The sequence below is a fragment of the Pelobates fuscus genome, chromosome 4 (genome assembly GCF_036172605.1).
Source record: "Pelobates fuscus isolate aPelFus1 chromosome 4, aPelFus1.pri, whole genome shotgun sequence".
Taxonomy (NCBI): Eukaryota; Metazoa; Chordata; class Amphibia; order Anura; family Pelobatidae; genus Pelobates; species Pelobates fuscus.
The window spans coordinates 84288741-84430285 of record NC_086320.1 but is presented as its reverse complement, the minus strand read 5'-3'; the positions used below and the strand labels follow the sequence as shown (position 1 = coordinate 84430285).

The window sequence follows — 141545 nt, the reverse complement described above, 5'->3', positions numbered from 1 at the left end:
GTTACGCAAATTCTAAAATGTACAGAGCTTCCTAAGCAACAAAGACACTTCATTCTTGTAAACCAAATTGTTAGAATTGTATAATCTGACACAATTAATTGACACACTACATTTAATGAAAGCTGGGCTGCATAAACTTGCCATTGCTACATAAGCAGGGCATGCTATGCTGACATAAGGTCTATAGAAACTATATTGTGACGGTAAAGTGTGGCATTACAAGTGTTAAATCTCTCAGGGAGTATTATAAACTACCTGTTCTCAAGTTACAGAAGGAGCCAGAATGTGTATTTTTCGAAACACAGACTCTTCCAGCAAATGGAGAAATCCATAAATATCATTATTTATTTAGTACAATGTAACAAGTATATTCTTCTAATTTAACTTTGACTATCCATCAAGTATTTTGTTCTGGTTACATGTAATCAATGAAATGTGCGTCTATGACATACAGATCATAGAAGCACAAAGAAAGAGGGAATATCAAACACAGCTGGTAGAATTTCTGACTTCACCTTTCGATATTCGGAGTTAATATACTGGGCTCCGGGTCCTCATGTTGGTTGTGTTTCATTTTTCTTTTGGTTTATAGGAAATGTGAGCTGATTTAACCACCTTTGCTAGGTGACAGCTATTTTTTTTTTATCATCATATATACTGTACGTAATACTACATAGTTCACATAATTTAATAATACAAGATTCTCAGCCATAGATATCTGGTCAATGATGTATTTGAGCATACATCAGTATTTAATATATATCTTTGCCAGATTGTACCCAATTTTATAATCCCAACATATTTAAAATAACTTTTTATCATGGTTACATATTCATTATAGGAGCAGATAGTTACCCAAGCCAGGAGAGTCGGAATAAACTCTTGAAACAGAGGGTTTTTTTGTTTTTACTAAATATGGTATTTTGATACACTGAAAAAGATTTTTTCAATTTTCACAAGAATACAAGTTTGTGAGTTGGAGTATTTTTCCACATCTATATATTTTTTTTTAATTTCAGATATTAAATCGCTACAATAGAGTGTTATTGTGAATAAACCCCACGTTGTTTTAGTGCTAGTAGATATTATGCGGAGATATGTATTCTTTTTATCTTTCATAACTGACAATGGCAGGTTTGTAAATAGCCTTGTGTGGTTATTTCCCCCAACTATTTAATGAAAGACCTCAATATTGGTGGTTTAAGAAAGTGTTAGAATGTTTGAGAACAGTAAATGTGTGCTTAGAAACCATGATGTGACTAAGGCATTGTAAAGTGTATACTGCAGGTGATCATGAGACACTGAGGTATTTAAAAGAAACATAGGTGAGGGTAAAATATACTATGTCAAATGCTATTGCTTCTGCTTTAATTGCTTAGGGTAAAATATTTTTGCAAATACTGTTAAAAATGAAAATCTTATGTAATAAGAAAAACAGGTAGGGTTTAGAAATAGTACTTCTGCTTCCATTTCTTAATACAACTCCAATGTTAAATGCACGTGTAATCTATTTTAAAGGGATAGTCTAAGCACCATAAACATTACATCCTGCTGTAATGGTTATAGTGCCCCCTATAATCCCCTCGCAACAACCCATATTAAGCTGTCAAACCACTTTCAAACACAGAGCAGTAATTAAGAGGGGAGGTAACACTGGCGTCCAGAGGATACAGGCATGTGTTAAACTGTTTGATTACTGCCCCAAGACACCGTCAGAAGGTTCCTGACACCATAACCACTATCAGGCTGCAGTGGTTATGGTGTTTAGACTAGATCATTTATTGTCTTCTGCTTAGATAATGGACTACTCCTGCATATTCATTACATTGTCCCTGTTGCCTCTCCTAGTCTACATCTGTAAATACAAACTAACTAGGTTATAGGACTAATGACTTTGTCGGTAAATTGACATTATTACTAGAAATAAAAGTATATTAACAAACTTTGTCTTGGCTAGCTGACCATAACGGGAGCTACAGCACATCCTATCTCTGATATTTGTGACAGTTTGTCGTGGAAATCACAGCTGTTTTGAAATGATTCCTTTCACTCGGAGTCCCTGATCAGAACTATTTGTTACTTGGTATATACTATTTATTTTTAATAACGGATTTTGTTTTTAATCTGTATAAAACACAATTTTAAGTTATATTTTGTTTTAGAACCAAATGAAACTGGAAATGTATTTGTTAGATTTGTTAATTGGTTATTTTCAATTCCGATGAAAATATGTATGTTTTGATTTGTATAAATGGCTATCTGGTCATAAAATTAAGCCTTTTCATTAAAACTTAACATCCTTAGTATATGTTTTGCAATAGGTACTATTTGTGCATTTTGGAAATAAAATTTATTAAAACATATAGCATTTCATTAAGAACCATGTTTTTCCTTTTGTGATCTGTTTAACCGGTTTATCTTATAAAATTTCCAACTCGTGTTCACTCGCTTTAACCCTTTATGGACGAGGCAGTTGTACAAGTTCTGACAAAAATAAAACAAATTTGCATGCTGTTATGTCCCACAATTACAACAATGCTCCCCATGTACAGGTTTCCTGGTGGTCTGGAAAGTTATTGGGTCAAATAAAGAGCTTCCTCATTTCAGCTTTTATACATTGAAATTTGCCATATTGGTTGCTGGGCCTATGTTTCCTTTTAGACCGTATGGCAGCCCAGGAATGAAAATGACTTCCATTGTCATACAATTTGTAAAAGTAGACAACCCGGGTATTTAAAATGGGGTATGTCCATTTTTTTTTTTTTTTTTTTTTTTTTTTTTTTTTTTAATAGCCACTTTGTCACAAACCCTAGCCAAAGTTAACGGGTTTTTTTTGTTGCATTTTTCACACAAACTGCACTTTTACTGAGATCAATCTCATACATATTACTGCTCTAAAACACTCCTATGTGTGTTCAAAGTGTTACACGCATACAACAGTATCCCCTATGTATGGGTTTTAAGGGATTATGGAAAGTTACAGGGCCAAATAAGGCATGCAAATTACATTTCTGCCTGGGTTTTCAGGCAGGATCCTGAAAATATAATTACTAAAGTCACATAATTCTTTAAAAATAATATACACAGTCATGGGCAAAAGAAAGTACACCCTCTTTGAATTATATGGTTTTACATAGAATGATATAACAATCTGTTCCTTAGCTAATCTTAGAATTGGGTAAATCCAACCTCCGATAAAAAAAATGCATCACATAGTGTTATGATTTATTTTACAAAAGTACAGCCAATATGGAGAAGACGTGTGAAAAACGAAGTACACCTTACTGCTTCCATAGTGATTAAGAGGCTAAGTAGTAGACAGGTGCTGCTAATCTAATGCCCTTGATTAATTATCAGCAAGTGTGACCACCTCCATAAAAGCCTAAGTTTTAGAGCAATCAGGTGCGTGTTAACACAATGCAAAGGAAGAAGGACATCAGCGTTTATCTTAGGGAAGACAATTGTTGTCCATAAAACTGGGATGGGTTATAAGGCCATTTCCAAACAATTAGTCCATCAATCTACATTGAGAAATATTATTCGAAAGTGAAAAATATTCAAGACAATTGACAATCGTCCCAGGAGTAGACTTACTGCAGGACAGAAACACTGAACAAGTATGGTATGTTTGGAAGGGTTGCCAAGAGAGCCTTTTTCTCTGGGAAAAAAAAAAAAAAGCACGGCCTAGGTTGGCAAAGTTGCATATTAAACCACAAAACATCTGGAACAGTGTCCTATGGCCAGACAAAACCAAAGTGGAGATGCTTTGCCATAATGTACAGTGCCACATAAAGGCAAAAACCAAACTCCGCATATCCGCAGAAACACCCCATGCCAACTGTTAAGCACGGTGGAGGAGTGAAGATTTGGGCTTGTTTTGCAGCCACATGACCTAGGAACCTAGCATTCATTGAGTTAACCATGAACTTCTCTACATACCAAAGTATTTGAGAGTCAAATATGAGGCCATCTGCCGATCGCTAATTCTTGGGTGAAATTGGGTCATGCAACAGGACAAGGATTCCGAGCACACCAGCAAATCTACAACAGAATGGCTGGAAAAGAAAATAATCAAATTGTTTCAAAGTCCAGACCTCCACCCGATTGAAATGCTGTGGCAGGACCTTAAGAGAGCTGTGCGTAAACAAATTCCAGCAAACCTAAATAAACTGAAGCAGCATTATAAAGAGTGGGACAAAATTCCTCTCCATGATGAGAGTTTTCTATACAACCATCAGTCTATCACTTTAAGTTATTGCTGCTGGGGGGCGGAGCTAGCGGCGAAGCGGGAAAGACGCCATTTCCAGCAGCTCTGATCATCGGGTGCGGAAAAACGGCTAAAAGGCACGAAAATATTCTTCACCGGGGAAAACGAGTGGCGGGCACATAATCCCGACATCCAGCTGATTCCACCGATGCCGTTTATGCAAAAATCGGGCACGAAACGCCAAAGGTACTGGGGCCTACCACACACGCGAGCAGACCCTTAACAGGGAATTAACATCGTGGCTTATATTCAGCCGACGCTGACTTCTACTCCCAGGAAGAAGTGGGACAGAGGTCCCAAAAACCAGCCCTGAACAACCCCTTACCGCACAGTGACATAAGCAGCATGCTGCAGACTCCCACACAACAGCGGACTCGAACCGCCACGGCAGTCTCACCCGAGCAACCGGAGAACGGAGACTCTGCACAAAGCGCAACCCAGGCGGCCACTGACAGCACGACCATGCCACCCGCCGAAGAGGCGACCCCGGCCACAAAACAGGACATTCAGATTATGCTGACCGGCCGCCAGCGAAATCTCCAGCTCATGTGGCAGGCGGATTTAAAAGGCCTAGCAACTGAAGTACAAGCGGTATCAGCCCGTACCCACGCTGCAGAGCAAGAGGTGCGAGTGCTGCGCTAAGACCTCACATCCCTAAAAGACACAGTCACTCAGCTGCAAAATGCACAAGCCAATGTCAATAGACAACTGAACGTACTGGAGGACAGAGGTAAAAGAAAAAACATAAAAATAAGAGGTGTACCTGAAGAGGTTCCGCTGGACGAATTGCCCCACTACATAAGGCGCTTGGTGGCCTCCCTCCTACCAAATAAGCAAACCAAACACTTTACATTCGATGGCGTGTATCGCATCGCTAGACCAAGGGACCTACAGTCGACCGAGCTCCGTTATATGACTCGACTACACAGCGACAAACCAAGGACCCCCTGCCCATACATAGACGCCAAACCTAACAAACCGATTACTCTGATACAGGCTGGGAGCCCATAAGCAATCCTCTATGCCAGGGCCACACAATTACCCAAAACTTTGGCACAGCCCAACTAGTGGCACAGACAACACATGTGCTACGACCGACTAGCCCAGTATTTCCCCCAAAAAAGTGCAGACTACACTTCAGCCTGACGCACAGGCTGCCTGTTATATAGAGGTAGCTTAGGCATATGCTACGGTAGCAGACTTATCCATGAGTCAAGATCGTATTATTATTAATTTGCATGTTATATGATGTGATTACCAATACTTGTAAAACTAATGCTAACACCGCCAACGTTACGAAATTGTACAAAATTTTATAATTATGCCTGCATAAGCTATTGGGGCTAAGGAGGCAACGTTGATGAATATTGCACAATGAAAATAATTTTTAAAAAAAAGTTATTGCTGCTGCAAGCTATTGAATCATATGGTGTACTTGTTTTTTTCCCACACATGCCTCCTTTTTTTTGATAAATAAATCATGACACTGTGTAATATGTCACATGTTGTTCATCATCTGAATTTGTATTAACATAATATTAAGACTTGCTAAGGAACAGACGATTGTTATATCCTGATATGTAAAACCATAGAATTCAAAGATGGTGTACTTAATTTTTCCCAAGACTGTATGTATACGCACACACTATTTATTTTTATATATATATATATATATATATATATATATGAAACCAAGAGGGCTGCACTCACCTAAACATGCATACATTATAGGGTGCTAAGCACCCTATAATGTATGCATGTTTAGGTGAGTGCAGCCCTCTTGGTTTCTTTTATATATTTGGGAGTCCCAGGCCAACTCCTGGGTTTTGCACCCCTCCCTGTTACAGGTGCCTCATTCCAGGACCCTATCTAGCCTTGACTTGCAGAGAGTCCCAGTAAGGAAGTATTTCCCAAGTAAGTGGATTAATCTCATAAGAGCAAGCATTAGGCTGCTATTAGGATAGGACCTGCCGAATATGGGGTACTTTGACGTAGTTGGCAGGCTTATGCAATGTATGATCATATAATGTAACTAAACCCCCATTATTTTTTTGCCTAGGTGAGGTGTTTTTAAATAAAACTATTACAATCTCTAAGATTTGAAATCACTGTTTAGCTAATAAGCGATTGCGCTGGATTCTGTATATATATATATATATACACACACACACACACACACACGTGTATGTCACTCTTGGTATGTATTAATGATAATTTTTGTTCAATATTCTTACTTGTGGGATCTGCCTGAAAACCCATGTAGTGCTTTAAACTGCAGATCATGTCATGTGATTGCATTGACATCGCAATCACATGGTCTGGAGGGGACAGCCAGTAGTGGACTGTGGGTTATCCCACCGATCAGAATTGCTGTTGAAGGTAAGTATGGCGGCTCCCTTCAAGGAACGATAGTTGGGGCATTAAAGCCCTGCTTTTACAAGGCAGCATATTACTCCCTAATGTCGGTATGGTGCTATGGACTAGCAATCCGTGCTTACAAAAGTTGACACACTAATTTGCGGCAAGTACTACCAGTATAAAGAAAGTACCTCTAATATCACCATTTCCCATCAGAGACTGCTCAAAGCCCGATAAGCCGTAACGTGTATTGTAGTACTTTTTGGGATATCACTAAATTTGTTTACCCCTTAAGCTTCAAGGGAAACGGTCACCATTCTAGAATTTAGACATTTTTAATATAACATTGAAAATCACCTATAATTTGCGTTGGTCTGTTATATTAGATGCCCCATTGCCGTTTACATTTATTTTAAATATTTAGCTAATCCAGTTTAGTCCACTGATAATCGGTACAAACATTGGAAATTAGGAGAAATTGTACCTGACAGACAGCACAGACAAAGCATGCAGGGAAGAAGAGACACTAAACAGCTGTGGATTACTACATTTAATGTCATTGTCATACCTAGATTTGTTTGTAAACATATTAAATATCCGGGGAAATAATTTTGGTGCTTTGTGTCTTTTTAACTCCCAATTTCCTGTAATGAAGCTTTCCCTTTCTTACTGATATTTATTTATTTATTTGTTTTTCCCAGAGTATTATGGCAATTTTTTGTTAAACAGTTGCATGGGGGAGCAGGACACAACTTGTTCATATACCAATGCTTCATTGATGAAAAATTGGTATAACTGTCATAAGAATTAGATCATATTTCATATATCAAATCATATAGATGTAATACATCTACATAGCTGGAGATAAGTTATTTGTAGCTCCGGCCCCCATACCTCTAATACCCGGCAGTCCCCCTGCACCACTTAGTGAAACATTACACTCAAACAATATTTGCCAGTTCCAGCCGCAACATCTCGTTGCATTAAACTTATGGGCACAACTGCTGTCCTTGTTGGGAGTTTAGTTGCAGCTGTTATGAAAAGGTAAATCAGCATCATAACAAATCAATTTTCAATTAGCATGCTCACTACATGAGAGACAGGAGATGCAAAGAAGAGCGTGTATGTGTGTATGTATACACACTCTCTCTCTCTCATCTTCATGGTTCTAGTACTCACTGATTCAATATTGAGGTTATGTCAAGGAATCTGCTTAATTCATTCAAGGATTAGAAAGCTATGTACAGATTTTGTCTGTGGTTTAGAGATTGGGGAGTGTGAGAAATCCAGCATACAGCACACACACTACATATTGCCAATACATACCAGATACATGTTAAGCAAGCACACAGACTGTTCATTTGGAATTTACATCAATAGAAATGACTCTCGAGGCAGGGGTACACGACATTGAGGTATGTATGGTTGTTAGCCTGTATTTTGGTACTATACGATTTTACATGGTAGATTGCCTTGGAGGGACTAATGATTATGACTTTACTGCTTCAAGAATGTTTGATACTCATTGATGTGTGGCATAATGACACTATATCACAACCCATCAGCCAAAGTAATTAACATGGGTTTCACCTACACACATTTTTCCATATAACAAACATAATGAGACAGTGAGGGCCCCTTTCCCAGTTACTGTTCATATTCTCATTAGAACCAGCACACAACATTAGAAACCACCCATATCCAAGGGATACAAATAAATGGTAAAGTAACCACCCCATTCGCGGACATATTTTTAACACTATCCAATCCAGCTAAATCTCTGCCTCCATTGATGTCCCTCTTACAATCCCTCCCCTTAAGGATACGGTCACTAACCATTTCCAATCTAAACACTCTATACCCATTTTTTTTTTTTTTTATTTTTTTTTTGTAGTGCGTGAGTTTATGACATTCGCTTGTGAGGTACCCCAAAGGCAGTCCTCCAGCGTGTTAACAACAGATTAATATAGAGGTACATAGTAGGTCAAGCACTTTTTTTTTTTGTAAGGATTCAGACGGTGTATACTTGCATTACTTAAGTGTTTCCATAACATATCATAACATAACATAACATAGAGTAGCATCGCTTTACTATCTAGACAGGGGAGTAGTTTATAGGTGGCACTTGGAAGTACCTGAGTAGCACTGACAGTGATTTAGCTTTACATACATGAGTAGATATTCATTGCGTCATTAATAAGTTCACTGACTGCGAGCTAATACCAGGTGTACAGTAGTGGTTGCAGTATATCCTATTCTATTGGTTGGTGATTGCAATAACTAAGATTCTGTATGCTAGTAATTAAGCTCTACTTAAGTTGGTGAAAGTAAGGAGTAGACAGCTTTCTTGACTACCCGAGCTAGGGGGGGGGGTGGGGGGAGCACATTGAATATCATAAAAGGCAGGCACACTCTTATCTGCTAAATTAAACAAGAGCTAAAACTTGCATCACTGGGGGAGATAACAAAATAAAGGAATATTTGAGCCGTGTTGTGAGGAATGGTGAGGGATAAGGATGGCATTAGTCAGAGTCCTGCACATGTGGATCACCCTACCCCCACCCTCACCACGGCGGTCCGCAGGTGGATAGGCTTGTTGAGTAGGTCGGTCTTCGCTGGGAGTTGTGCGAGGTGTAGGTGGCCACTGGGAGTTGTGCGAAGGGCAGGTGGCCTTGATCGTCGGGCGATGAACAGGCCTCTGTCCGTTGCTGCTGCTTTTGGACGGTGAGTATAGGCAAGTCCCATGTGGTTCCCTGGGGCTGAGGGGGAGCTGTTTCTAGGTTCGTTCTGTCGGAGGGCGCGGGGCTTTCCAGTGTAGCATCTTTTCTCCGATGGAGCTGGATGCTTAAGGGGGGAGTATTGCGGGGGTAACCTCCGGATGAGTCCCTTTTGAGGCTTTAGGCGGCTCACCCGTGGTCGAGCATTGAGGTGTCGGAGTTTGTTTCGGGCTTCCCGCCTCCTTCTCCCTGCTGCCCAAGTCCCTCTCGGGTTTCGCAGCGGTACTGCGTGCGTCTGCTTGGGGTTTCTTGGGACTGGTGCCGCTGGTGCGTCCTCTGGAGTGTTCCCGCGGCTCGTTATCTTGGCCCAGAAGCTTGCAAATAGTCGGTCGAGCCTTTCCGATAGTGGGAGCAGGCTGGTCTCGGGCGCAGAGGCCCGCGTGGCTGCCGCCATGTTGTTTGTCGCTGGCTCTGCGGCGTTGGCGAGTTGAGGTTGGTACCTCCGTCTGGGGCTGCATGCTTTGGTTGGGGGGGTGATCCGGAGAGACCTTTGGCAATGTGGGCTGCAGTCAGCCAGGGGATCGGCCATCTCCCCTGTTCCTTCTGGGTAGGCCGCAGGTAGGCCTCAGGTCTATCTCCCGGTCGCCTGTTTTGATCGGGGTCTCGGTTTAGCTTCTTCTCCATGATGTACCTTTGTCGCTGGGGCTGAAAAGCAGTCTCTGTGAAGAGTATTATAGTATTTTTAACAGGTTTTAGGGCCGTTTGGCCCGGAGCTCAGCTACAATGCAGCCACTCAGCTCAGCGTTCAGGCTCCGCCCCCCCCCCCCCACTCTATACCCATTTAACTGGAAAAAAAATATTTCTAGTGCATCTAGGAACCTGCATAATAATTCCCAGATTTTACTAGTAACATGACGTAAAGTCATGATTTTATTAAAGACACGGAGGCGAGTATTATGCATATTATGCATAACTCTTTCTTTATTTCCTCAGCAGCAAAGATAGAGGAATATAAATATTATCAAAAGTGAAAGAAAAAAACTATACAGGCACAACAGGCAACCAATCACATAATAGAGGAAGTAGCTATATAAGTCCTGTGTCTCCCACAATCCCCCTCTTTCTTGCGAAACCGAAGACCAGGTAAGATGAACGATGTCCCGCTTGATCCAAACAGGAAAACGGGGAACAATGCGATAACTTCAAGCTAAAAAAAGATAGAAAAATATGGTAATTTCCAAACTCAAAACTGTAGACTTACCAAACATAGCCGTGAGGAGTCACAAACAAAAGAACTGGATTCTGAAATAGATAATATATAATAATTAGAAACCAGCATAAAACGTACAAAATCATCTAAAACATGATATAAACACAGACCTAATTGAAAACATACCTGAATAGTATCGAAGCATCTCCTATCCCAAATCCACACCGGGAGGGTGGGAGGGAATAATACTCGCCTCCGTGTCTTTAATAAAATCATGACTTTACGTCATGTTACTAGTAAAATCTGGGAATTTTATTAAAGACACGGAGGCTCATATTATGCAAGTTCAAAGCTGTGCAATCACCTGAGATGCGATGTGTTCAATTGGTCTGAAATAGAATTCTCGAAAGGTCGATTCTCGAGACCAATCTGCCGCCCGCATAATGTCTTCCATACGACAACCGACCGTAGATGCTTTCGAAGCCATCGCGCCCCTCACAGAGTGAGGCGTGAACACCGAGGTGTCTATACCCGCCGAAGACAAAAGCCATCGTAACCAGCGTCCCAGGGTAGGTGTCGAAACCGGACGGTGGGGCGATTTAAAGGATATGAACAATGCATGTAGTTCGGATGAACATGGGGACGTGTAACATCCAGGTAAACTTTGATACAATCCACGGGGCAGAGCGCCGGACATCCAGAAAACCTAGGGTATGTAAACGACTTGGATGCGGATTTAGTCCTTCTGGATATGTCAAAAGTAATGCTTTCCGGAGTAAAGGCAATGGCGTCCCAATCCAGGGCCCTGACATCGGAGACCCTCTTACAAGAAATCAAACAGAGTAACATCACTAGTTTGGATGACAACTGTTTAAGAGTCAGATCCTGGTTAGGATACCACGATGATAGGAACTGCAACACAATGTTGACATCCCCAAAGGCAGAAAAACGAGGTCGAGGGGGACGAGCAAGGCGAATACCCTTGAGAAGGCGACACACAAAGGGATGTCTGCCAACAGGGGAACCGTCTAATCCCTTATGACCGGCCGAAATGGCCGATCGGAAAAGGTTGATCGTGCGATAAGCCTTGCCCGAGTCGAACAGGAATGTGAGGAATTCCAGGATCAAATGTAGAGGGGCAGATACGGGATCCATTGCCCGTTCCAGGCACCAACCAGACCACGATCTCCATGAAGCTCGGTAAGCTGCTCGTGTACCCGGAGCCCAGGCGTTATCGAGGAGCATGAGAGTTGATCGCGGAACGTCCGGGACAACCCAGGGTCCCCTGAAAGGAACCACGCCATCAGGGGTAACTGGTGTCGTAACACTAGTTCGTCTGAGTTCCCATCCGGATCCAGAAGGAGTTCCGGGAAGACCGGTATCAATCGAGGGTAGTCTATCGACAATTCCATCAACCGAGGGAACCATGGTCGAGACCTCCATAGAGGGGTGACAAGTGCCAGACAGCAGTCGTGTCGAACCAACTTCGAGATCGTGCGAGCGATCATGTTGAATGGGGGAAATGCGTACAGGCGACCCCGAGGCCATTGCTGGAGAAATGCATCCGTCGCCACCGCAGCCGGATCCGGCCTCCAACTGAAGAACTTCGGGAGCTGCGTGTTCAGTCTCGAAGCGAACAGATCTAACCTGAACATTCCCCATAACCCGGCTATGCTCCGGAACACAGAAGCGTGTAGACGCCAATTCCCAGAGTCTCTTAAGTGTCTGGAATTCCAATCCGCTCCCGAATTGTCCAGACCTGGGATGTGCTCTGCCGTCACCGAGACGTTGTTGTAGAGGCAAAACTGCCAGAATTCTTTCGCTAGAATCGCCAACATCTTGGATTTGGTCCCCCTGAGGTGATTTATGTAACGGACCGCTGACACGTTGTCCATCTTGAGAAGAACGCAGCAATTCGCCCGCTCTGGGGTAAGGCTGCGGATTGCGAAGGCCCCCGCCAGGAGTTCCAAGCAGTTGATGTGAAGCAACTTCTCGGTGTCGGACCATCTGCCGCCTGTGGAAACGTCGCCACAACGAGCACCCCAGCCGTGCAAGCTGGCATCGGACTCTATCACCACGTCCGGGGCGGAATCGAAAATGGCTCTCCCGTTCCACGCCTCCATGTGTGCCAACCACCATTCCAACTCGTCTCTGGACTCCGCGTCTAAGCGTATCCGAGATTCGTAGGAGTGACCCAGTCGAAGGTGTGACCCTTTGAGCCGCTGAAGGGCTCTGTAATGTAGTGGGCCCGGGAAGATCGCCTGAATAGAGGCTGCGAGAAGGCCAATAATTCTCGCCAATTGTCTGACTGACAAGTCCGAGACACGAAGAGCCCTCCGGATTTCCTTCTGGATGGCTTTCATCTTGGAATCCGGTAGGAATAGAAACTGTTGGACGGAATCCACTTTGAAGCCCAGAAATTCTATCGACTGGGCGGGGGTCAGGACCGATTTGTCCCAATTGATCAGAAATCCCAAACCTTGCAAAAGGTCGGTCGTCCATGCCAAGTGAAGGAGGAGGTCCTCCCTTGACTGGGACAAAATCAGAATGTCGTCTAGGTAAATAATGAGGCGGACCCCTCGGGTTCGGAGGAATGCCACCACCGGCTTCAAGAGCTTGGTGAAGCACCAAGGAGCCGAAGAGAGACCGAAAGGCAGGCAGGTGAAGCGCCATTGTCGACCATGCCAAGTGAAATGTAGGTAGTCCCTGCAGTCTGAAGCAATGGGGACTGTGAAGTAAGCGTCCTTCAGGTCCAGTTTGGCCAGCCAATCAGACTGGCGTAGAAGGTCTCTGAGGCAGTGAATGCCTTCCATCTGGAAATGTTGGTAACGAAGGAAAGCATTGAGAGGGCGAAGATTTATCACGGGGCGAACCCCACTCCCTTTCTTTGGTACTAGGAACAAATTGCTCGTAAAGCTTCTTGCGGCGAACGGCAGTTCCTCTATTGCGCCATTGGATAACATTTCCACAACTTCCGCGGAAATCATCTCGTCCTGATCTGGTGGAAGAGACAGTTCTCTGGGGGGACAAAACTGGACAGGCATAGAAACGAATTCTAGGCGATATCCCCTTACACATTGTAGTACCCAAGCATCTGAGGTCAGTGCCACCCACCTGTGGTAAAACAAGGCTAGCCTCCCCGCGACCCGAACCTGAGCGGGAGGGGAAGAAAGGGTACTCACCGTAAGGACGTCTGTTTGGAGCGCCACTGCGGGGGTATCTGGAACCCCAAGCTCTGCCTCTGGCTGGGAAGAAGGTGGGGGCTCTCGGGTCTTGGAAGCCTCGTGATGGAATAAAGGAACCTCTGGGTGCTCTGAACGAGCCTCTGTAACCGCGGCCGGGCGGACGGTTCCTGCTACGCCCGGCCCCTCCAAAAACCTTGGGCGCGAACATGCGTTTCATGTTCGCCTGCGCTTTATCAATTGCCGTAAAGGTCTTTACATAGGAGCCCATGTCCTTTACGAAGGAGGAGCCGAACAGTAAGCCCTCCTCAGTCGGATCAGGTTCTGTCACTGTCATAGCGGCCAGCCTAGGGTCGATCTTTAGGAGGATCGCCTTATGCCTCTCGGAGGACATAGCTGTATTAGCATTGCCCAGTAGGCATATAGCCCGCTGGACCCATCCAATGGCCACATCCACATCCAAACTGAGTCCCCAGTTCTGGCAGCATCGAGAAGCTCGTATAGCTTCGATAAGGGCCCCAGAGTATCCAGGATCTTGTCCTGGCACCCTTTCAGGGAGTGGTCAAGGCCCTTTTTGGGCTTCCAGCCCGACTTATTGAGGAATTGGGCAATCTGGGGGTCAATATCTGGGGTTCTGCCGGCGGCGCCGGGGAGGGAAGGTCTCGGGCATTCGGCGCGCAGTTTATTGCGGCCTTCTTTAGAGAGCGGGGTGCGAATACACTTAGCCACATACTGGGCAATATGGTCTGGGGGAACCCACTCAGCGGACCTGGGGTGTCGCAGGTCGTCTGGGTTGTCAGGGGGTTACCCTGCGGGTCAAGAATCGCCTTGGTATCTCCAGAGGCATCCAACAATTGGCCACTGGCCTTGGCAGAGGAGCCCGAGGGGGTCACGCCCGTAAGGGGCAAATCCTAGCCAGATTCACCTTTGTCAAAGGAGTCATACCCCATAAGGTCGGATTCGTCCTCCACACTCCGGTCGGTATCCGACCCATCATCCAGGGCTCTAGCCCTTTTCCATAGTCTAGCCTTTTTAGCCCGGCCAGGGGCTCTTTTGCGCGTGGGGTGCGCGCTATCAGTGACTGCTTCCAGCGTGTCATTCATGGCAGGTAGCACCTGCATCGAGGAGTGGGAGCCGACATTTTTGGATTTGGCCTTAGCCTTACGTGCCCCAGGCACTGTCTGGGCAGGGGAAGGGGACCCCCCACCCTGGGGAGCCGGGGTGGCCACTTCAGGTAAAACCATAGAATGCAGGGAGTGGGTAAATGAGGAGGAGACAGCCCCCATGGCTGAGGCAATAGCCTTCTGCAGTGAAGAAGCCATAGTGGCTTCCAGCAAGGCTTGAAATTCCTGAGAGGCCATAGCACTCTCAGTAGTCTCCATGGTAAAGTCCCCAGAGGGGTCTGCAGGCCCATCATCCCTATCCTGCATGATGACAATAATTTGCACGAGCAAAAGTAAACTAATGAAGTAGGGCAGGAGAGAACTAAAAGGGTTGAGTAACCCACAGAGAAAACAATAATAAATATTCAGACCGTTAGTGTGCCCGGGAGGGATCGAGGCGACCGACTGCACGGCAACTAGGAGGCAGACCGCATGGAGGTCCATCCAAGATGGCCGCCGCACGCGAGGGAAGTGCTCGCGGCCGTGCACCAGTCGGAAGGGGCGCGTGCACTCTGCCCACGCGGGGAGTCCGTGAGCGGGCAGGGAAGTGCACGCAGCCGCGGTCGTGATGAAAGGACCGGCCGCGGCAAAATCACAGTCTGCACCCGCGAGAGGCGCGGGGAGCAAGGGAGGGCAGGGAGATAATCTCCCGGTAAAGGGGAAAACCCCCAGGGATCCCCAATGCACACTAAGCGGAGAACAACAAACAAAAACTATGCATATACAAATTAAACAAGGGATGCATCAATAAAAGCAATATCAAAAGCAAGTTCAGTAAATAGCAATAATAATAAGAAATACAATCAAAGTGCAACAAGTAAGAGAGCTAAACATGGATACTTAGCTGTCTGAAGAAGCAGCAAAGAAAGAGGGGGATTGTGGGAGACACAGGACTTATATAGCTACGTCCTCTATTATGTGATTGGTTGCCTGTTGTGCCTGTACAGTTTTTTCTTTCACTTTTGATAATATTTATATTCCTCTATCTTTGCTGCTGAGGAAATAAAGAAAGAGTTATGCATAATATGAGCCTCCGTGTCTTTAATAAAATCTATTTAGAGCATTGTAACACAATAACTTACCCTTACTGTAATAAATAAATAGGGGGAAACCCTCATCTTCTTGGTAGGTTGTATTCAAACAATTAAGATGATGATGGTACCCAAGTTGCTATATACCTTCCATATCATTCCGCTGGCACCTCCCACCTCATTTTTTTCAGAGACCCAGAAAACTTCACTCTGATCTGGGCTAAAAAGAAAGATTCTCACCTAAGATATTGCAAAACCAGACCTCTAGAGGTTAAATTGGAGTCCCCAATGTCCTTAAATATTTTCAGTCTTCTATCCTAGTAAAAACTATTTTCTTACACACCCCTGAGATGTCTCTTCACTGGGTGGATATGAAAAGGGCACAAGTCTCCCTCATGCAGCTTCTTGATATTCTTTGGACACCAAGATGTTACATGAAAAAGTTGAGATCACGTTATCCTACCACTGCCCTTTCAATTCAAGTTTGCGGTGAGGTGATAAGAGGGATGGGAACGGTTAAGCAATAATCATCGCTCACCTCTAAAAAAACATTTCCTTCAAGCAGTGGACCTAGACATCATGGACAACAAAGGGAGTCAGCCACAACTCACCAAGTGGTTAAAGCGGCACTGTCATGGCTGAATCCAGTTTGTTTTTTTTACCACCCTCCTTACTCCACTACATCTAATTGTCCCCCTAGTTACACCCAAATGCCCCTAGGCCCCCCCCATATTACCTATTTTTTTTTTTAATCTTCATTTCGTGCCCAGACCTAGGTCATGGGCACCACCCTCTTTGTGTGGCAGATTAAGTCCCTGTGGGTCATCTGCCCACACTAGATAGAACTTTGAAATTCCCACACATGCCCAGTTAAACACTTGGGCATTCACTATTGTCCGAAATTTGGACGGGAATTTCGGCTATTAATTTGTCAGAAAGACAAAGTAATCAATAGAAATTTCAGACGAACAATCAAACACCAAATATTGGTGTTCGTTTGTTCAGTTTATTACAAGGAGGGAGATACCGGCTCGCAGCTCCCTCCTTATAATATGTAAAAATAGAAGCAGCAGAGAGCTGTGCTCTCTGCCACTTTTAACCCCCCCCATGTCCTCCCTCACTCTATGGGGGTCAATATGACCCCCATATTAGCATAAGGGAGATTGAAATGTCTACTAAACAGTGAGCAGACTATTGAAAAAGCCACTCCCCCTCCCAACAAATGGCCCCATGGTGGGCATCTATTAACTGGTTTGGACAGTCCCCCTACCGAGAGTTGGGGCTATGCAACTAAACGGGGGACATAGGCTGCTCATGGGTGGGGGCCCTAAATGAAAATGCGGAGGGGGACCTATTGTCCTCCTGCCAGTCCCCACCCATGAGCGGTGGGGGATCTATTGTCCTACCCCCCATGGTCGACGGGTGGGGGCTAAATGTAAAAATACCCCCACCAAAAATGTTTTAACCCCTTAAGGACCAAACTTCTGGAATAAAAGGTAATCATGACATGTCACACATGTCATGTGTCCTTAACGGGTTAAATAAAGCCCTACCTACCTTCCTCACCCTAAAAATAGTGAGGGGGAGATAATAAAATTAAATACCTGTAAATAAATTTTAAAAATACTTACCACTTGTCTATTTTCTAAAACCTTTTTTCAGCCCCAAAAAAGGCCAAATAAAAATCCATATAAACACTTCGAACTTTATAAATAAATAGGAAAAAAATAAATCCATCTTCACCCAGTGAGGGCACCATGCAGACTGAGCTCTGCAGGGCAGGAAAAGGTTTATAAAGCATTCCCACACCCTGCAATTTGACTCCAAGCACTCTGATAAGAGTGCTCTGATAAATAGTGAGCCTTACCTGATTGGTTACCTGTAAGACTCAATATTTACCTATCAGGGGGGCGGGGCCTGACCACCGACCTGAATGGTCGCACACAACAACAGCTCCTGCAACCCTCAAACTTTAAACATACAAAAGCAGATCTTACACCTGATTAACGACCAGCAGCTGCGGTCCGAGGCACAAGGGAGCACTGGCTCAGAGGAGAGGCTTGCAAACCCTTTGTTTTAGTCCCTCGAGACGATAACAGTCGTCCATACAGGATGAGGCCTACTCAGGTGGTGAGTGGGGTGGAGGGCCGCTGCCCCGCTATCCCGCCCGACGGTATCGTGCTGGACTCCAACGGATGTGCAAACAGGGCCCCGTTTCCCCCGGTGGGGGTGATCCCGGCCCACACGCTGTAGCCCTTACCGCACCAGTGATCCCACTACTCATACCACGAGGCCCCACTAAAATGGCGGCAAACTCAAATCCACTAGCTCGCAATGGGAACCAAGCCTTCTTTCCTCCCTCGCAAAGCAGAAGTCACATACCTGCATGAGGCAGCCTGACAGGAGGGATCTCCGCGACACACCACTCCGACGCTTGCCGGAACGAAGCTGCCACGACGCATGGGCTCACATGCGGCGAAGAGACAACTGACTGACAGGCACAGCATGGAACATCACCGAGCGACTCAGACACAGGCTTACCCAAGCGGTTGGCTCACCCTACCCTCAATCTACACCGCAGTGCCTTCTGTGACTGAGCTACAGCTCCTGAAGACAGCCACACATTGAACAACCCAGGGACAGCCTCTATCTCTCCCCAGACCAGGGCATATGTTGGCGTTAGACTGTCTGATCATGCCACCCTTATTCCGACATCTACATGCCTGATAACTAAGTATTTTATGTTTCCTTTTTTTTGTGTTGCAATTCATAGTCTTTGATCATACTGATGCCGACAATGTTGTCGCTATCAGTCCTGTGTTAACACATAAAATGCAGCTATGTTTAAGGGTGTAAAGCCTTGGGGGTTCACTGTACTAGCCATTCAGTGTGGCCAGATTTCTCATCTACCTACCTAATATATTTAACAAGAAATTCTCATGTCTGCTATATCCTACGATTGAATCACCAGTCTTGTTTTCCATGCAGACTTGTATGTCCCAGCATTCATTATACTGCAATAGTGTACAGCTAAGCAACCTTAACTCGTCCACATGCTACACTACATGGCAGTAAATATTCATCAATGTTAAGCCTGTCATATTGTTTGTATTTAAAAAAAAAAAAAAAAAAAAAAAGTGCACGCTCTCATGCCACTGCTCAATCTATATGAATATATATGTACGCTGTTGTGGCGTTTGAAATGTCATGTACCTACCTGCACAACAAAAAAACAATTAAAAAAAAAAAAAAAAATATTTACCTATCAAAGCACTCTTATTGGGTGGCTGCAGAGAATAGGAAGCGATTAGGGAAAGGTAAGTTTGGCATGACAGTGCCACTTTAAGGATGCAATCCTTTCTATTCGCCTCTCTGCGGGACATCTTTTCTTTATCCTTTAAATGTATACTCTATTACCTACAACAAAAGAATTGTCTTGCAAAATAAAAAAAATACGTCAATCTAAAATGTAACGTATGTGCAACTACGCAACTATGGTTGCATAGAATATATCAACGCTGATTGTCTTGTCTGTTAAATAATAAAGCTCGCTCTCTCTGTGCTATAATCCCTGCATGCAAGACTTACAAAAAAATGGAAGCTCCAAAACGGATATTTGTGCTAGTGTGGCAAAAAGACTGTGATGTATGTCTAACTACTGATGAGTGGATCTGGTTGCTCAACGACTTATAGGGTGTTACGTGGTATATAAGTTCATATACATGCAGTACTTAACTCCAGACAAGGTGCGTCCTCTAGCCCAGGATGCTAGAGATGCCAAAGACAGGGCACAATGCTCCATATTTGATGGGCCTGAAACAGATACACCCTCTGCGGGCACAAGTTCAAACCTTGATCACAACAGCCTGCAGCATTCCCTTGCCACTGATACTAGCTACATATTACAATTATATTAAAATAATACTACAGGCATTTCTTTTTACTTTAGTGGTAATGGTGCCAGGTGTGCCCTGGGACCCCACCCAAGTGTAGCTAATCAGATCATTTAGTAACAGTTTGACCCGGCATTTGCTGGGTTCCAATGGTAATTCCTAAGCAGGAGCTTCTGGCAGAAAGAAGGTGTGAAGGAGCGCCTGGGCGGACCCCAAGTAACAAGTCAAACCATTACTAAATGATCTGATTAGTTACACTGGGGGGAGGGAGGTTCTGTGAAGAAATCACTCTTTTATGTTTAATATTTCTTCCCTATTCATTCGGTAGATGTAACTACCGAACAGAGACCACCCCCCTGGCTCGTTAAACAAAGAATGCCTCAATTGAACCCTCTACCTGTGCGGCCGGCATTCGTACTACCGAACGCTATGTGGCTAAGAAAGCGGCGGCCATCTTTTTTTTATACAAACAAAGGCATCGGGACTTGGTCGTCGAGTGTCTGGAACTAAAATCGGACACTTGACTTCCTGAACACAGGTCTCAACAAGCGAACGCTGGATCTTTATTTCCCGAACAGCGAGGAGCGCTGTTCGGTACTTTTGTTCATTCGAATGAGGGGAACAATCGCTGCTAAGAGCTAGGGGAAACCATTCGTGGAATTATTCAGTTTTTGCCACTTAACGAAATAGATTGGCAAAACTACCCAAACTCATGGAACTATTTTGGGCAGCCAACCTCACGGTTATCTGGTCACAAAAGACTTCCATATTTTTTGAGAACCCCTGAACCGATCTGGGTGAAATTTGAATATGTTGGTCACCCAGATGGGGGCTATCAGGGAACATATTGTTTGTAGGGATACCATATGCCTAAAGGGGTGTTCTGAATATTGGGGAAATTTTTTTTATTTTTCTGCCTGGAGATAATCAAGTTATTACTTTATCAGACTTGATTATCTCCAGGACTAGGGGAGGGAATTGTATGCTTGTGCTGGGAGTGTTTTACGTTTTTCCTGTAAATGATTGGTTTTACTGTGTCCCTCCCTGTGGGATGTTCCTTTGCACGGGGACTTGCATAAAAGCCAGTGTGTGGTCATTAAAATCCAGTTCTGTTGCACCCTTCTTCTAGACTTCGGCTGATGTTTGGGGATTTGTATGCTTTATTAAGGGGATCATCTTATAAAGCTATTGCATTCGTATGGATTTCGTTTACTTCATCTACCGAACAGAGAGCTATAATCACTGATGCTCTGGTGGTTCGGGAGGAAACTACCAAATGAGGATTGGATATCCTAGGTTTCCTTACAGGGTCCCACGGCATTCCTGGCACCATGACCACTAAACTAAAAAAAAAACTTCTTGGAGTGTTACTTTAACCCCTTAAGGACCAAACTTCTGGAATAAAAGGGAATCATGACATGTCACACATGTCATGTGTCCTTATGGGGTTAATATAATTTAAATGTTCAAAATAACCACTAATGTGAGAATTGCTGGGAAATCAAAGTGAACTTCATAGTTAAGGAACAAATGGCAACATTTAAAACAGTCGAAGACAAATTAACTGAATTTTTCAAAATTGCCAATTTTGGCCTACATTTTCAAATTCACAGCAATTTGGACTTTAGTAAACAAACTTGTCTGTAACAAAAATAATGTACAGGAGTTTGAAACCTTAAAGGGACACTATAGTCACCCAGACCACTTCAGCTCAATAAAGTGGTCTAGGGTTAACCCTTCCTGATGTAAACATAGCAGTTTCAGCGAAACTGCTATGTTTACATTTGGGGTTAAGCCAGCCTCTAGTGGTTGTCTTCCGGACAGCCACTAGAGGCGCATCTGCAATGATTGAGGCATACTATGCCTCAATCACGCAGATCGTCCGTAGGAAAGCGTTGAAAAATGCTTTCCTACGGACACTTTGAATGCGCGCGCGCGCATTCGGCTCCTTTGACGTCGGACGAGGATGCTGACGTCGGCGGGGGAGGAGAGGTAAGGGAGCCCGGCGCTGGAATTAGGTTTGCTACTGAAGGGTTTTTATCCCCTTCAGCGCCACGGGAGGGGGACCCTGAGGGTGGAGGCCCTCTCAGGGTACTATAGTGTCAGGAAAACCGATTTGTTTTCCTGACACTATAGTGTCCCATTAATAAACCAAAACACAAACAAATTCAGACTCCAATAACTTAAATCTAATGTTCTTAATAATAAAACAAAATGATATCCGATTCTTGAAACTGGCTTTAAGTTAAATTAAAAAAAAAACAAAAAAACACAATGAGAAGTAGTTTTCCTCTGTAACATTAAATAAAGATTTCAGTCCAGTCTATGCTTTTAATATACGTGTACATAGCTCTATTTATCAGATTGTGTAAAATATAAAAAATGTGGTTTTATTTCAGTCTCACCAGGTCCAATACAAGTACAAGTTGAAATGTAGAAGTCGAATAGATAAAAGTCTCTTCTGTCTTATATCAGAGTATTGAAAATCTCGTGTTAATAACCATAACGGAGAAGCATGGCCCATTTGCAGTATCCACTTACTCAAATTTACCTTATTGTATCTCGACATACCTCTCCCAACATAGGGAAGAGAGATCAGCATTTATATGGAGCATTGATGGCCAATATTTAGCTTCAGATATTGCAGATACAATTAGATATTGTAAGACAATACTTTCCACAATTCCTAACCAGCTGGAATGCATCATGGAAAACGGTTTTCTATAGCAGCTGTGGCACAAAAAGGATAATAATCATGTAAATAGGAACAAATATACCAGTTATTGGCTAAATAATACACACATTTCAGCTCAATAAACAGTTCTTATTTTCTATGTTGAGACCGTACACCATGTAAAACCAGCAGTATCAAATATCTTCTCAAATTAAATTGAATTTTCGGGTTCTGAATATCCCGAAACGTAGTGAATTTCTGTGTTGATGGATTTTTTGGTTGACTCTATTCCAGAGCTGTCTAACCTGCGGCCCCCCAGATGTTGCTGAACTACAACTCCCATGATCCTTTCAATTAAACAGATAGCAAGGGAATCATAGGAGTTGTAGTTCAGCAACATCTGGGGGGCCGCAGGTTGGACAGCCCTGCTCTATTCTAACTCTGCAGATGCTTTATTTGTTATCATGACTGTTATCCAGTGAAGCTTCACCCAACTGAACGGATACATTGACATAGCTTCACAAATGTTGTTACATATAATAGAAGAATTCTTGTGAATATAATTCTGGTCAACAGCAAATCGTCAAGTCTCAGATGGAGTACGGCTTTTCACATGAAATAAATATATACTAAGTGGCATGTTTATGCTGAATGCCCTTAATTGCTTTGATATGAGAGGGGACTATAACAAATAAGCCATTCTCTACTATGGTAAAGAAAAATGGACGACAGTTTGACTGCTCTACCCTCATTACTGAATATATCATAATGCTCTAACAGTTAACCTTTTGCAGGATCATTTTAAGTGATAAGCAGTTAAAATGTGACAACTGTGTAGATAAGAACTTTGAACTAGAAAACAAAATTGAAAAATTTGCATTAGTATAAAAATAAATGTCACCTGGTCTTGGTTTAGTTGTAAAATGATCATATACACTTTGTTAAAATATTCCCATACTCTGATACCAAAATACAACTCTGTGGATTCGTCACATGTGAAAGAAACTGTGGTTCTATACTCAGTGGTAGAACATCGACAACTCTAGCAAACACTCTACTAAAACAATGACGGTAAAAATACAAGATACTGTAAAAATACAGAATTTTTTTTTCTTCTTTTTTATTATTATTCATCAAAATCGAACAGCAACAGGCACGTATTAAAATGAGTATGGCAAAGCCGTAAACAAATGGCTTTCCATCGAAGCCTTTTCCCCAAAAAATGTCTGTTGCAACAAATTGTAAACAGATAAAACAGTCTTTAACAGCAATACCAAGGAAAAATACAAATTAACTAAAAAGAACCAGTTTCTGATCTAGATAACAGTTGTGCTCACTATACTTAAAACAAAATTACAAAATAATGGAATGTTTTAAGTTTAAAATTAGTCTTGCAATTGGTCCTAAAAATAATTGATCATACAACAAAAAAAAAAAAACCTCACAAATTTGTGTTATTTCACATAAAGGGTAAAATAAAGTGAACAAAAAAACAAAACTGAAATGCACTTAAAAATAAAATAAAAACAAAACAGGTTTGGTCACTTAGCTTTGTGCATAGATTAAGGCATTTGTAGCAATTTGTTAAAATACACTCATCCACTAGATGTTTGAAACCAATGAATAATACCTGAGGCTTTAAGTCTGCTGTCTGGTAACTATTGCTGGACTAAGCATTCTCAGATGTTCCGTAAGGAGGCCACCAGATAATGCTCAAAATCCAAGAGAAGTTGGAAGGCAGCAGACCAAAAAGCCTGTATCTATACACACAACCACTCCTACATGCATGCACACACACACACACACACACACACACACACACACACACGCCATCTCTGCACTCCAACACACAGGCATACTGCAGCAAAAAAGGCATTTGTACCCTTGTCCAAATGACATTTCCCTTCCCTCTTTATTTCAGATTAGCAAATACCCTGAGCTGATTATGGTGTTTTACATTAAGTCCACCTTAAAAACGTGCAGTTCAAGTGATCAGTAGTGAAAAAGAAAAAGAGGAAAATAAATTCACAACATCCAAAACACAGCATGCTACGCATTCAATGCAGCTTTGCAAAAGGAAGAAAATAAATGCCAGGATAAGGTCCTTGCACTCTACAAAATTTAAAAGAAACAAGAACAAAAAAACAAAACAACAACTAAATAAAGAAGAAAAAAATAGCTGCTGCATATCCACCCGTCTCTGCATTGAAGCCTGGCTGTGCACTAGCAGAAATATTGCAAATGGGAATAGATCGGATTCAGTGGCATTCAAAGAGTCTGTTAGGTGAAGGGAGAAATGCAGTTCAAAATTTGTTCTCTTAAATAAACCATAAAAAAGTAGAATCCGGTTAGTGGTTCCATCACGACCATGCTTCAAGGCAAGTTTCAATCAGTATTTTCAGTGTATTTGTAAACAGCATGTCTTGCCGAGGCAGCAAAGCAGTGGGCACTTCACATTTCCAGACAAGAATTTAGCACAAAGTGGAAGGTTCAACGTCACTTGTTATATTCTGGCAAATTCCAGCCAGCTGCTGAAAGAATTCAAGTTTTTTTTTTTTTTTTTTTGTACCTTTTTATTATTGGTATTAAGAAAAAGTTATTCCTTTAACGTCTAGGTTTTAAAAACGAAAAAAAAAAAAAAAAAGTCAAAGAACCTGTGGCACATAAAGAAGAAACTTCCTGCAGTTTTTGATCAGTCATTGCTGTGCTTTGCATATTGAAGCTTTCATACAAAAGCCAACTGAGGTATGTGCATATTGCTCTATGTTTCAGGTCTTGATTACGCTCTTTAACAGAAGAAAAGAAAAGTGTAAAAAAAGAAAAAACGTTAAAGGAAAACTATGGAATAAATAATGCTGGCATTAGTTTTTACTTGAAACCTTGGCAATCAGGATTAATTCCTCTCTCACCAAGATGTTTTCTTTCCAGTCACTACGATAACACCTGCCCCCCAAAAAAGCCCAAACAGTTGTTAAGCTGTTTATAGGTTCGTGGTGAGCAATCTTCCTGAGGTAAGTGTATCAGTCTGTATCGTCAAATGCAGGATCAGCTTCCTCGCTGCTTGACCGCTCCTGAAGCATTCCCTTCCAACTGGCTTTGTTGAGTCCGACGTGACCCAGCATTGTCTGTGACAGCCTGGTATTGCTGAACCGGGCCCACTCCACAAATAATGGCTCCACCAAGTATGTGATAAAACCTTGGAAAAATGTGCAATAAAGCAGATTGTGCATATGTTAAATACATAATAAAATAAAGACATAGCAACCATGGAGCATAAGAATAATGAGACTTTGGGTATAGTCTATTGGTTGCCACAGTGATGTCAACCTTTGCCTCTAAATATAAATATATATATTTACACATATGTACTAAAGTATTACTCACATGTGTCAATACTTTAATACAAACAGAGGAAACCGAGTTACTTTGTCTAACGGAAGCAGAAATATTTTAACAGGACTATTGACTTTTGTTATAGGATAGAGTGCTAAGTACAGTGATACACATTTTGGCAATCTACAATTGATCAAGACTGTATTTGTATTATTATGTAAAGGTATCAAACAGAGCATGCTTACCAATCTGAATATTGGCAATGTTTGATGTAAGTCGATCACACAGAGGACTCAGATCCAGGTTACATTTTCTTTCAACATCTCCTAAGAAAAGGTAAGTCCATTTTACATTCATGAGTATTAATTCAATTGAATAATAAAAATAGCTTCACAGTAATATTTTCTGGCACTCCCACAATTTTCAATGTGTATTTATGTGTGTTTTATTGTGAAAGGGGAATTCAGGTCTATGTGTCAAGTTCCCACCCCCAGACACGGTCAGATGTCCAAATGGCCAGGTATCAAACGGAGCAAAACTATCCGTCTGCTTCAGAATTTAGAAGACAAGGCTCTGGGATAAAGTCGGCACCCAAATGCTTCAAATCTGCCCTCTGTATTTAAAATAAATAAATAAAAAGCCAAGCTATAAGCCTGATGTCAGCAATAGAAACCAGCGTGTAAATAGTGAAAAACCTCTACAATGCAAGGATTAAAGGGAAACTATAGTGCTAGGAAGGATTAAAGAGAAATTATACTGCTAGGGAAATAAAGTTGTTTTCCTAGCACTATAGAGACCTACAATGAAATACAGAAATACTCTATATAAATGTACTAGTAAATGAATAAATAGATAAAAACGTTTTTAAAACACAGTAAGTATTATACTAACCCTGATAGAAGAATTCCTCTGTTACTTTTTCACTCCACTGCTTACTCAGCTCCCAGGTTCGGCATGGGTTACAGATATCCGCACATTTCAATGCCATCTGTGTTATCATAATGACAAGAACAAGCCATCAGAAGCATTCAGTAACTGTGGAAATGTTCAGCAAAACACACACACAAAAAAAAAAACTAAACATGACCCTAAACAGTGACAAACACACAAAAAATAGTTATACAGTAATTTAAGGGGAACATTTAAAACGTGCAGCAGTCAGGGAAACATTGAAATGGTACACATGGCGATTGTTCCATTTCTATGGCCATGTTTAATAAAAAAAAAAAAATAATTAAAAAGGGGTTATGCTGGGTGCAAAGTGCTAAAACATTGAGACAGTCTATAGGTTTCCATGGTGACTGCTTTTATTTAGCACTTTGTTGCAGAACAGCAACTGTTTCTGCTTTGATAAATCTTCCACTTTTAGTATGTTGTCAAAAGACTGCTCATTTAAAGAAACACTGCCTCCACTATAACAACTTAATCTCAACGCAATTGTTATGGCAGGTAAGAGTGCCTGGGTGCCATTTACCTTTAGGGGTGAAACGGTTTATCCCTTGTCATATTCCCCTAAACAGATACTATAAAACACAGGCATCACAGTGTAATGGACACAAAATGAAAAGGTTTATTAAACCATAAGGGAAAATAAAAAACGTATACAACATTTCAGCCATAACGTTTTAATCAATGCATAGTTGTGCTTTCTGTTGCCAAGTCTTTGTTTGAATTACAACCAATACCTGTAGTATGAAGTGTCTGTGGGCACTATTTTCAAGACATAACTCTCCTTTATCCAGATGGGTTCTGAACTGAGAAAGGTATTCATTTTGTCGACTGATGTCTGTAGCAAGAATGATGGAGCCTAACTGGCTTTCCATGCGTTGTCTAAGATACACACACAAATTTTTTTTTATTTTTTATTTTTTTTTAATTATGACATAAAACATATCCATCTAAAAGCTTATAGTACAGTAGGCTTACAATCATAAACAAAAAAAAACAAACTTACAGTGTTACAGAGGCTCAGCAGAAAACAGCATGTTCGACTGCCCCTTGATAGAATAGTTTGTAGCCAAGTAAAATCTCTAATGGAATTTTATTGGGGTTTTGGTATGTGTCAGAGAGGATAGGTTCAGTCTTATGTTTTCAGATTGGCTTTTGTTGTTAAGATGCTATAGTAATAGGGGACCTACTATATAGCAATTGTAAGCAGGCATTATGGTTACAAAGGGGACTTCAGTAGAGGAATTACGGTAATTGGAAAGTAATTAGAGATAGCAACAGTCAGTTTGGGGACAGTCTCAGGGTGGAATAAAAAAAAAAAATGAAGACAGCAGATTTGTAACCGCAAGAGTAAAAATATTGTCAGTCCTTGTGTGGCTGTCGTGTGCATGGAAGTAGGACATACAACCAGCAGTCAGATGTGGAACCAGCCAGGTTCATAAGAAAGGTGAAACTAGGTGCAAGTGGGGCCATTATATTTATTTAGCGAACACTAAAACTCAACAGGCCTTAAACAGGACAAAGACTCATAGCTAGTGAGCCATTTACTACACTAACAGCGTATTAAACTAAAATGATGGTAACAAAATTGTAATAACTTACTCTATGTGAAGAAAGAGCATAACCACGTACCACTGTCGTATTAACTAACCTATTTACTAATGCATAGCTCACTTAGTTCAATCAAGTCTCTTGTTTATTTTGTATATCAAACTGCCATCATAGATGTGAAGGTAACTAAAGTTACACTGCAAACAGATGGTTTGTCTGCATGGAATAGAGGTACCTCAGCTTTACATACAGTTCTAAGAAAGTAACAGTTTTTTTTCTTCAAAATGATGATGATTCACGATAAGCACTACAAAATAATGTTAATTACAAACGTTACATGCTCCCAAGTGTGGCTATATGTTCTTGGAGCATTTACTGTATATATTACAGCATATACATAGACAGAAATATATATATATATATATATATATTTATTTAATGCAATGTTAAACACAAATACACACACCAGTTAAGCCATAAGACTTGCTTTTACCACAGAGATCTCACTTTAACAGCGCTCTCACTACTGCAAGGGATTCTGGGTAAGCGTTTGCAAATGAGCTCAACAAAGAACCACATTTTTGCCCCATAATTCCACCTTATACATGGATTCCTTGCAGTATGTGTCTGCTGCATACAACAGATTTGAAACACAACTCAGGAAGAGGTGCAAAGTGTATGGCTTGCCTGGTGTGTGTATTTGTGTTTAACATTGCATTAACTATCCACTTATTTCAGATGGAAGAGGTTTTCACCCACACCTTATTTGGTATGTATGTATGTGCATATATATAAATCCAAATCGGTTATGGTGGGGAAAAATGTGATTGAAAACCCCTTCCACCTGAAGTCTGTGGATAGTTAATACAATGTTAACGGATCACTATAGTGTCAGGAAAACAAAGCGGTTTTCCTGACACTATAGTGCCCCCACCCTCTGGGTCCCCCTCCCATGGCGCTGAAGGGGTTATATCCCCTTCAGCAGCTTACCTTAATCCAGCGCCGGGCTCCCTCGGCACTGGTGACCTCTCCTCCCCCGCCAACGAATGGAGCCGAATGCGCAGCAAGTGCCGCGCGCGCATTCAAGCGGTCAATAGGAAAGCATTTTCCAAAGCTTTCCTATGGACGCTCTGCGCGATGGAGGCATAATATGCCTCCAGCGGCTGTCCAGAAGACAGCCACTAGAGGCTGGCTTAACCCCAAATGTAAACATAGCAGTTTCTCTGAAACTGCTATGTTTGCATCTGAAGGGTTAAAACCTGAGGTACATTGCACCCAGACCACTTCATTGAGCTGAAGTGGTCTGGGTGACTATAGTGTCCCTTTAAACAAAAATCTGCACACCAGTCAAGCCATAAGACTTGCTCCTCTTCCTCCACCATAACCTATTTGAATTTTGCTTCCCAAGCACTACCAAGCCTCAATAAGCAAACCAGTAACCAACCTCATGCTGATGATTTGCATTGACAATGAAACAGCTGTCCTTGAGTGGTTTACTGGCTTTGCATATTTTCCTAAGTTGTGTTTCAAAGCTGTTGTATACAGCAAACACAGACTCAAAGGAATCCATGTTTAAAATGTAATGAGGCAAAAACGTGATTCTTTGTTAAACTAATTTGCATATGCCCACCCAGAATCCTTTGCGGTAGTAACATAATTGCAGATTTGTGATTTCTGTGGGAAAAGCAAGTCTTATGGCTTGACTGGTGTGCAGATTTTTGTTTAACAATGTAATATATATATACACATACATACATACACACACACACACATCTAATAAAACACTACCAGTAAAAGATAATTTGCTGTATATTTTGCATTTGACTTAAATTAGTATCGAGATAGAAAGAGACCGACACAGACCGACAGACAGAGAGACAGACCGACAGACAGAGAGACCGACCGACAGACAGACAGAGAGACAGACAGAGAGACAGACAGAGAGACAGACAGAGAGACAGACAGAGAGACAGACAGAGAGACAGACAGAGAGACAGACAGAGAGACAGACAGAGAGACAGACAGAGAGACAGACAGACAGTATGTATGTATTTATTTAAATTTGCCATTTATATATCAATTTTAGCAAAGGTTACAAAGTTTTAACATTTTAGTTAAACCAATATCGAGAGAGAGAGATTTTGTGTTTCAATATCAAATTTTAGCAAAAGCTATAATAAATAAAGGCCTTTACCTGTCTTCTGCAGACAGATGTGCGAACAAACCCGATTCTCGCAACAAACCCACTGCTGACCTCCAGTGGTGGTTTTCTAATACTGAGGTATTCTGGAAAGCAAATAGTTTAATTCAGTTACACAGCCCGATTCAACAAGTAAAGGTTATAAAACAGCAACAAAACAACTTACTAGGCAATAACAGTCTTACCTGCTGTCTTAAGGTGGGGATAATGTCAAAACATATAAAGAGTCTGCCACATGGCCTAGATGTAATAAATAATATCCAATGTAGCATCTAACATGGGGCAGGCGTAGGCTAAAAAGCTACTGAAGGTAGAAAAGGCTACAAAAATATATTGATTTTGTCACATTTACATTAAGCAGTAAATAGAAGGATGATATAGAAACCGCAAAACTCAGGAATTATAAAGTGGACATATGACAGGGGATCTTTGCTTTCCAGTGCTTACAACCTGGCACCATAGCCAGTAATCTAAAATGGTTATTATGTCTAAATCCTAGAGCGTCCCTTTAAGGTTTCAAACTCCTGTACAGTAAATGACATCCAGTCATACTTGCAAGAAAGAGTTGCACTTTGTGTTCTTTACAAAGAGGTGGGATTCGTCCACTAAAATAATATTAGAATAATTATGAACAGGTTCATTTTCAAGCTCTGTATAAAAAAGGGCACAGACTGCAGCAACGTTTCTGCCATTCTGAATGAAGAGAAAATAATTACACACGCCAGGAAAAAAAAATCATGGTCGTTCACGCATTTTAAAAACCAGGTTGGATGTTTCTTACATTAGGATCAGCCCCATCACATACATACTTCATGTACATTCAGTTTAAAAACATTACAACATAAAGGATATTTACAAAACAATAGGTGGAACCGCTTGAACCTTTGATAATAAGGTTGGAGTCATACCATCATATGACTCTTTTAGCATGCTCCTTTGGACCATTCAGAGGTTGTCCAGACCCTTATGCAGCCAAAATCTTGGTTATCTTCTTTATATTTTTAGTTGATGTTTCAAAATAAAGTTGTAGGATATCCAAATATTCTCTCAAGAAATGACTTTATTCATGAAAAATACTTTACCAGAAACAGCTGGTTTAAAGTGCAATGTGTAGGAGACTGATCAAATGAAGTAAAAAGTCTCTAAAAGTCTTTGATAGAAATGTCTTTGATAAAAAATAAAATAAAGGATATTTCATTATATTAAGTTCTAGCAAATTAAGTTGAGCTAGATCATTTAAAATCCTGAGACAGTTACTGATAAAAACGAAAGAATGTCGTTTTAGAATGGGATGCCAGCAGCCAATCAGAATATGAGAATTCCACATATGAACTAATAACATTAAAATCAATTAGATGGTAAGATTTAAAGTACAAATGCCACCACGGAGGGCCTTTGTAAAATGTAGAACGAATACTGAAATAAAAGATCTGTACTTAACCCATGACATGCCTTTCAAAATTATTGTCCTCAATTACCTTGTATAAAGTTGCTAAGTAGTGGTTTGTTTTTATTAGAAAAGACTGATTTACACCAGGATGATCCAAATCATGAGTTGCAGCTGCAATCACACCCAGTAGGACATCCCATGGAGTAAAAGACTTGGCAAGCTGGAAGAATCAGATATGCAATAAAAAATAAACATTGTTACAGATTATTACTTATGCCAATTTATGCACAGTCTACTTTTCAAATTGGCATTTTCCAACACACGAGTCTCTGTTACTACACCTCAAGCTAGCCTCTGAATGAGACACTTATTTGGATGGCAATACCCAAAAGAATGAACGCACTGTTGCACTGAATATTCAGTTGACATATTTCCACAATTATTTTATCAGAGGCTCCAGCTGGTTACAAAACAAGGCAGGAACTTAGTAATAGCATTTTCAACATTAAATTCATTTTGTGTATAGTGCTGAAATTCATCTTGAAAATTCCAGAGTTGACAAATCACATGGCATGGGAATGGGACATATTCCACTCAGTATCATCTCTCCTTATGTACAAGCACAGTAAAACCATATGTTCCAAAAGGCATGCACTCGTGGGCTGACAAAAGAACAGCTTTGGGGTAGTGCTTCAATCCAGCAGTTGTGAAAATAAAAATAAAATGGACTTCATTATAAAAATAAAATGTGATTGTAGTTTATCAACGTTTCAATTTTTCATTTACTACTTTAATCATTTTGTTGATAAACCAAACTTAAGTTTTATTTTTATCACTAAGTCCTGTAGTGTTATTCATTTTATATATATATCATATATCTTACCTTAGGTTCTTTTAAATAACAGTACATGGCCTGAGTCACATCAGCAGCGTGGACTGCATTGTGATATGGATTTTGACTATGATAATCTTCTTGAACCATAACTGGAAAACAGATACAGAAAAGGTATGTTTCTTAGAACATAAAATGCGCTACCACATGACTGCATTACATAAAAATACATAAATCCATATTATGGTGTGTCATTATTATTATTTATGCAGGTGTTAGTGTATATATCACTTTGTAACTTAAAGGTGCAGAGTTAGAATAACCAACGGAAGGATTTAGAGAAAGAAATCTTCCTTTTTAGTCACAAGCAGGAAAAAAGGGAAAAAAAGACCACCATTACCACCTTGTGATCTGCGCGAGCGCACACACACACTAAAACTAACTGTCTGATATCAAGTAAGTCCCCCTCATGCTGCCAAAGCTCAGCTCTGATGTATCAAGGAATGAACATCATGAAACCTCTGAACATGTCCTGTGGTATCTGGCACTAAGACACTAAGACATTAGCAGCAGATCCACCATGAATTGGATTTGTTGTTTCAGCACATCGCAAAGATGCTCAATGAACTGAGATCTGGGGAATTTGGAGGCCAATGCAACACTTTGAACTCTTTGTCTTGTTCCTCAACCCATTCCTAAACATTTTTTGTAGTGTGGCAAGATGCACTATCCTGCTGAAAGAGGCCACTACCATCAGGGAACAGGATTGCTATGAAGGGGTATACGTGGTCTACAACAATCTTTAGGTACGGGGTACGTGTCAAAGTTACATCCTCCAGGACCCAAGGTTTCCCAGCAGAACATTGCCCAGAGGATAACACTGCCTCCGCTGGCCTGCCTTCTTCCCATAGTGCAACCTACTGCCATCTCTTCCCCAAGTAAACGCACACGGCTATGTATGTATGTATCTTGCTGTATTTATACAATATTTTTTATTGTTTATTTTAAATATCTTTGATTAAATAGCTATTTTTAGCATTTTGAATACTCTGTATCTGCTGACTATTTTCTTTGCTGACTCCTGGGATCAGTCGAGTTCTGGGCATTGAGAGCGGAGGTGTATTTCTTGAGACATCAGAGCATGCGATTATAGTCAGAGCCTACTATACGTGGCTCTGCAGATTGTGAGTTGGCAATTGATATACTGTTTCAAACAATTTTCTACCATGCAGTATTATGCTATGTGCTACTATCTTTGATATTTAGGTGGTGTACATATGAACTGAAGAACCAGTCTGTATAAGTATTTTTATTGCCTTGATTCACTATTTGGAGCGCCCCCTATCTGTTGTTGTTCTATATTTTAATCTTGTGTTTTTTTAAGTGGTTTTTAAACACTGGGGAAGTCGCACCTATTAAGAGAGTAACTGAAATACCTCACCTCACTTGCACTTTGTGTGTTAAGGTTTCTTCTACACATGTATGTATGTATGTATGTATGTATCTATCTTGTTTGTGATCTTGAGTTTTTTCTTTGTTTTCTATTTTTGGAAATTAATAACACATGCAGAGCTCCTTAACCCTCTCCGAAGGTAGAAGAACCATAGCTGAGAAATTTTCACCAGTGAGAGGAGAATGTATGAGAAGGGGTCTACAAAGTTTTAAGGGAATTGCTCAACCCCTCCAGAGAGGAGACGCAATATCCCGCAAGCAATGGATTTATGTACACCATGGTTACATTAAGACAAAAATAAAATTTGCTTGTTGTCTGGTTAACACAGCATGAAGACAAAGTTTAAAAGGACACTGCAGGCACTATAACCATTTCATATCACTGAATTGGTTATAGTGCCTGAATTCCCTTGGCACTGTTCCTCCATTCATTAATTTTTGTGTAGTTTGAAATTGAATTAGGCTGCCTAGCTTCCCAAAGCCCCACCAACCGAGATTATACACTTCCTTGTAGCCATACCAATTCGTAGCTGAATGGGCTCTGTGATTGGCTGAGTGTCAGCTGACCACTTTCAGCCTATCACAGCCAGCCACTGCTGTTTAGGCTAATGCTTCCTCATTAGGAGCAGCATAGGCGTGATGAGCTGTGGGGAACTCTTGTATAGTATTAAAAATGGAGTAATACTGAATAGAGGGATTGATCAGGGTCTCCAGACACTGTAGCCATATGAATGAGATGTACACCTGGCAGGGGCAAAGCTAGGAATGACAGTGCAAGAATCAGAGAAGGGCCACCTTATGCTCTCACTGATACACATGCACTGACATGACACACACATATACACATACTCACGGATACTGACACACACACACACACAATTTTATTTGTGTTTTTTTAGCCATCTAAACACTATGTATATCAGCAGAGTAGGCACCTGCCGTCTGGGTTAGCAGGTACCTACTCTGTCTTAGTGGATATCCACCTTCCTGTGGGCACCCTAAGGTAGCCAACTTCCTCCTGGGCACCCTAAGGTAGCCAACTTCCTCCTAGGCCTCCTGTGACAGGCACAACACAGTAAAGTATGGTCGCACTTGCAGGGACACCTGCTTGCGTGCCAGATGTACATTTATATATGACATAAATCTGAATTTTATACGGAATTTACCTAGAAACCTCCGAAGCTTCACCATATCCAACTGGAAGTGATCTATTAGTCCATTTTGGCTCAAGAGATGAAACGTTAATGAGACAAGACTATTTCCTAAAAGAGCAAAATAAAACAAAAATCATTAACTATCTTAGATTGATCATTAAAAGAAATTTGTCAACAGCAGGATTAATCACTACAATTAGAAACGATTAGTATATTTTACTTCACAACAGCCAGTTTGGTGATTAACACCACCTATGTTTTGGACAAGCAGGTTAATTATTATATTCAACTTTCAGAATTATATATATATTTATTATATATAAAAAGGTGATCAGAATAATATTAGCAGCATCCAAAAACATTATATCGCTATGATTCTTTTATTTCTCCACGACTTACAATAAATATAATATTTATATATTATAAACCAGGTATAGGCAACCTTTGGCACTCCAGATGTTTTGGACTACACCTTCCATGATGCTTTGCCAGCATTATGGTGTAAGAACATTATGGGGGATGTAGTCCACAACATCTGGAGTGCCGAAGGTTGCCTATCCCTGTTATAAACCTATTAAAATATTCATGTACGATTGTTGTACATTGTTTGTATGGTACCATATTGCTACAGCAATAAACACTGATATAATAAACCACAATGCTGCTATAAATCTGTCAGGTTGTTTCTCTTTTTATGCCTGGAACCCTCTATATTATCTTATACAAACACAAGCTAATCACTAACAAAGAACATTATCCCAAATTTAGAATATGGTGTAACTCATTTTTGATTGGAGAAGTCCCTACATCAAGAATATTGTTAATTGTGGCAGCACTAACTTAATTTTAAAGTAATTTAAAGAATAGAATTATACATTCAGTTTATTGTTATAGAGGGATAACACCATCCTGCTGTGCGAGTTGTGCAAAAGGGCACAGGCAGCGGTTTGAAATTACACACACTTGTTAGGGTACTTATGCACTGACAACATTTTACTAACCGTTTGTTAATCTATCAAAAAGAAATATATCGAAATTCCAGTTTCCGACTTTTTCCAACATGCACTAAAAAAAAAAGAAAATATAAAATCTGATTAAATGGTGAAAGACAATAACACTGTGTGTTACACAAACTACTTACAGCCAGTTGATGAGGGGGAAAAAATGACGTATCAAAGAAAAATCACTGCTACTTAGAAATACATACACATATCTTAACATGGATCTGTTTTAAATTATTATATGGTTGTCACAACAAGACTTTGTATCACTTTAAGGAAATTATGGTATACTTTGCTAGCCACATTTCTCCAAATGTATAGATGAAAAGCTAATGAACTACACATTGATCTGATGTTCCTGGACTTTGCTGCAATGCCATTAGTAAGAGTAAAGACAATTAAATGACCACGCCAAAACATAAACCACTTCATATGGTATATGTAGGAACAATGGAGAAGTATATGGTGTAGTGCTTATGATATGGGATATGACTTGCAGGTAGGTGGGCCCTACACTAACAATTCACCTTGCTTCCTTGAGCTTCAGGCAAAGAAATCTCTAATGAGACAGGAGGTGGGTATTTTTCTAAACCCCTACATACTTATTAACCCTTAGGGGTTTAGAAAAATACCCCACTCTGTCTCATTAGAGATTTATTTGCCTGATGAAGAAGCAAGGTGAATTGTTAGTGTAGGACCCACCTAAGAGTTTGGCCATGACATGGCTGGTGGGCTTACATCTAATGGCCATTGGAGTTACTAAATAACCTCCATATATTTAAATATTTAAAATATAGGAAATGCAACAATCATAAACCAAAACATTTTTTTTTGTATTTTTTGTGTTTTTTAATCAAGTAGTTAGAATGGCAAAAAGACTGACAGCAGAGTATCAAGAGTTTTGATACTGTGTGTACTAATCCAGTCACGAGCAGCCACTACAAAAAGCATGTCAAACTCAAAGGCTAGCACGGGCCACATAAACAAGGTTTAAGTCTATGTGGGCCGCAAAAAAATAAATAAAAAAAAAAAAAAACATTTTCATAGAAACGTAGGTTTGTTTTGAAAAAGTAGAGTATATAAAAAAAAAAAACTAAAAAAAAAATGCATCCCCCTCTACTAAACCCCAGTCCCCCCTCTGTACCAAATCCCAGCACCCCCCCCTCTGTACCAAATCCCAGCACCCCCCCCCTGTACCAAATCCCAGCACCCCCCCCCTCTGTACCAAATCCCAGCACCACCCCCCCCTCTGAACCAAATCCCAGCACCCCCCCTCTGAACCAAATGCCAGCACCACCCCCCCCCCGAACCAAATCCCAGAACCCCCCCTGAACCAAATCCCAGAACCCCCCCTGAACCAAATCCCAGAACCCCCCCTGAACCAAATCCCAGAACCCCCCCTGAACCAAATCCCAGAACCCCCCCCCTCTGAACCAAATCCCAGCACCCCCCTCTGAACCAAATCCCAGCTCCCCCCTCTGAACCAAATCCCTGCACCCCCCTCTGAACCAAATCCCAGCTCCCCCCTCTGAACCAAATCCCAGCACCCCCCTCTATACTAAATCCCAGCACCCCCCTCTATACTAAATCCCAGCACCCCCCTCTATACTAAATCCCAGCACCCCCCTCTATACTAAATCCCAGCACCCCCCTCTTTATCTCCAGAGGGTCTTGCACCATGATCACTTCAGTAAGATGAAGTAGTTATGATGCTTAGAGTGACCCTTTAACATACAGCAGTGCCAATTGAACATTTGTCCAGATTCACGTCTATCACAAAAAAAGTAAGCCAACATAAACTGATTGTACAAACCTTAGCTTGTCCGTTATAACCATCATCTAAAATGTATAAGGAATTCTGTGCATTGACACCACGGAAGAAACGAGAGGATCTTAGGTACCGTTGGAAACTTAGCAACCTCCGAATGTTTCTTGCAGACAAAGATATCTCAATTTCTGAATGTGCTAGAGATAGAAATAGATGAATAATTATTATAGATTTTGTAATTTAACAAACAGCAAAGGTTACTCTAACGTAAATGTTATTGTATATACAATCTGTGACGATCAAAAAAAACAAGAATAAACTAAAGAGATCCCTTGTGCATGTACAGTATTTCTGTCAAACAGCGACACTTAGTGGTGATCCCTGCAACATGCACAAGAGCCTCAAAAATTTAAACCAAGGCAAATTCAGCAAGTGGTTATGAAAGCAGATGTTTATTGTACAGGTAAAATTAACATCCAACATCAATTCATTTTATATATGGACTAGAACCCTGTGGTTGAAGGAGTATACAAGAGTTCCAATTCAGTCTAATGGGGAGGAGGTTGAAAAAAATAAAAAAATAAAAATAGTTTTTTAAAAATCTTTTTTTTTTTTTTAATACATTTTCGTAAATTATACAGTACTCATAAAGATGTATTGTATATAAGAGCCAACATATTCCACATATATTGTTAATATAATTTTCTTAGGAATGAAATTTGTTAATAATGTGTTTGCTTCTTAATTATTTGTCTCACACATTACATACCACCAACTGATTGGCTGCTCAGATTTTCGTTTATATCCGGGTTATGTTTTACAACTGATGCAGCAAATCAAATTTGTTTGATATTAGGATTGTTTTATAAAAAGGTGAATCTTTAAAAGAGATAACTATTATGGTATCTAGAACGTATGTGGGTTTTTTTCGTTGAAAGAGCATACAATTTAATCTATACATTATTCTATCAGATGTACTATAATTTGGGAGAAAAACCTTTTCACAAATAGGCCTTCCTCCCACCTGTCAATCAATTTCTTGGTATAGAGTCAGTGCCAAAGAAATGATTGATAAGGGGGAACAGAAGAGTTCTCCCACAGGCAGTGCTTCTGCAACCACAGATGGTAACTCCCTAGCCAACACTGCCAGCACTGGTTTGAGGGTATAGTAACACTTGGCTTCGCTTGGCTTCATTGCCAGTATGACTGCATCTGAACAAACGTGTCTGCATCAAGGTCAAAGGTTGGTCCCCAGGCAAGATATATCCGTAAAGAGACCGGGTGGAGTGGACGTGAGTGTTCTAGAAGAGTAACACCTAGCAAGCTGAAGACATAGCACTGCTGGATCAGAAGTAAATATCTCTAATCATTACACTGAATACATCATGTATCAAGTATTCAATGCATTTAAACAAAAAACAGATTAACAAACACAAAAACATAAATAAAAGTCTCTTCTGCAAATCCAAACGAAGAGGAAAATAAACCTATTCAATCTTTTCCCATTTACTCACAGTGCAAAATACGAAAGTCAATGTATGGATGAGAGCCTCGACGTTCAGTTTCAAATCCAGCTCGACTTCTTACCCGGACATCTCCTAATAAAAGATAAACAGTAGTTGCAATGTTAGTGGAAGAACATGCCCACTGAGCAAGCCACCTCCACCCCACCAAACTGATTTGTCTTGAACAATTCAAGAACAGGACTGTCAAACATGCAGTTGCAGGCTCCCAAGTCATAGGAATTTAATTTTCCTGCCTAAGCAAACGAGGCCAAAGCATGTGCTAAGCATTCAGATGGAACCAAAAACGATATACTTTCACAGTATAATGATACAAGGCACCTTAATGGAATAGGTATATCAGGTTCATTCGTCCTGCATTAATGGTTATAGACAGGAGAGGTTGCACAAGGCTCAGCATCTCGAAATGATAGCTTTCAGCAATTTAGCTAAATTGATTTCACATCAGAAATAGTGTATGCGCCCCACTCACATTTACTTACTTGCACTCAGCTGTTTGAATATTACACAAGACCCTATCAAAATACCAAAATTCAGTATTAAACCAAAACTCAGCATTAATCATTTAACAGTAGAAAAATGTTATTAATAGCACCAACAGTGTCTTTCGCTTGGCAGTCTATAGAAACGCAAGCTATTTTAAAGTTTTGCACATATCACGTCAAAGGAGTGTCCCCAAACGTTTAACTATGTTAGGGACACGATTGTGAGCGTTTCTTTGGGAGCAGCAGAGGAGCCTCGTGGCTGGCAGAGAATTGTGGGAATGGTTACTAAAGCCTGTATGTGCAGCATTTCACTAAGAAATGTTGCACATAGGTTTAACTCTGTATCTCTGACATCACTGAAGCGTCTATAGCCAGCCCATCCCAAGAGATCCAGGCTTGCTGATATCAAGTTTGTGCATACCGGACAGCACACAGAGCATGCTGGCAACAGGCGTCCAATGGCTGTATGCCGCCGTTACGCAGAAGTCCTTCCCTTAGCCCATCCTCCAACAACATTCCTCCACTGGCAGCAAGGGGTGAGTGAAGTCAGCAGAATAGTAGGCGCAGGAGTGGAGCAGAAGTAAGTTTTGTCTTTTTTTTTTTTTCTCTTCTCATGGGGGGAGGGTTACTTTTACCAGCGTTTTCATAAAATGCTTGTTTTTGGATGGAGTAACCACTTAATTTAGATATAAGTGTTTCAATAGAACCTTGTGTAGCATCACCATAAAGGATTTCACAAACAAACTATAGTGGTTATGTTCTTTAAATGAATTTGCATGCACAATGTTAAAACAACTTCTGGGTAATATATAAACCGGCATTGAGTTTCTGGTAAGCTACAAATTGTGGCACAACTCATTTAAGTCAAGTTGACATAAAATGTGTAATACTCTTCAATTGCCAGTTTAATGAATAACCCAGTTTACTGTTGCCACTTTCAGAGCCATAAACCTGGCTGTTTCACAAAGTTATTAGCCATTCATGTCTTTGATATTATGTTAATGAGTCTTCTGATCTTTGTTATTTTGTAAGACTTACGTTACACTAACACTTGCTATTGTCAAAGGGCAAGAAAGGTTTAAAGGAAACACATTGCAGCCTAACATATGGCATGTACTTATTAATTGAATAAAATATCTGGTATTTCTTCTTTCATAGAATATTAGTGAAAAATTAAAGAAAAACTCTGGACACCATAACAACTTCATCAAAATTAAGTTGTTCTTGTGCCAGGAGATCCCTTACTTTTAAGGGTTAAACCGTTCAAAATTTTAACTCCTAAAGCCTTTACTTAACAAATTTCCATGATTGTAACACCTAATAAAGTCAGTGGGTGATTAAGGAAGGAGTACAGAGTAGAAGCTATGCAACAAAGTCATGCAGGACTAATCAAAATTAAATAACTTTCTTGTTATAACTTTTATCTCCTGCTCTGTTAATTGCCTAATAGACACTGATTACTAGAAGTAGAGGCACACTTGAAAAAGGCTCTACAGGCCGAAACGCTGGATGTTTCTGGTGCCTCACACAGTGTGTATATATAAGGAGATAAAACATTTATGAACAGTATTTCTTGCCTTTATTATTTTCAGCTGCTTTCCCATGGGTTGATTTTGAGGTTATACATGGTCATTATACTTTACATCTATTGTTTATATGTACTATATTCACCAGAACAACTACAGCTTAAAGTTTCAGAGAAAAGGCAGTGTTTCCATTTCTGCCTAGGGACACCTCTATTGGTAGAGGTGCAGCAGTGACATTAAGTGCCTCCACATGTTCTTAACACTATAGAGTCAGGAATACACGTTTGTTTTCCTGACCCTATAGTGTTCCCCCAATGAATTTATAATACAATGTATTTGTATCTAAGTGGATGGATTATATGTGTATTTATATGAAAATGTTTAATTTTTATTCCTATTTTGATATGAAATAAAACTTACTTTTTCTTTAGAATTATAGGTGTGCGGTTGGGGTTTGTGGGCAATTACCAAATAGAGCCTATAACAGCCTCCTGTGCTCTGTTACATGACCTAAGAACTTGTAAACACTGTGCGCTGTAAAATCTGATTAAAAATATATATTTTTTTTTATTTATTAATTTATTTATTTTATTATTTTTTTTTTTTTAAATGGAGGCTTTTTTTTTTTTTTTTTTTAATCATAGCCAGAGGAGATGTGGCTGAAAATACAAACAAACTATAGCAGTGAGACTTCAGGGATACAATCTTTACACCAAACTTAATTAATTAGGTGCTACAATTTCAAATACTGCTGGGGTAATGCAACCATATGAACAGAAACCATCAATACTAAAAAAAAAAAAAAGGCAGGGTAGAGGGAGACTCCTTTTTGTGCGTCATTACTTGTACATTTATTACCCTTCTTTTTTACTACTAAAAAGTTATTTCTGAATAATATGGGATATTCTCAGTTTAGGATTTGTAAAACTGATGTTTGAATGTAATCTTTTTTGTGAACTTCCAATTCGTGTGTTTGGAAACAAACACATAATATAGCAAAAGAGGAAAACAAACTAGGCTTTCTTAGCATCTTGAAATGTAAGTATAATAATAATACCCTTATTATATATATAATGAATGGTCCTACTATTATGCACAGTGCAGGATCAGATTCACTAACCTTGTAAGGATTAAAGCATAATCTTTTCAAATAGTTTTTTTGATTTTCAGTGCTTACTTGTGTGTAATGAAGCAATACCAAAAACACCATGTCGGTGTAATAAAACTAAAGGCACAAATTATGTCCATGAAAAACATACATATTTAGAAGGGAAAAAAAACAGCACTAAAATTCTCACCTAGGAAAAAGATGAGTCACTCATTAATTGTCAGGTTTATTCCTCCACATAGTACATTATAAATATTCAAATATTTCTCCTGCATAGATAAGAATGACCTGGTTATTCACTAAGCATGTTAAAGGAACACTATAGTGTCAGGAACACAAACATGTATTCCTGACGCTATAGTGCTAAACCCACCATTGGGTGGCTTCCCCCCACTTAGCCCCCTTAAAAGCAATTTTATTAAAGACACAGAGGCTCATATTATGCTGCACTCTTTCTTTAATTCCCTCAGCAGCAAAGCAAGAGAACATTAACATAGTTGAAAAAAAACAATGGAAAATTAAAAAATAACATCCTGTGGATAACAACACATCATCCAATGAAATACAGACACATTCCTATATAAGGCAGGACCTAAGATACTTGAGGCAGTTGAAGATGCATTGTATAGAAAACCTGCAACTGGACTCAGAGATTGGTATGCCTAATAGGCAATGCAAACACGGTGATTGCTACGGAATGCCAAAAATCCATCATTTTAAAAATTGAGCCTAAATTGATTAATTTGGCCATAAAAGAACCATGGGCCAAAGCCCAAGGATTCCTCTTCAGGGATTCCTTCGTAAAAGATCTGGGGACATACGTGCACACCTTTACTGCGCTGGATAAGGCGCAATAAAACATGCGCAAGGTCTTCCATCCCAAGGTTTTCGCTGGGGTTGGAAGAGCCAGGAGCCGTCTGTCCGGCCGTGGGCAGAGAGGTTCATCCCATACAAGCTGAGGTTCCTATCTAGGTAGATCATCCATGCCCGAGTACAAGCCCAAACAACTGTTCTTCCCGCATTGGAGCAGACCATGGTCCACCAGGTGACCACAGGGAATGCCTTCCAGATGCTGCCCTTACAGTAAGTTTGCTCAATCTCCATTCTTACCTATAGTCTGTGGAAGGGGATCAGGGGGGGGAGGGTGGAACGACCCACACGTTTTTCCCTATGGGCTCTAATAACTCAGGATACGTGGGTCCTTCAAGCTGGACGGGGATATGCTATAACGTTTGTGTCTCTGCCTCTCCAATTGTTCCCTCCCAAAGGGATTGTTGTTTTTTCCCTACAGGATGCCGACTTGGTCTCCCGGGAAATTCAGGAACTGGCACACAAATGCCATCCAAGAAATCCCGTTACCTACACCGGGATTAACAGCAATCTGTTCTTAGTCCCAATGAAAGGTGGTGGCGTGCGCACCGTCATTAACTTGAAACCTCTCAACGCGTATATCCGGTACCACCATTTAAAAATGGTGGGGATCCTCAGTCTTCGCGACCTTCAGCCGTCAGATTGGATGGCCAAATTGGACCTAAAGGATGCATACCTCACGGTGCTGATATCTGTAAGCAACCACAACTTCCTGCAATTCATTTGGGAAGGAAAGAAATGGAGATTCACATGCCTCACATTCGGACTCTCCTCAGCCCCAAAATTCTGAAGCTGGTGGTTGCCTTTTTTGAGGAGTCGAGGCGTACGTCTCATCATCTACATCGACGACATCCTGCTAATGTAGTCTTCCCAAAGCACACTGCATATACACCTGACCTGGAACATGCCCTCCTCCAAAATCTGGGGTTCCTAATCAACAAGGAGAAATCCATTCTCTCGCCCAAGTAACACATAGAATTTCTGAGGTTGCAGATAGATTCAACAACACAGACTCTTCAACTACCCATTTCCAAAGTAAAGTCTATCATAAAGGAAACATCTCGCTTGCTGCGCACCTCGCAGATCTCTCTCAAACAACTGGCTTGTATGGTCAGCCTTCTAGCGGCTTCTATCCAAGCAATTTTTCCAGGACTGCTCCAGTACAGGGCACTACAACGCCTTCAAGCAACCTACCTTCCGAACACGTGCCTCTTACGAAGACGCTGTTACCTTGGATATGGAGCCAAAAAGGAACTCAAATGGTGGCTTTGCCACATGTAGGCGTGGAACAGATGCGCCATCTTTGGCATGGCTCCAGATGTGATTGTAGAAGCCGACGCGAGTCTACATGGTTAGGATGCATGCTGCGGAGATATCTCCATGGGTGGAAGGTGGTCCGAGGAAGAGAAAAGCTACCACATCAATTGTCTGGAACTCCTGGCCGGCTCGTTTGTAGTCAGATGCTCTTCCCAAACAAGCTCTCAATGTTCTATACTATGTACATCAACCATTTAGGCCAGAGCTTGTCAAATTTGTTTGAAATCTAGGAGCCTCCCAGCTCCCCTGCACGCTCTTTGCAGTAAAGCCGGGGCCAGAGTGACATTATAATCCTGGCTCCCAAGCATCACAAAATCTACCGTTGTCAACCCCCACTTGGTCCGTTGGGTAAAATGGGTGATGGTATTAGCGGGTATTGATGTTTCCATGTTTTCCCTGCACTCTGTTCGGGGGGGGGGGCGGGTTTGGCCTCTAAAGCCTCATCTGTAAGTTGTAGATTTGAAGACATTCAGAAAGCAGCTGAATGGTCTTCAGAATCTACTTTCAGGAATTTCTATTTTAAACCCATCAGCCATTTTTCAGAACAAGTTATTGACCAGCTTTAAACACGTATAATATGAGCCCCCATGTCTTTAACCCCTTAAGGACCAAACTTCTGGAATAAAAGGGAATCATGACATGTCACACACGTCATGTGTCCTTAAGTGGTTAATAAAATACCCAGATTTTACCAATATCATGGCGTAAAGTCGTGATTTTATTAAAGACACGGAGGCAAGCATTATTCCCCACCGCCCTCCCATTGAACTCTCTCTACTGGGATACGGTAAGTGGATTGTTTATTTTCATGGCTATGTTGTGTTTCATTAAGGGGATTACATTTGACCCGTAGTGCATGGATTCTAATATTTATGTTGCTTACTAACCTAATTGATTACCGATTTTATATACTTACCTATTGGTTACTATAATTGTGGGTGATGACGATTGCGCATACTTGATACTCACAGTTATTACCATATTGTTTCTTTTCTTTTAGCCCAACTTGCTTCACGGACTACTTCCCTGAAAGTTCAAAACTGCGATGTATGGTTCGGCAGTTCACTGGAGTTTGTCCTGCTATTTGGATTATATTGTTTCACCAAGTTTGAATTTATTTAGCTTGGGTATCAACAGAAAGAGGAAGTGTAGATAGGTCCTGCCTTATATAGGATTGTGCCTGTATTTTATTTATGTGTTGTTATGCATATGATGTATGTACAGGATGGTATTTTGTAAATTTTTCATAGTTTTTCATAGCTTTGCTGTTGAGGGAATTAAAAAAAGAGTGCAGCATAATATGAGCCTCTGTGCCTTTAATAAAATCATGACATTACGTTGATATTAGTAAAATCACCTTATTTCCAGCGCCGCAAGGGTTCCATTGGAGCTGGCCCCTCCCCCTTGATGACATCAGGATTGCTGATTTTTAGCCAATCCAGTGCTTTCCAATGATTTTACTCACCAGAACAACTACATTAAGCTGTAGTTGTTCTGGTGACTATAGTGTCCCTTTAAGGAATTTGTCCATTCGCTTGCAGTAGGTGCCCATATTAAAAATCGGAGATCTGGGGGCCTGACCACTATGGCGGAGAGTCATTTTATGCTCGAGCACCCGAACAATCCTGCGGGTGCATACTGCAGCTTTTTACAGCGAGAAATGTGACATCCTCAAATATCCACTCGCTCCCTACAATCGAGGGTATGCAGTGGGGTGTTCTGCGATCCCAGCGAGACTCTTATACCGCGACTGAATTTGCGGCCTGGTGCTCATCTGGTAGGGGAGGCGGCCGCTCCCCCGACCCGGAGGTACCCTAAAGCTATTTGCAGAACAAGCATGCCAGTTACCCCCGCCCTCAGAACGGCGGGGGTTATCCTGGTCCACCAAAAGGAAGCTTTCCAAAAATGTTGGAACATGGGGTGAAAATACCAGAGCAAAGCAAGCAAGCGGTAGCTCACCAAAGATGGCGTACAGCATGCATCAAGGATTTCAAAGATGCTACACTCGAGGTCCTAAGGAAGCTGGACAAACACTTCAGGGCATTCTGGAGGAAACCGAAGCACAAGCTGCATCACACTGCCCCGCAACAGCAGATTGACCTCTCCAAACAACAACCCCCACTACACCACCAAAGAGCAATCTAGAGTCATGATTGTCGACCGGCAACCCCCACAACCCGAGCAGTGCTCCCGAAACAGTGAAGGCCACAGCAGCGAGCCGGTGAAGCCTCACAATTCAATACCGCACAATCCTGGGAACAGTGAAGGGCAGCCAAAGTGGGAAGGGTTGAGACAAATACTGAAAAAGGGCCGATTACGAGCCGGTGAAGCCTCACAATTCAATACCGCACAATCCTGGGAACAGTGAAGGGCAGCCAAAGTGGGAAGGGTTGAGACAAATACTGAAAAAGGGCCGATTACCTACACCTCTATATAAGAGGCCTGAAGAACCTCATAAGACTGGGGGACTGTGTCCTGCCCATAAGGGCATAGGTTGACCAAGGCAATACATACCTGGTGACATATACCCCTCACCTATTGCTTTTGCTATAATTTATGCAGCTCACTATCTCTCACTCTGATACGGTTATGCCCGTTTAACTTACGTTGTTGATATACTTCTGTTAATTACCTTTCTCCCTCTACCACTACGGGGGCCTCCTAGGGGACTCACTTCGATCGGTCAAGCATGCTAAAGCCTCTTATTTGATTATTTTAGTATTACTTACTCTAGTAAGTCCAATCTTCGTGCGCACAACCGGTCTACGACTTGTCTCAATGACTAACCTAACTCTCGCATTAGGTTCTACTCTTTTTCTATATAAAATGTGCTGATGCTTTAAAACACTTATTCTGCCGTGACAGGCTTTCTTGTTGCAATTTTCTCCATGTATATTGTGCAATTTTTGGCATTTCCGGATTCTGAAGATTCACAGAGTGCCGGTTTAAGAATTAAAAAAAAAATGAATACATACAGCTGAATACATACAGCAATTATTATTCACATGCTTTTTGCAGCACTAGCAGCCAGTGAGCAAATAGTTCAAAACCCTCAGCACAGCAAGGGTTATTTACGGTATGTAGCGGTTGGCCAGCACTTGCTCGCCAGCTGCCACATTTAAAAAAAAAAAAAGCGTTTTTAAAGAAATTAAATAGAAAGGCCTATGGGGTTTCAATAAGACCCCCATATTACTATAAGGTAAGTGGAGGCATATAACCTAAATGTTTAAAGCTAGTGACAGGGCACTGTTTAATTAGAGCACCCACTGCCTGTGGGTGGGGATGCACTAGGTCCTCCTGCAGAATATTATAATTATAGTCCCATTAATAGGAACATTAGGTATCCCCCTGTTATATTATAATAATAGCCCCCACCTACCCCTGTAGGTGAAGATGTCCCCCCTTTTTTCTTTCAAATAGTCCCAATTGCTGGACATGGGTGGGGATCAGGCAGGTGACACAAATAGGGTTTTTTTTTTTTTTTTTGTGTTTTTTTTTTTTTTTTTTTTAACTAATGAGGCTGCAAGTTAGTAACACATGCAAACCACCACGTAAATAACCAACTCGGCCGTTAATCCGGGCTTTGTTCTGAAACATTCGGGACCGGATTTTAGCCTTATGGCAGCATTCAGTCTGGTTTAAATCCGGACCTAATTAAGGTCAGTTTAGTGCCTGAATTGCAAAATCTGGGTATTTACCCCCTTTAGTACGGGGCCATTTGGACTTTAGTGACTAGCGCTGTGACACATTGTGGTCGTTTGGATTCATATAACTAGCTGTCAAAATAATCCACCCTGTTTGGAGTCTATCAAATTGTAAAATAATGATAGGGGAGATTATAACAAAGGTCACAAAATACATTAGGAATTAAGTGTACTGTCCAGGATCTGGTAATTTGGGGAATTGTTTATGCATTTTTCACTTGTCTTATTTGTTTGCATGTCCCCTTGACAGTGAAAGAAACACTGTCACAGCGGTTTTAAAAACCTACAAAGGCGGATTAATGGAAGCTTTCCTACACCTTGACATGATTGTCCCCAACTCTTCACGACTAAGTCGCCACACACCAACTAAAGAGTATGGCAGAATGTGTATGTATTAAAATATGTATGTTTCTGGCTAATTATTGCATGTGTTGAACATACTTGAACTAAGAGTTCAAATAACCATTTTTTTCAGTCCAAAAGAGCAGAAAGCTGGGAGATGCTAATCAAATTCTCCCAGGCTAGTGGCAGTGTGCAATGTGTAGCCTCTTTTGTAGAATCTGCACTGAGGGTTTAAAAGTGTAATGCCCCAAAAAAATTAAGATAAAAATAACTCCCTTCTCACGGGACAAAATTTTATTATAGCTTAGCCATATGAAAATAATATGTATTTGTTGGTATTCATGGCTGAAACTGATTTATCGAAAGAAAAATGTATTACTGACAGTGCAACTTAAAAATCACACGTTAAGAATTTTTTTTTTTTTAAAAGTCTCAGGGTCAGCTCTATGGTAAAAACCATGACATTGTAATAATGATAGGGACCACAAGTTTCCATTGAACATTTTAAAATAAAGTTTAAAATGTATTTTTATTCAATTCATTTTGTCAAATGAAAAAACACGCGTGGTAGCATCAACACAACTGACACCATTCAAAACTGATCAACTGGAGCACTAGGGTGTGCCTCGGGTTTCAGGGATGATAAATATCAAATGTCTATTTAGGATTTCTTCTGTGCCTTACATTTCGGGGATGGGGGAGTGGGGGATAGAAGAGGAACTAGAATTACCAACTGTTTCAACCTTAAATGCTTCATACTCAAACATGCAGGCTTGGTTATTGGTCAGAGGAAAGAAATGACATGTTTTTGAAAACATACATGCCATTTCTTATTTCTTTGTTATTTAAAAAACATTTTGGTGCACATAAAATTAAAACAAAGAAGGAGAGAGGAGGCCAAGACATGCAAAATGTTAGACTTTATTTATTGAAAATTATTTGAAAACAGAGCACACCTTGCCCTCGTAGGACTAGCACCATACAGTCTCACAGTATAAAAATTTAACATACACCATACTGTTGGGAAAATCACCTTCTTTTATGGGTTAAAACTTTAAAATGGGAACTGTCACTTCTCATGATATTTAATATCATGTATAGTTATCCCTTGTATATATAGTAAAACACCTATTTGTGAGGAATGCAAAAGAGAATTCCACATTGCTATGTTTACCTCGATATAAGAACACTGTGGGGGGCGGACACCTCAGAAAGGGTTACCCTAACCAAAACCAGTGCTTTATGAAAATGTTTTTTGGTTGAAGTAGCCCTTTAATATATATTGAAAGAAATTTGTGCATCACATTAAATACAGTACTTTCTAGAGAAGTGATGGTTTCCCCTTTAAAGGATAACAGATATCTCAACATATGACAATACGCCAGAATTAATCACAGAACATAAATCATTGATTTAGTAAATAAAAGCTTACCAGATATTTTGACCCTATTAATGGACTTTTTTCCCATTTTTAAAACTAAAGGTTATTTTAGAGTTTATTCTAGAATATAAAATAAATGTACTTCATAGGGTTTCTGGGCTTGTGTAATTTATTCTGGTATTATAAATTCATTCTTTTTATCAAAACATTCAGGCAACTTTAATCAAAAACAAAAAAGCACCTGTTTTCTAGTGAGAGAATAGGTTGTTTTCTTACCTAGCATACGAATATATAAAGCTGTTTGGTCAGAGCTGTCATATGAAATCGCTCCACGTCTCTGCAAGAAAAATAAGCAAAAATACAATTTGAAAGTAATTATCTGACTTCCCTAAAAAGAAGAACATTGTAACAAATGAGCACAAGATCATCGTCTTGAATACACTGCATCAATGTGCTTTGAATTGTAAACTAATCAGCAGGACTGTTGCGTCAATTGAGTGATAACTGTACACTGTATATTGCTGGGCCATGTTTTATACATAAAAACAAACGCATAAAATCACAAAAAAAAAAACCTTGGTACGCAAGAGGCTAAACAGTCCTGAAACATTATTTTAGGCAGCCAAACTATACAAAATTTAACGGATTACAATGTGAACATTATAGTGCCAACATGCTTCACTGCATTGTAAGGAGTAAACGTAGAATTGATCACAAATGTAGAATAAGACACATTTAAGCAAATGGGAGCAATGGGGGCAATGACCAAGCAGGGTTCTGCAGAAATGAATTTAGAAAGGCATAATATATCAAGAAAGATATATTTCCAGGTAATTTAACTATATCTATTTTATATAGGGTTAAGTCAATAGGAAGATAATTGTAGTATTAGGTGGAGAAATAACGTTTGACATGACATTAGGATACAATTGTGTAGAGTGAGTAATTACATAATCACTATGCATTGCTAAAGAAATGAGTTTACATATTTCTGAGCAAATAAATGGAAACTAGCAAAAAGTCCATTAAGTTAGTTAGCATATTCCATATAAAAAGGACAACCATACACAAGTCCTGTAGGAGAGCTGGAGGTGTAAGGATGAAAGACAAATGTTACAGAAGGAGTAGAGGGATTGAGAAGGGTTGTACTTACAAATCTGAGATGTATTACGGGGTACCATTATTGCAGGGCTCGACAAATCCCAGGCGCCAGGTCGCCATGAAGACTAGAAATTTTGCCCTGTTGCCTGGGATGTCAGCCCTTTAAAGCCGTCCGCCCGCGATATCACAGGAGCCTCACACCTGCGATAGCATTTATGCGTCACGCGAGGGAGAAGTAATCCAGCTCCTCTCTGCTCTGGTTAATTATGCCAGGAGCCGGAATATGACATCATTCCGGCCTCGGCATCACTACAGAGAGCGTGAGGGAGCATGAGGGAGCAGAGAGGATGTGCAGGTAGATTTCTGCTCCCTCTCGCGCAGGAAGACAGGAGTCCCCACTGGACCCCAGGAAAAGATCCACTCAGCTCTCCCAAAGGTAGGAAGGCTGAGTGGATTTAAATTAAAATAAAAATAATCTCAGTTTGTGTGTGAGAAAGTGTGTGTGCGAGAGAGAAAGTGTGTGTGCGCGAGAGAGAAAGTGTGTGTGCGTGTCTCCAATCGCATGAGAAAGTCGTTTTTACTCACCTTTTTTCCCATGCTGTGCTCATTTTGCCATGGCCGTGGCTGGTCAGTCATTATGATCTCAGCTAAGGGAGGATATTGCGCATGCCGAGCAAAATAATGTGCCAATCAGCATCTTCTCATAGAGATGCATTGAATCAATTCATCTCCATGAGGAACATTCAGCACCTCCATACAGAGCATGGAGACGTTAAACATAGGTGATCCCCATTTGTCTGATCTGGTCAATATTAGTAAATATGGACTCTGATCCGTATGGGGGGAGGGGGGTGGGGCAAGAGGGAGATATCAATGTTTTAGGTAGAGAGATATAGGTAGTTTTAGGTAGGGATTTGTAAAATTTCAGAGCTATTAATCCCTATCCAGCTGTGAAAATTCCAAGTTGGAAAACTGGAAGGCGCACCCTCCAGAGAACCCAACACACCAATACATGGGGGGGGTATCACTGTACTCAGGAGATGTTGCTGAACACATATTGGGGTGTTCTTTGGCAGCAACCCTTAAAGTTCTCTGTACATGTATTCTTAAATTGCGATGTTTGTAAAAAAAAAAATCACCAATAATTTTAAATTTTTTCATAGATTGGTGGTAAAAAGGTTGCATGAAAAGAGTCAAAATACCCAAGTGCAATGCCTTAGGTTGTCTTCTTTTAAAAAATATATACATGTGGAGGGTTATTCAGGGATTCCTGACAGATATCAGTGTTACAATGTAACTTGCGTTTAATTTTGAAAAAAAAAAATGGTTTGGAAATAGCAAAGTGCTATTTGTACTTATTGCCCTATAATTAGCACACAAAAAAGCTAAGAACATGTTAACATTGGGTATTTCTAAACTCAGGACAAAATGTAGAAACTATTTAGCATGGGTGTTTTTGGCGATTGTATATGCGCAACAGATTTTGGGGGTCAAAGTTAGAAAAAGTGTGTGTTTTTTCCATCGTATTTTATAAAAACTTTTATAGTAAATTAAAGGATATGATGAAAATAGTATCTTTGGAAAGACCATTTAATGGCGAGAAAAACGGTATATAAATATGTGTGGGTACAGTAAATGAGTAAGAGGAAAATTACAGCAGAAATGTAAAAACAGCCCTGGTCCTTAATGGTAAGAAAATTGAAAAACGATCTGGTCACTAAGGGGTTAAACAAACTGTGAAGATTAAAATTTCAAACTATGAGCCAGTTTCCTCAATTTCAACATAATGAGCCTTAAGATCTAACTTCCCAAAATATTTGCATCTACACAAACCCAGTGCTGAATTACAGTAATAACTGTTGGTTGTAACAATGTGACAAAGTTTTTATTTCAAATTAATGGTTTTCTTTGAAAAGTAGAGAGAAGTTAAATACTAAGAGGAACAATTCACACAGTATCTTGGTAAAGAAATGTTATTTCCCAGTCTGAACAGTAGGTGCTACAGTCATCGGTAATTTAAATAGAGAACAAAAGTCTTCAGCCTTGAGGCTCTGAGTTCAATCCAGTCTTAAAGGTGAAAAGTATGTGCCCCTGAGTTAATCTACTGATTAAACAAATGCCAGCTAAATTAAGACAGTAGACACTAAAGAAAAGAAAAAAAAGCATAGCAAGAGAAACAAAAATGCCCTGCGTTTAATTAAACACCCCACTCAAAGAATACAAAAATACAGAAAGAAAAGAAATAACATTTGCCTATACTATAGATCTTTTTAGATCATAAGTTATTTAAGGACGTTATGCTTTAGCGTTTAAGACTAGGCTTTCTTCTTCAAAGGCATTGGCATGATGACATTACATAAATAGACAGATCAGAGTAATGATACAGATAGTCAGTTAATCAGCTTGTGTTCTTAGGATGCAAGTTAGAGGCTTGTCAAAATTAGAACAGGTTTAGCCCTGGAACTTCTTACAAGCTTGACTAAGGGTGCATTGGTATACTCGGGAGGATGTAGTCATACAGAAAGTAGTTAGACATGTAAGCCATAAAGGGACACTCCAGGCTGGAATTAACCTATTACCTTTAATGCTTTATATCGATATTTTAAATACGCAAAAAAAAACAAATATTTTGAAATTATAAAAAAAATGCTATAAAAAGTTTTTTTTGTTTGATTGTTGTTTTTTTTCTACAATGTCACTCACATTTCATCAGCCTTGAACTTTGTCCACTCCATTAATTAGCTTGGCCAATCAGGAGTCTCATTTTGGTTAATGGTCTAAATCTGTAACAAGTGCTTAACCCATGCCTGTACGGTTTACAGGGTGTGGGGTGATTAGCATGAATGAAAAACTCTCTGTGCACACACACTGTTCTGCTTGGAGCAAGGCTCCCTGGTACTTGTAGTTCAGTAACTAACTTTCTATATAGAGAAAGCAGTTAGCTTAAAGGATCACTATAGGGTCAGGAACACAAACATATATTCCTGACCCTATAGTGTTAACACCACCATCTAGCCCCCCTGGGCCCCTCATGCCTCTAAAAATATAACAAAATCTTACTGTATTCAAGCCTGAAGCTGTAGATCTGCATGTTGTTTGCCTAAAAAAAAAACAAAAAAAACAAAAAAAACAAGCAGTCTGCTGACATCAGAAATGGTAGCCTGATCCAATCACAATGCTTCCCCATAGGATTGGCTGAGACTGACAAGGAGGCAGGTCAGGGGCAGAGCCAGCATGATTCAAACACAGCCCTGGCCAATCAGCATCTCCTCATAGAGATGAATTGAACCAATGTATCTCTATGAGGAAAGTTCAGTGTCTGCATGCAGAGGGAGGAGATACTGAATGTTTGGATGCATTTTAGGCAGCCATGACCCAGGAAGGATCTCTAACAGACATCCAAGGAGTGGCCAGTTGAGTTATCACTAGGCTGTAATGTAAACACTGCATTTTCTCTGAAAAGACAGTGTTTACAGCAAAAAGCCTGCATGGAATGATTCTACTCACCAGAACAAATGCAATAAGCTGAAGTTGTTCTGGTGACTATAGTGTCCCTTTAACTAAAATTCCCCAAAAAGCTTTGCAGTGTTTCTTGATGTTATTAGACACAGTTAGATAGAGAAGGAGATAGAAATGGAGTTATACGACATACAATATCCAACAAGAAGGAAGTATTCCAGAAGGGGGCGTTGGAACATAAGAGTGAGTGTTATCATTTTCTAGACACTTGGCAAAGTATATAAAATATGGACACTGTTACTCATTGGGTGCAAAGTGGACTTTTTATGCAAACGTCCACATCAGGATTACAACATTCCCAACTAATATACAATGGCTTATGTGTAGTGTGAAAAACAACTTGATCACAGTATACCACTAGTGGTGCTAAAGAAAAATAGCACTCAATGGATTAATCTATTTGTCCTATTTTGGGAGTAGCTCATATCTACACATCCAGAGACAGACAGACAGACAGACACACACACACACCATCCCCACACACCATCCCCCATTTATTTTATTTATTTTTTCCCCCAAGAAGAGTGCACTCGAAGAACTTTGTTAAAAATCAAAGATGTGCTTTATTGAGCAGTTACATTACAGGTGATACTCGAAAAATTAGAATATCATGCAAAAGTTTGTTTATTTCAGTAATGCAACGTAAAAGGGGAAACTAATATATGAGATAGACGCATTACATGCAAAGCAAGATAGTTCAAGCTGTGATTTGTCATAAATGCGATGATTATGGCTTACAGCTCATGAAAACCCCAAATCCACAATCTCAGTAAATTAGAATATTACATGCAACCAATAAAACAAGGAGTACCTCTCGGACCTCTGAAAAGTATTATAGGGATCGACCGATATTGATTTTTTAGAGCCGATACCGATACCGATATTCTGTGAACTTTTAGGCCGATAGCCGATATAATTTGCCGATATTCTGTACATTTACCATTTTGGAAAATAAAAACTATTTCTAAAGGTAAATGCACAAAATATACATGCCACGTGTAGTGGATGCAGTGTGTTTAGACAGGGGAGCTGTGTATGTTTGTGTAGTGTATGTAGTGTGTGTGTAGTGGATGCAGTGTGTGTTTGTGTAGTGGATGCAGTGTGTATTTGTGTAGTGGATACAGTGTGTATTTGTCTAGTGTGTGTAGTGGATGCAGTGTGTATTGTGTATTTGTCTAGTGTGTATATAATGAAAGCAGAGTGTTTGTGTAGTGTGTAGGTAGTGTGCGTAAAGTGAATGCAGTGTGTGTGTAAAGTGAATGCTGTATATACTAAATGCAAAGTGTGCGTGTTTGTGTAGTGTGTGTATATAAGGAATGCATAGTGTGTGTATTTGTGTAGTGTGTGTATAGTGAATGTAGTGTGTTTATATAATGCAGAGTGTGTGTGTTTGTATAGTGTATGTATATAATGCAGAGTGTGTGTGTAGTGTGCATTATATAAACACACTACACAAACACACACTGAATTATATAAACACACTACACAAACACACTGTGTATATAATGCAGTGTTTATATAATGCAGTGTTTGTATAGTGTGTGTGTGTATAATGCAGTGTGTTTGTATAATGTGTGTATATAATGCAGTGTGTTTGTAGTGTGTGTGTGTATATAATGCAGTGTGTGTTTATAATGCAGTGTGTTTGTATAGTGTGCGTGTATATAATGCAGCGTGTGTTTGTATAGTGTGTGTGTGTATAATGCAGTGTGTTTGTATAGTGTGTGCGTGTATATAATGCAGTGTGTTTGTATAGTGTGTGTGTGTGTTTCTAATGCAGTGTGTTTGTATAGTGTGTGTGTGTGTGTTTCTAATGCAGTGTGTTTGTGTAGTGTGCATTATACACACACACTATACAAACACACACTGCATTATTATACACACACACTATACAAACACACACTGCATTATTATATATACACACACACACTACATTATTATACACACACTATACAAACACACTGAATTATATACACAGTGTGTTTGTGTAGTGCATGTGTATAATAAGAGTGTATGTGTGAGGGGGCATTTTTTATTAAATATTTTTTTTTATTTTTATATTAATTTTTTTTATATATATATATATATATTTAATTATTATTATTAGGTTTTTGTTGTCCCCCTCCCTGCTTGTTGCCTTGCCAGGGAGGGGGGATATGTTAATCCCTGGTGGTCCAGTGGCATTGGCTTAGCTGTGGGAGGGGGGACAGCAAGCGTTTACTCACCTCCCAGCAGCTCCTCCAGCTCACCAGTGTAAATCTCGCGAGACCCGCGGCCGTCAGAGCTGGCCGCGAGTCTCGCAAGATTTACACTGGGGAGCTGGAGGAGCTGCTGGGAGGTGAGTAAACGCTTGCTGCCCGCCCCCCCAGGACCGCCGGGCTTGTAATGAGCCTGGCGGTCCTGGGAGGTATTATCGGCAATATCGGTATCCCTATTGGCCGATACCGATATTGCCGAAAATACCGAATATCGGCCGATTATATCGGTAAAACTGATAATCGGTCGATCCCTAAAGTATAAGCATGCATATGGACTCAGTACTTTGTTTGGTCCTCTTTTGCAGCAATTACTGCCTTAATGCAGTGTGCCATGGAAGCCATCAGCCTGTGGCACTGCTGAGGTGTTATGGGAGACCAGGATGCTTCAATAGCGGCCTTCAGCACTTCTGCATTGTTCGGTCTCATGTCTTTCATCTTTCTCTTGGCAATGCCCCATAGATTATCTATGGAGTTCAGGTCAGGTGAGTTTGCTGGCCAATCAAGCACAGTAATCCCACAGTCATTGAACCAGGCTTTGGTGCTTTTGGCAGTGTGGGCAGGTGCCAAGTCCTGCTGGACAATGAAGTCAGCATCCCCATAAAGCTAGTCTGCGGAAGGAAGCATGAAGTGCTCCAAAATCTCCTGGTAGATGGCTGTGTTGACCCTGGACTTAATGAAGCACAGTGGACCAACACCAGCAGACGACATGACTCCCCAAATCAACACAGACTGTGGAAACTTCACACTGGACTTCAAGCATCTTGCAGTGTGTGCCTCTCCATTCTTCCTTCAGACTCTGAGTCCTTGGTTTCCAAATGAGATGCAAAAGTTGCTCTCATCAGAAAAGAGGACTTTGGACCACTGAGCAACAGACCAGGTCTGTTTTTCTTTAGCCCAGGTAAGACGATTCTGAGGTTTGTTGTTCGGGAGCGGCTTGACAAGAGGAATACAACATCTCTAGCCCATGTCCAGGATCAGTCTGTGTGTGGTGGCTCTTAATGTACTGACTCCAGCCTCAGTCCACTCCTTGTGAAAGTCCCCAACACTTTTGAATGGCCTTTTCCTGACAATCCTCTCCAGGCTGCGGTCATCCCTGCTGCTTGTGCACCTTTTTCTTCCACACTTTTCCCTTCCACATAACTTTCTATTAATGTGCTTTGATACAGCACTTTGGGAACATCCAACTTCCTTCGCAATTACCTTTTGAGGCTTCCCCTCCTTATGGAGGGTGTCAAGGATGGTTTTCTGCACAACTGTCAGGTCAGCAGTCTTTCCCATGATTGTGATCGCTACTGAACCAGACTGAGAGACCATTTAAAGGCTCAGAAACCCTTTGCAGGTGTTATGGCTTACTTAGCTGATTAGAGTGGGACACTGTGAGCCTAGAATATTGCACCTTTTCACAATATTCTAATTTACTGAGATTGTGGATTTGGGGTTTTCATGAGCTGTAAGCCATAATCATCGCACTTATGACAAATCACGGCTTGAACTATCTTGCTTTGCATGTAATGCGTCTATCTCATATACATTAGTTTCCCCTTTTACGTTGCAGTACTGAAATAAATGAACTTTTTCACAATATTCTAATTTTTCGAGTATCACCTGTATGTGTCGATGTTTCAGTCGACCAAGACTGTCTTGATAAAAATCCGGGTGGACTGAAACGTCGACACATAATGTAACTACTGAATGCTGAATAAAGCACATCTTTGATTTTTAACAAAGTCTTGGAATATATGAATTGGCTGGAGGCAGCACCAAGGCAAATACAAGACTGGGAGCAGTGAGTGCAGGGCACAAGAGATTATATATATATATATATATACACAAAAAGATTAGGAATCTGGCACTCTACCTTAATATAGTAAGAATCCAATTAACCGCGGTGCTGCACAGCGTAGGTAATATAGAAAATAGAAAAAATGAGAGCACTCCGTGGATTTTCCAAAATAATTACAACTGCTGCAAAACTGGTTTGCAGCAGTTGTAATTCCAAAACCGTGTTGTATTTAAAAAAAAAATAAAAAATTTCGACCCACAGGTCTTTATCAAGACGATTTATTTATTTTGGAAAATCCACAGAGTGCTCTCATTGTTTCTATTTTATATACATACATACATACATACATACATACACACATACACACATACACACACACACACACACACACACACATACATACACACACACACACACACACACAGCAAAAGGACTGAATCTACATACACAGAAACGCAAGAACTTCTATAGAACCAGCACAATTTTGAATGCTAAATGTTTTAATTGTTTTAGTACTGGTCAGCTATAATTGAATCAATAACCATTAGCACAATTCATCCTTCCAGATCTTTACATGCCATGGTCTCATTTAGAAGCTATTTAGAAACCCATAGCCGCAGGACCTGTAGACGCAACACTCAATATGCACATTTCCATTTGTGGTTAATTACATTCATATTTCTCATTGCAAGAACAAATGATTGATCGGAATACCATTTTAAATAAACAGCTTCGTATTTTGCCTACCTTAGAAGTAATCCACTTGATAAGTATCAAAGCTATTGACCAGATTAATGCAATTCCCATTGAGTCACATAAAATACTGAATCATAATAGTCTTTTTTTCCCCGTACCTCAGGCAGCTGCAAAAAGGCTTTTAGGACATGGTAAATCACGAGTAATCTGTTACATTAAACAGAATGGCTCCAAGTGACTTGAGCTACAGGCAGCTGCACTAACACTAGAGTCACCTGATTACTGTGACAGCGGCTGCATCAAAATGTACTGCCCCATGTATCTCACTGAGACTGGTGACATCGGGAAAGACAAAAACCAGGACAAAATGCTGGGATTCTTAGAATGCTAGTTAAATCTTGCCTCCTTTTCAATAAGTGGTGTACACACACCTCCATCAAAAAAAAGCACCTTACAACGTTTTAAAAAGTTTCGGACAGCAGGCAATTCACCAGTTATAAGCTGGAGATCAAGTTGTAAACAAATTCCTCAGCGTTCAGTTTCCGCTCTTATTTAAAAAAAAAAAAAAAAAAAAAAAAAAAAAAGTCAGAAAAAACAAATACAAGGAATAAAAACAAAACAAATTATCGTATTCAAATGACAAATTAACTCAAGAAATGTTTTTAGCATACAGTTTAAAACATGCCGTGTAAACCTACTCCCAGGAAGGAATGCTGGCATTGCTCAGCTGTGACTGAAAACAATTACTGCAATGACCCAGTCTGCAGATGCAGCCAAACCCCTTCCCCCACTCCGAAATAGAATTGGTACATAACCCCCACCACCATACATAAAGATTTGTAGACTGACACCTTCACATTATTTATTACATTTAAAAGCACTCTAAGCACCATAAACACTGCAGCAAACTTTTGTGACTATGGTGAAAAAATTTCAGCCCAGCCCCTGAGTTGTAGCTCAGTGATCTGGATTCACTTTTATATTAGCTGTCCAACATTGGACTCTGTGCTGTCTGAACAGGCTGAAGTGAAATAGCACAGGCACAGCAAAGTAAGACTCTAGGTGCCTGGAGAGCCCTGATTTGTCAAATCTAAAATGCTCAGCCTCTGTGCTACAGCTTGAATAATGCAGATGTAAACCTCTACAATACTGTATCCAACCTTGGACTACAATGATAGGATAAACTGCCTCCATCACTCACATCATTGATGGATAAAGAGGAGTTGCACTTTAAGGGAATCCACATTTTTATTTTATAAAGGGACTGCACTACAATAAAATTATACTGCTCATGGTGCTTGGGAAATGTTTTTAAAGAGAAAATGGGTATGTACTTCTTTTGGAAACCAAGCCCCACTATTTTACAATTGAATCCTCATGCTCCCTTTTTAAAAATTTGTGGCTGGCTTCTGAACAAATATTTCCAAAACAACTGGTTTGCAGCAGTTGTAATTCCAATGTAATATATGGGTGTGGTAGAAATAAAATTACCCTGTGTCTTAAAATCTCAGAACTCTATCCAGTTTATCGTTTTTTTATTTTAAATTAGTCTTCTTACTCCTAATTTCCATGCACTTACTATATAGATATATTGCTATGCGTTATACCCATACACACACATTATTTTAATGCATGCATATATATGATGTTTAGTAAGCATATTCAAGTCTGTTACCTTGGAAACAAAAGCTGCAGGCACTAGCTAAAGGAATTAGTTTTGTTACTATGGTAGCTGCGGGGCAAAGGGACCTGTAGAATATAATATGTGGATGGATTTGCCCTTATGCTATCTATGAAAGATATTCATTGGCATTTTAGAATTTCTTGACACTTTAAAAATAAACTCTTTTAAAGATGCAATTAGTATTTTATTATTTATACACTTCACCTTATAGGGCAGGTAGAAAAATAAATAAATAAAATAAAATAAATAAATCGCCATAGGTGTTAAAGGGACACTGCAGGCACCCAGACCACTTCAGCTCATTGAAGTGGGCTGGGTGCAATGTCCCATAACCCTGCAATAGTAGTTATTGCAATTATTGAGAAACTGCAATAATTACTATCCAGGGTTAACTCCACCTCTAGTGGCTGTCTCTCAGACAGCCACTAGAGAGCTTCCTGGTTTTAAATTTTCCCCCATAGGAAAGCATTGGGTAAGATTTAGTGCCTAGGAAATATTTGTGCCAATTTTAGTAAATGCAAGTATAAATTTGTTAGAGGGAAGCAAGCAGACTAGGAGCAGAAGTAGTTAAAATATAAAACAAGTCATAAAGGTTTCCACATGGATTCATAAGTGCCTACAAAAGTAGCACACCTACAATTAGCTGCGTCATATATTTTATTTCTCAATAGCAGCTACAATGGGGACTAATATCTGACAAGACATGAACTTGATAAAAAATATGCACGTTTTTAGTGTGGTTAGAAAATCTGAAAGAGAAGCATGTTTATAAAGGCCATAAAGATTGATAGTGTTCTTAGTCCAGATCTATTAAAGGGACACTGTAGGCACCCAGACAACTTTAGCTCATTAAAGTGGTCTGTGTGCAATGTCCCATGTCCCTTAAGCCTACAGTGGTAATTATTCCAATTTCTAAGGGTTAACTCCTCTTCTAGTGGCTGTCTGAGGGACTTCCAAAATCAAAACGGACCTTTGGTCCGTTATCGAACGCTGGGTGTCCACACGCTCTGCATGAGGACCTCCAGCGTCAGATTTTTCCCCATAGGAAAAACATTGAATAATGTTTTCCTATGGGTGACTCCTAATGCAAGCATTAGGTCTCCCCCGCTGGCTGACATCGGCAGGTGAGGAGCGTGGGTGGAGCCGGACCCAGCACCGAGGGACATCGGCGCTAGATTCAGGTAAGTGACTGAAAGAGTTTTAACCCTTTCGCACCATGGAAGAGGGGCACTGTAGGATTATATAGTGCCAGGAAAACGGCATTGTTTTCCTGGCACTATAGAATCCTTTTAAGCTGGTGGATCGATGTCTCCCCCCTTCCAAAGGAAAACTCACACCAAGTGCCTAAGCTACAGTTTACCTTCAGAGGTCAAACCAATTTTATTTCTTTTTAACTGTTAAACCCCAAATGTTGTCCTCCCAGCATAGGACAGCTCTACCTTCTCTCCCCTTTTCTTTTATCAGCCGATCACCGGCCACCAAGGCAAACCTTCCTGGACTGTAATGCAGGCAAAAGAAGAGACAGGAGAAAAAGCTATCCTATGCCTGGGGTACAAACTTTGGAGTTAAACTGTTTGAAAACTATTTAATCCTGAAGAGACAGCACATAACTTCATTGAGATTAGGTTGCTACGAGGGATAGAATTAGCCTGTAGTGTTTAATAGTAAACAGACCTGCACCATTAACCCACCGTTTCTACCCTATTGTCCCAACTTGCAAGGTTTCCTTTATTTCTCCAAAATTATAGCTGTACATTTTAACAGGTTGCAAAGCATATGATTGAGTTGTAGTTCAACTGTCAGTATTCTACAGCAGAAAGACAACAACTTAACTACCACGTCCAGAAATTCCTGTTGTGCCTTAAAGTCAGAGATTTATGGGATACGTTTATCACTGCCATAGTAATGGTAAGGAAGAACCATGATTGGCCGAGTCACTTTGGTCTAGTTTGGTGATAACGGATTGCAGAAGCTGCAAAGGAGAGGGGTTTAAACTTCAAATGTACCTTTATTTATTATTATAAATTTATGTTTCTGCATATTATTTTTCATGCTTGATCAATAGAATGCATTAATGATATGAGTTAAAATCCAGCCTGAAGTGCCCCTTGAGTTAGTATTGGACAGCATCAGAAACAATAGTTACATATTCTTTAGTTTTCATATATCTTTGAAATAAGCATTTTTTTACCTTGTTTACATCACCAAGTTCTGTCATTAGATATGTTGTGCTACGTAAAATATCTTCCTTTGGTATTGAAGGGCATCACATTAAACCTTTTAATAAGAGAGGGACGGCAGCTATTTATTTAGGATTGAAAACAGCTCTGCCATTGAAAGGTTAATCGCCTGGCTGAAAGAAGACACATGCAGAGACCTGTCCAGCAGAAACTGTGCAATACCTCACATAACCTTTATACTATGTATGAGGAATTGTGCGACACCGTCCTTACAATAGGCGTTCCCTTGTTTCATACAGCGTGCTGAAAGCCTCCAAAGGTTTCATTAAAGAAAAATAATAACAAAACATCATTAGTTCCTATACTACTTGTAAACAAGTGATAGAATTACGGTGTTAGTACGTTAATTCAATGTATTCATCTGTGTTCAGACAAGGATGCTCTTAACTGGATTACGAGGCTAGGCAAACCTAACCAAAATGAGTCAAACATGAGCTCATAATGCACTTTTCTCTACTTGTTTAAAATAAAAATAAAAAAAAAGACAAAAAACTAAATACCTTATAAAAAGAGTATAAAAAGAAATACTAGCAACTAACTATAAGATTTAAATCTAGCACACAATAGATAAAAATCAGAAGCATGTATTTGGTCTTGCATGGGTTTTCAAGGCCTCAGTGGATGTTTCGAGGAGGAGGAGGGATAAGCTATCCCTGGGAATACCTCTCTCTCTCCCACCCACAAGCACACCTGTCAGTCTTGGCACCAGTCTTTACCCATGTACAGAAGATTTAACACTGCGTGTAGATCTCCTGACCATATTTGGCCAACCTCATCTGCATTGACATCAGTGCTTATAATTTTGGAATCCAATAGACAGAAATAGCTCCATAGCAAAGGGTAGTATACAAACCTACAAGCTTTCGCAGAAGCAGGCTTTCGGTTATGTGATGTAATCAGGGCCCTTTCCAAGCACCCTCCACACTTTTGTACTCAAGACAATACTGTTAAAGACTGGGAATGACCCGTCCTACCCTTGAACAAATGCATTATGGAGTTAAACAAATTACTTCGGAAGAAATATACAAATACTCATTTCAGAAAGGCCCACCGTTTGCCATGGCCTGCAGGGATCTGTGCGGTGTATATTCCATAAACTACTGTGCAGCAGAGTTTTACAAAATATATTTTTCTGTGGTAAGCAAGTTCATTTATGGGGGGGGGGGGGGGGGGGGGGAGAACCTTTAAATATTCAACTAAACGGTTATATCCCCCATAATTATAGCAGGAATATAACTTGGATGTAAGAGCAGCAATCATTGCAAATCATCCAATTTTGAAGAACAGATTAAAGTAAAAATGACTTGCCCAAAATAGTTATGATGTAACATCTTTGTTTATTGATTAAACAAACTAATAAAACAAACAAAAAAAACAGCAGCTAACAACTTTCTTCTAATCAAGCCGCAATAAGTGTGCACAGGAATTATGCACTCACTTGTACAGATTATGGGTAGCAAATGTAAATTAAAACCACATAAAATAAACTAGACTGGCCCCTGGCCCGGAAATGTTAAAACTGAACCGTTTTAAGGTATTAAAAAAAAAATTATATGATTAAACCCCAATTACTGCCCAAAGACTCTTTGGGCAAAGTCTCGGATGAGGATTATTGACATAACGCAGACAAAGCTCTTACAATATTTGTTTAACACTCTTCATTTATACCTTACCATGTATATATTGGGAAAACAAAAAGGTCTGTGGATAGTTAATACAGTGTTAAACAAAAAATCTGCTGAAAGATGGACATCGAAGACAAAAACAAGTCCAAGTCTATGGGTCGACATAAATATATATATATTTTTAATATTCAAATGATGTACAGAATAAAATACATCACCAATAATCGTTAAATTCTGTGCAGAAATTGAGATATAATCTTTATCTGATGATTTCTTATTAGTAAAAAGAGTTTGTCAGACATGACCGTTTGGGAATATGGTAATGGTAAGACATATCACTTTTCTAAAAGGAGGCTGAGAAGCACTGAGTACCCCCATACAGCTGAGATATGGAAACAGTCTACAACAGCTGTTTTATATACCAGATGCACATGCATTCAGTAAGGCTGGACATGGGGATAATGAAATGCACGCAGAATTATTTAACAAACAAGAATTTTAACCTGGCGTTCTTACTGAAGTTTCCATTAAGGAGAGACTGTGCACATATTTATTTACTTTAATTATTGCTTCATATCACTCTTCTAGTTCTATAGGGCAGTTCAGAGCTTTTTCCCAACTTTTTATTGCTGTTGGAAAGTTCTCTGTTTTTGTAATATCAAGTAATTTTGTACATTTTGCGAAAAGATTCTTTGAATCTTTCCTATTAAAGATTGTTTTTAATATATGGTATGATTCTCCATTATTCATAATTGATTTGTTCTTCAAATAGTTTTTAACTCTTAGGTATGAAAAAGCCTCCCGATTTGGAAGGGACATTGTCCTAACTAATATATCGAAGGTTTTTAATTCATTATTCGCCATTAGATCTTCAACCTTTCTAATATTTACAGCTTTCCAATCTTTTAGCGATATGTTCATTATATCCGTTTCAAGGCATTCTATATCTTGGAAACCCAAGATCCTATTCTTGATGTCTATTTTCTTTTTTACTTTGTCCCATATGGGAATTATTTGATTCAACACAAATGATAATGAATAATCGCATACCTTATTATTCCATTTAATATTAGACAGATTTTTAGTTTGACATAGATCTGTTTCAATCCTCCACCATACTTCTTTTGGATAAATCTATTTTTGCAGCATTGCCATATGATACATTATCCCAGCTTCATAATATCTTCCAATATTTGGGAAGCCCAATCCCCCTTTGTTTATATTACAGCGCATAGTATTCATTTTTATTCTAGGCTTTTTCCCCCTCCAAACAAAATTAGCAAAAGAAGATTTGATCATTTTTAGCCATGGTAAAGGAATAATTAATGGCACCATCCTAAACAAATAAATCCACTTAGGCAGAACATAAGATCTCAAAGTATTAACTCTACCCCACCACGATATTTCTAAATGGCACCATTCTTTTAAGTCTTTGTTTGTATTTTTCAAAAGATGCATAAAGTTTGTTTCCATTATTCTTTCTAGGTTTTTATTTATTCTAATTCCTAGGTAGACAAATTCTTCTGATTGAGAAAAGTTGAATCTATTTTGTAGTTTTTCTATTATATCTGGTGCTATATTCTTATACATTGCAATAGATTTGGATAAGTTCAATTTATAGTTGGATACCTTACTGTACTGTTCGATTTCTGCCATCACATATGGCAAAGAATTTTCTGGATCAGCGACATACAAGAGAGTGTCATCTGCATATAATGAGATCTTTAAGTCTCCTTTAGAAATAGGCAAACCCTTAATTAGCGTGTTTTGTCTAATTTTTGAAGCAAATATTTCAACGGTAATGTACAAAATTGGCGACAAAGGACAGCCTTGTCTCGTACCGTTTTCCAAGCCAAACCAATTTAAAAAAATATTTTGGCCTATGGACCTAGCTGCCAGTTTCTTATACAGGGTGCCTATCGCATCTAACACCCATCCCGAGATATTAAAGGCCTTCAAAGCCCTAAACATGAATCCCCAGCTGACCCTGTCAAACGCTTTCTCTGCGTCTAATGACAGGATCAGCAGGGGACTCCCTTTCTTATCTGACAAATCAATTAAATCTATTAACATTCTGATATTATTTCCTGCATTTCTCCCAGGGACAAATCCAACCTGGTCTGGATTAATAATTTCAGGTAAGACTGTTTTTAATCTATTTGCAATAATTGAAGCGAAAATCTTGACATCTACATTTATTAAAGAGATCGGTCTATAGCTTTTTACATCTGTTGATATTTTACCTGCCTTCAAAATTGGCAGAATATTGGCCCTCAACATCTCCTGTGGAAATGATCCTCTGTTTACAGCCTCATTGAAAGTTCTGGTTAACGGTTCCACAATTATGTTTTTCATAACCTTGAAGAACTTATTACTAAAGCCATCTGGTCCAGGAGTTTTAAAATAAGCTAATTTATTTATTGCTTCTGTTACTTCTTCTTTAGTGATGGCCTTGTTTAATGATTCTAGTTGATCTAAGGATATTTTTGTTATTTCAAGATCTTTTATATAATTATCTATTGATTCATCTGTAGGTCTATTGGACAAGTTGTAAAGAGACTTATAAAATTGATTAAAGGTCTCCCCTATCTCATTCGGAGCTCTATATGTTATACCTTCATGTATAATTTTATCTATACGGTTGTCTGCTAATTTATTTTTCAGTTGGTTTGATAAAATTGTATCTGCTTTATTTTGTCGATAATAATCTCATTTTTAATTTAATTATTTTCTTTTCTACATTTTTTTCTTAATAATCTGTTTAATATTAGCTATTTTCATTTGCCCTTATTTATCTGGATTTAATTTATATTTTTTTAACAACTTTAAATAATTGAATATATAATTCTGATAGTCTTTTTCCTTCTTTTTTTTTGGCTCTCTTTTTAATATTTATACAGTGTCCTCTTATAGTCGCTTTATAGGTGCACCAGGTAATCAAATCTGAAGTATCTTCCAGTCTATTTTCCTCAAAGAAATACTGTGACAGTTCTTTTAATAACCCCTGGTTTTCCATGCTAAATAATATTGAATCATCTAATTTCCAGGTAGTTCCAGGATAAATATATTTTCCATCTTTTAGATCCATTAAAATAATGTTATGGTCTGACCAAATCATTATTTTGATTGTTATATTAGTCACTTTTTATATCACTTTTGGGTCTCCTAGGAAAAAAATCAATTCTTGAATATGAATTGTGCGGCCAAGAGTAAAACGTATATTCTTTGGCCATGGGGTTCCGAACCCTCCAAATGTCATAGAGGTTATTATATTGTGGAAAGTACTTGCATTTCTTATGCCATTTTTGTCCAAAGTTGTCTTATTATTATTAAATTTATCTAATACAGTGTCCAAAACACAGCTAAAATCCCCTCCTATTAATCACATACCCCATAGAAATTTTTTCAACTCGTTCTAAAATATAGGAGAACAATCTCATCGGATTACTATTAGGTAAATATACATTCACAATTGTGTACAGATCCCCATTAATTTCACAAATCAGTATTATAAATCTACCTTCTGTATCAATGTCCTCATGTTTTATTTCTACTTGAAGTGATTTAGAAAAACAAATAACCACTCCAGCTTTCTTTGAGGAGATTGATAATAATGGAAAATTTTTGCCAAGCCATCTAGTACTACTATCTCCTAAGGTCCAGTGAGTCTCTTGTATCAAGGCTACTTGGATTTTTTCTGCTATTAGATAATCGTTAAAGGCCCATCTTTTATGTGGGAGATTTAGACCTTGGATATTAATTGATGCAAACTTAACCATACCCTTTTCTTATCTCTCTAGAGTTTGACAATTCCCCACAAATAGCCGCATAATCTAGATATGCTAACGCAACTGTACTATTCATACTCATCCACCATTTATACACATTCATATTATCATCTTTGTGTTGGTCTCTAATTCCAAGAGACCTTCTTTCAGACATAATTTGATGCCTTGTCAAGGCAATCACTAAGTTGTACTTAGAACTTATGGGCGAAGTACGTTGATCAGTTGTGGTGGCGGGAAAAGGAAGCACCAAACTTATTTATAATTACAATTTCATTTCTCTATTATTACAATAGAATTTTTAATTGGTTATTGCTTGGAATCTCTGATGACCCCTTCATTATTGTGCGATATTCTAATCATAGAAAAAAGAAAAAAAAAAAAGGCTCTTAAGTGCCTAAATATTTACATTTGTTCAATTATAATGTACTTTACTGTTTATGAATGTACACTTGTGCTAGTGAATATTTTCCTCTTATTGGCTAAATATATTTTAAAAAAATATCTTATATTATATATGACTTGTGAAATATTATTTATATCTACGTGATGCTGTTCAACTTCTAACTAATTCCATGTACCGTATATACTCGAGTATAAGCAGAGTTTTTCAGCACATTTTTTGTGCTGAAAAACCCCAACTCGGCTTATACTCGAGTCATGGTCTGTATTATGGCAATTTGCATTGCCATAATACAGACTGGGGGAGAGGGGGGCTGGCAGAGCTGTACTTACCTTTCCTGCAGCTCCTGTCAGCTCTCTCCTCCTCCGCGGCGGTCCGTTCAGCACCTCGGTCAGCTCACAGTGTAAGTCTTGCGAGAGCCGCGGCTCACGCGAGACTTACAGTGTGAGCTGACAGAGGGAGCTGCACAGACCGCACGGAGGAGGAGAGAGCTGACAGGAGCTGCACGACAGGTAAGTACAGCTCTGCCAGCCCCCCTCTCCCCCCCCACTGAACTACCAATGACACTGGACCACCAGGGAAGGAGCCCCCCTCCCTGCTATGTATCAAGCAGGGAGGGGCGACGAAAAAAATATATAATTAAAAAAAATAAATAATAATAATTAAATAATAATACAAAAAAAAATAATAATATAAAAAAATAAAAAAATATTAATAATATTTTAAATGCCCACTCCCACCAACACATACACAAACACACACTGCATCACACACACTCACACTTCATTCATATACACACACACTGCACTCATACACACACTGCACTCATTATATACACACACTGGAAATAAATATTCAATTAATATATACGCACACACACTGCACACACACACACACTGCACTCATACACGCACTGCACTCACACACTGCATTCATACGCACTGCACTCATACGCACACACTGCATTCATTATATACACACACTGTAAATAAATATTCAAATTAATATAATTTTTGAGGATCTAATTTTATTTAGAAATTTACCAGTAGCTGCTGCATTTCCCACCCTAGTCTTATACTCGAGTCAATAAGTTTTCCCAGTTTTTTGGGGGTAAAATTGGGGGCCTCGGCTTATATTCGGGTCGGCTTATACTCGAGTATATACGGTACTTAAATTATGTGCAAGTGTTAATCATGCTTAAAACTATTCACATCTTTACTCGTGTTGAATTGCTTACCTAACATCCTCGTGTGCCCTATTGCATCTTGCTTATTACTCTACGAATATAAATTTAGTGTACATATCTTATTTTACTAAGGAATTTCTTTTAAATAGAGTGACAAAAATCTTCCTCGATTTGTGCTAAATATTCTTTAAAAAAAAAAAAAAAATCCACAGAATTAGATGCTCAGTTTTAAAGGGCTTTTTCTGTTACATCAGCTTTTTCTCTTATATCCATGCCATAGCTTTATCTACTGTATCAAAGACCTCAAGATGGTCATTTATGTAGGTTCTTATTGCGGTGGGGAATCCCCATGTATATTTTATCTTATGGGTTCTTAGTATAGCTGTAGCAGGTGCAAAAGATTTCCTTTGCATTCTAGTAAAGAAAGACAAATCTGAGAATACAATTATATCTCTAAATTCTTCTCCTTGTGGTTTTCTTATCTCTACTTGCTTTTAGAATTTCCTCTTTAAATTGAAAAGATTGAAAACAGCAGATTAGATCTCTTGCTTTGGTATCTGGAATATTTTTTGGTCTGTACAATCTGTGGTATCTTTCTGGGCAATAGTTGAATTTCTCTGTCTCTATCCCCCAGGTTTTCCATAGATTTAACAGGAATTCTGGGATCTTATCAAGAGTTATCGTTTCTGAGATATTCCTTAAACGCAAATTATTGCGTCTCAAGCGATCCTCCAAATCGCCCACTTTTGTTTCCATTTCCTTCATTTTTTCCAATAGTTGGATATTTTGATCTTTCATCAGTTTCTCTTGAAATTCCAAACAATTATTTTTTTCTTCAGCCATGTTTATTTTCTCAGTTAGGAGTTTCATTTGATTTAAGATCTCCTCTGAATTCTGATTAATTTGTTTCATTAATGTTTCTGACTGAGCGTTTAGACATTTCTCCAGAAACTCTGTGGTAACTTGATTACTCAGAGAATTTTCAGAGCTATTTAATGCATGTTCTAGCCTCAATGTCATTAATGAGTCCTCCTCTGTTGTTGTTTTTTTTATTAACTAGTGAGAAAAAAAAGCTTCCCTTTCAGGTTTAGAATTTTTCTTATCCTTTTTAGGGTTGATTTCTCCTGTGTTTTAGAAGCCATTTCAAGGGTATAGTTGTTGTCTGGGAAAAGGATGTGGTTATTAAAGTAAAACTGCTCCTTAATTGGGATTAATAGCAGATCTGGCTAGTATGATTTCTCTTTTTTTCCCCTCTTTCCTTCCCCTTTTTTCTCCTTTTCCTTTCCCCTATCTTTCCCTTCCCTTCTCTTTTTCTTTTTTCTTTCCTTTTTCTTCCTTCCCTCTTTTTATATATTCTCTTTTTTATTATATTATATTTTTTTATTATATTATGACCTCCTCTTTCATAAAACACTTATGCCACTTATCTGCCTGGATGATTTGTCTCCGGTAGCGAAATCCCACCAGCTTTCACTTTCCGTCCGTCCGTGTGCTGCACCAACGCTCCAGATACCGGATGCCCTCTGAGTGTACAGCCACAGAATAACCTGCTCTGCTCCTCGCTGTTTCACCGCTTCACAGCTTCCCCACTCCGACGCTCGTACATTTGCTTCCCGCCACGCTCTTCCACGATCGACCTACGTAACTCTGCCCCCTCGTACGTGCGCACGTGCAGACGCACCTACGTCATCCTCCCCTCCTCTCCCATGTAGATCTTTCTATTTACATCTTACATGCTTTCTTCTGTTTATGGAGCCACTTAAATAGCACCAATGCCAATTCAGATCCCATACAGTATGTCACACACACAAAGAATTTGATAAATTTAGATTAAAAAGGGTTATTATAGCCCTTTTCACTAGAACGATTGTTTACTTTTAAACGCTCTGTCCACCTCTTTTTTTCAATTTAAACTTACAATAAATCCAGTGCAGTGTGAGGTTCTCCTCTGCAATTTCCACGCCCTCAATGACATAACACAGCATCACCCTGAAGTCCAATCAGATGCTGAGAATATCTGACGCTAGGACGCAGTGCAAACCGACGACAGATGTATTTTATGCACAGAAATTAGATCAGGTAGCCAAGGCTGCCCAAGTGACGTATTTCAGATTGCTAACTATGCCCCGTGTTTGAAGCTGAAACACTGCACATACATACTCCTATGACAATGACCTCTTCTAAAAGCAGAAGTGGTCATGGTGGTTGCAGTAACCCTTTAAATATACATGCCTGAATCATAAAAGAGAACTAACTTCCTTTCCACCCATGTCACCTATACATAAGAATAAACTTTAAAAAAAAAAAAAAAAAAAAAAAAAAAAAGAAGGTTCATATTACAGTAATATCACATGTAACTATATGGTAACAAAAGCCATGTACAGCACCCATTAGTTATCCACACTGCATCCATTATTGCATGCAGCAATAATCAGTCAGCACCATACATAATTCCCAATATCAAACACAGCACCCATAATATAATAAACATACAGTATCTCACAAAAGTGAGTACAACCCTCATATTTTTGTAAATATTTTATTATATCTTTTCATGTGACAACACTGAAGACATGACACTGTGCTACAATGTAAAGTCTGTATAACAGTGTAAATTTTCTGTCCCCCTCAAAATAACTCAACACAGTTATTAATGTCTAAACCGTTGGCAACAAAAGTGAGCACACCCCTAAGTGGATAATGTCCAGGTTGGGCCTAATTAGCCCTTTTCCCTCCCCGGTGTTATGTGACTTGTTAGGCAGGTGTGTAAAATCTGGTGTTATCGCTCTCATACTTGTCAAGTTCAACATGGCACCTCCTGGCAAATAACTTTCTGAGGATCTAGAAAAAAAAAAAAAAAAAGAATTGTTGCTCTACATAAAGATGGCCTGGGCTATAAGAAGATTGCCAAGAACTTGAAACTGAGCTGCAGCACGGTGGGCAAGACCATACAGCAGTTTCACAGGACAGGTTCCACTCAGAACAGGTCAACTAAAGAAGTTTAGTGTGTGTGTTCAGCGTCATATCCAGAGGCTGTCTTTGGGAAATATACATATGAGTGCTGCCAGCATTGCTGCAGATATTGAAGGGGTGGAGGATCAGCCGGTCATTGCTCAGACCATACGCCGCACACTGCATCAAATTGGTCTGCATGGCTGTAGTCCCAGAAGGAAGCCTCTTCTAAAGATGATGCACAAGAAAGCCTGCAAACAGTTTGCTGAAAACAAGCAGACTAAGGACATGGATTACTGGAATCATGTCATGTGGTCCGATGAGACCAAGATAAACTTATTTGGTTAAGATGGTGTCAAGCGTATATGGCGGCAACCAGGTGAGGAGTACAAAGACAATAGTGTCTTGCCTACAGTCAAGCATGGTGGTGGGAGTGTTATAGTCTGGGCCTGCATGAGTGCTGTCGACACAGGGGAGCTACAGTTCATTGAGGGAACTATGAATGCCAACATGTACTGTGACATACTGAAGCAAAGCATGATTCCCTCCCTTCTGAGACTGGGCCGCAAGGCAGTATTCCAGGCACGCTTGGCCAGTCCATGATAACGACCCCAAACACACCTCCAAGACGAACGATGCTTTGCTAAAAAAGCTGAAGGCAAAGGTGATGGACTGGTCAAGCATGTCTCTCCAGACCTAAAGCATGTCCCACTCTCCAGACCTAAACCCTACTGAGCATTTGTGGGGCATCCTCAAATGGAAGGTGGGGGAGCACAAGGTCTCCAACATCCACCAACTCTGTGATGTCGTCATGGAAGAGGGCTCCAGTGGCAACCTGTGAAGCTCTGGTAAACTCCATGCCCATGAGGGTTAAGGCAGTGCTGGAAAATAATGGTGGCCACACAAAATATTAACACTTTGGGCCCAGTGTGGACATTTCCACTGCTTCCAATGGTTTAGACATTAATGGCTGTGTGTTGAGTTAATTTGAGGGGACAGCAAATTGACACTGTTATATAGGCTGTACACTTACTACTTTAAATTGCAGCAAAGTGTAATTTCTTCAGTGTTGTCACATGAAAAGATATCAAATATTATGTAGCTTGTACAATGTATATATACACACACACACACACACACACACGTATAATGTACCATGATCTATATGAGAAGCCTAAATACTTATTGTGGTAAGAGTGACCATTTTACCAGATACTATTGAAGTTTCAACCAAAAATTAGGTTTAAAGGAACACTATAGTCACCTAAATTACTTTAGCTAAATAAAGCAGTTTTAGTGTATAGATCACTCCCCTGCAATTTCACTGCCATTTAGGAGTTAAATCACTTTGTTTCTGTTTATGCAGCCCTAGCCACACCTCCCTTGGCTATGATTGACAGAGCCTGCATGGAAAAAAACTGGTTTCACTTTCAAACAGATGTAATTTACCTTAAAGGACCACTCTAGGCACCCAGACCACTTCAGCTTAATGAGGTGGTCTGGGTGCCAGGTCCCTCTAGGATTAACCCTTTTTTTTTTATAAACATAGCAGTTTCAGAGAAACTGCTATGTTTATACTGAGGGTTAATCCAGCCTCCAAAACCTCTAGTGGCTGTCTCATTGTCAGCCGCTAGAGGCGCTTGCGTGCTTCTCACTGTGAGAGCACGCAAGCGTCCATAGGAAAGCATTGTAAATGCTTTCCTATGTGACCGGCTGAATGCGAGCGCGGCTCCTGCGCATTCAGCCGATGACGTCGCAAGGAAGAAGAAGAGGAGGAGGAAAGCTCCCCGCCCGGCGCTGGAGAAAGAAGTTTAACCCCTTCCTCCCCCCAGAGCCCGGCAGGAGTGGGTCCCTGAGGGTGGGGGCACCCTCAGGGCACTCTAGTGCCAGGAAAACGAGTATGTTTTCCTGGCACTAGAGTGGTCCTTTAAATAATTGTATCTCAATCTCTAAATTGAACTTTAATCACGTACAGGAGGCTCTTGTAGGGTCTAGCAAGCTATTAACATAGCAGGGGATAAGAAAATCTTAATTAAACAGAACTTGCAATAAAGAAAGCCTAAATAGGGCTCTCTTTACAGGAAGTGTTTATGGAAGGCTGTGCAAGTCACATGCAGGGAGGTGTGACTAGGGTTCATAAACAAAGGGATTTAACTCCTAAATGGCAGATGATTGAGCAGTGAGGCTGCAGGGGCATGTTCTATACACCAAAACTGCTTCATTAAGCTAAAGTTGTTCAGGTGACTAATGTCCCTTTAATGCAGCTGGCCATTGCCAAGGGTACTAAATAAATATAGCAAGGAGATCAAAAGTGTGAAAATGCTAGCAACATTGTGTGAAATGTTATCGCAAATTGTTTAAAAGGACCACTGATGTCACCCAGAACACTTCATCTAAATGAAGTTCTAATCCTGAAATATAAAACATAGCAGTTTTCCTCCACTGTGATGTTGCAGCAGACAGAGTGTTAAAGCGGCACTGTCATGCCGAACTTACCTTTCCTCAATCTCTTCCTCTTCTCCCCCTCTCTCGGGATCTGTTATTCTTTTCTTCCTGTCTTCTTTAGTTTTCTTTAAAATCATAAGACAAAGTAGGGACTCTGTCTTATGGAGGATTCCTCCGCTTGACCAGCTCTGACCAGCGGAGGAGCAAAGTGTGCTTCATTTCCGCTGGTCAGAGCAATTTTCCCATGATCCCTAGCTTTCCTCCCTGTTCCCACAATGCTTCCTGTCAGTATTGCCGAAAGTCCTGTCACTTAGACAGAACGCCGGCAAAACTGCCGAATTGCATCCTAACAGAATGAGCACTGTTTCTCCATTGGTGTTAGGATGCAATTCGGTACTTTGTTCGGATCGGAATTTCATTCTAATGAATGAAACTCCGATCCTATTCATTGCTGTGGCTGCATCTTGCAGCCGCTTAGTAGATAACTCCCTAATTCCCACGGTATCAGGGAGCTATCTACTAAAAGGCTGAAAGACCTAAATTGGTCTTTCAGCCAAATTTACTAACACCAAGTAAAAATGACTTGGTATTAGTAAATAATATGCCCCTACTCGCTATACCGCGAGTAGGGGCATGTCTAGTAAGCAGTGAGCAGCCTGTGGCTGCTCACTGTAGAAAAAAAATAAAAAAAATATTGCCCCCCACCCCTAAATGACGGGTGGGGGCCGTAAAGTAAAATAAGGGAGGGAGACCTATTGTCCCCCCCCCCCGGCCCCCACCCCTGAGCGGCGGGTGGGGGCCATAATAGTAGTAGGGGGGGGGGGGGACCTACTGTCCTCCCCCCCGGCCCCCACCCCTGGCCGGCGGGTGGGGGCCATAATAGTAATAAAGGGGGGGGGGACCTACTGTCCTCCCCCCGGCCCCCACCCCTGGGCGGCGGGTGGGGGCCATAATGGTAATAAGAGAGGGGGGGGGGGACCTACTGTCCTCCCCCCCCCGGCCCCCACCCCTGGGCGGCGGGTGGGGGCCATAATAGTAATAGGGGGGGGGGGACCTACTGTCCTCCCCCCCCGGCCCCCACCCCTGGGCGGCAGGTGGGGGCCATAATAGTAATAAGGGGGGGGGACCTACTGTCCTCCAGCCCCCGGCCCCCACCCCTGGGCGGCGGGTGGGGGCCCTAATGGAAAAAAGGGGGGGGACACGACCTACTGTCCTCCCCCCCGGCCCCCACCCCTGGGCGGCGGGTGGGGGCCATAATAGTAATAAGGGGGGGGGACCTACTGTCCTCCAGCCCCCGGCCCCCACCCCTGGGCGGCGGGTGGGGGCCCTAATGGAAAAAAGGGGGGGGGGGACCTACTGTCCTCCCCCCCGGCCCCCACCCCTGGGCGGCGGGTGGGGGCCATAATAGTAATAAGGGGGGGGGGGATCTACTGTCCTCCCCCCCCCCCGGCCCCCACCCCTGGGCGGCGGGTGGGGGCAATAAGTAAATTCCCCCCCCCCCCATCAAGGTGACTAGGGGTGCCCAAGCCCCTAGTCACCCACCCCCCACCCAAATAAAAAATGCCCCTACCTACCCCCCTCACCCTAAAAAATAGTGAGGGGGGAATAAAATTGCTAACCTGTAAAGTAAAATTAAACTTACCATTCGACGTCTTCTTTTTTCTAAAATCTTCATTTTTCAGCCCCAAAAAAGGCCAAATAAAAAACCATCATAGCCGTCGAACTAAAAATAAAATAAAAAACCGGAGCGCAAAAAAAAAAACCCGACGAAAAAGAAAAAACCCGAGCGCACAAAAAAATAACAGTAGATCCCCCCCCCCTTATTACTATTATGGCCCCCACCCGCCGCCCAGGGGTGGGGGCCGGGGGGTGGAGGACAGTAGGTGTCCCCCCCCCCCCTTATTACTATTATGGCCCCCACCCGCCGCCCAGGGGTGGGGGCCTGAGGGGAGGACAGTAGGTCCCCCCTCATTCCCATTATGGCCCCCACCCGCCGTCCAGGGGTGGGGGCCGGCGGGGGAGGACAGTAGGCCCCCCGTCCCCCCCTTATTACCCTTTTTTTTTTTTTTTTTTTACAGTGAGCAGCCACAGGCTGCTCACTGTTTAGTGGACATGCCCCTACTCGCGATATAGCGAGTAGGGGCATTGGGGAGATTTTAATCTCCCTTGTGCTATTATGGGGGTCATATTGACCCCCATAGAGTGAGGAGGGGACCTGGGGGGCTTATGAAGTGGTGGGGAGCACTGCTCCCTGCCGCTTCTATAGTTACATATTACAAGGAGGGAGCTGCACGCCGGTAGCTCCCTCCTTGTAATAAACCGAACAAACAAACGAACACTGATACTCAGTGTTAGTTTGTTCGTCTGATTTTTTCTATTCATTCATTCGACTGTCTGATGAATGAATGAATAGGTGAAATTCCCGTTCGCATGTCCAGATGTTTCACTGGGCATGTGCGGGAATCTCACAGTCTGTGTAGTGTGGGTAGATGACGTGTCCCACAGGGACTTCACCTACCCACACAAAGATGGCGGCGCCCTGAATATAGATCGGGGCAGAAAATAAAGATTTAAAAATAGGTAATGTGGGGGGCATAGGGGCATTTGGGGGTGACTAGGGGGTCGATTGGATGTAGTTGAGGCGGGAGGGGGGTTAAAAAAAAAAACGGAATTCGGCATGACAGTGCCGCTTTAACAGCAACAAGGGAATCTCAGCCTGCAGAAAAGTAACATCTTTATTTTAATAACTTCTCTTGCAAACAGGGGCAGAGCACTAATTTAAACTTGCACTAATCTAAACTTTTGCATCAATATCTATATCCTGTCACTGCAAAATGTATTCAGCTAACTGTTAAAAGCAACATATATAGATCATAAAATAATAGGACATCAATACATTGTAAGTATTTTAGGCAGGGTGTTTACTCTTGGCCCTGTAGCCATATTCCACACAGGGAATCATGGGAAACATCAAGTTACAACTAGAGGGCAAACACTGACAGCCTTTGAGCATGTGTTGTAGTACAATTTTTTTCAGCTGCCTGCTAGAGTTTCTGGTGTGATATGCTGTGAATTATTACCTTGCTGTCTGAACTTCTCATTATGAACAGAGAGATACACACATATATTACTTTGCAATGTTTACCCCTAAGCCAGTGGCTAATCTAATATGACCTTGCATGTGTTAACCTTGATTATACAACTGCGTGTTTAGCAAACCAACATATTATCAAATGGTTTGTTCATGTCAATAAAAATAGATACAAGAAACAGAGTGCTTAAAAGTAAACTAATTCCTATTACTTAAAATATGATATGTAATTAGCATAGCGTACTTTGTAAGGAATACATATAAAAGTTATTAGTTCTTTTCAGCAAATATCCTGGCTTGAATGGACACTATAGTCACCAGAACAACTACAGCTTAATGTAGTGGTTTTGGTGTCAATAGCATGTCCCTGAAGGCTTTTTAAAGTTAACACTGCCTTTTCAGCAAAAATGCAGTGCTTACATTACTTCCTAGTAACACCTCTTGTGGCAGTCATTCAGACGGCCACTAGAGGTGCTTCTGAAAGTTTTCTTGTAATTGTCCTATTTATAGTTAAAACCCCCCCTCTTATAATATTGTGAAGCGCTACGGAATCTGTTGGCGCTATTTAAATTGCAATAATAATAATAATAATAATAATATGTGTTCAGCTTCTCCACACTGAGGGGTTATTGCACATTCGCTGCAAAGTGCAGCACTGCACCAAACAGCATCTAGCCATAGAGATGCATTTAATCAATGCATCTGTATGGGGAGCATTCAGCGTCTCCATGTAGAGAGTGAAAACGCTTAACGCTAGTGCTGCACACTTTGCAGCACTGCACTAGGAAGCACCTCTAGTGGCCGTCTGAATGCTAGCACCTAGAGATGTTACTAGGCAGCAATGCAAAAACTCCCTTTTCTATAAAAAGGCAGTATTATTTACATAGAAAAGCCTGTAGGAACAGGCTGTAGACACCAGAACCACTGCATTAAGCTCTAATGGTTCTGGTGACTATAGGGTCCCTTTTAAGATGGCCACCCCTATAAGGAAGGGTAAACCGAAGAGAGTTATTGAGGTATATGTATTACAATTTTAGATAAATTTAAAAGGATTATGATTTTCCTTTACACATTCTGAAAAAACATTAAACACAGCATGTTCTAGTGGAAAATGTGAAAATTAGTAAAACCACAAGCCTATGCTGGATCAGTGTACAGTTGTGCAGAAAAGAAATTCTGCGCTCGGAAGAACAAAATGCAGGGGAGTGGGGTGATTAAAAGGTTGTATATATCTGAGATTTAGACGCTGCCAATTTGAAGCTATTAAAAACTAGGACAGAGTGTTACATACAACAAGTAATGGGCAAGATGTGCCCTCCCTATTTTACAATTCTGCCGCTTTTGGTACTTTGATTTTTTTTTTTTTAAACACAACAGTGTAGCCAAAATAAAGATGGGAACAACTTCCTCAGTTGGGGAGTTTGGGAGGGTATTGGGGAATCATGATGTAAGAATATTTATTATTATAAAAATATATATATAAAAAACACTTTAGAGACCAAACACTTTACAGCAAATTCAAAACTTGTTACACAAACTCTTAGTCTATTAAACATCTTTATTTTCCCTACACACCTCCCACTGCTGGGCTTCATGCAGTAAATATATACTAGAAACCAAAAGAGGGAGCTCTAATTCAATTATATAGCAATTTATAGATACATCAAATTAACAAGAGAGACTTTAGACTAGAGGATGCTGAAACATTCTATTGAGAATTCAAAGTTTATCTACACATCCTAAACAAGTTCAATATAAAAAAAAAGTGGGGGCGGGGCCTGACAGCCAAGATGGCTGGACGTGTTTGTTAACAGCTCCTGCACATCTGAGCCTAAACTACAGAATATCATAACCTAAACGACTAAAACTCAGAGAGGAGCAGATAGTGGATGGAAAGCACAGCGTGTGGGCACCCGCGGGTGTCCCTTTCAAGTCTCAGCACCGCAGCAATCCACCGTCCAAACATGCGGCCTAGCAGACATGGCGGCCAAGCACCTGGGGGAGACGGCCGATCTCCTAGCGCAAGGCCTGCTGTGCTCGTGGGCAAATCTGTTGCCCTGCAACCCCCCCCTCTGGACCGGTGGGGGTCATCCCGGTCCCGCCGGACCCAACCGGTGAACTCACCCGCCAACCAAGCAACCCACGAGACTCTCCGGCAGAGGAGGCCAAGATGGCGGACGACTTCTCCATGCGGAGGGGCGAACTGCACGGATCGGAGCCGGCACACCTAAACTCGCCGCAACACCGCATAGACAGAGCGTTCAGGCGGTTCTGGCGAAGGCTGTCGGGTTGGATGCAGGCGTTGCAGGCCCAACACCAAACGAGCAAAAGCGATGCGGCGACCCGCAAAAGGCCTAGACCACCTCGGAGCCGACCAACCTTACATGCTACCGGGAACCTTAAGCCCGGCCTGACAAGTCGGAAGCCCGCAGCAAATACAAAGGTACCTCCTCGTTGGCGGAGAACCCGTAACCATAAAAGGCGGCCACATGACAGACGGCCCACGGGGCCTCACTCACCTGCAAACACGTGTGGGAGCCGAGGTGACGGACACCTGACACGGAGCTCGGAGGCAGCCAACTACCAGCGACAGAAAGCACAACGACACCACCGGGCGAGCGCAGCAAACAACCGCACATCACGGACCCCAGGGCCGGTGCAAGGATTTTTGCCGCCCTAGGCAAAAAAAAAATGTTGCCGCCCCCCCATATGTCCAGCCCGCCATGTGACATCACAATGCCCCGCCCATATGCTCTGCCATATGGGCCAACGCCAGTCTTCACAAAGTGTCTTATCTGAAAAGACTGTTTACATTAAAAAGCCTACAGGCACAGGCTATAGACACCAGAACCACTACATTATGCTGTAGTGCTTCTGGTGACTATAGTATCCATTTAATGTGAGGTAAATTAGAGATTAGTGCCACTAATAATATATTGGATTGCCTACTTACCACCAGATGAGGACAAGAGGCTGATGATGGGCTCAGTCTGGCTCCACAGGTCTGGTGTAGAAGAGGCTCTCTGGAGACGGTTTTTAACAGTGCTCACAACAATTAACGAACAGGAAGCAGCTCCATTTTTTAGGGCCCCTTACACAGCTCAAGGTCTGGGCCCCCAGGGGGCATACGCCTACAATGCCCACCCATAAATCCACCTACATGGCCCATCCATGAGTTGGGGATGTTTTATGTGTGCAATTTGTGTAAGGGATGTAGTGTGTTTATAGGGGATGTAGTGTGTGTTTGCGTGTAAGGAATGCATTGTATGTTTATTGGTGTGTGTGTGTGTGTAAGGGGTGCAAGGTTTGTTTCTGTGTATGTAATTGAATGCAGTGTGTGTCTGTAAGGGGTGCATTAATTATGTAAGAGAACGTAAGGGATGAATTGTGTGTTTCGGGTGTGTCTGTGTGTGAGTAGGAATGCATTGTATGTTTCTGTGTGTGTGTGGGGGGATGCATTGTGTATGTGTGTAGTGTAAAAGAGAGGGTTTGTGGGGTAGGATAGGGACTGAGATGGGAACAGCTTTCTTTTTTTTTTTAAAAAAATTCATAGTGCTCTCCCCTCAATTATTGATTTCCCCTTCCCTTCTGTCCCTCCGTGTTCTCCCCTTCTGTCACTTAGTGCTCTCCCTTGGCCCCCTGTCCCTCTGCAGTCCCCCTTAGTGGTCCTCCCTCTCCCAAACCCATTAGTAGACCGTCCCCTACTCCCCCCACCCCCTTAGTGGTAATCACCCTCCTCCCCTCTCCTTAGTAGTCCTCCCTCCTTCCCCCCCTTTGGTGGTCCTTCCCCCCTTAGTGGTCCTTACCCCCCCTCCCTCCCTCCCATAGTGGTCCTTACCCCCCCCTCCCTCCCATAGTGGTCCTTACCCCCCCCCCCTCCCATAGTGGTCCTTACCCCCCCCTCCCCTCCCATAGTGGTCCTTACCCCCCCCTCCCTCCCATAGTGGTCCTTACCCCCCCCTCCCCTCCCATAGTGGTCCTTACCCCCCCCTCCCTCCCATAGTGGTCCTTACCCCCCCCCCTCCCTCCCATAGTGGTCCTTACCCCCCCCCTCCCTCCCATAGTGGTCCTTACCCCCCCCCTCCCTCCCATAGTGGTCCTTACCCCCACCCTCCCTCCCATAGTGGTCCTTATCCCCCCTCCCCTAGTGCTCTTTATCCCCCCCCTCCCCTAGTGCTCTTTATCCCCCCCCTCCCCTAGTGCTCTTTATCCCCCCCTCCCCTAGTGCTCCTTATACCCCCCTCCCCTAGTGGTCCTTATACCCCCCCATCCCTCCCCTAGTGGTCCTTATACCCCCCATCCCTCCCCTAGTGGTCCTTACACCCCCCATCCCTCCCCTAGTGGTCCTTATACCCCCCCATCCCTCCCCTAGTGGTCCTTATACCCCCCCATGCCTCCCCTAGTGGTCCTTATACCCCCCTCCCTTTAGTGGTCCTTATACCCCCCCCTCCCCTTAGTGGTCCTTATACCCCCCCTCCCCTTAGTGGTCCTTATACCCCCCCCTCCCCTTAGTGGTCCTTATACCCCCCCCTCCCCTTAGTGGTCCTTATACCCCCCCCCTCCCCTTAGTGGTCCTTATACCCCCCCCCCTCCCCTTAGTGGTCCTTATACCCCCCCCCTCCCCTTAGTGGTCCTTATACCCCCCCTCCCATAGTGGTCCTTTCCCCCCCCTCCCTCCCATAGTGGTCCTTATCCCCCCCTCCCTCCCATAGTGGTCCTTATCCCCCCCTCCCTCCCATAGTGGTCCTTATCCCCCCCTCCCTCCCATAGTGGTCCTTATCCCCCCCTCCCTCCCATAGTGGTCCTTATCCCCCCCTCCCTCCCATAGTGGTCCTTATCCCCCCCTCCCTCCCATAGTGGTCCTTATCCCCCCTCCCTCCCATAGTGGTCCTTATCCCCCCCTCCCATAGTGCTCCTTATCCCCCCCCCTCCCATAGTGCTCCTTATCCCCCCCCTCCCATAGTGCTCCTTATACCCCCCCATCCCTCCCCTAGTGGTCCTTATACCCCCCCCATCCCTCCCTAGTGGTCCTTATACCCCCCTCCCCTTAGTGGTCCTTATACCCCCCCCTCCCTTAGTGGTCCTTATACCCCCCCCTCCCCTTAGTGGTCCTTTAACCCCCCCCCTAGTGGTCCTTTAACCCCCCCCTAGTGGTCCTTTAACCCCCCCCTAGTGGTCCTTTAACCCCCCCTTAGTGGTCCTTAAACCCCCCTCCCTACCCCCCTTAGTGGTCCTTAAACCCCCCTCCCTACCCCCCTTAGTGGTCCTTAAACCCCCCTCCCTCCCCCCCCCCTTAGTGGTCCTTAAACCCCCCTCCCTCCCCCCCCCCTTAGTGGTCCTTAAACCCCCCTCCCTCCCCCCCTTAGTGGTCCTTAAACCCCCCTCCCTCCCCCCCTTAGTGGTCCTTAAACCCCCCTCCCTCCCCCCCCCTTAGTGGTCATTAAACCCCCCTCCTTCCCCCCCCCCTTAGTGGTCCTTAAACCACCCCTCCCCCCTTAGTGGTCCTTAAACCCCCCCTCCCCCCCCTTAGTGGTCCTTAAACCCCCCCTCCCCCCCCCCTTAGTGGTCCTTAAACCCCCCCTCCCCCCCCCTTAGTGGTCCTTACCCTCCCCTCCCCCCCCCCTTAGTGGTCCTTACCCTCACCTCCTGCCCATGTAGCGAGGCCGGGCGGCGCGGAACGCGGGACAGGAACCTTTGTTTCCTGTACCCGGCCGCCGGCGGAATGACAGGAAATGCTCTCCTGTCATTCCGCCGGCGGCCGGGTACAGGAAACAAAGGTTCCTGTCCCGCGTTCCGCGCCGCCCGGCCACGCTACATGGAGAGACCGGCAGGAGGGAGCGCTCTGCGCTTCCCTCCTGCCGGTCATAAACCCGGCCGCCCTCCATGCAGCAGTGCTGCGCCGCCTGGGGCTTGCTAAAGCGCTCAGGCGGCGCAGCATGAGGAGGCGCAGCGGGGACAGGGATCCGGCGCCCCCTGGTAAGTTACGCCCTAGGCGGCTGCCTAGGTCGCCTTACAGGTGGCGCCGGCCCTGACGGACCCGCGCACACACACCAGGCAGGGGAGCCCATCATGAGGACCGGCACCGGGTGCAGAACAGCCAGAGGATGAACGGAGACTCCAAATTGAGACACCTCACAGACTATCTCCTGAAGCACATCCATGGCGTCGGATGAAAATACAGCTGATCTGGTTTTGTTCCAATGGAGCTTTTTTATATCCTTCTCCAAGAAAGAAAAAGGACAACATTTATTTTAAAATTCCAGCTTGCTCAATTTACTCTCTTTTTTTTTTTTTTTTTTTTTTTGAGTTGGCTGACCGCAGACAACCCTTGCCTGGACTGTTTATGCTGCTTTGCCGATTCAGTTAAATACCCATGTAGTCCTGTTGGTACCTAGTAGCTCTGAGCCAAGACACATGATCACTATTAATGTCTGGTGCAAACCTTTAATATCATTAACCCATCACAACACTGTAGGTGAGATCTATGCCACAACTGTCAAGCTGTTAGCCCTGACTGATAGGCACTATGCTGCCCTAGCCTACACTAATCCACTATGAGCTCACACAGGACATACCCCTTTCATCACTAGGGCTAAGCTAAGTGTACTGACCAACATGCATATAAATTGCATTGCATGTCCTATTAATGTGTTAGTGTGTTAGTCACTCAGTGTCCGACTATAACACATAACTACATCAATCCTCATGCGTTTTCAGCTACGGACACACACACCGTCAATCAACCTGTAGTTTACTTATTTTACTTAAACAATGTGCACAGTATGACTAGTCTCAAACCTGGGTAGCTTAAAAAACAAAACATGATACAACATGCGCGCATAGTGCAGCTCCAATAGCCTCCAAATAACTTACTGAGCATCATAGCACTCTGTGAACCTAACCTGCTTAAATATACGCCTGTTTGAATTGTTGTTATTCTATTATTCTACTAACCTTTTAATTCAGTAATTTTCAAGCATTTTTTAGTAAAATTCCTGCCTACAAACATGTTATACATAGATCGCTTAGACAGGACCGCTAAATCTGTTTATGTTACAAAAAAAAAATTTGTGCTGATCTTTCCTCATGCTGACCAACTGTTAACGAATGTCTGATTATATACTTGTCACTGCTGTTGGGGCATGACGAGCCCTCTTGTTATACCTTCATGCACTTCAAAAATAAAGAATTTAAAAAAAAAAAAAAAAAGCACAGTAGGAGGGTATTTTATTTTCTCCATATCTTCACCAGCCAAACGAATCTAGCCTCCTGACACCACTGCACAGCAATAACATAAGTAGACTAAAAAAAAAATAATAATAATAATTAAAGGGACACTAAGAGTCAGGAACACAAATGTATATTGTTAAAAACACTACTTAGGCCCCTAACTTCCCCTTACTCCACTTAAAGAGGCTTTAAACACATCTTTATTCTAGCACTGCGCAGGTCCGCCGGCGCTGGTTCAACCCCTGACCCGCCTCCTTGCCCGATATCATTAAAATTGATGATCTCAGCCAATCCTATCCTATGGGAAGCATTGATTTGGCTGGGATAGGCAAATCTGATAATCTTAGACAAGGAGGCGGGGCGGGGATATAGGCAATGTTTACATTATAAAGCCTGCAAGAACAGGCTATAGACACAAGAACCACTATATTAAGCTGTAGTTGTTCAGGTGACCCTTTAAATTACAAAAAAAAAAAAAAATTATAAAAAGTTGCCAATAAAGTCATTTTATAATTTCTAAATTATTAAAAGATGATAATGTCATAGTTACTACTAGTAATAATTGCCCGATAGACATACGAGTGAGGGGGGGGGGGGGGGGGGGGGGGAACACTACTGGAAAGGTTACACACACACACACTAAAATAACTCTAGCTTAATACAGTAGTTCTAATGTATATATAGATCATGTCCTGTAGCCTCACTGCCAAATTCTATTATTTAGGAGTTAAATTAATTTTGTTTATGTAGCCCTAGCCTAGCCACATCTCACCTGGATGTCACTCACTCACAGCCTGCATGAAAATAATGGTTTCATTTTTAAATCAGATCTTACAGCAAAGTGTGTTTACTTTAGAAGTTATAATATCTTGCTCTGTTAATTGAAATTTAATTAAACACAGATGGTTTCACTAAAGTCGAGAAGCATTCTAACAGAGCAGGAGATAATTTCTGAAATAAACAAACTGCAATGAGGAAAGCTCAACAAATGTCAACTTTATTTGGGGGGATTCTGTGGAATTGTGGCTATAGATGCACAAAGTGATTTAACTAATCTAAATGGAAGGGAATTGAGCAGTGAGAAGCAGGGATATGATCTATACACCCCCACCCCCCCCCTCCCCCAAAAAACAAACAAACAAAAAAAACACATTTCATTAAAGGGAAACTATACTATAACACCCAATAATGCACCTCCCCCGTAGTGCAGAAGTCACTTATTTGAGTCCAGCACCTGAATCCCTCGGCAATGGTTTGGCTGCTGCTGTTCTTGACGTCGGCAGGGGAGACCTAAAGTGCATGCGCAGCAGTGGCCACGCTCGCATTAGTACTTTCCCCAAAGGAAAGCATTATACAATGCTTTCCTATGGGGTTTTGGGTGCAGCTGGATGATTTCATGCATAGGTGAGGACCTCTTGTGTCAGTTAGGCAACCAGAAGTCCCTCTAGCGGCGGTCTGGTAGGCAGCCACTAGAGCTGGAGTTAACCCACAAAGATAATTATCGCAGTTTATTAAAAACAGTAATAATTACCTTTGCAACTGCAAAAATTACCTTTGCAGAGTTAAGGGGCCTGGGATTATGCACCCAGACCACTTCAATGGGCTGAAGTGGTCTGGGTGCCTATAGTGTCCCTTTAAGCTCAAGTTGTTTTGGTGCTTATAGTGTCCCATTAAGAAAGAAGAAAAAAAAAAATCATCCTCAATCATCAACAGAAATCGTCAATACCTAGTATACAATATTTCACAGTACCATGTCACAAAATCATTTAATTCAAAATAAGATGGAAAACCCCTATTTCATTCTAGGGTTCATACAGCACTGAACATTGTAGAACAGTGCATTTACTTGCATATCAGAGCAATTATGTTTGCGTGCCTAATAAACCACGCTCATGCTATATTCAGAGTGAAACTCATACCTCTCCTTCACAAATATTTAATGTGTCTCTCAAACAATGCAGCTGATTCCTTTTTGTTCACAGACCTTCAGAAAGCTACCAAATCCTTGGCCAACCTTCAAGTAATCAGCACTCTGCATGCCTTTCCAAACTTTTATTTGAAAAGGCACGCCTGCCTGTCACGAGCGTGGGCTATAGGCCCAGCCGAGACAGTGGGGAGAGTGTGGAAGTGACAGGGTTAATGACACCAGACCCCTGGGTACCTGTTGCTAGTCCCAGCAACCACTCAATTAACCCCTGCAATCCCTTCTACACTAACCCCCTACTACACACTTTACTGCCACCACCAAGACTTTTAAACACGGGCGTCTTAGGTTACCCCACACACAGGAGAATTATAGAATCACAGTTCTACTTTTACTGATCAAACACATATAATTAACCCTTTTTGGTAACGTGTTACCTGCTTCCTCTGGAGAGTGAAGCTCTTATAGAACAGAGACAAGCTGATTAAGTAAATATTTAATCTGACAAAAGATTCACAGTGCTGAGTACAAAATACAGAAATAAATGACATACAGATAACAAATTGCAAAACAGTACATAAAATAAAATAGGAGAAAACACAAGAAATTCCTTACATATATTTACCCCATATAGAATTCTTGTGGGAGTCTTAGATGGTATTGATCTCCTAGAAGTTACTGACAAAAGAAAAATGAATAACTGAACTCTCTGGATAGTCCAGCACCCTCATTATATATCTAAACTAGCCCACTCAAAGGTCATCCCAAGGTTTACAAAAAAAAACAAAAAAAAAAAAACTCTTAACATATATAAACACACATCAAACACCAACTCATGCTTTTGGCATGACACTGCCAAAATAAAGAATGATTCTACACTCACTGTGAAAGACACTATGGACCAAGAAGATTGTCCAGTTTACAGGTTATACTATTCTTGTAGCCAAAAAAAAAATTTAAAAAAAATAGATCACAGCATATAAAGTCAAGTGGTTAAATCTCTGGCTCTTAGAACTAAAGACTAATATTAAAAGCATACTGATCTAAAATGTATACTCTTGTTTTTAATAATTTATATTACTGGTTTTAATAGAAATGTTAAAAAAAAAAAAGTGAAACTATCAAATCAATAAAAAAATAAAAAAATAAAAAAATCTGTAGTTTATTTTACAAATAAGCCAATACAAGACACATGGAGGGAAAATCAAATATTTGGTTTAATAAAATATAAAACAAATTAGAACACTAACAAGAATAACAAGTATATATTACTGCTGTAACACGTCCCTGGCTGTCTGATTGTCAGATATTCATCCATTAGCACCACTGTATGGAGACGCTAACATTTCTCAGTGACTGATAGGGTCAATGTCAGTTTTCAGTCCAACCACTGGGACTTTCATCAGGATGAACATTCGTCCTGATTAAATTCCCCGTGGTGGGACTGAAACGTGGGCTCTCTTTTTAAGATTAATCAATAAAAGTATTATTTATAATCCCTAACTCTATTTTGTTAAGTATTTTTAGTGAATTTTTTGGATTTTGGGGTGTGTATGACATATCTACCTATCGAGAGAGTACCTCACAAAAGTAAGTACACCCCTCACATTTTTGAAAATATTTTATAATATCTTTTCATGTGACAACACTGAAGAAATGACACTCTGCTACAATGTAAAGTAGTAAGGGTACAGCCTGTATAACAGTGTACATTTTCTGTCCCCTTAAAATAACTCAGTTATTTTACACAGTTATAAAAATGTTATAAAATGTCTAAACCGTTGGCAACAAAAGTGAGTACACCTCTAAGTGGAAATGTCCAAATTGGGCCTAATTAGCCATTTTCCCTCCCCGGTGTCATGTGACTTGTTAGTGTTACAAGGCCTCATGTGTGAATGGGGAGCAGGTGTGTTAAATCTGGTGTTATCACTCTCACACTCAATCATACTGGTCACTGGAAGTTCAACATGGCAACTCATGGCAAAGAACTCTCTGAGGATCTGAAGAGAAAAAAAAATTGTTGCTCTACATAAAGATGACCTGGGCTATAAGAAGATTGCCAAGATTGCCCTGAAACTGCAGCACGGTGGGCAAGACTATACAGCAGTTTCACAGGACAGGTTCCACTCAGAACAGGCCTCGCCATGGTCGACCAAGAAGTTGAGTGCATGTGTTCAGCGTCATATCCAGAGGTTGTCTTTGGGAAATAGACATATGAGTGCTGCCAGCATTGCTGCAGATATTGAAGGGGTGGGGAGTCAGCCTGTCCGTGCTCAGAGCATACGCCCTACACTGCATCAAATAGTTTGCATGGCTGTCGTCCCAGAAGGAAACCTATTCTTAAGATGATGCAGCAGAAAAGAAACATTTTGCTGAAGACAAGCAGACTAAGGACACGGATTACTGTAATCATGTGCTGTGGTCCAATGAGACCAAGATAAACTTAAACTTAAGATGGTGTCAAGCATATGCGGTGGCAATCAGGTGAGGAGTACAAAGACAAGTGTGTCTTGCCTACAGTCAAGCATGGTGGTGGAGTGTCATGGTCTGGGCCTGCATGAGTGCTGCCGGCACTGGGGAGCTATAGTTCATTGAGGGAACTATGAATGCCAACATGTGCTGTGACATACTGAAGCAGAGCATGATCCCCTCCCTTCGGAGACTGGGCCGCAAGGCAGTATTCCAACATGATAAAGACCCCAAACACACCTCCAAGACGACCACTGCGTTGCTAAAGAAGCTGAAAGTAAAGGTGATGGACTGGCTGTGTTTAGCTTGCGCTGGCTCTGTCCATTAATTTGCCTTCTTGACAGTCTCATCCAATCCAAAAGGAAAGAATGGTGATTGGCTCAGATCATCACTTCTGATTATGTCAGCCAAGGAGGCAAATCAGGGGCAGAGCCCGCAGCAGCAGACTGGAATAAAGGTAAGATGTTACTTTATTTAAAGGAGCACTATAGGGTCAGGAACACAAACATATATTCCTAACCCTATAGGGTTAAAACCACCATCTAGCCACCCTGGTCCCCTCATGTCTCCCTAAAATAGTAAAATCATACTTTTATTCAAGTCTGCAGCTGCATGCAATATCCCGGTTTCCTTTAGACCTGCCCCATGCTTCCCCATAGGATTGGCTGAGACTGACAAACAGGCAGATCAGGGGCAGTGCTAGCACAATTCAAACTCAGGAGTGGCCAGTGAAGTAATCACTAGGCTGTAATGTAAACACTGCATTTTCTCTGAAATGACAGTGTTTACAGCAAAATGCCTGTAGGTAATGATTCTACTCACCAGAACAAATTCAATAAGCTGTAGTTGTTCTGGTGACTATAGTGTCCCTTTAAGGGACAAGATGGTGGTTTTAACAATATAGGGTCAGGAATACATGTTTCTGTTCCCTTAAAATTTTCTGGATTTAGATCGCCAAAAGCATACAACAGAAGGAGTTTTCATTGAGCATTACTCAATGTTCTAACTTTACCTTTGTTTTTTTTCCCCCTTTGATTGTTTAAAGGAACACAAACATGTATTCCTGGCCCTATAGTGCTAAACCCACCATTAAAGGGAAACTCCAGTGCCAGAAAAACGATCCGTTTTTCTGGCACTGGAGGGTCCCTCTCCCTCCCACCCACCAATCCCCGGTTACTGAAGGGGTGAAAACCCCTTCAGTCACTTACCTGGGACAGCGGCGATGTCCCTCGCCGCTGTCTCCGCCTCCGCGACGCTCCTCCTAATGATTACGTCGGCCGGTGGGCGAGACTAATCTCGCTCACCGGCCGAGGAGACCTAATGCGCATGCGTGGAAATGCCGCGCATGCGCATTACGTCTCCCCATAGGAAAGCATTGAAAAATCATTTCAATGCTTTCCTATGGGGTTTTGAGCGACGCTGGAGGTCCTCACACAGCGTGAGGACGTCCAGCGACGCTCTAGCACAGGAAACCTGTGCTAGAACCCAGGAAGTGACCTCTAGTGGCTGTCTAATAGACAGCCACTAGAGGTGGAGTTAACCCTGCAATGTAAATATTGCAGTTTATGAAAAACTGCAATAATTACACTTGCAGGGTTAAGGGTAGTGGGAGTTGGCACCCAGACCACTCCAATGAGCAGAAGTGGTCTGGGTGCCTGGAGTGTCCCTTTAAGCCATTAAGGTGTGTCCCTCCCCTTTCCTCCCTTAAAAGCATGAAAAACTCACCTTATTTCCAGCGCCGTACTGGCCCCGCCACATTAAGTTGTAGTTGTTCTGGTGACTATAGTGTCCCTTTAATAACAACCTCTTAAAGCCTTATAAAATAGCAAATATATATGTATCTCCCAATGCAATAAACATGTACTGTTAAACGAGAAAAACAATAAAAATAAATGTGCATATATAGATAGCCCGGTTGTGTTTGTAGTTAAAAAAAAATAAACACACAAAAATAAAAATAAAATAAAATTTGGTTTGTGGTTTATAGGTCTCTCTATTTTTTTCCCTTGGCAAATGTGTGATACAATACACTTTAGAGCTGCAATTTATTTCAGTAATGATAGAAACTGAGAATTCAAATGACAAGCCTATCTATAGTGCGAAGCAATCCTTTTCATTTATATTTAACAAAGATGGGAGACAAAGAGAACGCTGTGCGTTTAATAGCTGTAACTGTAATATTCTACCTATTGTACTCAAATCAAAGAATTAAGCCTGCAAAAGTCATTTTAAAATTTGCATTGACGCATTAGGCGCTCCTCATTCACCAGCCAACTTGCCTACATAATGTATTATAAAAGATCATTTCCAGAGGAAATTGCTCTAACATGTACCAAGCTCTATAGATATAAATATGAGCCCACACATAAACCTGCAAAGATTTATAAATCTTAGTTCACTGGCTATTCTTTAAAAATCTAATCTCACCTGAAAGGGACACTCAAAACACATGAATCACGACAGTGTATTGTAGTGGTTGTGGTGCCATGGTGAAGGCTTTACCATGTGGAGAGAGAGAGAGAGAGAGAGAGAGAGAGAGAGAGAGAGAGAGAGAGAGAGAGAGAGAGAGAGAGAGAGAGAGAGAGAGAGAGAGAGAGAGAGAGAGAGAGAGAGAGAGAGAGAGAGAGAGAGAGAGAGAGAGAGAGAGAGAGAGAGAGAGAGAGAGAGAGAGAGAGAGACACACACACACAGACAGAGAGACACTGATCAGCCACAACATTAAAACCAGTGACAGGTTAAGTAAATAAGTAAATAACATTGATTATATAGTTACAATAGCACCTGTCAAGGGGTGAGATATATTATGCAGCAAGTGAACAGCCAGTTTTTCAAAATGGGCAATCGAAAAGATCTGAGTGATTTTAACAAGGGCCAAGTAGTGATAGCTAGACGACTGGGTCAAAGCATCTCCAAAATGGTAAGTTTTGTGCAGTGTTCCTCAGGGCTAGAGCTTCCTATAGGCCAACTAGACGGCTGCTCAAAGGGGGGCACGGCCCTGGATTTTTATTACTCTGCACTCTGCTAGCTTGGCTGCCCCATTGGAGAAGTTCTACAAATTGTGCCGCTGGCCAGGTTACCAGGCGCTAGGGAGCACTTACATGTCTGCAGACTAGCGCACGGTGTAACACTGGTCCGGCGGCATCCACTTCAGCCTGCTCAGCCATGTCAACCACAAAGACTGCCATGGCCGCAACAGTGCAAGGGCGCTTTACTTTCTCGCTCCCGCCTCTTGCCCTGTACGTAGGGCGTACATGTTGGCGGGAGCACAGCAGGGCTGAGACAGAATGAAGGTGGCCAGACGCAGGGAAGCTGCCAGGAACACAAGGTAAGATGGTCAATGGGACATCACAATGTGTGTAGTCACAACTGAAACAACAAGGCAATGTAAGTGTATTACACGCGCGAAACAATAATTTGCTCAAAGGATCAACAGAACAGATTATGTCATGAGGACAATCAAATATGGAAAGTTTTATTTTGTATCACAGATCTCTTTAGTAATAAAACTCACTTGAGTGTATTTTAGTGCTCTAACGCAATAATACAGTGGTGCGTGTGTGTGCTTTAAGTGAAGAAAAAAGGTTTCATTAGGCAAGACCTCTTACTAATTTATTTACCTTAACTAAACTTCATCATTTTAGTTTCAGTCACTTTCTGCTGTGGTGAAAATTCAGGAGAGAAAGCACAAATACTGGGGATTTGGTCAAAACACATTAACTTTGAAGTTAAAGGACCACTTTAGTCACCCAGACCACTTCAGCTCAATTAAGTTGTCTGGGTGCCAGGTCCCCCAGGTTTTAACCCTTCAGATGTAAACATAGCAGTTTCCTCTAGTGGCTGTCTTCCTGCCAGCTGCTAGAAGTTCTTCCCTGACGAAAAATGCAAAAATCGTATTGAGCACGCAGAACGTCCATAGGACTCTGGCTGCACATACGCATTCTGCTCCACTTAGGTCCTGACGTCAGAGGGGGAGGAGAGGTCATCAGTGTCGAGGGAGCCCGGCGCTGGATAAAGGTAAGTGACTGAAGGGGGTTTTAACCCCCGAGGATGCGGGGGGAACCTAAGGATTATATAGTGCCAGGAAAACGAGTTTGTTTTCCTGACACTATAGTGGTGCTTTAAGCATCTATTTTTATATATTTTTGGTGCATTATTTTGAAAGGGAACTCTAAGCAACTGCTCCAAATCAAAACGTATATGGGCAAGGGGAATACATAACAACAGCTAATGTGGGGAGGGGGTGTTTCTAGCTGCCCCTATAACAAGAAGAATGGCATAGGAGCGACCTTTGCATCTCAACATACCCAGAAACATGGTTGTTCAAAAAATGTCCCTCTAATCCAAAATATGTATTTGGTAAACAGCAGGAATCACTAGCGCGCAGGGATAGCAAATTCAACTTACCCAAGGGACAACTAGACAAGTCATGGAGTAGATCCATACGCCAAGACTCATGCACAAGGCTACACACAGGATATATACACACTCCCTCACAGATCAGTAGCATGGCAGAGCTTTCAATGTAAGCTCCTTAACAGCGCTGTGTGTTCATCACAGAAGATCCTGTTTGCTACTGCAAAACAACAGAACCCTAGAAATGAAGCAGGCCAGATTATAATAGTCCTGACAGTTCTAAATTAGAGAGGTCCGTTAGTTATATGCCACATGAATTTCCTGTCCTAATGTGTTTTACACCCCACCTCCTATAGAATGTAAGCTCGTTTGAGCAGGGTCCTCTTCAACCTATTGTTCCTGTAAGTTTATTTGTAATTGTCCTATTTATAGTTAAATCCCCCTCTCATAATATTGTAAAGCGCTACGGAATCTGTTGGCGCTATATAAATGGCAATAATAAATAAATAAAATAAATGAATGTATTTACAGGGTGAAGAATGGCCCACTGGACCTGTAATTTCAAATCCATGTGACAGAATTGTAGGACCTGTAGGATCCCAAAGACAAGCAAAGGCACATGTAAAAAGTGCCCACATGCAAATGAGTCTCAGTCACGCAGTAGTTTAATTATTATGAACATACACTGATGAATCTATCAACTCTCTTGGCTGACAGGAACAGATCACCATAACATATCTACAGAAGAGTATGCATTCTCAACAAGCAAGAGATTAAGTGATTTTCACCATTTAAAAAATAAATAAATAAATGGAAAAAGGTGGGGACTTATTAAAGATTGACAGATTGCCAAAAATCAGCCACTACATAAAGCAAATCTCTAAGTAACACAAGTGTGAAATGCTAAAAAAAAAAAAAAAAAGTGCTGCATACAGAACCTAAATATTGAAATAGTTTTAAATGTTTTTTATGGGGGTCTCCTCAATGTTTATTGACTAGGCTACGATGAAGCAACAGCGCAGTGTAGTTGTTTCTCCTGCAAGTAGTTTGTTATTACAGTTCTTCACAGAAGTTAGTCACAGAACGGTGCATTCGATTTCACAGTACTTCAATAGGCCCTAGATGTGAGCACTATAAAAGTCAGGAAACCAACATTCCCCTGGTGTCCTCTAAAGTGGTGAATATGACACAAGTGGGTGCAGAATGAGTGAAAATTGTACGTCAGATTTAGTAAGTAATCTGGCTACAACAATTTGTAATATCTGCATACAGGTCAAATACTGCATGCTATGGCCATGTAAACTGGCCTGATCTTACATAATATGTACGTTTTCATATCTGCACTTCCACAGCAAGAATCAAATATTATTAGATAAGCTTTTTTTAAAAATTCATTTTTTATGGTAAACCCCCATCCCCGTTTATGAAAGGGTTAACAATCTCTTTCTTTCACTTACCTGATTCCAGTGTCAAGGTCCCTCAGCACTGGATCCATCTCCTCATCCAGAGACAACCCTCATTAGACGAAAGAACTTTCGAGATCCGTCATGAGGGGTGTTCTCAGTCACTCTTTATCTAGCTGGATGGTTGTATTTAGCACTTTGGCATTCTGCCGATACAGTAAGCTCCCCAGCTCGTGTTCGTTCCACTGGTTGCTAGGATACAACCTGGAACGCAAACACCTCCCCCTTTTTTGGGCCTGACACACGAGGACACCATACTACAACACTTGAGAAGTCTGTCTACCTGCTACAGGGGCAATCATATGGCAGGGTGAGTACACAATTTACGTGTAATTAGTATGTGGTTGGGGCTATATATTCTCATGTTTGCACATTGTTTCTTTATAGTCTGTCCTGATGAAAGCTCCATGTGGGAGCTGAAACGTTGACATTTTATGGATTAAATAAAAGTAAAATCTTACTTCATCTCTACAAAGTCCCTGGAATGCGTTTTTTTTTTTTTTTTTTGCTGATTCTATATAGATATATATCTTTACCTTCCCTGGTGGCTGTGTGATTGACAGCCAGGGGGTGTTTTATTAATAACAGACGAAATTAGTATCTTTGTAACACCTTTTTTGTTGGACTATCAGAATTTTAGTACAGGTAATATACAGGTCTGAAAAATAGAAACAAAATACAAATAAGTTAAAACAGACATAATGCATGTGCTCACATTAAAAAAAATTCAGAGATGGTCTCCAGAAAGCTCGTTATTTCAAAATTCTGTTAGTCCTATAATGAAAGGTATTACAAAATGTTGATTTCATTCATTATTTAAGTGTTCTTGCATAGCAAGACCACTTACTGTTATCTCACATATATTATTATTATTATAGCCAAATTTACCACCCTAACTCCTCCCACAGTTTTTAAACTACATAGACAGTAATATACCGAAACGTGCGGATTGTTCCCGATTGGTGTGCTATTACTTTGTGGAACGTTTCGCCGAATGGTTCTCGAAATATCGTCGTTCTTGTGGCGAAATTGGTCCCACAATATAAAGCTCTTCGCTGTGGGATGTATAGTTTTTAATATAAGACCGTTTGAAGATGGCAACCGCAAAAATACTCTGACCTGTGCCAGGCTGGAGCAGCAAGTGATGTCATAGACAGGGCCTTTGCACACCTGCTAATGTTTTTATAAATGTATGTTTTAATGTAACTGTGAAGCACTTTGGGCAACAACGTTGCAATTAAATGTGCTATATAAATAAATAACAGTTACTCCGACAACTCCAGTTGTAGACTACCGGTGGAGGCAAGAACACTTCACACAATTTCCCAGGAAACTGTAGCTTTTCTAGTTTATATCTGCATCACTGGACCAATATAGCTACAATCCATCACTATTAAAATATATTCATATACTGCTACTTTCTCTATGCATTTCTCATTTTCAGCTCCTCTGCCAGAGGCCTGGGAGTCAGAATCTTGCGCCATATATTAGCTGTTCCTAGAACTGCACTTTTCAGGACAGCGATCTCAGATGTCCTATCTGGAATCTGCAGAAGCCACTGCCCCAACTTGAAAGTCACAGCCTTGAGTACTCCTATTGCAACTGGAACTACTAGACATCACTTTCAACATCCTTTCTAGCTCCTCTTTTAGTCTTTGGTATTTGTCCACCTTCTCATTTTCCTCCTTCCTGGTGTTATAGTCACTATGTATTACCACAGTCACCACCGTTGCAGTCTTGTCTACCACCACAATGTCAGGTTAGCTGGCCACTATTTGCTTGTCTGTCTGTCCCACGGGATCTTAACCCTGTCATGCTCATCTACCCTTTGTGGTATCTCCCATCTGGATTGAGGCAGGTCTAGCACATACTCCTGTGCAGATATTATGTTACACAATCCCAGCAACCTGGATGTGCCTCTCAGAGTATGCCATCCCGGATAACATCTTGCACCCGGCTACTATGTGCTGGATAGTCTTAGAGGCCACTTTGCAGTCTGCACCTTGGGCCCTATCTTGTGTGGTTCTCTTGATCTGGTGCCTGTCCCTCTGCTGTTAAGATTAGTGCCTCAGTCCTGTCTTTCAGTCATGCATTTTCTAACCACATATTATTATTAGTAGTAGTATTTATATAGCGCCAATTAATTCCGCAGTGCTTTACAATATCATAAAACGGGGGGAAATTTACAATACATGAGATAATTACATGGTGACACAGGAACAATAGGTAGAGGAGGACCCTGCCTAAAGGGCCTTACAGTCTAGATCAGGCTTCCCCAAACTCCTGCCCTCCAGATGTTGCTAAACTACAACTCCCATGATTCTCAGCCCATCTATTTCATTCATAGAATCATGGGAGTTGTAGTTCAGCAACATCTGGAGGGCGGTGGTTTGGGGGAAGTCTGGTCTAGATGATGAACTACATTCACTTTCTGCGGGTGGTACACCACATGGAGAGGTTTTCCTTGCCATGGAACCTCCTCCTCCATGTCTGTATCTGTGTTTTGTGCATAAATGAAAACAATATGGTTAAAATGATCTATTTTTAACATGTACAATAATGATAATGCATACAAAGTTTCATTAGTTGTACAGTCTAGCGAGACTCTCAGCTTTAGCTACAGACTCACCCTTCCCTTACCAGAAAGAAATGCCCAAAGATTCTAGTGCATGAGATTTATTCTTGTCCCCTACACCACTGGTTAGCAGAAGTTTATGGGATTCAGTGGAATTGCTCTTTAAACCAAAAGCAGCCATGGAGTGGCTGCTATCAGTTTACACCAGGAGCACCAATCAGCAAGTGGAAATGGTTTTAGTTCAAAATGGGGATATTTAAGTAATTATCAGACACTATAGACAGCCAGACCACTTCAGATGAATTATTTGGGCCAGGTGCAGTGCCCCTGTCATTCTAGTCCTGCACTCTAATATTTTGATTGCAGAGCCAAACACACCTCTCTGTTGGCTGTCTTCCTGACAGCCGCTAGTGGATGCTTCAACAGCAATGACCACTGTGCAAAGTGACGTTTGATGTCAAACGTCATTAAATGCCGATAGGGAAGTAGAATTCAATGCTGCTCTATGAAAATCATTTGGACGAGCACTCGCGCACGCTTCTCGTCCCTAATGCTTCTCTATTAATTAGATTGGTTGACAACCCAAGGAAGCAATATCTATAGGCGTCACCAGAGGCAGAGTGGCCGGCTGCACCAAGCGAGCCTCGCCGCTGTTAAAAAAAAAAAAAAAATTAAAAAAAAATATGCATTTATAAAAAAAAAAAGAACATCTTTTCTTTTCTCTTTTTAAATTAATTTAGTGGGCAACTAAATATAAATAGGGATGCGAATGCTATAGCATTAAGAATACAAACATGTATTCCCAACGCTATAGCATTCCTTAGATTGTTTCCCAAAAAGTAACTCAAGTCACCATCACTAGGAGTTTTGGTACTCTGCTATGTCACTTGGAGATATTGGGCTGCACGTGGCTGCTCCTGACCTTCATGATCTGTAATTTTGAGAGTTGGCATAGCAGTAATTGCTGGACATTAGCTAGCACAACTTCTAGAGATACGTGAAATATGCCATAAAGTTACACCAAGACATGTTGGTCATGATAATTGCACTTTCATTTTGCAAATCAGTCCCTCTCCTCCCCAACCAACAGATGTCACTCATTATAGCCTAAACTGCTGTGTTGGACTTCGTATAAATGTTAATCATCACCTGTGTACACACTTGCAGTTAGCATTGTACACACTTTTTCTGTGCCTGTGATTGAAATAATATGTTTTAACATCTTGGCATGGTGTAAAATAAATCATTTTTGGTAGAGCAACTATTGTATATAAGAACATTATGTTCTCCCATTTATTGTTTTCCTTTCATTTTAATTAGAACAAAGCACAGTGTTCCCCACATAACCCTTTGAATGGGGCTAGCATAGAACAGTGACCAGGCTAGGAAAATGGTTCTGAAAGACCAAGTTTCACACTTTTTTTTTTCTGTAATCTGAATAATAATAATTTATGCTGTGTTAAGCAAAGGACTGACTTAAAATTGTAATGACATCTAATAAGACCTCCAACTGCAGGAAAGCTCAGTTTTACTGTGGAATGATGGGAGAATCAGGCGCATAGGGACATTACATCACTGCAAGTTTGTAAAGGGATAGTGCCCACAATTATATAAGAAAAATCAGTGCAATTAATTCAAGCTAATTTCAATCGAACCAGCAGGCATTGCCGTTTGAGTCCTCCACACACCATGCACAAAATGTTATCCTGTCTAATGCTTGGTAAGGAAGCACTTGAATTAAGTTGTTCTGGTGTCAGGAGGTCTTGGCACCAGCTTACATTTAGAAATTAAACCTTTCGCAAAAGGTTTAACCCAAAAGTTCAGCATTGAATCGCTCTGCCTCCTGTCCTTCCACAGTGATGAATCTGAAAAGTGAAAGCCTCAACCAGGGGTGCCACTGATTGGCTGAGTGTAAATGACTAATTTTTATTTTTTAAAGATTCTCAGCAGCGGGAAGACAGGGGACGGAACAATCGGGCTCTAGATACTTAACTTGGGGTTCAACCATTCATAAGTGGTTTAACCACTAAAAAGTAAGCTGGCACCAGCAACCTCCTGGCACTATAACCTTCACTGTGGTGCCAGGAGTGTTTCTTTAAAATCTACCTGTCATGACCAGAATGACTTCTAACACGTTATAAAGAATGACATTTTATCTATATAAAAAATCATGGCCTAAGTGTCCATTCCAATTTTCATCTAGGCAAATTGATTTTTTTTTTGGATGGTCCAGATACACCATGTGTTATGAAAGCTATTTTTTCCACGAAAGGCCACGAAAAATGATGAAATTCTATTTTGTTGTATAAAGCTAGTGTCTATTTGAACTGTCAATGCGTATATTATCCAATATGCAAAATACTATTTCTAAAGTAGTTTATTTACATATCAGTACTTGCAAATGAGGAGGTTATATAAAATCACAAAAATTAGACTTCATTATGATCACTAATCAATAAATTGCAGAACTGAGAAGGACACAATGGGCAACGGAACAAGATATTAAAGGGGAGGCTGAAATTAAAAAATAAAGAAAGAATTCTCAAATAATCTGAGAAAATACTTTGATAAGAAATTAAGCACTGGACCACAATATGCTACATATTCAACTGCATAGAGCTTATTTAATGATTGTGAGGTTTATTGTACACAAGTATCGGTGTCGGTTAAAAACAAACATGAGATCCAACAACACTATTTATTAGCATATGACAGAGAGCTTGCAGCATGAGATAAACTTTTCCAACAAAGACAGTTGAATGGTTAATTATTTTACACATGAAAAAGATACACATTGAAATAATATATGGCAAGCACATGGAAATGATTTGATGAAGAAGCAAGTGTGAGAGGACAACACAGCTGCCTGAGATCACATAACGTAATCAAAAGATCAATTTTATTGTTGGACAGTCTTCGATATATTTGCTTAAAGCCTCATGCATTCAAGTTTTAACCCAATTTCTGAGGTTTGTATTACAGATGCAGGATACCACAATCCAAACTTCCTCCACCACAACCAATTCCAGGTGTTTTCAAGATTTAGAGCTTGTGACTACTTTTTATCCAATTTAAAACTAATCCACATGGTAGCAAAATGGTCCAAATAACTAATACAAAACAGTAAAAACCCACTGAGAGTTAAACCTTGCTTAGTCAGTGCACCAACATTTATTTATTATTGCCATTTATATAGCGCCAACAGATTCCGTAGCGCTTTACAATATTATGAGAGGGGGATTTAACTATAAATAGGACAATTACAAATAAACTTACAGGAACAATAGGTTGAACATAAAATAATGCTAACATTCATCGATTTAAGAATTGCTTAGCAATGTCATAAACATTGTGAATATATAGCAGCTGTTTTAACAAAACAAAACAACCCACAGTAACTTTAATTTGTTTCAAACTACTTAATATCCCCGGGGTTTGCGTCCTTGGAAGTATTAACCCCTTTGCCCTGCAAAATGTAAATTAAAGATATTTAGCCAGACTCCTAAATACAGACAGATGTTAAAATACTATCAGGTATTTTAATGGCTCAGGAGCACATTTAAAAGACAAACAAACAGGTGTTAATCAGCAATTCCTCTGCAGTTCCATGTCGGAGAACAAAAAAAAAAAAACAATGTGAGCCATGTCTTAACGCTAGCTTATTAAATATGCATTACAAAGAACCAAATCAGTACTACAGTGAAAGGACAGAGGTGTAATAGAGTCCCCACATGGGGTATTACAAAATTCCTTACCCTGTTTAAAAAAAAAAAAAAAAAACACACCTTTTAAACTCACCACTACTCGAGAAAGGCAGGGGGGAGGAGACACACACACACACAAACTTCTTTACTTTTAATACATTAAAATACCTGTAGGTCAGCATTAGATTGCCTGAGATCATTGATCTTGGTGATCTCAGCCAAAGAGCAGGAGCCAGCCAGTGCGGTTAGGGAGAAGCCAAGTAAATTCACCTTTTTTAACCCTGGCAGTGGTGACGGCCACTATATACCGTTAGGAATACAAATGTTTACTGGTAATGGTAGTTTTCATTTAAAGGTTTATTTCAAACATCATAACCATTACAGCCAGCAGTTGTGGTACATTTCTTAATACGGCATTTTGGGTTGTTCCAAAAAAATAAAAAAATCACTCACATATTCATTTTGGTTACAGATTAAGATTATTGGCAGCAAGTAAACATTTATTACTTTGACTGAGTTAGTCTAAAACCAATTTAAAAACAAAAAAAAAACAAAAAAAAACAAAACGCTCATGTCTGGACAGGCAGTGAAAATGAAACAAGATAAATATAGATGCTACATATTAAATAGACAATATTACAAAACAAAGCCAGCTAATTGGTTATTTAAATAATTGTGCAATCAAAAATGATATAGAATACTTTCTTCAAGGAAGGGTGGAGAAGAAAGGGATGCATTTTCTACATCAGCAAACAAGCCACTGATTTAGTACTCAGTACTGATTTGTCAACAGTACAGAGAAGGCTAGAAATAATGTAATTACTACCACTAGAATTATTAAACAAAAGACAAGCTTTTCAGATTTAGGAAATCTTTCAGGGTTGATAGAAACACTAGTTATACAAGTGGAGACACTTTCCTCCAAAGCAACGTATATTGCAGGGTAATATTTTTAGAAATAACAAAATATTAATATAGGGTAATTATTTCAGAATCTTTGTTAGGCAATATAGCTTTCTAAAAAAAGTATAATATCAACGCAGAATAATAAATAAACAATAAATTTGGTCAATGTCCAGCCCTTAACATGTTGCCATTATGTGCGAAAAAGTACAGTTTGAGGACTGAAGAGAGATGAGGATTTTGCACTCCTATTGTGCTTATGACATCATTTATAAACCCAGTCACAAAGAACAAAGACGTAACATATGTGGTGAGGGAAATGTGGTGCTTATCACAGTTTGCCTTCTCTACTGCCAACATTACTTTAAGCCTGTGGTTTTTCACTTATTCATAAATATTAAAATAGATCTTTGTGCAAAGTGCTTTGAGCTCTAGGTTGTAAGCGCATATTAGCAGGGTCTTAAATAACCTCTTGATTCACTTTAATATTTGTAATATGTTTTACTTGTTTGCCTTTATAATTCCACATTAAAAGGAACGGTCCCACCCAAATAACTTCAGTTCATTAAAGACCGCCAGGGTCCTGAACCCGGCCCAAGCACTCAGGACCACCTGATGAACCCTATATCTTCAGGGGCCCGGTCAGCACTGCGGACGTGCAAAAGCGCGACCGGACCCCCCTTTAAAAAAGCAAACAACTGTAGCTGCAAATTACTGCTGGGAGGAATTGACGGCCGGTGGTCACTTCCTCCCAGCTCCCTCTGTGCGGGAGGGGAGAGAGGCCGCGGGAGCCACACCGACTCCCATCAGCCACAGCCACCCTCCTGCAAAAAAAGGTAAGCAAAATTAGCTATGTTTGTCAGTATGTATGTGTATTTATTTCAGTCTGTATGTATGTGTGTGTGTGTGTGTATTTCAGTGTGTGTGCATTTCACTATGTATGTCAGTATGTGTGCATGTCTGTCAGTGTGTATGTATCTGTATGTCAGTATGTCTGTCTGTATTTCAGTATGTATGTGTGTGTATGTGTCTGTTTATGCATGTCATTATGTGTGTGTGTATATATCCTTATGTGTGTGTGTGTGTGTGTGCGCATAGGAATTTATTAATATTTTTATAGTCCGGCACCCAACAGTGTCTGAGGGACCGTGAACTGGCCCCCTGTTTAAAAAGTTTGAGGACCCCTGCTGTAGTAGGTTATTAACAGAGCAGGATATAGAAAATTCTAGATTAAATAGAATATGCAATAAAGGAAGTTCAAAAATTAGAGGCTCTTTACAGGAAGTGTCTCGGAAGGATGTGTACATCACATGCAGGGAGTTGTGTCTAGGACTGTATAAACAAAGTGATATGCATTGGGCAAAACCATCCAATGCTGTATGGGGCCCATTCAGACATTGTACACGTACCAATCGCTCCAAAACAAGCCTGAATCCTGATTTCAGCTACTATAAAGAAGGTTTTAAAGCGCTTTTATGCTTTTTTTTTTTTTTTTTGCCCGCTGACTGCCATCAGGTAAATAGTACTTCAAATTATTGTTCACTTGCAAAAAGCAAGTGATCCATAATTTGTGAATGTGTATCCTCCTCCTGGTTCAGTTTAAAATCCGAGTACATTTCCAACCAAAATTGGCTTTTGTAAAAAAATTAAAATGGTCATTTTTAATTCCCAATTCGTCCATTTTTGCCGAATTTTGTCCATTCAAACAAGATCTGGTGTTTAATAAATAACCCTGTCAGTATTTCTAAAGCTTAACTCTGCAGGTGGCAATGTAGGCTAACACTTAAAGGCCCAATCAGTTTGTTTCACAATGTCTATATGGCTTTATCCTTTAGGTGTACAAAAATACTTCTGCTCATGTTACATAGATTAACCCTTCATGGGTCTCACTAGTTTCCGCCTCTTTAACCCCTTAAGGACACATGACATGTGTGACAGGTCATGATTCCCTTTTATTCCAGAAGTTTGGTCCTTAAGGGGTTAACCCCTTTTCAGCTAGAGTCACAGTGGACCAATACTCTCTGGATATGTGGATGACTAGCCAGCCATCCCATCTGCAAAGTTCAACTACACTAGCTACTCCAGAGGGTGGGGTGGGAGGGGGTTGACCTAAGAGGGAGAGTATGGCATTATCTCCCAAGGCTGATTTGGATTTGCAGTGTAGTCCTCAAATGGAATGTCATACCAGGGCATGAGTTCATCTGGCATAGCAAGGGTTCTTAGAAATCTGAAAAGCAGCTTGTGAAAAGGACAGATGCACAGCTCTCAAATGATATAAAGACAAGAATCTGTACATAAACCCAGTGTCCTAGTTCAAAGATATAGGAACAGAGTGTTTTGCTGTAAAACACCTTTAAGAAATCTAAAACATAACTTGTTATGCTAACTGATGGTAAAGTCGATTATTAAAACCTTACATCTCAAACTGTTCAAGTATGGAAGTGGTGACTTTCGGAGTTGGTCTGTTCTCTGTTACAGGAACACTAAACATCGAGACCACTTCATCTCATTGAAGCAGTCTGGGTGCACTGGTCCTGTCCTTTCAACCCGGCAACATGAAACGTTCCAAGCCGGGCTAATGAAAGAGGTGCAGAGAAGGAGCAGAGGACGAAACAGAGTTGGGTGCTGCAAGAAAAGTAACACCCACAAAGCTCTGTAGATGGGGCACTGAAACATGAGACAAGTTTATCTTAATATTTTATGTTGCATGCGTCATGTATCTTTGTGGTATGATGTATTCAATGTATTGGGGCAATTTAAGGCAATTAATTTTGTTATAATAACAGGTTAACTTTAAGGTCAAAATTGCTGAACTAGGAAAAAAAAAAAAAAAACAGCTTTCTTTCAGTTCAGCTACTCTGGCTTTATATTTGCAATTCACTCTGAATTCTCAATTAAGCGAATAACCCTAGAAAGTGCTTTGAGACCTAAAAGTAGGAAGGATTTCTGAAACTTTGAAAAGAAATCTGGAAGAATTATTTGAGGAGATGATTCTAGCAGAGAAAACACAGTGCCAAAGCTCTATCACCAGAAAAACAAAATAAAGCTCTTAAATGAAAAAATATAGGGTCAGGAACATAAACATGCATTCTCTATAGTGTCAAAACCACCATTTAGGTGGTTTACCCCCCTTAGAAGGAGTTATAACATACCTTATTATCTGCGCCGCACGCCGGCGCTGCCCCTGATCGGGCCTCCTTGGTAACATCAGAATTTACAATTTGTGGCCATAGGGAAAGCATTGGATTGGCTGAAATCAGCAAGGAGGCAGGATGGAGGTGGGTCAAATGCCGTTTTGGCCAATCAGCACTTCCTCATAGAGATGCATTGAATCAAGGAATATCTATGAGGAAATTCAGCATCCTGAACGACAGTGCTGCACAAAGTTGTGGTTCTGACGGGAAAACCACTGACAGAGTTAGTTTTGGTATGACGGGAGACGCAGAAAGTGACACCTTCTGGAGAAAAAGATAAGGTGTCCACGTCAAAAGCGCGTACGTCCGAGACCCGCTGGAATGAGACAAGGCACAGAAGAAGCATCATTTTAGCCGTAAGTTGACGTAACGACAATCTGTCATTAGGAGACCAAGCCTTAAAAAAAAACAAAAAAAAAAAAACGAAGGACTGTGTTAACGTCCCACAGTGTCTTGTATTTAAACACCGATGGTTGGCGGAGTTGAATATCCGGGATTAGGCGCAAATCAACGGGTCTTTCCCCACCGGTTTTCCATAAACTGAGACGTGGGCAGCTGAGCGGTCCACATTGATCGAGCGATAAGACTTACCATCTGAAAAGAGAGACTACAGAAAGTTCAAAATAGAAGAGATAGGGGCTATAAATGGCCCAAGAGTTCCAGAGGAAGTCTGTAGCTGTTAGCGATAATTCCTTGATACTTCAGGAACCCCTGAAAGACTCCAGGCCACTAAAGAGAGGCATCTGTCCTGTAGTATTGGATGCGGGTTCCCAACCGGATCCTTGAGAGGGTTTTCCGGTATGAGAAGAGGGAGTTTGCAAGAGAGGGCGAGGAGGTCCGGAGAATAAGTTTGGCTCAGCCACCATGGTGTCAGAAGGAGCACCTTCACTCTTTGCAGGCAAATGTGATGTAGAACTCTCGCTATCATCGCAAATGGAGGAATGGCATAGGCTCCGTGGGTTGGCCATGTTTGTAAAAATGTGTCCACTGCTGCACTCTCCGGGTAATGAATTGTAGAAGAGTGGTAGTTGATGGTTGCGGCTTGTGGGATGCAAAGAGGTCTATCCCCAGTGCTCCCCTGAGATTGTCTAGGTTTGCGAATAGTTTGAGGTTGAGTTGCCAATCTCCAATTTAGGTTGACCGGTGGTAACCGAGGTGTCTGTACCCTCCAATGTCTGGTGCTCACCCAGAAACGTTTCACTGATTAGGGATTGGAATCCCACAGCTCGTCTTCTGAGTCGGAAGCGTCTGCATGGCATTCGTCTAGAATGGAGAGGGAAGGGGGTACATCTTGTTACTCCTCCGAGTATAGGTCAAAGATCGGTTGAGGTGCTGGGCTAGATCGCTGCTCGCGTCTCAAGGGGGCTTTGCCTTTAGAGGGGCCTGTCTTAGATCCTTTGCCCTTCCAGTGGCAAATATCCGGGCAGGACTGGCCTTTGGATGAAACATCAGATTCTTCTGACGTCTCTTGGAATTGGGTGTGTTTCGTAGTTTGCCTAGAAGTGTCTAGGCTCGTAGGTAGGGCCAAGGCCTTTTCTACCGAAGTGGTCACAGCCACGTTAATTAGGGCTTGCAAATTGGTGGGGAGCTGGGTATCTTCCATGCTACGCTCTATTGTATTATTAGATAACATAACTATGGTGCTCACCCAAGTATGGCCGAATATATCGATCAACAATAAAATAGTGAGGCAAATGAGGCGTAGGAACCGGTAGGGGGGGACACAATGGCGTTATTCAAGTCATGTATGTAATGGAGCTCCCTGTACCCCGGCTGGGTACCTCCGCCAAGGACCGCTCCTAGCTGTTACAGAGGAAAAACTGCAGTGCTTCTGCCCCCATGTTGCCGTGACTTGACTGGGGTCCTGGAACCTCTCCACCCTGGAGCAGGCTAGGGGACTTGCTTTATCCACTCCCAGGGACTGGACGACACACAGTCCTGGGAGCTGGAGTCCTTACAAGGACTTTCTCCGCTGAAACAGTGATTAGCCCTTTGCCCTCCCAGTAACCAGACGACACATAGCTCTGGGAGTACAAGCTGGAATCCTTTAATCTGGCTAGATGGCCTGCTTTTATACAATAGCCCCTACAAAAGGGACTCCCACAGAAAACAGGGAAATCCCTCCCAGGATCCTCTGTGCCTGAGAGATATTTACCTGAGCAAACACTTATAGGTTAATTATCTCTCAGGGACAGAAAATCTAACGAATTTACAAAAAACACCCCAAAATACACATGAAATACATGAAAACCCCCACAAAAAAGTCACATTCCCTGATTGCCCCGATCTGGGTGATAAACATATCCAAAAACAACCCAGATCAGTTCAGGGGTTCGGGTTTTCGATGGAAGTCCGTTTCTGACCAACCGCACAGGTGGCTTAAGCCCAAAATAGTTCCACGAAATCAGTGCTAGTTGTCGGTTAACTTCGGTAACATAAAAACAAATAAAATACCGAACGTAGTCTCTATTTGAACCACAGATCTTGTTCCCGTCATCCAGACGAACAATTCCACCAAACAGTGTTCTTCTAGGATCTACAGAACTGAACGCAGTCGATGATGGAAATCCAGCGGTGTTCAGAAGTTTCAGTGTCCGATTTTAGTTCCATGAACTCAACGACCAAACACTGCTGCCTGCGTTCATTCAAACAAGATGGCCGCCACCTCGTGGTCATTCATACGAATTGCGGCCACCCAGACGAACAATTAGAACACTGATGTGAGAACCATTTCAAGGTGTTAATAGGGGTTAACAAGCTCCCAGGTGGTCCCTGGTTTGTGCGGTTGTTCTGTTCCCGAACGGTATAGGAAAGTTACACGAACCATGCCATTCAAACTGTCTTTTACAGGTTTCCCTGCAGGACGCATAGTCTGTGTGCAGGAGACAGGCAAGCAGGGTCCTCCAGGAGCTCGTGGCAAACTCACATGCGAAGGGGAGTTTGTCACAACGTAGATTGTAGGAATACTAACAGTCGAACGTTCAGTGGAAAGTATATGAAAAGTCTGAAACCAATGCGAACACTAACCACGTACGCGATCAAGCACATGAACCCAATATCGGAAACCCAATAGGAAATGCGCCGAACGTGAGGGTTTAAGTTGTGTTCGGCATGCAAACAAATGTACGTTTAAACAAAAAAAAAGAGCACAAATACGGTGTCTCACACGCTATAGCGTTCAGCGCCACGAACACGTCCGAAGAAGGTGGCGAGCGTAGCCACGAACGGGAGGGTTCCCAGCAATCGGAGCATTGTCAAGGGATAATGGGGGGGCGCAACAAGCGGAGGGGGAGCCACCCAGAAGTGAAAGGTGAAGGGACCCCCTAAAGGCAGGTATTGACTACCAGGGTGTCCAGGACCCGGTGATAACCTTCCCAGTGCCCCAATGAAACAATTTACCAGAGCAAACCCCCAATAAACGTGGATAAAAGCATGAAAAAAAGTAATAAACCAATTAATAGAAATTTACAATAGTCAAGTCAAAAGTAATGTAAGAACAAAACACTCAGACCTGATGGAGCAGCAAAGAAAGAGGAAGTAGCTCAATGTAAGGGGCTTATTATACCTTATCTTTACATCTGATTGTTTTTTGTTTCTTTATTCTTTGCTGCTATGAAGTAAGTAAAGAAAGTTTATGCAAAATATTAAGTCTCCGGTCACGTGGTAAAATTATTATACTCACCAGAACAACTACATTAAGCTGTAGTTGTTCTGGTGTCTATAGTGTCCCTTTAACCTCTTAAGGACACATGACATGTGTGACATGTCATGATTCCCTTTTATTCCAGAAGTTTGGTCCTTAAGGGGTTAAAGTAGAGTATGCCAAACATACAACAAAAAGTTAGAGGAACTGCATGGGCACCATAACAACTTCACTAAAATTACGTTATGGCACCCATAGGTGCCTGTTGCTTTCTAACCTGAAGGGGTTGTTAAACTGTTCTCCTTTGCTTTAACCCCAAACAGTTGCTTTCCAGTGCCGGATCTCTTTTCCCAGCAGCATTTGGCTTCTGCAACTGAGTTTCAGGAAGCGCCTGATTGAAAAGGCACTTTTTAATGACTGGGGAGGTGCTGATTGGCTTAGAGAATCAGATAATCACTCTAGCCCAGGGATAGGCAACCTTCGGCTCTCCAGATGTTGTGGACTACATCCCCCATAATGCTCTTACACACATAATGCTGGCAAAGCATCATGGGAGGTGTAGTCCAAAACATCTGGAGAGCCGAAGGTTCCCCACCCCTGCTCTAGCCAATCAGCAGCGCTATTGCCCAGCACCACTCTGCACTTCCTGAAACTCAATTGAAGAAGCCGGATTCAGCTGGAGAGCAACATTTGGGACTAAACCATTCAAGAAAAAAGCGCCATGGACGTCTGGGCATTTTAATGTATTAGATTGATGAAACTAAGAGCACTTATGAAAGAACAAGGATTCTCACAGAGTTAGAAATTATAAAAAAAAAAAAAACCAAAAAAAAAAAAAACACAATGGATTGGCTTTTACAAAAGTGATGAAAACAGCCGCGTTTGTCCAAGCAAGAGAGGCTTTAGGAGGCTTACAAAGTTCACACACAAAAGTGTTTAATTTTAAGTAAGTTTAAATATCAGCATTAGAGAGGTCAAAGTTTTATGAACAGAGGCCAAAATGGTGTGTGCTGGCATGAACATCTGGAGCACACACTTTCCTGTGTCTGCACACATCAGGCTGATGGTTGCGTCAACAAAGCTAAAAAGAAAAAGTGGACTACAAGGACCTGTTAGAACTTCTAGCCTCTCATATAAACAGTTCTGACTGCATGATCAACAAATGTGACCAGTGTCCAAGTATAGAGTCATTACTGCAGATGCTTGAATAGTCGCAAACACTTCCTGATAACATAATCTGCAAGCAGTGGATTATGACCAACAGAGCAGATACGATTACGGTCATTCTGCCTAGGGATGAAGGCTTAAAAAAATCTATTGACACAATTTTTACTGCTAAAGCTCAGTACTTTATAAACCGAAAAAAGTCATCATGAAAGGTTTGCCTTTCTAACATATATATTTTTCCCTGACAGGTCTGCAAGCAAATATTAAAACAAGAAGATTTTTGCCAATCTTTACAGCCATGAGAACAACTTATAATAGAAAGGTATAAAAATACAAATTTATTTGCAACATTCTATGGCAAAAATGCATGGGATGGGGTTGGAGTGACAACTAAAGTCAGTTTGCAAAGAACAACAGAGGTTCACATCATCACCCCTGAAGATATGTTACATTTTCGTAACGAGAATGTGAAGAGGGTTATATAAACCCACATCAAAAGTGAGGAAGTATCTTCATGAATTGAAACTCAAGGACAGGTTTGAGAAGTGCGAGACAATTTTCAGAAAAATGTAATTTCACCATATTGAGACAATATCAATAGGTACTATCAGGTGCTTCTTTACATCGGCATCACAAGAGTTTGAAGAATAAGCAGTGATAAAATTTGTCACCCTGATCCTATGGATCAGCTTGTGTTCATGATGGCCAGTGCGGATTAGGCTTAGTTAAAGGGACACTATAGTCACTAGAACAACTACAGCTTATTGAATTTGTTCTGGTGAGTAGAATCATTCCCTTCAGCCTTCTTGCTGTAAACATGGTCTTTTCAGAGAAAATGCAGTGTTTACATTAAAGCCTAGTGATAACTCCACTGGTCACTCTTTAGATGGCTGCTAGAGGGGCTTCCTTGGGCAGTGCTGCAGAGTAAGCAGCACTGCCATTCAGTGTCTCCACCCTCTGCATGGAGACAATGAACTTTTCTCATAGATATGCATTGATTCAATTGATCTCTTTGAGGAGATGCTGATTGGCCAGGGCTGTGTTTGGCTTGTGCTGGCTCTGCTCCTGATCTAGCTCCTTGACAGCCAATCCTACAGAGAAGCACTGTGATTGGCTCAGACCACCACTTCTGATAAGGTCAGCAGACAGAGGAAAATCACAAGCAAACAGGGGCAGGGCCAGGAGCTGCAGACTTGAATACAAGTAAGATGTTACTATACTTAGGGCAGTAAGAGGGGGTCAGATGGTGGGTTAAACACTATAGGGTCAGGAATACATATTTGTGTTCCTGACCCTATAGTGCTCCTTTAAGAACATCAGTGAGGAAAAAGGGAGGATTTATTTTTTATATTACATTTTCCACCCACCTGGACCAATAATATCACTCAAGATATCCACTGAGGACAATCTGTGGACTCCCATGAACAATATACTCAGAAAACTGGCACCTGTCGAGTTGACTGATGCTACTGGATGCTCCTACAACAACATTTTTAAAAGACTGAAAACTAACAGCTTGTAATCAAACAATTAATTTTGGATTGAGGTTTGCCAATAAACATAATTAATATCAAATAATGCCCATTTTTTATTATTTATTGTTTTATTACACCTTCATTTCTCAGAACACATTAATAAAGTAGGCTTTTCTCCAGAGTTCTAATAGACCTAACACTGTACCAGCAGAATCGCAAACTCAACATTTTTATAGTAGAATGCGACCATACAGGACTTTTATATCTGTGAATTTGGGGAGAGGGAAAAATAAAAAGATCCCACCTTAACAAAACAGAAGTCTCACACCCAAAATGTTCTGTATGCTTAACAATTCTACCTGGGTACTCCCGAAAAAAAAAAAGAGTAAAACCCATAACAGACTGACCCTTAAATGTTTACTTTCAGCAACCTTGAGCATTGCATTAGAACCTAAAGCAGTAGCTCTGCCTTTTGTCAAGTTTTGCCAAGCGTAGGAAATATACCAAGACAAAAAAAAAAAAAAAAAAATAGTCCCTACTTTGTGTTTGGATATCTTTTGACTGCGTTGGAATTTCCGTGAATGTAACAGTCAAGGTTAGTATTTAATTTTTAAGTGTGTGACAGCCACTAGAGGTGCTTCCGCGATTCTCACTGTGAAAATCACAGTGAGAAGATGCTGACATCTATAGGAGAGCATTGAGTAATGCTTTCCTATGGGCGGTTTGAATGCGCAAGCGGCTCTTGCCACTCATGCGCATTCGGCGCTGACGTCGGCAGGAGGAGGAGAGGTCACCAGCGTTGAGGGAGCCTGGCGCTGGAGAAAGGTAAGTGGCTGAAGGGGTTTTAACCCTTTCAGCCCAGCGGGAGGGGGGCCATGTGGGTGGGGGTTTTCCTGGCACTATAGTGGTCTTTTAAGAAGTGTCAAACCTTTAGGTTTTGTGGCATTAAAGGACCACTATAGTGCCAGGAAAACAAGCTTGTTTTCCTGGCACTATAGTGCCCTGAGGGTGCCCCCACCGTCAGGGTCTCACTCCCGCGGCGCTGAAGGGTGAGGAAGGGATTAATCCCTTACCCTTTTTTCCAGCACCGGGCTCCTTCGGCGCTGAGACTCTCCTCCCTCTTCTGACGTCACCGTCTGAATGCGCATGTGCGGCAAGAGCCGCGCGCATTCAGCCAGTCTCATAGGAAAGCATTCTCAATGCTTTCCTATGGACGATGGCGTCTTCTCACTGTGAAAAATCACAGTGAGAAGCGCGGAAGCCCCTCTAGCGGCTGTCAATTAGACAGCCACTAGAGACTGGATTAACCCACAGGTAAACATAGCAGTTTCTCTAAATCTGCTATGTTTACAGCAAAAAGGGTTAAACCTAAATTGATCTGGCATCCAGACCACTTCATTAAGCTGAAGTGGTCTGGTTGCCTATAGTGGTCCTTTAACTACCAAATATTCTTGTAGTCGTATAAATAAGAAAATTAAACCAATAACACAATCAAAAAAGAGTGGTGGGCGATTGCAAGATAAAGAGGTGTGATTTTCTACATTTAATTAAATTTTCTCAATTCATGAACACATATTTGTAAAATATACGAGAGAAACATTCAGAATATTAAAATGCTAGAAAGTAACCGTTTCCCTTTAATAGTATTTGTATACAAAATCATCTTGTGTTTCCGATTGTGGCTGAATTCAGAAATGCAACCAGGCAACTTCATGGAGATAAGAAAAAAAACTATATAGTCACCCAGACCATTTTAAGTGGCTATGTCAGGATGGTACTGTGTTCTACATACTTGGCTTCAAAATAAAAAAAATAAAAAAAAACCCACACACACACACACACACACACACACACACCAACACTGGAATAGGAATTCTTATTCAAGAAGTAAAACCTCACGCATGCTAAAAGGCCCAGTCGGGGTCCAAAATTAAAATAAATTCTTGCATTTGATGTTTATAATGTTAATAACAGCTATTTATTTTTTGTAAACTAACAATATCTGTCATGACGTTGCGTAAAGAGAGGCAAGAAAAGGATTATTCCAAGACATGAGTTAGAGTATAGTCTTTTTCTAGAGCAGGGAATCCATTGTACAGCGCTACGGAATTTGATGACGCTATATAAATAATAATGGTAGGGACACCAATTACAATAACCACAGTTTGAGTAACTATGGTACAATCCCCTAAGGCCTTTTTTGGAGGTCTGACAAAAACACAGAATTTTTGTACACATGATGCTCTTTAGTGAAATGGAAAAGGCGGAGAGTATAAATATCTGGCTTGCACTCTCCTTGAGTATTGTGTCAACAATATAGGCACAAACCCCAGGGTCATATAAGCAGGCAAATTACAAAGACAAACAACATGGTATGTAGTATATGTACAAAACAGAATCTTTGATCCTTAATGACCTCAATATTTTTGATTAGAGTAGAAAATTTTATTTTTTTTGCCCCACTTGTCAACTTCTCTTAAAGGAACACTAGAGTGTAAGGAAAGAAAATCTTTATTCCTAGCACTATAGTGTCCCCCTGCTGCCCCCATCACCAGCTGCAATTAAAGGGTTTAAAAACCTTTTATTAAACACTTACCCAATTCCAGCACCGAAGTCTCTTGGCGCTGGCGCCTTTGACATCAGTGCAGAGAGAGAAGATAACGTGCATGCGCGAGTGCTTGAGGCCTTCCCTATGGTAATGCATTAAATAAATGCTTTCCTACAGGGTACTTGTAGACGCTGGATGAAGTCTTGCATAGGGCGAGGATAGCCAGCGTTGTTTCCCGGGGTTAAATGCCGTATAAATGCAGGCAGCACCTCTAGTGGGCTTTCTAGTAGACAGCCACTAGATGCAGTCTTAACCCTGCAATATAAAATTATATTTTAGATTGCAGGTTTAAGGGGACAGGGTCACTGCACCCAGACTATTTCAAATAGATGAAGTGGTCTGGGTGCCTGTATTGTCCCTTTAACACGGAGTTATGTGAAGGACAACAGTATTTATAATGCACAGTTGGCTTATGTAATCCTCTTAGATGTTGGAAAAATTTGAACGGCAATGACAGGCTGCATGTGTGGGTCTAAACCTCCCACAGCCCATCACTGCCATCCACGTATGTATAAATAGTAAAAAAAAAAGTGAAATTCCTCACTACTTCAAAAGCAGCAGAGGATCAGGCTTTAGATGTCAGAGCGAATCGTTTTTTTCAAAGCTCTCAAAAACAGTTTGGCAAAATAAAATAATATTAAAAAAAAAAAATTACAATAAGCTCTGGCTGTTATTGTAAACAAGGAGTTGAGGCAGGTATGTGACATTGGGGGGGCGGGGGGGAGTCAAATGAGGAAAGAATGCATTTAAATATAAACAAGGTAAGCGGTTAAAACAAGAAACTATTTTATAAACTGTTCACCTCTCAAATACGTTAGTGCTCAACAAATGCAAGGTTATCATGCCTACTTGAGATGGTGTTCTGGTGCTTACATACTGGTCTACTCAATTAAGTCTAAGTATCAAAATCGCTACAGAGCACTATACTGGTTATGATGCCTAGAGTCTACCTGTACTTACACAATTTTATACTTATCCAAGCCCTGAGTGCTGGCGGTCCTTCCCATTCTCCATATCACAAATGTCTTTTTAAATGTTGAAGCAGTTTTGTTCCAAGAATGTAAAAAGTTCCAAAGGTGACAACGCCCAAGTCAACTCTATATTTACATATTGCCAAGCACTGGCCACCAGACAATGCTATGTTGAAAGGGCACAAGAGGACAAGAGTGTGAAAATGGAAGAAAATAAATAATAAACTGCAAACAAAACAGGAACATAGAATTAGGTGAACCATCAGAGGCACCATTACTAATAATAGCATCATTTATGCCTCCCAACCTACATTAGTCAAAATTCATAGAACAGACAGACAACGATTTGGTTCTTTGGATACACTAATCTTCAGAATCATATTTTCTACTCTAAACATATATAGGAGTTCATTAAAGGAATACAATATCAATGCAATGACCTAAGTAGTCAGTCCATATTAAAAAATGTTGACATCTTACCCGGGGTTTGCTAGAGCACAGCTTAGCTCATTGGCTGAGAGCAATCAGCTGACACTCTCAGCCAATGAGCGGCCCCTGCACTGAGAGTGTAAGCAAGAGCTTTTAGCTGACCTGGAGGATACAAAGAGCCATGGAGCGGCACTCTGAGGACCCCAGGTAAGAAGTCAAATCTGTCCTAAAACAGTGTTGCTACTTCCTTGGAGAGCCAGGTCATCTCAACACCAAAACAAGTGGTTATGGTGTGTGGAGTGTTGCTTTAACCCCTTAAGGACCAAACTTCTGGAATAAAAGGGAATCATGACATGTCACACATGTCATGTGTCCTTAAGGGGTTAAAGGTTACATACTATGGTCTGTACATATGCTACATATCACATTATTTATATAATTAATGTCATTTTCAAATGATTCGGTGGAGAAGTGCCCATACTGTAGACCACAAATCCATGAGGGAGGCGAGTCAGATATTTGTAGTCACCACCTTTTCCATTTTACCAAAACGCAGTTTTTCCCTCCCCTCTTTCTTATCTAAGCAAAATGAAAATGTACATTACCATTCCAAGTATTAAAACATCATACTTTTTCTCTAACCAGCAAGAAAAGGACTAGATTTGTTTGTTAAACTTCAAAGAAGCAACCAATGAGATTTAAATCAGGATACAAGAGCATCTTAATGAAGACCCAGCTTGGGTTGGAATATTGATTATATATTTATTTACCGCAATCTATGTAAAGGGACACAACAGGCACCTAGACCAATTCATCTCAATGTAGCGGCCTAGGTGCAGTGCTCTTGTCAGGTTTGTGGAAACGTCAATGTTTCCACTGCAGGGCTAAACAACCCTCGTTACAATATAGTCAGACTCGGTTCTCACGTCACCTACTCCTAACCTAAGATAGCATTTGGTTAGAGGAGTGTGCATGGGCTTCTTGTGCCCAATGCTTCTCTATGAGAAGCACTGAATTGGACGAGAAAATTAAGAAATTATGACATCAGGAAATCATCCCGAGAGGAGCAACACGCAGATGCACAGAACAAGTCATGGCAACGGAAAACAGTTTAAAAAGAAAAAAAAAAAATAGTATATATAGATTTATTTATTTATTTTTTGGGAAGTTTAGGGGACCCCCATATCTAAATAGGCAGGATAATGCTATAGCATTAGAAATAGAATCGTTTGCATATACTGTTCCTTTAATATTGCTACAAGAACAATAGAGTGTCGTAGAAATATTTCAACATACCCACAGAACTGAGCTTGCACCCAGGCACTACCACGTTTCCTTATTTGACCCATTTGATATCCAAATGCTAGGTACACAAACATACACATAGGTGTATATTACTTTTTACCGATTCGTTTTGCTGAGCTTCGCTAACAGTGCTTTTCAGCAATATTCAGGTGATAAACTGCCACAAACGCCCTCGGTAATGCTAAATTATAAACATTAAGTAGTTTACTGTTTAATTCTAAACAATATTTGATTTTCTCACTAAAGCATTAACTATTAGGATTTCAAAGTAGAATTTAGACTTAATGTGACAAGTCAAAAATTACAAAATATAATATACATATACTCGAAGCTTGCTTTTCTTTTGCCTATAATTTTAAATTCACATTGAATTGCCAAACCTTTATAGTGAATAACCATGAGAGTGTATTAAGGAGCACATATTGGTTACATGAAAACCAACTAATGTAAAAATAAGGCAAAAAAAAATAAAAATCAAAGTTGGCAAAATTTCTAATTTAGACAAATGTAAATTTATTTTCTAAAGCTGATATTTTGGCCTTACATGATGGTTCTCAACCACTATTTTGTAAATAGAACCTACGGTTCTTACAGTTTGATTATGCCACAGCTTAAATATGGCCCAGAGGGTAGTCAATACTTCTGAAAGAAAATTATTTTATCATACTTTAACACTTGTAGGATACAAATAGCTTTGTTGACACTGCACATTTTGGTTACAAGTTTTCATATATCCATGTAGCACCACTTATAACATTGCGTAGTACGGAAGCTTCGTATGTCAACATAACATCTTTTGACCTCGAAATTTCAGCTAACGTGTTATTAGCATGTATATAGACCCAACATTTTCCACAACGCGTTACATTTAAAAAATGGAGATATTAGAGAAGTTACACAAGATTGACAAACAAAAAAAAATTTTAAGAGACACAACAGGTAAAGAGGGCTCTGCTCAACAGGCTTTCGGGCAAGGTATAATTATGCATGGTGATTTATTGACCAATAATAGAAAATGTAAATTGTTGGCCTAAATAGACAGGTGGGAAAACTTTATTTTCCTATGCGGCTATTTTGGCCAATCCTTGTAATTTCCTTTCCATTTCTCTACAAAAAAAAAAAAAAGATTCAAAAACACCACCATGTTTTACGCGCTTTGACTTCTCTACAAAATACGTTTCATGTGAATAAAACAAAAAGAAAACTGATTAAATAGAAAAACCAAACCTTACCTGAGAAAGTTGCCTAGGGTTAGGGCATCCAAAAAGAGCAGAACTGGAACTGAAACTGATGGCGCCTCTGCGGCTCAGGACGTGCTTGGGTACCGGCCTGTCCAAGGGCAGCACCGGCAACTGGTAACATACTTCCATTGAACACTGCCTCAGTGGGGCAACCCACCAAAAAACACAGGGAAGAGGAAGAGGAGGAATAGGAGGAGGTGGGCTGAAAACAAAATAACTGGGGGAAATGGCACACTGGTGTGCACCTGTACATCAAAAAAAGATGGTGATTTCAAAAGAGGGGTGCAATCAGAAAGCAATCAGAGAGCCAGAGACATTTCTAATGAATAAAGGAGTCATCTTGGGGGGGAGGGGGGGAATTAAAAAATATATATATATATACCTTGCAATTGTTTTTTGACTATAAATATAGAGATAGAGAGAGAGAGAGAGAGAGAGAATATGCAGACACACACACACACAGTGTAATGTTATAAAAGGACACTAGATGTAGAAGCAGGGGATGAACAGATCCTGGAGATGTCAGCAAGGAGATGGCACTGCAGAATGGGGATGGATAACACAGCAAGAGCTGATGGGGCTCTATTTTTTTGGAGTGAGAGGGGTGTGATCAGGGTTTGTTTTGCCAAAATAATCCAGCCAGTAAATAATGAATGAGATCAGGACAGATGCCCCTGTGGTTTCCCTTTATGCAGAGCAGGGAGTCCTCCTGCAGCACTGAGGGGTGGGGGCACAGGCAGTCTCCCAGCCAGGGCACAGAACAAAGCGGGCTCCTGGGTGTTGCTGTGGTGACGGCTCCTCAGTGGGCGCTTGGTGGCCATGCAGGGCCGGTGTTCGCAGTGCCCGGGCTCCCTGGCCGTGCAGCTGGAGCAGCCCGGGGCTGGCACTGGTCTGGAGTGTGCTTCGGCAGACTGCGGCTTCTCCTCCGTCTCTGCGGGCTCTCCTCTCCCATCTTCCCGTGCTCGGCGGGGGTCACAGGCGCCACATCTCCCCCCGGCTCCGGGCTGCAGGCCTGCCTCCCTCCGCACGGACTGTGATACTGGTAACCAGGCCGGGCTGCCGGCTGTGCCACACTCACTGACCGTCAGACTGGGTCTCAGGCTCCGCCCACTCGCTATCCAACACAGGATGTTATTGCCCTCCCCTCTGTGCTCCCTCCCTGCCAGAGTGCTAAGCCAGCCTCGCCCTGCCCACCATGTCTTCACTGCGGCATAATTCCGCCCACAATGTCTTCACTGCGGCATAACCCCGCCCACAATGTCTTCACTGTAGTGTAACCCCGCCCACAATGTATTCACTGCGGCATAACCCCGCCCATAATGTCTTCAATGCTGCATCACCCTCCCACAATGTCTTTACTGCGACATAACCACGCCCCTGCCGATTTAACCCCGCCCCTGCCGATTTAACTCCGCTCCTGCCGATTTAACTCCGCCCCCACCTCTAGACTACATATAGCTCCCCTGGCTCTCTCTGCCCCCTCCCAAATCAAGTCCCACCTCACAATCTCACTCTTCACCTCCCCTGCACAGCCTGCCATTCCATCCAGCTCTCCACCTCCCCCTGCACAGCCTGCCATTCCATCCAGCTCTCCACCTCCCCCTGCACAGCCTGCCATTCCATCCAGCTCTCCACCTCCCCCTGCACAGCCTGCCATTCCATCCAGCTCTCCACCTCCCCTGCACAGCCTGCCATTCCATCCAGCTTTCCACCTCCCCCTGCACAGCCTGCCATTCTATCCAGCTCTCCACCTCCCTCTGCACAGCCTGCCATTCCATCCAGCTCTCCACCTCCCCTGCGCATCCTGCCATTCCATCCAGCTCTCCACCTCCCCCTGCACAGCCTGCCATTCCATCCAGCTCTCCACCTACCCCTGCACAGTCTGTAATTACAGCAGCCATCCAGTGTGCTTTGTACTGTACATCATTACAGCAGCTATCCAGTTCACTCCTCAACACACACACACTGCACTCCTTGCATGCAAACATCGCACCCTTCACACACACACTGCACCCCTCATACACATTGCACCCCTCACACACAAACACATTGCACCCCTCACACACACACACTGTGCCACACACACACACACAGTGCACCCATCACATACAAATTGCACCCCTCACACACACAGTGCACCCCTCACACAAACACACACACACACGCACATACTGTACCTCTCACACATACTGCACCTCTCACACACATACACTGCACTCCGCTCACACACATTGCATCCCTGTCACACACACCCTGCACCCCTCACACTTTCACAGCACCCTTCACAAACATTGCACCTCTCTCACACCTACATGGAATCTCTCACACACACTGCACCCTTCACACCCTTACACACACATTTTACCCCTCACACACACTGCACCCATCACATACAAATTACACCCCTCACACATACACACACTGCATCCTACACACACACACTGCACCCCTCATACACGCTATACTCCTCACACAAAACTACACTCAGTGGCGTCTCCAGGATTTATTTTTAGGGGGGCACATGGTAGGCCAGGGACAAAAGTAGGGGGGCCCATTACAAAACGTGTATGGATGTGTGTGTGTGTGTATATATATATATACACATATACACACACGCGCACACACATACACGCTCCCTTAATCCCTCTCCATACACGCTCCCTTAATCCCTCTGCAAGCTGCAGTCTCAGCCAGGTAGGTTATTTTATCACACCTTAGATGTAGTCGCACTGTCTGTACAGCTCGCATCTACCCCAGGGATTGAAGAATCCATGTCTTTTTTGCCCCCCGACCCCCTTCCACCTATGTCTCTGTTCCCCTGCTTTTCATGTCTTTGCAGTGTCTATGTGTGTGTAGTGTATCTAGTGTTTATGTGGTGGATTCAGTGTGTCTAGTGGATGCAGTGTCTGTGTAGTGGATGTAGTGGATGTGCGTGAAGTAGTGTCTGTGTAGTGCATATAGTGTTGGATAAGTGCTGGGGGTGAGCTGCTCAAATTAAATTGGCCTTAACCCCCTCCCTGCCTCTTACCTGAATAAAGGTGACAGTATAGGGGGAGCAGTGTGTTGGATGGTGACAGTAAAGCAGGGCAGTGTGGAGGGAGGTGACAGTATGGGGCACAGTGTGTAGGCAGGTGACAGTATAGGGGTGCAGTGTGTAGGAAGGTGACCATATGGGGGGGCATGGTGTAGGAAGGTGACAGTGTGGGGGCAGGGTGTGGGGACTACAGACTGACAGACAACATGCCCTCACTGATACACACTCACTGACAGACAGTTATTGTCTCACACGCTGTTTAACTAACACACATGTTCACTGACAGACACACACTAACACGAATACACTCTCTGAGACACATGCACTCACTGACATACACACACTCACTAACAGACACATACATTCACTGACGCACTCACTGACAGACACACAACTACTGGCAGGTGCACAATGACAGTCACACATACATTCAATGACAAATACACGGACATCACTGACAGACACAGACTCTCACTGATTTGACATACACACATTAATTGACAGACACAGATACACTCAATGACAAACACAGACTCTCACTGATGTGACAGACACTCACAGATAAAACATACAAATTCACTGACAGACATACACACACTCACACATTCACTGCAGACACACACACACATTCTTTCACACACACACACACTCACAAATAACTAATATTATTATTTAAATTTGTCCACCCAACCTACCTACCTTTGGGAGAGCTGGAGTGGATCTGCATTTGGGGTCCAGTGCGGCTGCTGTGAGGCTGGCGGCTGTGAGCACACACACACAGTTACAGTCACACAGAGGCAGACAGCCACACACACAGAGACAGACAGTCACACACACACTTACAGTAAAAAATAGGCACACAGCCAAACACACCGAGGCAGACAGTCACACACACAACAACAACAACAGTCACACACAGGCAGTCAGTCAAACATAGAGGTCAGACAGTCAAGCACAGAGACAGACAGCCACACACAGAGAGGCAGACAGTAACGCATACAGAGGCAGACACAGTAACACACAAACAGGCAGATAGTCACACACTCACACAAAGTTACAGTCACACATGGGCACACAGCCACACACACAGAGGCAGACAGTAACACACATACACACACAGTTACAGTCACAAACAGGCAGACAGTCAAGCACACATAGTTACAGTCACAAACACAGAGGCAGACAGCCACACACACAGAGGCAGACACAGTCACACATAGTTACAGTCACATACACAAATCAGATAGTCACATACACACACAGTTACAGTCACACACACAGAGGCAAACACAGTCACACATACAGATAGTCACACACACAGGCAGATGGGTCTCCTTCCTGTATCCCTCTTCCTGTGCAGCAGTTACCCCCGACCGATATCTATTGGGAGCTTTTGGCCCAGCCCCTGCCGATGTTTAGCCCCACCTCCACCACAGGCAAGCCCCGCCCCCATCATAATGTAATAATTCCGGGTGGAAGATTAATTATTCTCCACCAGGGATTATTAAAAAAACAACAACACATTTCCCATAAAACAGTGCCTGCATTTGGGGGGGCACAAGGTATGAAGTAGGGGGTCTGTGGCCCCCTCTGCCCCCCCCAGTGACGCCACTGACTACACTCTTCGTGTGTGTATAAGGGGTGCGAGGGGTGCAATAACTTTGCATGTCGCCCTCAGATAAATCTTGTTTTTTAATGTGGCCCTCGGTTTACCTGAGGTTGGACAGCCCTGCTCTAAGTCAATACAGCAGCTTTACACTGTGCACTGTGCTGTACATCAAAACGTCAGCCATCCAGGGTGCACTCTGCTGTACATCAATACAGAAGCCATCCAGTGTGCACTGTGCTGAATGTCTATATGTCATTCATCTAGTGTGCACTGCACTGTATATCAATACAGCAACCATCCAGTGTGCACTGTGCTATACATGAAAACAGCAGCCATACAGTGTGTACTGTCCATTGTGAACTTTAACCCCTTAAGGAATGCGGATGTACCTGGTAAATCCGACAAAAACAGTCCTTAAGGACCACAGTATATGTCCGCGGTATTCCTTAATACCTAACCGATCGCCGCCTTTCCCCTGCCGGCGATCGGTGTTGCTCTCAGTCTGGGGGGACTGCCTGCCAGCCCAGACAGTCCTCCCTTAGCAAATTAGGCCCCACCAGGCCATGTGATTGCTCTGAAAGAGCGGTCACATGCAGGACCGGTGCTAGGATTTTTAGTTACACAGGCGAAAATGCATTTTGGTGCCCCCCACCCTCGTTTAAAATAAGGTTCATACAAACACAGAAATAATCATACAGAGACATACAGACACAGACAGAGGCATACATGCATACAGAGACATGCAGGCATATAAAGACATACATACAGAGGCATACCGTCATACAGACACATACATACATACATACATACATACATAGACATACAGAAACATACATACAGAGACATCCAGGCATACAGACACATACATACAGGCATACAAAGACATACACGCATACAGAGACATACCGTCATACAGAGACATACATATATACAGGTATACAGAGACATACAGGCATACAGACACATACGTACAAAGACATACAGGCATACAGACACATACATTTGTACATACAGAGACATACAGGCATACGGACACATACATTTGTACATACAGAGACATACAGGCATACAGAAACATACAGAGACATACATTTTATACAGAGGCATTCAGGCATAGAGAGACATACAGATACATATAGGCATACAGAGACATACAGGCATACAGAAACATACATACAAAGACATACAGGCATACAGAGACCTACATACATACATACATACATAAATACAGAGACACAATTACATACTTACATCAGTTCAATCTTGTCCCCTGGATGCATGCTGTCTGGCTCCTTGGAGTCCTGTCCTGCAGCCCAGCCCCATCACAGGGCGCCAGCCGCGCTGTGTGGTACACAGGGAGCAGGGATATGATGTCATTCATATCCTCGCCCCCTCCACACAGCCTGCGGCAGACACCAGGGTAGGTGCAGCGGCCCTGCGGCCGCATAGCTCACACGGCAGGGGCGTATTAGACGTGAGGCAAACAAGACATTTGCCTTGGGCGGCATTTTCCAGGGGCGGCAAAAAAAGCCGCCCCCAAATGCCCAAGGCAAATGTCTTGTTAGCCTTGCGGCTAACAGACTGTCAGGATCGGGACAGGGATCCAACACGCAAAGTACAAACAGGTACAGGGTACGTATACCGGACCTTAGAATGGCCGGACTAACGTACGGAGAGTATAGAGAATGGTCAGAGACAAGCCGAGGTCGAGGGAACGAGAGGACAGGTAAGCGAGGAACAAGCCGGGTCAAGGATAACAGAGGTAAACAGAGTAAGACAAACGAGCCGGGTCGGAACCAAAAGGATAACTGAAAAACACCAGAGCACTGTGTGACTAGACAGGCTAGAACCACGACAGGGCAATGAGCAACAGGGCGAAGTATGTTTAAATACCCTGGCTAGATGGGATAGACACGCCTCCGACGAGTCCTGATTAGTCTCCAATGGATTGAGTGACAGGTCGTTCCGGATTGGCGTCATGACGTCGGTCTCCGGGCGCCATGCTACATAAGGAAGTGACTCCCTCGCGGCCGGCGTTTATGTGACCGGGTCGACCGCGAGGAACAGGAGAAACCTGGCGTCCGGACGGATAAACGTTTAAGTCTCTACCTCTCTCGGAGGCAGAGACTTCAGGTACCCTGACAGTACCCCCCCTCTCAGATACGCCCACCGGGCGGAAGGAACCGGGACGAGATGGGAAGCGGGCGTGATACGCCCTGCGGAGATGAGGAGCATGAACATCCTCTTGAGGTACCCAACTCCTCTCCTCAGGACCATATCCCTTCCAATCGACCAGGTATTGTACCTTCCCCCGGGATATTCGAGAATCAATAATAGAGTTAACCTCATACTCCTCCTGACCCTCCACCTGAACAGAGCGAGGAGGGGCTGTTGTGGAGGAAAATCTGTTGCATATAAGTGGTTTCAGCAATGAAACATGAAATGAGTTAGGGATGCGTAAGGTAGTAGGCAGAGCTAGATGATACGCAACTGGATTGATACAAGTCAGCACCCTGTAAGGTCCAATATAACGGGGAGCGAACTTCATGGAAGGCACTTTTAAACGGATGTTCCTTGTGCTCAGCCATACCCTATCACCTGGAACAAAGACCGGAGCCGCCCTTCTACGTTTATCAGCGTGTTTCTTAACCAGCATAGAGTTGTGCATAAGGATTTGTCGAGTCTGATCCCACAACTTCCTCAAATTGGCAACATGAACATCAACCGACGGCACCCCCTGGGAAGGGGAAGCCGACGGAAGAATAGACGGATGAAAGCCATAATTCATGAAGAAGGGGCTTGAATGAGTAGAATCGCAAACGAGATTATTGTGTGCAAACTCCGCCCAAGGAATCAAACCGACCCAATCATCCTGGTGTTCGGAAACAAAACATCGTAAATATTGTTCAATTTTCTGGTTGGTACGTTCAGCAGCTCCGTTAGACTGAGGATGATAGGCAGAAGAAAAGTTCAATTTGATACCAAGTTGCGAACAGAAGGACCTCCAAAAACGGGAAATAAATTGGGAGCCTCTGTCAGATACAATTTGAGAGGGTATCCCATTTAGGCGAAAAATCTCCCTAGCGAATATCTCTGCCAATTCGGGAGAAGACGGGAGTTTAGGCAGAGGAATGAAGTGAGCCATCTTAGTGAATCTGTCAACCACGGTGAGGATAACAGTCTGTTTTTTAGAGATAGGTAGATCGACAATAAAGTCCATGGCCAAACAGGACCATGGTTTCTCTGGAACCTCTAAGGGGTGCAGGAATCCACATGGGAGCGTATGGGGTTGTTTGGTTTTAGTACAAACCTCACATGCAGCGATGAAATCTTTAGTATCCCTACGTAAAGCAGGCCACCAGAAGTCTTTAGAGATCAAAGCATACGTCTTGCGAATACCAGGATGTCCCGCCACTTTGCTGTCATGGAAACACTGCAACAGTTCCAGTTGAAGAGCAGGAGGAACGAAATGTCGACCCGCAGGAGTCTGTTTAGGTGCTAGATGTTGCAGCTTAATGATCTCGGCCAGTAACGGGGAATGAGTCCTGAGATTCGTATTAGCAACAATATTGCATTTCGGAACTATAGAAGAAAGAACCGGTTCAGGTACAGTAGAAGGTTCATATTGGCGAGATAAAGCATCGGCTTTAGAGTTCTTAGAACCAGGTCTGTAAGTCAGCACATAATTGAAGTGAGTCAGGAATAAGGACCAACGAGCTTGCCTAGAGGACAAACGCTTAGCCTCCCCAATATAGGACAAGTTCTTGTGGTCTGTCAAAATAGTAATAGGGTGTAAGGTCCCCTCCAATAAATGTCTCCACTCCTTTAGAGCTTTAATGACCGCTAACAGTTCCCTGTCTCCGATGTCATATCTGCTCTCAGGCCCAGAAAGTTTCTTGGAAAAAAAACCACAGGGGTGTAATGGTTTGTTCACCCCTAATCTTTGTGACAATACCGCACCTACTCCTGTCTCAGAGGCATCGACCTCGAGTAGAAACGGCAAAGTCGTATCAGGATGGACTAATATCGGAGCAGAAGCAAAAAGTTCTTTGAGATTCTTGAAAGCAGCGAGAGCTTCAGTAGACCACGTCTTAGTATCCGCGCCCTGTTTGGTCATATTGGTAATGGGCGCAATAATAGAAGAATAACCCTTAATGAAGCGCCTATAATAATTGGAAAACCCAATAAACCTCTGAATAGCCTTGAGTCCCTTAGGCAATGGCCAATCTAAAATAGACTGAAGTTTGTCAGGGTCCATTTTAAAGCCTTCCCCAGAAATCACGTATCCAAGAAAGTCTATCTGGGTCTGGTCAAAACTGCATTTTTCCAACTTACAGTATAAACCGTGTTGCAGAAGTTTGTGTAATACCTTTCTGACTTGTCTATGGTGGGTTTCAATCTCTCTAGAGTGTATGAGTATGTCATCCAGGTAGACAATAACACAATCATGTTGAAACTCCCTAAGAACTTTGTTAATCAAATCTTGAAAAACTGCAGGTGCATTACAAAGACCAAAAGGCATGACCGTGTACTCATAATGACCATAGCGGGTATTAAACGCTGTCTTCCACTCGTGGCCTTGCTGAATTCTCACCAAGTTGTATGCCCCTCTGAGGTCCAACTTGGTGAAAATTTTAGAGCCCTTTAGCCGATCAAAGAGCTCGGTAATCAAGGGGATAGGATAGGCATTTCTGATGGTTATTTTATTCAGACCTCGGTAATCGATACAAGGTCTGAGTGAACCATCCTTCTTTTTTACAAAAAAAAATCCAGCCCCGGCAGGAGAGGAAGATCTCCTAATGAATCCCTTGTCTAAATTCTCCTGAATATACTCCTCTAAAACAGAATTCTCTTTAGTAGATAGAGGGTATACATTGCCCCTGGGAGGCATGGTACCAGGTAATAGATTAATTTTACAATCAAATGTCCTGTGTGGAGGTAGTGTATCAGCGTTCTTCTTGTCGAACACTGCTTTTAAGTCCAGGTACAGAGGAGGTATCTGTATCCCCGTAGACTGGTTAGAACTGTCTGGTGTGTTAATTACAGCCAAAGGAGATACCCTGCGTAAACACCTCTCCTGACAACCCTGGCCCCATGAGAGTATTTCCCCTCTCTCCCAATCGATATTAGGGTTATGTCTCTTTAACCATGGCTACCCCAGGACTATGGGAACAGAGGGAGACGAAATGAGCATAAGTGATAAGTTCTCCTCGTGTAAGATACCAACCGTTAGGTTAATGGGTATAGTCTCACGAGAGATAACAGGCTCGAGTAGCGGTCTACCATCTATGGCCTCAACGGACAAGGGTGTATCTCTTAACTGGGATGGGATAGTGTTTTTAGTAGCAAAGGCTTGGTCGATAAAATTCTCAGCAGCTCCGGAATCTATCAAGGCCATTGTCTTTAGTACTCCCTTCTCCCACGTTAAAGAAACTGGTAGCAGAAGCCTGTGATCTTTATAATTATGCGTAGAGGACAAAATAGAAACACCCAAGGCCTTTCCTCTAGAGAAACTTAGGTGCGGGCGTTTCCCGAGCGAATGGGACAATTCAGGCGCAAGTGACCTCTGACTCCACAATACATACATAATCCCTCCCTTCTCCTGTACTGTCTCTCCTCTTCTGAGAGGCGAGTATTGCCTATCTGCATAGGTTCAGGAAACAGTGGGGTATTGGAATCAGGGCTTAGAAATGCGGGTGCTAATTTAAAGGCAGGTCTCAGGTTCCTCTCTCGAGTGTTCTGTCTCTCTCTTAAACGCTCATCAATACGAGAAATGAACGAAATTAAATCCTCTAAATTCTCAGGGAGCTCCCTAGTAGCAACCTCGTCAAGGATAACATCTGATAGCCCGTTCAAGAATACATCCATATAAGCCTGCTCATTCCACTTGACTTCTGCCGCCAGAGACCTGAACTCTAGTGCATAATCCACTAGTGTTCGGTTCTCCTGTCTCAGGCGCAACAGTAATCTGGCTGCATTGACCTTTCTACCAGGCGGGTCAAAAGTTCTTCTAAAGGCAGCTACAAAGGCATTATAATTATATACCAACGGGTTATCGTTCTCCCATAATGGGTTGGCCCATCTCAGAGCTTTCTCAATGAGTAAGGTGATAATAAATCCAACCTTTGCCCTATCGGTAGGATAGGATCGAGGTTGCAATTCAAAGTGAATACTGATCTGGTTTAAAAAACCACGACACTTCTCAGGTGAACCACCATAGCGTACTGGTGGGGTAATACGGGAAGAGGCACCTACAGTGGCTACCTCTAGGCCTGAACTTACAGAGGAAATTGGAGTAGGACGCGTCTCCTCTGGTGGGTTATTAGCACGAGATAATAACGCCTGTAGTGCTAAGGCCATTTGGTCCATTCTGTGTTCCATGGCGTCAAACCTGGAATCAGAGGAACCAACCTGACTGTTTGTACCTGCAGGATCCATTGGCCCTGTCGTAATGTCAGGATCGGGACAGGGATCCAACACGCAAAGTACAAACAGGTACAGGGTACGTATACCGGACCTTAGAATGGGCGGACTAACGTACGGAGAGTATAGAGAATGGTCAGAGACAAGCCGAGGTCGAGGGAACGAGAGGACAGGTAAGCGAGGAACAAGCCGGGTCAAGGATAACAGAGGTAAACAGAGTAAGACAAACGAGCCGGGTCGGATCCAAAAGGATAACTGAAAAACACCAGAGCACTGTGTGACTAGACAGGCTAGAACCACGACAGGGCAATGAGCAACAGGGCGAAGTATGTTTAAATACCCTGGCTAGAGGGGATAGACACGCCTCCGACGAGTCCTGATTAGTCTCCAATGGATTGAGTGACAGGTCGTTCCGGATTGGCGTCATGACATCGGTCTCCGGGCACCATGCTACATAAGGAAGTGACTCCCTCGCGGCCGGCGTTTATGTGACCGGGTCGACCGCGAGGAACAGGAGAAACCTGGCGTCCGGACGGATAAACGTTTAAGTCTCTACCTCTCTCGGAGGCAGAGACTTCAGGTACCCTGACACAGACATGCTAGGTGGTCGGGCAGCGCTGGCGGGCGGCTGGCGAGGGAGCACTTCCTCTGAGCTGTCTGCTCAGCTCCCTCGCGCGCCGCAAAGTGAGACTGGGAGATGGAATATGACGTCATATTCCGGCTCCCAGCCTCACTCTGAGGCGCACGAGGGAGCTGAGCAGACAGCTCAGAGGAAGTGCTCCCTCGCCAGCCGCCCGCCCGCCAGCCAGTGCCGCTCACCCAGCAGCCACTGGACCACCAGGGAGGAAGAGACACCCCCCCCCTCCAGCATTCCCAAAGGTAAGGAGGCTGGGGGGGGGGGGGGAGTGTTTAAATAAATTTTAAAAAATGTGTTAATGTAGGTGAGTGTGTGTGTGTCTGTTAGTGTGTGTGTCTGTTAATGTGGGTGAATGTGTGTGTGTCTGTTAGTGTGTGTCTGTTAGTGTGTGTCTGTTAGTGTGTGTCTGTGTCTGTTAGTGTGTGTGTGTCTGTTAGTGTGTGTGTCTGTTAGTGAGTGTGTGTGTGTCTGACTGTGTGTGTGTGGCTGTCTGCCTGTGTGTGACTGTTTGCCTATGTGTGTGTGTGTGTGTGACTGTCTGCGTGTGTGTGTGTGTGGCTGTCTGCCTGTGTGTGTGTGGCTGTCTGCCAGTGTGTGTTTGACTGTTTGTCTGTGTGTGTGTGTGACTGTCTGTGTGTGTGTGACTGTGTGTGTGTGTGTGTGGCTGTTTGCCTCTGTGTGTTTGGCTGTCTGCCTGTGTGTTTGTGTGTGGCTGTCTGTGTGTGACTGCCAGCCTGTGTGTGTGGCTGTCTGCCTGTGTGTGTGTGTGTGGCTATCTGCCTGTGTGTGTGTTTGTGTGTGTGACTGTCTGGGCAGACTAGATGGGCCGAATGGTTCTTATCTGCCGTCACATTCTATGTCTGTGTGTTTGTGTGTGTTTGTGTGTGGCTGTCTGTGTATGACTGCCTGAGTGTGTTTGTGTGTGTGTGTGTATGGCTGTCTGCCTGTGTGTGTGTGTGACAGGGTGTGTGGGAAGGGGGAAGAAGTGGGGGAGGGGGGACGGGAAGGGGGGGCGCTGTGAAGATTTTTCGCACAGGGCGCCCAAATGCCTAAGGCCGGCCCTGGTGCTCTAGGCAGCTTACTAATTTTGGGCTCTTTCTTCATATTTCATATAAGGATTGTGAATTGGGCCATGCAAAATCATGCTTCTGGGGCTCTGTCTAACCCCTGGGCCCTAGGCCTAAGGTCGCTGTATGGTTAATACTGTACCTTAGACCAGAACGGTCTAAGATGGAAACAGGGTAGTATACAAAGCTTCGATAGACTAATAACCAACTGAGCAGAGAATGCTGGCAGCACAGACAACTGGAACCGGTTACTGGTATATGCCACCTTAATCACCAAGCATAATTCACATAGCTGTGCCTCTGCAGGTTGAGTCTTGGCAGCCTCTGGGCTTTGGAAAGCTCATTGTATAAAATGGCTCTTTGCCATTGACGAGCTGCCATAGGCGTATTGACCTATGAAGTATGATACTGCTTTCATAGGGATCTATGCATGCCTAAGAGACACAAACTCTGATTCCCATGACTATATTACCACCAGTGACAACCTGCATGCTTTATGAATGTCATATATACTATTACATCTAAGAATAATTTTTGTACATTTTATAATGTTACTTAAAGTCACAAATCTCAGCAAACAAATATGGGAATTCAGTCCTACCATATGACCATATTGTGTTAATCCCACCACTACTTCACAGTACCCCAGTATCAGTGAGTCCTAGTGTATTTTAATCATCTGTTGTAAGACCATTGTGAGTATATATAATACAAAATTAATGTGATAAATTCAATTCAAAAAAATTCAGTGTCAAAACTAAACAATTAAAGTGATAGTGCTTTGATGCATATATTCACTATGCATATTATATATCTGACACTTCTGAAGAAGCCTTATTAGGCGAAATGCGTCAAGTGGGACTCTCCTTCATACCTTTTATGTTTTTTTATTCTGTTTGTTTATATTAAAGTATATTTTTATTAGTTACTTTCATACTCTTTCTTTTTGCTGCTTCCTGGATCCTGCATATCCCTGGTGGGGATTATACCACCCAAGCTGTTCATACTAGAGCAAGTTTTATGCTCTATAAATTGTAAGTACATTACTATTCATTATTTATTCCACCATAAGTACTTACTTCACCATTGGCTGCTATTTATTTTTACATATACTACGCATACTGCACTTTGGAAATACCTGTGTCAACTATAACAACATATCCTGAGACGGGGATCATACCGTCCAAGCGCATCACAGTTGAGCTCTGTTATAGCTCATATAAATGTGAGTGGATTCTGTATAGTTATATTCACCACTTCACGATATAAGTTTACTGTATTGCACTATTATTTGTATCTTATTTCATTCCGAGGTTTGATCCATTGGAAATACTTGGGAATATATGTACGTACATTTTGTATTTATATAAATTATTAGGCGCGGTATACGCCTCTCTTTGTTTTCTCTATCTATCCACAAGGCTTTGGGAATCCTTGTTCTGTATACTGCTGCCTGTTTACAATATACTATAGTGAGCGCCTATTACCCCCTCTTTTTTGCCATATTATATATCTGCTCTATGAAAATTATAATTACAGTGACATTTCTATCCAAAACCCCCCTCGAATATATACCTGTAGTCACCTTTAAAGGGGCCTCTGAAGCTGGGGGCCTGGGCAGGGTACTCATCTCAAAAGAAATCTGGTCTGTGTTCCAAACTGACGTAGTAAAGACAAAAAGGGAATTGGGGGCACACCAGGAACATGAATTCTGCAGGAATGGTGCTGCTGTAGTGACCAAAATGTATACATAATACTCAAAATCGCCTATCTCCGCAAACAAATATGGGTGAAGTAGTGGTGGGCTTAGCACAATCTGGTCCTGTAGTGCAACTGAATCCCCATATTTGTTTGCTGAGATATTGTAGTGTACCAGTAAATATTCCAGCGGGCCATTTCAGGCTTGGAGAGAAGTAAGGATGGAGTTCCCCAGCCCACGCACTGTTCCATATAATGCTTAGCTAGCAAAGGACCTACACAATTGCTGCCTGCTGCTTCATTGCAACAGATATTCCAATACTCCTCCTACTGTATTTAATCAGCAGAAATATGGAAGGAAGCAGCCAACAATCTTTGCATGCCCACAATCCCTGTAATCCATGTACGTCACCACATTTACCAGCCCACCCATGCTCCTGCATTTGTAGCAAGAAAACTTTACCTAACTGAGTAGTAATATTGTTACGGATGACTAGACCTTACTGATTAGAAAGGAATTCTCAAGGTCATTAAGTAAATATTTTAAATAAACAAAACCAAAAACAATTCTGCAACAAGTTTATTAAATAAAAGTGCACAAAACTACTGCAGATATGCTTCCTTTTGAGAGAGATCCAGATGCTCAGTGGGGTGGCAGAAGAGATCAATGAAAATGTCATCCTGGCGATTGTACCTTGACATTATGTAGTAAGTTTTCTGAAAGTGAAAGTTCCTCGTTCCCTACTCCCAGTAAATGGTATTGAAGGGTTTACTGGAGTGAGTAGTGCAGCACGGGGAAATATTAAACAACCTTCATGTGTCCAGGGCAACATCATCACCCTATGATTCTCATACAATTCTGTAAGCAAGACACGCTCAGGTTAATTGTATGCAGACATCTAGCTGTTTAGATCACTTTGGCTAAATCTCTCCATGGCACCCCTTATTATTATTATTATTATTATTATTATTATTATTATTATTATTAGTATTTATATAGCGCCAGCTTATTCCGCAGCACTTTACAATAAAAGGGGAATTTACCAAATAAGACAATAACATAATGTAACAGGAACAATAGGTATTTGAGGACCCTGCTCAAACAAGCTTACAGTCTAGAGCAGGGGTAGGCAACTTCCTCTACTTGCTGCATAAATTAAGGATTGTCCTTTACCACCTTTTCGTATTAGCAGATATCACTGGGACTCCTGATAGGCCAGAGCCTGTTTGGCTCTAGCAGCCTTGAATGCTGTGAAAAGACACCTCGAGTCCTGTGCATGGCACATGTGCCACGGTTGCCTACCCCTGGTCTAGAGGATAATTGTAATGTCTGCAATATGAAGTTGGCTAAAAATGAGAGGATAGGAAGAGCACTAAGTATTTTGCCAAACAGTCCCCAAAAGTACAAAGAAAAGGAAATATTGTGTATTCAGGCGCTTAAAGTAAATTTAGTAGAAAGAGAAAGTTTGTGCTGCTACCACCAATGTGCAATTCTCTCACAGCTTAGCACAGATACATAGAATATAGAAGTAGACTGAGTGGTTTAGATACCAACACCAGTCAGTAGGTGGAGCGCTCCAAATGAGATAACTTACCCTCCTCTTAGGCTGTTTGTATAACCTGGAGGTGGGGATAAAAGTAAAAAACACTATCGTGTAATACGTTTTGATAAGTGGTGAAGTGGTGATAAAAAATAGATCCACTCACATGGTTCTGAGCCTTAGCTGGATAGGCTCAGATCACTTGGGCAGGCGTGTTTGGGATAACACGAAACCTTACACTGAAGAGGAATCACGTTGTACCTTTAAGAGATAAAATGCCAAATCTGGTGTAGCATATAGATGTATATTAATGTAGATGGCAAAATATACAAAAAACTGCTCACCTGATTTAGAGCCTAGACCTTGGCTCTAAGTTTATAGGTATATGTGTCAATAAGGGGACACAAAACCCTATAAATAGACAGCAGGAACACAGGATATATCCATCAACAGGAGGAGGAGGTGGAGTTAGAAAAGAAAATTTATTCCAAAATATAAAAAACACTGGGTAAATAAAATCAATTTAAATAAAAAATCATAAGATAAAAACAATATTGTAAAATAGATCCTCAGTCCTGTGGAGTGTCCGAGATGCGTTTCGCCGGTCGGCTTTGTCAATCGGTATAATCCTGTGTGCTGCTGTTTCTTCTTATATACCTCCGAAAAAGGATTTGATTGAAGTTCTCGTCAATTTTGAATTAGCAGCGGCTGTGTTTCGTCTATATCGACGTCACTTCCACTTGCGTCATCGTTCGTTGCGGTCACATATAGTCACATGTTGATGTTTGTTATCAACCTTAAAGTTGTGATATATATTGAATGAAATATAAAGTGAAACATCTTTATATATCAACTAAAGGAGTATCAGACTGTTTTAAAATAATTGGTGGTGTTTTATGGACATGTATTAAGGATTAAGCCTACATTAGTAAAGATGTATAGTGCCAATGTAGGCTTAAAAAAGGGTAACCAATTAAGTGATTAATATATATTTATACTATAATATAAATAGCACAAAGAATAGGGTCAAATCCAATTGGACCAGATTTCTTATCCGCTTTAGGGCTTATTATGATGGTCTATTATATTATAAATTTGTGTATGAATTTTACCGCCCTCAATTTATTTGTCCTTCATATACAGTATGGAGGGATATTTAATCTAGTTATGATATATGTTTGTAATCGTCAACCTTCCCAAAAGTATATTGATCTGTAATGTTCAAGAATGTGTGCGACTGTATATTCAAAGGTTGTCTAGACTTAAGATGTATCACAAGAATTCTTTATATTGTCTTTATAAAAAGTGACAAATTTCAAAGTCGCTGTTCAGCCCATGAGGTAGCATGGTATTTAAATTGAATATCCACCTCATTTCTGTTTGACCTATATGTTGTATTAGATCACCTCCTCTCCAATTTGGAGTGATTTTCTGTATACCCATAAATTGGGCGTGTCTAGGATCACTATTATGGAATTTCAGGAAATGTGAGGACAGACTATGTTGTTCAAATCCGTTTTTTATATTTCTAACGTGTTCCTGTATGCGTATATGTAGGGGACGGCCCACATACACAAGGTTACAGGGACACTTAATGGTGTGTATCACTTTCTTTGAATAGCATGTGATTAGTTATTTTATTTTTAAGTTCTGTTGTGTATTCTTTGGGTGTGGGAACGATATTATATGTCTCTTTTTGTTGCACGTGTTTTTGCAAGCTGTACAGTTTCCACAGCCAAAGAATCCTCTGTTGTCCCTCAAAAAGTGTGTTTTCTCCTTTATTTTAATGTGATTATTCACTAAGGTTCTATTGAGACTTGGAACTCCTCTATAGATTATAGTTGGCCTTTTAGGGAGTATGGAACCCAGTTTATCATCATTTTGGAGTATAGGCCAATACCTATTTAGAATCTTTTTGACCTGTTTACTTTTACAGTTGAAGTCACCTATGAATACTGGATCACTTCTATTTGCATTTGTATTCTTCTCTTTGTACGTTAATAGTGATGACCTATCTTGTGATTTAACTTCTTCATATGCTGTATTTAATAGTCTGTCCTCAAATCCCTTCTCTCCGAAATTTTGTATAATGATAGATGCCTGATTTTGAAAATCTTGATTATTGGTACAGTTACGTTTAATCCTAAGCAGTTGGGCCTTTGGGGCATTTAGGAGCCAAGGTGAAAAATGGCAGCTGCTCTCTTGTATGTAACTATTTACATCTGTTTTTTTTTTTTTTTTTTTTAAACGTGTTTGTTTTTAGTGTTCCATCTTCAACATAAATATTGAGATCAAGGAAATTTACCTGAGATTTGCTAAACTGAGTGGTTAATTTTATTCCCCAATCATTGGATTCGAATTGAGTCAAAAAGGTTAAAAGTGATTCTTCATCACCTTTCCAAATGAAGAATAGGTCGTCAATGTACCTGCGATAGGTCACGAGGTTTGCCTCCCATCTGCAATCCTCAAAGCTGAACTGATGTTCCCAGTGGGACATAAAGAGGTTGGCATAACTGGGGGCAAACCTCGTGCCCATCGCAATACCGCATAGTTGGAGATAGAAATTCTCTCCGAACCAAAAATAGTTGTTACGGAGTATCCAGTCTATCCCCTCAATGATGAAATGTATCTGTTCCAAATGGAATTTTTGTGAACGTTCTAAAAATAGCCTAGAGCTGAACATCCTCTTTCGTGGGAAATTATGGTATAGAGAGAGGTGACGTCTGATGACCAAATAAAAATCTTCTCGCCATTCAATGTTTGAAAGAACCTGTAGGATACTAATAGTGTCTTTTAAATAGCTCGGCATTCCTGTACAATAGATTGTAGATTTCTATCAATATATTGGGACAATCGGCTAGATATGGACCCAATTCCAGATATTATGGGACGTCCTGGTGGATTTTTTTTGTTTTTATGTACCTTTGGAAGGTAATAAAACACAGGTATTTTGGGCTGTGTGATGTTGAGGAAATCATACTCCTTTTTATTTAATATGTTTTTCATTCTGCCTTTCTCTATCAGTGAGTTATAGCTTATTTTAATGTCACTGGTAGGGTCTTTATTGAGTATAGTATAGGTGTTTGTGTCTCCCAAAATTCGATTTGCTTCTTTCACGTAGTCTGTGTATTCTAGTAGAACTATCCCCCCTCCCTTATCCGCAGGTTTGATGACAAGTGTGTTGTCACTCTTAAATTGTTTCAGGGCTGTTCTTTCTTTTAGAGTTAAATTATGTTCATATTTATTAAGTCCCTTTATTTTATTTATATCCTGCATCACCATTCTCTCAAAAGTGATAATTTCTTCTGAGATGTAGCTTTTAGGAAAAAAATGGTGATGGTTCTTTCAGATCAGTATGAATGAACCTCGATGTTTCTATTGAGTTGGGTCGGTCAGGATGTTTCAGAATTTTTTTTTAAGACATAATTTTCTTTTAAATCGATTCATATCGATAAACAAATCAAACTTGTCAATACCTTTTGAGGGTGCGAATTTGAGTCCTTTTGCTAGTAATGAATTTTGGGACGGTGTTAAGGTTCTATGTGTCAAACTGAATATTCCATCTTTATTAATTGGTGTCAATATCTGTTTTGTTTTTCCCATTTTTCTTAAGTCTAGACAACCTTTGAATATACAGTCGCACACATTCTTGAACATTACAGATCAATATACTTTTGGGAAGGTTGACGATTACAAACATATATCATAACTAGATTAAATATCCCTCCATACTGTATATGAAGGACAAATAAATTGAGGGTGGTAAAATTCATACACAAATTTATAATATAATAGACCATCATAATAAGCCCTAAAGCGGATAAGAAATCTGGTCCAATTGGATTTGACCCTATTCTTTGTCCTATTTATATTATAGTATAAATATATATTAATCACTTAATTGGTTACCCTTTGTTAAGCCTACATTGGCACTATACATCTTTACTAATGTAGGCTTAATCATTAATACATGTCCATAATACACCACCAATTATTTTAAAACAGTCTGATACTCCTTTAGTTGATCTATAAAGATGATTCACTTTATATTTCACTCAATATATATCACAACTTTAAGAATGATAACAAACATCAACATGTGGCTATATATTTATTATTCAAAGATCGTTAACTTATATGCTATAACACAAATATAGATTTATTAGATTATTCTTATATACATGTATTAATGCTTATTCCACAGTTAATATTAGTTCTCCTTTTCTAGTTAATAAGCATCTATTAGATTTTGATATATTGTTGACGCAATTGACCTTTATTACTGTATTAATTATATCTACTGTATTCTCCATTTTCATTACTATATTGCTATCTATGTATGAGGGACGCTGTGTATACACATAGAGACACTTATGCCCACAAATACCATGGCGGACACTGACTCACCCATATATGGGTAAGAAAAATGCGACCGCAACGAACGATGACGCAAGCGGAAGTGACGTCGATATAGACGAAACACAGCCGCGGCTAATTTAAAATTGACGAGAACTTCAATCAAATCCTTTTCGGGGGTATATAAGAAGTGACAGCAAACAGCAAACACAGGATTATACCAATTGACAAAGCCGACTGGCGAAACGCGTCTCGGACACTCCACAGGACTGAGGATCTATTTTACAATATTGTTTTTATCTTATGATTTTTTATTTAAATTGATTTTATTTACCCAGTGTTTTGGGAATACATTTTCTTTTCTAACTCCACCTCCTCCTCCTGTTGATGGATATATCCTGTGTTCCTGCTGTCCATTTATAGGGTTTTGTGTCCCCTTATTGACACATATACCTACAAACTTAGAGCCAAGGTCTAGGCTCTAAATCAGGTGAGCAGTATTTTGTATATTTTGCCATCTACATTAATATACATCTATATGCTACACCAGATTTGGCATTTTATCTCTTAAAGGTACAACGTGATTCCTCTTCAGTGTAAGGTTTCGTGTTATCCCAAACACGCCTGCCCAAGTGATCTGAGCCTATCCAGCTAAGGCTCAGAACCATGTGAGTGGATCTATTTTTTATCACCACTTATCAAAATGTATTACACGATAGTGTTTTTTACTTTTATCCCCACCTCCAGGTTATACAAACAGCCTAAGAGGAGGGTAAGTTCTCATTTTGAGCGCTCCACCTACTGACTGGTGTTGGTATCTAAACCACTCAGTCTACTTCTATATTCTATGTATCTGTGCTAAGCTGTGAGAGAATTGCACATTGGTGGTAGCAGCACAAACTTTCTCTTTCTACTAAATTTACTTTAAGCGCCAAAATAATTTGACAAAAAAAAAATTGGTGGGGGAGGGTGGGAAGGGGAGAGCTAGGCTTGGGGGACGATGATCATAGTGTCAGGATCGGGACAGGGATCCAACACGCAGAGTACAAACAGTAGCCAGATACGTATACCGGACCTTAGAATGGCCGGACTAACGTAAGTAGTACAGTATAGAATGGTCAAAGACAAGCCGAGGTCGAGGGTAACAGAAGACAGGTAAGCGAGAGACAAGCCGAATCAAGGGTAACAGAGATAAGCAGAGTAAGGTAAACAAGCCAGGTCAAAACCAAAAGGGATAATAGAATACACAAGCACTGAGTGACTAGAACAAGCTAGAACCACGACAGGGCAATGAGCTAATGAAAGAAGCTCTGTTAAATACCCTGTTCAGAGCAGTAACCACGCCTCCAAGGCGTCCTGATTGGTCCTGCAGCAATTG

The 141545-nt window shown here is 41.5% G+C and overlaps 1 protein-coding gene across 2 annotated transcripts; it reads right to left on the bottom strand.

The window, feature by feature from the left end:
* Positions 1 to 23634: 23634 nt before the first annotated feature.
* Positions 23635 to 120935, bottom strand: PDE7A (phosphodiesterase 7A). Of its 2 annotated transcripts, none has more exons than XM_063451359.1 (13): positions 119794 to 120935; positions 50657 to 50717; positions 39639 to 39722; positions 38170 to 38321; positions 36357 to 36420; positions 35368 to 35463; positions 32801 to 32901; positions 32006 to 32137; positions 30522 to 30613; positions 27514 to 27658; positions 26720 to 26816; positions 26074 to 26154; positions 23635 to 25691 (listed from the first exon to the last, which is right to left on the bottom strand). In XM_063451359.1, exons 1-13 carry the CDS (start codon positions 119929 to 119931, stop codon positions 25516 to 25518), a joined length of 1419 nt encoding a protein of 472 aa, XP_063307429.1. In that variant the 5' UTR covers positions 119932 to 120935; the 3' UTR covers positions 23635 to 25515. The 2 variants fall into 2 exon arrangements, with proteins under 2 accessions (XP_063307429.1, XP_063307430.1); XM_063451360.1 differs by lacking the exon at positions 119794 to 120935 and adding an exon at positions 59789 to 59986.
* Positions 120936 to 141545: the final 20610 nt, after the last annotated feature.

Coding starts and splice junctions, on each gene's coding strand:
- PDE7A (XM_063451359.1), bottom strand. CDS start 119,931: ATGGAAGTATGTTACCAGTTGCCGGTGCTGCCCTTGGACAGGCCGGTA. Junction 27,659..30,521: donor CATCTGTCTGCAGAAGACAG/GTAAAGGCCTTT, acceptor TGTGTATCTTAG/ACAACGCATGGAAAGCCAGT. Junction 25,692..26,073: donor CATTGCCAATATTCAGATTG/GTAAGCATGCTC, acceptor CATTTTTCCAAG/GTTTTATCACATACTTGGTG.